The sequence below is a fragment of the Zalophus californianus genome, chromosome 7 (genome assembly GCF_009762305.2).
Source record: "Zalophus californianus isolate mZalCal1 chromosome 7, mZalCal1.pri.v2, whole genome shotgun sequence".
Taxonomy (NCBI): Eukaryota; Metazoa; Chordata; class Mammalia; order Carnivora; family Otariidae; genus Zalophus; species Zalophus californianus.
In genome coordinates, this window is record NC_045601.1 from 117,748,908 (window position 1) to 117,893,086 (window position 144,179).

At 38.4% G+C, this 144,179-nt stretch overlaps 2 protein-coding genes and 1 non-coding gene across 3 annotated transcripts; 1 reads left to right on the top strand and 2 right to left on the bottom strand.

Annotated features, from left to right (window-relative positions):
• Positions 1-3,388: 3,388 nt before the first annotated feature.
• On the top strand, positions 3,389-80,408 carry TSBP1 (testis expressed basic protein 1). Its single transcript, XM_027602859.1, is given in 21 exon segments — positions 3,389-3,586; positions 5,318-5,404; positions 6,202-6,234; positions 7,028-7,060; positions 8,171-8,203; positions 8,289-8,318; positions 8,412-8,432; positions 11,056-11,076; positions 11,633-11,653; positions 27,893-27,913; positions 28,130-28,141; positions 35,894-35,932; positions 36,466-36,486; positions 38,084-38,104; positions 38,868-38,888; positions 39,488-39,505; positions 51,681-51,698; positions 53,269-53,289; positions 53,999-54,016; positions 79,323-80,065; positions 80,067-80,408. Coding segments are annotated over 21 exon segments (1,422 nt in total). The 5' UTR covers positions 3,389-3,573; the 3' UTR covers positions 80,244-80,408.
• LOC113928143 lies at positions 40,792-40,896 on the bottom strand. The gene has a single exon (XR_003521823.1). It is a non-coding gene; the product is annotated as a U6 spliceosomal RNA (small nuclear RNA).
• Positions 80,409-112,680: 32,272 nt separating the features above from the next.
• Positions 112,681-136,584, bottom strand: LOC113927113 (butyrophilin-like protein 1). The gene is made up of 10 exons (XM_035728589.1): positions 136,305-136,584; positions 135,064-135,158; positions 132,950-133,297; positions 120,039-120,320; positions 119,724-119,924; positions 119,457-119,477; positions 119,339-119,365; positions 118,446-118,472; positions 115,302-115,328; positions 112,681-114,897 (listed from the first exon to the last, which is right to left on the bottom strand). Exons 2-10 carry the CDS (start codon positions 135,146-135,148, stop codon positions 114,227-114,229), a joined length of 1,689 nt encoding a protein of 562 aa, XP_035584482.1. The 5' UTR covers positions 135,149-135,158; positions 136,305-136,584; the 3' UTR covers positions 112,681-114,226.
• Positions 136,585-144,179: the final 7,595 nt, after the last annotated feature.

Consider the following 144,179-nt stretch of genomic DNA (forward strand, 5'->3'; position numbering starts at 1 on the left):
ATAGAAAATCCTAAAAAGTATTATGCTGGGCGAAATAAGTCAATCAGAGAAAGATATGTATCATATGACCTCACTGATATGAGGAATTCTTAATCTCAGGAAACAAACTGAGTGTTGCTGGAGTTGGTGGGGAGTGGGAGGGATGGGGTGGCTGGGTGACAGACATGTGGGAGGGTATGTGCTATGGTGAGCGCTGTGAAGGATGCAAGACTGTTGAATCACAGATTTGTACCTCTGAAGCAAATAATACATTATATGTTAAAGAAGAAGATGATGATGATGATGATAGCAGGAGGGGAAGAATGAAGTGGGGGAAATCAGAGAGGGAGATGAACCATGAGAGACGATGGACTCTGAAAAACAAACTGAGGGTTCTAGAGGGGAGGGGGTGGGAGGATGGGTTAGCCTAGTGATGGGTATTAAAGAGGGCACGTTCTGCATGGAGCACTGGGTGTTATATGCAAACAAGAATTCATGGAACACTACATCAAAAACTAATGATGTAATTTATGGTGATTAATGTAACATAATAAAAAAAAAATCTTAAAGACCACCAAAAAACTACCAAAACTGATATGTGAGTTTAGTAAAGTTGCAGAATGCAAAATCAATATGCACAAATATGCTTCATTTCTAAACACTAAAATGAAGCAACTAAAAGTGAAATTAAGAAAACCATCCCATTTGCAATTGAACCAAACACAATTAAATATCTAGGAATAAACTTAACCAAAGAGGTGAAAGACCTGTACTCTGAAAACTATAAAACACTGATGAAAGAAATTCAAGACAACACAAAGAAATGGAAAGATATTCCGTGCTTATGAAATGGAAGGACAAATATTGTTAAAATGTGTATACTACCCAAAGCAATCTATGGATAAAATTAAATCTCTATCAAAATGCCAACAGGGGGCGCCTGGGTGGCTCAGTTGGTTAAGCGACTGCCTTCGGCTCAGGTCATGATCTCAGGGTCCTGGGATCGAGCCCTGCATCGGGCTCCCTGCTCAGCGGGAAGCCAGCTTCTCCCTCTCCCACTCTCCCTGCTTGTGTTCCCTCTCTCGCTGTTTCTCTCTCTGTCAAATAAATAAACAAAATCTTTAAAAAAAAATGCCAACAGTATTTTTCACAGAACTAGAACACACAATCCTAAAATCTGTATGGAACCTCAAAGGATCCTGATTAGTCAAAACAACCTTGAAAAAGAAAAATCTGGAGGTATCACAATTCCAGACTTCAAGTTATATTGCAAAGCAGTAGTAATTAAAACAGCATGGTACTGGCATAAAAATAGACACATAGATCAATGGAATAGAACAGAAAACCCACAAATAAATCCACAATTATATGGTCAATTAATCTTCAACATAGGAGGAATGAAGATACATTGGCCAAAAGATAGTCTTTTCAAAAACTAGTGCTGGGAAAATTGGACAGTCACATGCAAAAGAATGAAACTGGACCATTCTCTTTCACTATACACAAAAATAAACTCAAAATGGGTTAAACCTAAATGTGAGAACTGAAACCATAAAAATCCTTGAAGAGGGCACAGGCAGTAATTTCTCTGACATTGGCCATAGCAACTTATCTTTCTAGATATATCTCCTGAGACACGGGGGAAATATAAAACATAAACTTTTGGGACTACATCAAAATAAAAAGTTTCTGCACAGCAAAGGAAACAATCAACAAAACTAAAAGGCAATCCATGGAATCAGAGAAGACATCTGCAAATGGCATAGCCAATGAAGGGTAGTATCCAAAATATATAAAGAACTGATACAATTCCACTCAAAACATAATCCCATTAAAAAGTGGGCAGAAGACATGAACAGACACTTCTCCAAAGAAAACATAGAGACAGGCAACAGACACATGAAAAGATGCTCAACTGCACTCAGCATCAGGGAAATGCAAATCAAAACTATAATGAATTATCACCTCACACCTGTCAGAATGCTTAAAATAAAAAACACAAGAGATGATGAGTGTTCATGAGGATGTGGAGAAAAACACTTGTGCACTGTTGGTGGAAATGCAAACTGGTGGAGCCACTATGAAAAACAGTATGGAGGTTCCTCAAAAAATTAAAAATAGAGCTACCTTATGATCTAACAATTTTACCACTGGTTATTACCCCCCAAAAATACAAAAACACTAATTCAAAGGGATTCATGCACCTCTATGTTTATTGCAGCATTAGCATTATTTACAAGAGCCAAACTATGGAAGCAGCCAAATGTTCACCCATGGATGGATGGATAAAGAAGATTTGAGATTTTATATATATATATAATCATATATAATGCAACATTATTCAGCCATAAAAAAGAATGAAATCTTGCCATTTGCAACAACATGGATCGACCTGGAGACTATGATGCTAAGTGAAATAAATCAGACAGAGAAACAAGTACCATATGATTTCACTCATATGTGGAATTTAAGCAGCAAAACAAATGAACAAAGGAGAAAAGAGAGAGAGAGAGAGACAAACCAAGAAACAGCCTCTTAATTATAAAGAATAAATTGATGGTTGTCAGAGGGGAGGCAGGTGGGGATATGGGTGAAAAATAAATCAAAGTAGTCCAGAGCTGCCCCAAACCTGGAGGGTGGAGCATCCTAAAACTGGCCATCACTCTGCTCCTCCAGTGGCTGACAGCTTAGCCTGTAACATACTACCATAAGTAGTAGGCCCCCAAGATTGAAAGGAAATGTGACTTTATGAATAGAGTGTGGGCTCTGGAGTCAGAAACTCTGCTGGTTGTTGGCTGGGTGACTTCAGATGTCTCAGTCTTGAAGGGTTTCATTGTAAATATTACTAAGGATTAAATAAGTTTGTACATGTAAAGTGTGTATCTACTACAAAGCCTTATAGTTATTAAAAAAAAAAACTATAAGGTTTTATTACTCCCCTGGTTCTCCACAGTGGCTTGAAATCCCATTCACTGGCTCTTTCATCCTAGCACCACAGACCTCTTGACTTTTCCTTACTATCTAACCCCAACATCTGGGCTTCACTGGTTGATCCTCCATGTGTTTCAAGGAACTCCTTTTAAATAGATCTAGGAATTTTTCTCATTTCTAATTATTAAACATTTATTAAGTGCCTATTCCATAGGATGTTCTCTGCCTCAAGAGTTACAAGGATGAAGAAAATACAGTCTCTGGCCTCAAAATCTCTGGAAAATTAGAACTTATTCCAGAGTCCAGATAGAGTAAATTCCCTTCCAAATTCATAAGTTTAAAGTCCTCTAACATATTCTGAAATCTTCCCAGTCTCTTGGTCCCCTCTTCCTTTCTTCTTGCCTCTCTAAAGTTCCAGTTCTTTGTTATGACATAGATTCTGGAATCTTCATAGGCCACACTCCTGTAGTCTGCTTAGGTCTGATCAACCTAAGTCACACAGTTCCTCTGCAACCCTCTGCATGCTTGTCTACAAGGGCATCCCCCACATTCAAGTTCATACTGCTCAGAAACAGTGATCTTGGAGTGTTCCTTTTATCTTGATCTCCCTCTTACAAAAGAAATCCAGATGACACAGAATCCACTGAAGACAATACCTGGAAAATGGCAGTCTTGGGTATGGACTGACTCCCTCTCTAAGGCCTCCCTGACCCTACTGACTCAGAAGTCTTCTTTTCAGAGACTTTAACACACTGCTTTATCTTACTTGCCTGCTTTCTTTCAAATTCAATATCCTTTCTTTCACTCTCATTGATTCCCCTGAAAGCCTGGGGAAAACAATCCACAATCAACTAAACTCCAGAGTAAGAATACTGATTTCTCCTTTGGTTTCAGGAGTTTGAACTACTAAAAGAAAATAACCATCCTCTGGAATAATAGGAAAATTCCTTAGCCTGTTATCTCACTTCTGGTAATACTACTCACTTTATAATCTGCATCAAAACTTCCTCTTATTTTCCTCATAAATGGAGTGGATCTTCTTCTGTCCAATAGCCAGAGCATTTCAGACACTACACTACCCAAAGGGAGTACCAGAGGCTCACTCCAAGTACTCCACCTTGTTATTCCTTCCTCCCCTAAGGATTACTTCATACCAGTTATGAAATTCTGACTTGCATAAAAGATTCCAAACTATTTACTATTCATTTTAGTGGTCTATTAGGAGCAAATCTCTGAAGGTTGTTTTTTTGGGAAAATTTTCTCATATGATCTAACACCTGAAAGATTTGGTTGACATTTGCCCAATTTTCCCCAATTGGAGGTGTGTCATTACATGTTGAGATGAATTCATCTATTGCTTTCCTGCAGCAGCCTTAATCTTAGTGTAATTAATTTGCTTAGCCCTTCAGAGTCAATTGTCTTCAACATTTTTTACTGTCACAGGCAGATTTATGATTCCTTTTTTCATTCATTCATTCCTCCCTTCCTCCTCCTTCCCTTCCTACCTCTTTTCTTTTTCTTTCTTTCTCCCTTCCTTCCTCCACTCCACCCCTTCCTTCCTTCCTTCCTTCCTTCTGCTTGCCTGCCTGCCTGCCTTTTTTCTCCCAAAGGCTCCTTAGTCTCAGTTCTTCATAACCACAGCAAAATATCTAATTAAGATATGTCTCTTGAATTATACATAAACAGATATAGGTTAGGCAGTTTCAGCATTCTTTCTCCTATCAATCAAAGTAACAGTCATCACCACTGTCTTATCATGAGGGGCTTCGTGGATGATGACTACAAGGTCTTTCCCAATGATAAGCAATTTATGCCATCTGCTGTGGTTTTCATTAATATGACCACCTTCAGTCAGGGGTCTCTAAAAGTTTTGATTGTTCACCCATGTAAAAATTTTTGCACACACATTATGTATGTGTGTATATCACACACACATTCCAAATATATATAATAAACATACTACTGTAATAATATATATTTCAAAACAGAAAATCTAGAATTTTAAAGTTGTAATACAAAATTACATAAAAATAGAACTAATATATTTTTTTTCTCACACACCAGTGGACTGCTTTGCATATCACTGAATCCCTCTAGCCTTTTGCCTGCAGAGATTAAGGGATTCAATTGAGGAGGAAATTTGTCACATTTTCCACTCTAAATCAAGAGTGCACGGCAATTGAAGTTCTTAGTATCTGACCAAAAGGACCAACATAAAAAATAGGCAGGGGAAGGAATGTGGAGAAAATAAATGGGGAAAATAAAGGAAGAAATGAGTTCAGGTAGCAGAAAACAGGGGCAGAGGAGATACGTCTATTTGGTGAAAACAGAAAAGAGGTGACCAGAAGTTGTCTCTGATAATGGCCAGGTCTAAATAACCAGGCCTACAGGTGAGGTTTTGTTGCAGAAATAACTTTGGTTGTCATCCTGACTCTACTGGGACTTGCCATTCTGGCTATTTTATTAACAAGATGGACACGGCACAAGCAAAATGGTGAGTAACAAGTCAAAATGGAAATTCCCTGGGAAAGTCATAGTGGAAGTGATGCCAAGATTCAGTTACAGTTTGTTTCTACTTATTAGATAACTGGAGACTTTGCCAGTATTCTGAGAATCCATTTCAAAACATGAATAAAAGAGTCTTTGACCTATTAGTGATTTCCCTTGCATTTTTAAACTCCCAAAACTCACATTACCAATAATGTCAATGCCCCAAAAAAGCAGATTGAGTTTAAAAATAGTAATAATGAGAATACTCTAAAATTATCTGAGTTCTAAGGGAAATTATCTAAGGAATAAAATGGAAAAGAAAAGATACTGTGCTAGTAGACACCACTAGTTAGTATTATATCAAAAGAATTCAAGAATTTTAGTGACTTAATACTACAGAGATGATAAGAAGAAACAAATATAGAATAGTATTTATCAGTGAAACAGAGATGGGGCTCTTGTAGGCAATGACTTATTTCCATGCCATAAGGTCTCTCTTTCCAGGATTTTCTTCAGTATCTTCCCCACTCCCTTCTAGTCAGCTGCATTCCCTGCCCCCCCCCCCAATGACCGTCTTTCTCATCTCAGCACCTATGAGCCCTCAGAGAATAAGTGTGGAGGAACAGGTAGAACTGAGCTGGCTGCAGGTGCTAGAAAAAGGTAGGAACCATTAATACATCATATCAAGAAGGCCACTTTGGGAGCACAGAAACACAGTTTAGAGTGAGGAGAGGTGGGTCAGGAGGAAGAATATCTCTCACAAGTAACTAATAGTAATATTTTTGCTTGATTCTTCCACAGAAATTGATGTATCAAGATACAGTTCAGAACAAAGTAAGTACTTAGACCCAGGAGGAAAGGAAAAATAGAAAGCATAATGGAATTTCCATACATCAGGGACCAAGTCTGTCTTGTTTACCATTGTATGCATAATGCATCATTCCATGAACAGAACTTCTAATTTACTGGGAGAAATCCACTGGAGATTTCTATGCAACACGGAGTGCCAAACTGAAATTGGGCAGAATAAATTAATAGGGGGTAGGTCTGCATGATTCTGAGGTTCTCTTCAGATGCCTCCTGTGGAGCAGCAACAGTAATACCAAGTCATGAAAACAGCAGACTCCTTGGGCAGTGGAATAGAAGGTCTATCTCTGGTAGTGAAGAGAGCCTCAGCAAGGTGCCTGGGTAGAAGAATTGAATGTACCAGGAATAATAAAAGAGTAAACACAACTAAGATGATTATGATTGAGAAGAGCACCAAGTTCAAGATGTGAAGATGTGAAGCAGATTTTCCATGGCAATGTCTAGTGAGATGCCAGAATTGCTGAAAGATAGCCCAGGATTAGTAAGAGAAGGAAAACAGGAGCTAAGTGCTGGAGCACCAAGAAGGAAAAGCAATTTGAGGCCCCTCCTGATTACTATTTAGTCTAGTGAAACTGGTGACTGGCATAGTCACTCATCATCTGCTCCAGCTATGCAGTCCCTAGTTCCTGCGATGTAAATTAATTCCCATCATCATTCATTTTGGGGGGGGGGGTTATCTCTACTTTAGCTCTCAGAGTCTTAAAGTCCCACTCCTTTTCAAGAAGAAAAACCATGAAGCACTCTCTCCTTTTTACTTCAGGTGCTGGTCTTCTGGACTATGAGGATGGTAGAGGTAAATAGATTAGGAACTACTACAGAATTAATGGAGGAATGTGTTCTTTAGAGAACAAAATAAACTCATCTCCCTTTGAGCACAATTTGTTAGGTCAGCACACCTTTTACTGTTATAATATCCAACTGCCAATCCATCTTTATATATATATGTGTGTGTGTGTGTGTGTGTGTGTGTGTGTGTGTGTGTGTATACACATGATTTTGCATTTTTCTCAGAAAAGGCAAGTATGTCCCCTTCCTAAGACATCAAAAAAATTATTTCCAACTCCTGTTTATACCAGTCTTGGAAAGGCTAAGAAACCTCTCTGAACAATTTCCTAGATGTGTGAAACAGGGATAAAGAACATAATTCATGGGTTGTCATGAAGACTGCATAATATACATGAAAAGACACAGTAAGCTATAAAGCACAATAGATGAACACAACTTATATTATTATCTTCATTTTAGAAGATGAAATTGATATTCAAAAGTTTAAGAGACCAAAATTCACCTAGCAAAAAAAGGAGTTGGATAGTAAATCCAGGTTCGTGGCCCCAAGTTCAATACTCATATTCTCACATGACACTATCCCCACTTGGTTAAGACAAAAAAGGCTCATTTTAAACTGAATTTCAGTATTTATTATTAGTATTATTAATATTAGTCTAATTAATTGATTAATATTAATCAAATCAGGACATGTAATCTGACGATGCAAAAATAATAATAAAGATTATTTGAAATAAAACATCCAGAAATCTAATGGTTCTAAGTAGATTCCAAGACACCCTACTTTTTTATAAGGACACACACACACACACTCTACAAGCATAAAGGTTCATATTTCCAAAAGGAGAGAGGAGACAGCTTGATCAGTCTGCTTGCTGTCATGCCCCACACTTGGCCTTTTGGTCCATGCCTCCTCCTCTTACTTCTGTGATTCATTTGTCATGAACAACAGAGTGAGGAACCATGGCATCCTCTCTTCCTTTCCTGAAATGGAATCCAGAGGAAATGGGAACATCTAGGAAAGGAGAAAATTCCTACTATTTGGATTTAGACATATGATGAAATATTTCTTGATGAGCTATTAGTAAACTTAATCTGTTTTTTTTTCCCCCAAAAGATGTTCCCTCTCAGAGATCTAAAAGAGGAAGAGGTAAACAGATTTTCACCTAGTAAGAAAATAATGTAGACATAGTTGTCAAGGTAGAATCTCATTATGTTTTCATCTTGTCTTTTAGGATTCTGGCATTTGTATTCAACAGAAAGCAGTAAATAAATTAGATATTGACTTGTTAAGAAATTAATACAGACATCTATTTATGAGAAATTAAGAATCTTATGTTTTTCCCTCAATCCTTTAGACACTTCATATGATGAACAAGGTAAGTATATTTAGAGATTATGGTAAAATTAAAGGAAAATCAATGTTTTTTTCCTGTTATAACATGAGGGGCTGTAAAACCTAGGTAAAAAGACAGGAAACCAAAGTAATGTATAGAGGATTCTGAGAAGTATTCAGAAATGTTCACCTTCACACCATGAGGTATCTTTCCCCCCAGTACTACCCAATTCCTCTTTTATCCACCTCCTAATTGACTAAAAGTAATCTGAATACTTAAGAAAAATTTAATATCCCAGAACTCAGGAATATTAGCTACTCAGTGTGCCTTTTTAATATAAATGTTAAGAAATGGAGGAATAAATCCCCCAAAATTCATCACATTAAGGTTTGACTTGTGCACTGAAATTCCAAGAGCCCAAGGAAACATGTCTCTTGTCTACTGTTGTCATTTACATCTCATGTTTCTTGGGAAACAAACCTCCTCAGAATAGTTAATCATCACAACACTACATTAAATCAGTGCAAGAAGCTACCCAAATGTGAGAAATATAAGGGTACACAGATAAGTAAAATACAACTATAAACAAAGGGAGAGAATTAACATGCATTCAGTACCTCCTATGTGCTGGCCACTCTTGTGGACATTTTTTATTTTATTTTAATATCTACAAATGACCCTGTGAACCACAAAGAATGAAGCCCCTGTGGCTGCTCAAGGTCTCTACAGGTTGCTTTAGTGCAAATTAGAGAGAATGTTCCTTTCTCTAGTCAGATGCAGCCTCACTCAAGGACACTGCTGGGATTTCAGTCTCCAAATCCCTCTGTGCAGTGAACAACCTATGCAACCATAATATAGTGGTCCTGAAGATATAGGAGGGGTATCTCACTCTTAACATGTCCAAAACCCAAGTCCTGATCCTGTCACATACAGGTACTGGCACCAGCATTCCCTCAATTGCTCAGGCCATCTACCTCTTTAACTTCTTTCTCTCACTCACCTCAGACAATCCACCAGCAAATCCCATCCCCATTACTTTCTCATTATATTTCAAATTAGATCACTTCTCACCATGATGACAATCTTAGCCCAAGCATCAACATCTCTTGCCTCAACTACTTCAGCTGACCCCTAACTGGTTTCTTTCTACTCTTGCCCTCTTATAGTCTATTTTCCTCATCAGTAAGGGTACTCCTTAACAAGCAGTTCTTAAATCAATTAACTTACTATACATTGTTATCCCTAATAAGAAAAATGTTAATGACTTGCCCAAAGCCACAGGGCTTGCAAGTGACTCAACCTGATAGAAATATAGAGTTGTCTGACTTTAGATTTCATGTACCTTATTTTTACACAATTTAGTAATATCTTACTAATTTCCTGCTATGGATCTTTAGTGTAGAGTCTATAATCTTAGCTTCTTTCTATTCCAGGCTACCTTTGCATTCTTAGGGAAAACTTGGATCAGTAAGCATTTTATTGTGGCCTAAATAAACCATAATTTAAAATTCATAATGCCAAATGACAACTTATTTCTTTGATTGCCCAATCACTCTAAGGTGGCCCTATGACGCTCAACCAACTTGTTTCTAAGTTCCCAAGCTCTACCAGTCTGCCCTCCATCACTTCTGGACATGGAAATATAAATTTGCTGGTCAGCTAGAGACTACAAAAATCTTCTGACAGGAAAATATTGGGCAAAGTCATTATATCAGTTTAGGTGCATGAAATTTAGTACTTGAATTTTGATATTTAAATATATCACAAGTTATATTTTAAAGTTGTCATGATCATTCAAAATTTTGAAATGCACTGAATTTATTTTTAATGTTACTAAGTTTTATAGCAAATGTCAATGAGGCACATGAAAATGTTCAGCACCTTGGTATTTTTCTGTTTTCAAATATCCACAGAACCAGGAGAAACAAGTAATTATAGTGTAAACCAGAAGGTTTTGTGTGTCTTGGACTTAATGCCATCACAATAACACCCAAGTATGGCAGGAAAACATTTATTTTCAGAGAAAAAAAACCACATTGTCATTACATTTCCAGGTAGATCTTTACTTATACTTTAGTAAAATATCAAATTAAACAATTATGCAACATAATTTGTCATTTCCAGACTGTTAATATTATTTATTTTTACACTTTCATGAAAATAATAGTGATAGCATGAGGAGTTTTCATGTAATTTGCTTTGTCTGTCTCCAGATCTTTTAGACAATGTTTCCACGACATTACTAAGTGAAAAGTTTTAGGTTATAGGATGCACATCCACTCACAATATATATGCGTGTGTGTGTATTCATTATAATTTGCCATCTCTTCATTAAACTTGAACTCTCAATAAGTTGAGTAAATATTTTGCCATTTTTTTCTTACTTGACCTCAACTTATTTTATAACTAAAATGTTCTTCTGTTTCAGCGTTTCTTTCCATGTATAGTTTATTATCTCTTCTCACTACATATTTGCCTTTATTAACCTTCACCTGCTTTTTCATGTCATTTGACTCATAAATTAAGTCATGAGAAGACTTTGCCTCTAGGTTCTTGCCTACTTGGGTATTTGAGGGCATTGATTGGGTAATTCTCTGTAATGATATTGAAACTACAGAAATAGAAAATCCAAACTGATTTTTCTTGGTTTCATTTGTGTTTTTAGAGGGATCCAAAGGAGATTACAGTAAGTATTCTCTTGTTTTTCAACAAAAATTTACTTCCCATCAGTAACATTTCCCTAGATTGTAAATGCTTTGAGAAAAGAGAAATGCCATCAGTTCATATGAATACTAAGTAATAGATAAAGTCTCCTAGTGCTGATTTAGGATAGTCCGTCAATAACTGTCAGTTTCTAAACTTGGTCTGCTGGTTTCCAAACTGACTGAGAGGAAAGGAAAAAAAAAAAAGAGGAAATGATGAGTGACAGAAAAGGGCAGTGATAGAAATAAAGGAGGAGAAGAGGAAAGGAGAGGAAAGGAAAGCAGTGGGGAAGGGATGAGGACAGAGAAATGTAAGCCACAAATTTTCATAGGTATAGCATCTGTCTACTAAAAGCTGAAATCCTTTATAGAGATGGAAGGGATGGAGTTGGTGGGAGTGGCCTCCGGTCCCACCACCAGGTCAGTAGGTCTCCCTGGGACTGGGCTGCAACTCCTGAGAGGAGGTCACGGTGATTGATATGCAAGGTCAATGATCCCAATTCTGATGATTCACCTCATGTTTCTGTGTGTGTGTTTTAGCACCATCAGTCAACTCCCTAGGTAAGTTCCTTGTGGCTTTTCTACTATCATCTGGTTTGTACGTCCTGTAGTTTCTGTATGTTTTTTTCTTTTTCTATATCTTAAAAGAAGTTTTTAAACTAAAGTACAAAAGTAATTGACACTTGTAAATCCATACCCTAGATTTGACAACTGATATTTTGTCATATTTCTCAAGTGACGGATAATATAGAAATCCCTTTTATTCCACTCTCCCCATTTCCCAAACTCTTACAAATATACCATAAATCTTATGTTTATTTTTGTCTATTTATATAATCTTTATGTATCACTGAACAATAATATTGTTTTGTATATATTTGTTTAAAAACTTTACTAAAATGACATCATTCTGAAAGTATCATTACAACTTGCTTTTTTCCCCAAAAATATTGTAATATTGAAAACATACAGAAATCCAGGTTATATATTTTAATTGTTAAATAAATATCCCAACTTACGAACATATTTTTCCTATTCTTTCTCCTATTGATGTGCTCTCAATGTGTTCAATTTCAGCTATCATAAATAATGCTGCAAAATGTCCTTAAATAATTTGAAAAATAGTTTATCCTGGGCACACACGGTGAAATGGGATCAATGAATCTCAGTGTGCATGAACATTTATGTAACTTAAGTACATTTTTCTTTACTAGTTGTTGTTTAATTGAATTCCACATAGGAAGCACTCCAAAATCTGTAAAAGTTTCCCATTTCTCTGCATCAGTAAAAACCCCAGTTTTGTCACATTTTCACCTTATTGCCACTTGGATAAGTGTAAAATTGTTAATTTGCATTTTCCTGCTAACTCCTGAAACTGAGTATCTTATATGTTTACTACCTACTTAGGATTCACCTTATACAAATTGTTCATTTAGTTTACCCATTTACCCATTAGGTTATTGATTTGTAGAAATTCTTTATAACTATGAAAGCTAATCTTTTATATTTTGTTAAATATTTGCAAATATCTTCTCCAATACTATCTCTTACTTTTTTTTAAATTTTATTATGTTATGTTAGTCACCATACAATACAACATTAGTTTTTGATGTAGTGATCCACCATCCATTGTTTTCGTATAACATCCAGTGCTCCATGCAATACGTGCCCTCCTTAATACCCATCACTGGGCTAACCCATCCCCCCAGGCCCCTCCTCTCTAAAACCCTCAGTTTGTTTCTCAGAGTCCATAGTCTCTCATGGTTCGTCTCTCCCTCTGATTCCCCCCCCTTCATTTTCCCCTTCCTTCTCCTAATGTCCTCCATGCTATTCCTTATGTTCCACAAATAAGTGAAACCATATGATAATCGACTTTCTCTCCTTGACTTATTTCACTTAACATAATCTCCTCCAGTCCCATCCATGTTGATGTAAAAGCTGGTTATTCATCCTTTCTGATGGCTGAGTAATATTCCATTGTATATATGGACCACATCTTCTTTATCCATTCATCTGTTGAAGGGCATCTCGGCTCTTTCCACAGTTTGGCTATTGTGGACATTGCTGCTATGAACATTGGGGTGCATATGGTCCTTCTTTTCACTACATCTGTGTCTTTGGGGTAAATACCCAGTAGTGCAATTGCTGAGTCATAGGGTAACTCTATTTTTAAATATTTGAGTAACCACCACATGGTTTTCCAAAGTGGCTGTACCAATTTGCATTCCCACCAACAGTGTAAGAGGGTTCCCCTTTCTCCACAACCTCTCCAACATTTGTTGTTTCTTGCCCTGTCCATTTTTGCCATTCTAACTGGTGTAAGGTGGTATCTCAATGTGGTTTTGATTTGAATTTCCCTGATGGCTAGTGATGATGAACATTTTTTCATGTGTCTGTTAGCCATTTGTATGTCTTCTTTGGGGAAGTATCTGTTCATGTCTTCTGCCCATTTTTTGACTTGAATATTTGTTTTTTGGGTGTTGAGTTTGAAAAGTTCTTTATAGATCTTGGATACCAGCCCTCTATCTGTAGTGTCATTTACAAATATCTTCTCCCATTCTGTGGGTTGCCTCTTTGTTTTGTTGAATGTTTCCTTTGCTGTGCAGAAGCTTTTTATCTTGATGAAGTCACAAAAGTTCATTTTTGCTTTTGTTTCACTAGCTTTTGGAGATGTATCTTGAAAAAAGTTTATGTGGCCAATGTTGAAGAGGTTACTGCCTATGTTCTCCTCTAGGATTTTGATGGATTCCTGTCTCACATTGAGGTCTTTCATCCATTTTGAGTTTATCTTTGTGTATGGCGTAAGAGAATGGTTGAGTTTCATTCTTCTGCATGTGGCTGTCCAATTTCCCATCACCATTTATTGAAGAAACTGTCTGTTTTGTCAAAGACTATTTGACCATAGAGTTGAGGGTCCATATCTGTGTTCTCTATTCTGTTCCATTGGACTATATGTCTGCTTTTGTGCCAGTACCATGCTGTCTTGGTGATCACAGCTTTGTAATATAGCTTGAAATCAGGCAACGCGATGCCCCCAGCTCTGTTTTCTTTTTCAAAATTTCCTTGGCGATTCAGTGTCTTTTCTGATTCCATACAAATTTTAAGATTGTTTGTTCCAGCACTTTGAAAAATGTCATTGGAATTTTGATCAGGATGGCACTGAAGGAAGGTATAGATTGCTCTGGGTAGCATAGAGATTTTAACAATGTTTATTCTTCCGATCCATGAGCATGGAATATTTCTCCATCTTTTTGTGTTTTCTTCAATTTCTTTCATGAGTGTTCTGTAGTTCCTAGAGTATAGATCCTTTACCTCTTTGGTTAGGTTTATTCCGAGGTATCTTATGGTTTTTGGTGCTATTGTAAATGGAATCGTTTCTTTAATTTCTCTTTCTACAGTTGCGTTGTTAGTGTGTAAGAGAGCAACTGATTTCTGTGCATTGATTTTGTATCCTGCCACATTACTGAATTGCTGTATGAGTTCTAGTAATTTGTGGGTGGAGTCTTTTAGGTTTTCCACATAAAGTATCATGTCGTCTGTGAAAAGAGAGAGTTTTACTTCTTCTTTGCCAATTTGAATACCTTTTATTTCTTTTTGTTGTCTGATTGCTGTTGCTAGGACTTCTAGTACTATGTTGAACAATAGTGGTGAGAGTGGGCATCCTCGATGTTTTCCTGATCTTAAGGGAAAGGCTGTCAGCTTTTCCCCATTGAGGATGACATTCACTGTGGGTTTTTCATAGATGGATTTTAGGAACTTGAGGAATGTTCCCTCTATCCCTATACTCTGAGGAGTTTTAATCAGGAAAGGATGTTGTATTTTGTCAAAACTTTTTCTGCATCATTTGAGAAGACCATATGGTTCTTCTCACTCCTCTTATTAATGTGTTCTATCACACTGATTGATTTGCGAATGTTGAACCACCCTTGCATCCCGGAGATAAATCCCACTTGGTCATGGTGGATGATCCTTTTAATGTATGGTTGGATCCTATTAAGTAGGATTTTGTTGAGGATTTTGGAATCCATATTCATCAGGGATATCAGTCAAAAATTCTCCTTTTAGATGGGGTCTTTGCCTGGTTTGGGGACTAAGGTAATGCTGGCCTCATAGGATGAGTTTGGAAGTTTACCTTCTGTTTCTATTTTTTGAAACAGCTTCATTAGAATAGGTATAATTTCTTCTTTGAATGTTTGGTAGAATTCCCCAGGGACTCCATCAGGCCTGGGACTCTTGTTTTTTGGGAGGTTTTTGATCACTGCTTCAAACTCATTACTGATTATTGGCCTATTCAGGCTGTCAATTTCTTCCTGTTTCAGTCTTGGCAGCTTATAGGTTTCCAGGAAGGCCTCCATTTCATCCAGATTGCTCAGTTTATTGACATATAGTTGTTATAATAATTTCTAATAATTGTTTCTATTTCCTTGGTGTTAGTCGTGATCTCTCCCCTTTCATTCATAATTTTATTAATTTGGGTCCTTTCTCTTTTCTTTTGGATAAGTCTGGCCAGTGGTTTATCGATCTTATTAATTCTTTCAAAGAACCAACTTCTAGTTTTGTTGATCTGATCTACTGTGTTTCTGGTTTCTAATTCATTGATCTCTGTTCTAATTTTAATTATTTCTCTTCTAATGCATGGCTTAGGCATCGTTTGTTGCTTTATCTCTAGTTCTTTAAGGTGTAGAGTTAGTTGGTGAATTCAGGATTTTTTTATTTTTTTAAGTGAGGCTGGGATGGCTATGTATTTCCCCCTAAGGACCGCCTTTGCAGTATCCCATAGGTTTTGGACTGATGTGTTTTCATTCTCATTGGTTTCCATGAATTGTTTAAGTTCTTCTTTGATTTCCTCATTGACCCAAACATTCTTGAGCAGAGTGGTCTTTAGCTTCCAGGTGTTTGAAATTCTGCCAAATTTTTTCTTGTGATTGAGTTCCAGTTTTAAAGCATTCTGGTCTGAGAACATACAGGGAATAATCTCAATCTTTTGGTATCAGTTGAGACCTGATTTGTGACCCAGTATGTGATCTATTCTGGAGAAAGTTCCATGTGCGCTCGAGAAGAATGAGTATTCCCGTTTTAGGGTGGAATGTTCTGTATATATCTATGAGGTCCATCTGGTCCAGTGTATCATTCAAAGCTCTTGTTTCCTTCTTGATTTTCTGCTTAGATGATCTGTCCATTGCTGAGAGTGGAGTATTGAGGTCTCCTACAATTAACGTATTGTTATCAATATGACTCTTTCTTTTGGTTAACAGTTGGCTTATATAGATGGCTGCTCCCATGTTGGGGGCATACATATTTACAATTGTTAGATCTTCTTGTTGGATAGACACTTTAAGAATGACATAGTGTCCTTCTGTGTCTCTAATTACAGACCTTAGTTTAAAATCTAATTTATCTGATATAAGAATTGTTACCCCAGCTTTCCTTTGAGTTCCGCTGGCATGGAAGATGAATCTCCATTCCTTCACTTTCAGTCTGGATGTATCTTTAGGTTCAAAATGAGTCCCTTGTAGGCAGCATATGGATGAGTCCTATCTTTTTTTTATAATTTTTTCTTGTTATGTTAATCACCATACATTACATCATTAGTTTTTGATGTAGTGTTCCATGATTCATTGTTTATGCATAACACCCAGTGCTCCATGCAGAATGTGCCCTCTTTAATACCCATCACCAGGCTAACCCATCCCCCCACCCCCCTCCCCTCTAGAACCCTCAGTTTGTTTTTCAGAGTCCATCGTCTCTAATGAATCGTCTCCCCCTCCGACTTACTCCCCTTCATTCTTCCCCTCCTGCTATCTTCTTCTTCTTTTTTTTTCTTAACATATATTGCATTATTTGTTTCAGAAGTACAGATCCGTGATTCATCAGTCTTGTACAATTCACAGCACTCACCATAGCACATACCCTCCCCAATGTCTATCACCCAGACACCCACTCCCTCCCATCCCCCACCTCTCCAGCAACCCTCACTTTGTTTCCTGAGATTAAGAATTCCTCATATCAGTGAGGTCATAGGATACATGTCTTTCTCTGATTGCCTTATTTCCCTCAGCATAACACCCTCCAGTTCCATCCACGTCGTTGCAAATGGCAAGATCTCATTCCTTTTGATGGCTGCATAATATTCCATTGTGTATATATACCACCTCTTCTTTATCCAGTCATCTGTTGATGGACATCTTGGCTCTTTCCACAGTTTGGCTATTGTGGACATTGATGCTATAAACATTGGGGTGCACGTACCCCTTCGGATCCCTACATTTGTACCTTTGTGGTAAATACCCAGTAGTGCAATTGCTGGATCGTATGGTAGCTCTATTTTCAACTTTTTGAGGAACCTCCATACTGTTTTCCAGAGTGGTTGCACCAGCTTGCATTCTCACCAACAGTGTAGGAGGGTTCCCCTTTCTCTACATCCCCGCCAACATCTGTCATTTCCTGACTTGTTAATTTTAGCCATTCTGACTGGTGTGAGGTGGTATCTCATTGAGGTTTTCATTTGGATTTCCCTGATGCCGAGCGATGTTGAGCACTTTTTTATGTGCCTGTTGGCCATTTGGATGTCTTCTTTGGAAAAATGTCTGTTCATGTCTTCTGCCCATTTCTTGATTGGATCATTTATTCTTTGGGTGTTGAGTTTGATAAGTTCTTTATAGATTTTGGATACTAGCCCTTTATCTGATATGTCATTTGCAAATATTTTCTCCCATTCTGTTGGTTGTCTTTTGGTTTTGTGGACTGTTTCTTTTGCTATGCAAAAGCTTTTTATCTTGATGAAATCCCAATAGTTCATTTTTGCCCTTGCTTCCCTTGCCTTTGGCGATGTTTCTAGGAAGAAGTTCCTGCGGCTGAGGTGGAAGAGGTTGCTGCCTGTGTTCTCCTTTAGTATTTGGATGGACTCCTGTCTCACGTTTAGGTCTTTCAACCATTTGGAGTCTACTTTTGTGTGTGGTGTAAGGAAATGATCCGGTTTCATTCTTCTGCATGTGGCTGTCCAAATTTCCCAGCACCATTTGTTGAAGAGACTCTCTTTTTGCCATTGGACATTCTTTCCTGTTTTGTCAAAGATAAGTTGACCATAGAGTTGAGGGTCCATTTCTGGGCTCTCGATTCTGTTCCATTGATCTATGTGTCTGTTTTTGTGCCAGTACCATACTGTCTTGATGATGACAGCTTTGTAATAGAGCTGGAAGTCCGGAATTGTGATGCCGCCAGCTTTGTTTTCTTTTTCAAGATTCCTCTGGCTATTCAGGGTCTCTTCTGGTTCCATACAAATTTTAGGATTCTTTGTTCCATTTCTTTGTAAAAGGTAGATGGTATTTTGATGGGGATTGCATTGAATGTGTAGATTGCTCTAGGTAGCATTGATATTTCACAATATTTGTTCTTCCAATCCATGAGCATGAAAAGTTTTTGCATTTCTTTGTGTCTTCCTCACTTTCTTTCATGAGTATTTTATAGTTTCCTGAGTACAGATCCTTTGCCTCTTTGGTTAGATTTATTCCTAGGTATCTTATGGTTTGGGTGCAATTGTAAATGGGATCGACTCCTTAATTTCTCTTTCTTCTGTCTTGTTGTTGGTGTATAGGAATACCACTGATTTCTTTGCACTGATTTTATATCCTGCCACTTTACTGAATTCCTGTATGAGTTCTGGCAGTTTTGGGGTGGAGACTTTTGGGTGTTCCACATAAAGTATCATATCATCTGCAAACAGTAAGAGTTTGACTTCTTCTTTAAATTTGGATGCCTTTTGTTGTTGTTGTTGTCTGATTGCTATGGCTAGGACTTCTAATACTATGTTGAATAGCAGTGGTGATAGTGGACATCCCTGCCGCGTTCCTGACCTTCGGGGGAAAGCTCTCTGCTTTTCCCCATTGAGAATGATATTCGCTGTAGGTTTTTCATCAATGGCTTTTCTGATATTGAGGTATGTACCCTCTATTCCTATATTCTGAAGAGTTTTGATCAAGAAAGGATGCTGTACTTTGTCAAATGCTTTTTCTGCATCTATTGAGAGGATCATATGATTCTTGTTCTTTCTTTTGTTAATGTATTGTATCACATTGATGGATGCAGATGTTGAACCAACCTTGCAGCCCAGGGTTTTCACACTTGGTCGTGTGAAAAATCCTTTTAATGCACTGGTGGATCCTATTGGCTAGTATTTTTGTGAGAGTTTTTGCATCCATGTTCTTCAAGAAGATTGGTCTGTAATCCTCCTCTTCTATGGGGCCTTTGTCTGGTTTGGGGATCAAGGTAATGGTGGCCTCATAAAATGAGTTTGGAAGTTTTCCTTCCATTTTTATTTTTTGGAACAGTTTCAGGAGAATAGGTATTAATTCTTCTTTAAAGTTTGGTAGAATTCCCTTGGTAAGCCATCTGGCCCTGGGCTCTTGTTTCTTGGGAGATTTTTGATGACTGCTTCAATTTCCTCAATGGTTGTAGGTGTGTTCAGGTTTTCTATTTCTTCCTGGTTCAGTTTTGGTAATTGATACATCTCTAGGAATGCATCCATTTCTTCCAGGTTATCAAATTTGCTGGCATAGAGTTGCTTATAATAGGTTCTTATAATTGTTTGTATTTCTTTGGTGTTGGTTATGATCTCTCCTCTTTCATTCATGATTTTGTTGATCTGGGTCATTTCTCTTTTCTTTTGGATAAGTCTGGCCAGGGGTTTATCAATCTTGTTAATTCTTTCAAAGAACCAGCTCCTAGTTTCGTTGATCTGTTCTACTGTTCTTTTGGTGTCTATTTCATTGATTTCTGCTCTGATCTTTATGATTTCTCTTCTCCTGCTGGGTTTAGGCTTTATTTGCTGTTTTTTCTCTAGCTCCTTTAGGTGTAGGGTTAGGTTGTGTATTTTATACCTTTCTTGTTTCTTGAGAAAGGCTTGTATTGCCAAATACATTCCTCTCAGGTCTGCCTTTGCTGTATCCCAAAGATTTTGAACAGTTGTGTTTTCATTTTCATTGGTTTCCATGAATTTTTAAAATTCTTCTTTAATTTCCTGGTTGACCCATTCATTCTTTAATAGGATGCTCTTTAGCTTCTATGTATTTGAGTTCTTTCTGATTTTTCTCTTGTGATTGAGTTGTACTTTCAAAGCATTGTGGTAAGAAAGTATGCAGGGAATAATCCTAATCATTTCGTACTGGTTGAGATGTGATTTGTGACCTAGGATGTGATCTATTCTGGAGAATGTTCCATGGACAATAGAGAAGATGTGTATTCCATTGTTTTGGATTGGAATGTTCTGAATATGTCTGTGAAGTCCATTTGGTCCAGTGTTTCATTTAAAGTCTTTATTTCCTTGTTGATCTTTTGCTTAGATGATCTGTCCATTTCAGTGTGCGGGGTGTTAAAGTCCCCCACTATTATTGTATTGTTGTCAATATGTTTCTTTGCTTTTGTTATTAATTGCCTCATATAATTGGCTGCTCCCATGTTCGGGGCATAGATATTTACAATTGTTAGATCTTCTTGTTGGATAGATCCTTTAAGTAGGATATAGTGTCCTTCCTCATCTCTTATTACACTCTTTGTTTAAAATCTGATTTGTCTGATTGAAGGATTGCTACCCCAGCTTTCTTTTGGTGTCCATTAGCATGGTATATCGTTTTCCACCCCCTCACTTTCAATGTGGGGGTGTCTTTGGTTCTAAAATGAGTCTCTTGCAGACAGCATATTGATGGGTCTTGTTTTTTAATCCAATTTGATAGCCTGTGTCTTTTGATTGGGGCATTTAGCCCATTTATATTCAGGGTAACTATTGAAAGACATGAATTTAGTGCCATTTTATTGTCTGTAAGGTGACTGTTACTGTGTATTCTCTGTGTTCCTTTCTGGTCTATGTTACTTTTAGGCTCTCTCTTTGCTTAGAGGACCCCTTTCAATATTTCTTGGAGGGCTGGTTTCGTGTTTGCAAATTCGTTTAGTTTTTGTTTGTCCTGGAAGCTTTTTATCTCTCCTTCTATTTTCAATGAGAGCCTAGCTCGATATAGTATTCTTGGCTGCATATTTTTCTCGTTTAGTGTTCTGAAGATATCATGCCAGTCCTTTCTGGCCTGCCAGGTCTCCTTCTGTGGATAGGTCTGTTGCCAATCTAATGTTTCTACCATTGTAGGTTACATATCTCTCTCCCAAGCTGCTTTCAGGATTTTCTCTTTGTCTCTCAGACTCGTAAGTTTTACTATTAGATGTTGACGTGATGAACTATTTTTATTGATTTTGCGAGGGGTTCTCTGTGCCTCCTGGATTTTGATGCCTGTTTCCTTTACCAAACTAGGGAAGTTCTCTGCTATAATTTGCTCCAGTATACCCTCTGCCCTTCTCTCTCTTTCCTTGTCTTCTGGGATCCCAATTATTCAAATGTTGTTTCGTCTTATCATATCGCTTATCTCTCAAATTCTTCCCTAGTGATCCAGTAGTTATTTATCTCTCTTTTTCTCAGCTTCTTTATATTCCATCATTTGGTCTTCTATATCACTGATTCTCTCTTCTGCCTCATTTATCCTAGCAGTTAGTGCCCCCATTTTTGATTGCACCTCATTTATAGCCTTTTTGATTTTGACTTGGTTAGATTTTAGTTTTTATTTCTCCAGAAAGGTTTCTCTAACAACTCCATTCTTTTTTCATGCCCAGCTAGTATCTTTAAAATCGTCATTCTGAACTCTAGGTCTGACATCATACTAATGTCTGTATTGAGTAGGTCCCTGGCAGTTGGTACTTCCTCTTGTTCTTTTTGTTGAGGTGTTTTTTTCCGTCTTGTCATTTTGTCCAGAGGAGAATAGATGAATGAGAGAAAAAAATGCTAACAGGGTAACAGCGTCCCCAGAAAATATAATCTAAACAAATCAGACAAGACCTGAAACCGGGGTAAAAGAAAGGGAAAGAAAGAAAACAGAAAAAGAAAAAGAAAGAAAAAAAAGATAAAAACAAAAAGAAAAAGAATATGATCAAATATGATCAGGCTGGTGTATAGATCAGTGCCACACACTAGATTTTGGGTGTATTTTGGTCCATTAGAAGAAAGTGCCTCCCAAAATTTTAAAGAAAGAAAAACTTATATATGTATAAAAATAAGGGTTGATTTGATGAGGGGATGGACTATGACTGTAAAGATGAAATTATAGAAAATTTTACAAAAGGAATTGATAAGTTAAGAAGTTGGTTGAAAAAAGAAAGAAGAGGATTTATAAAAAAAAAAAGAAATAAAAAGGGAGAGAATGTGATCAGGTAGGAGGCTAGAACAAAGCCATACACTAGAGATTTAGGGTATATTTTGATCTGTTAGAAGAAACTGTATCTCGAAATTTTAAAGAGAGAACAACTTATATATATATGCCAGAAATGTGGGTAACTACTGTGAAGGGATAGAATATGACTCTAAAAATGAAAAATAAAAATGTTTTTTAAAAAAGGGATTGATAAGATGTTGGTTGAAAAAGGGAAAAAGAAAAATTCAAAAAAAAAGACAGTTAAAAAAATTAACTTTGAAAGACTAATGAATCATGGTAAAAAAAACCATGGATTCTATGTGCAGCATTCCCCTAGCGCTGGAGTTCTGCCATTCTCATTGATCGGTAAACTTGCTCTTGGCAGGCTGTTCTTGCTGATCTTCTGGGGGAGGGGCCTGTTGCTGTGGTTCCCAAATGTCTTTGCCGGAGGCTGAATTGCCCACCCTTGCTGGGTCCAGGTTAAGTAATCTGCTTGGGTTTGCTCTCAGGAGCCTTTGTTCCCTGTAAGCTTTTGGTACAGCTTTGGAGGACAAGAGTGAAAATGGTGGCCTCCCAATCTCCACCCCGGAGGAGCCGAGAACTCAGGGCCCTGCTCCACAGTAAGCCCCCAGAGAAAAGCAGTCAGTCACTCCCATCTCCCTGGTCTCCGGCCCCACTCCGTGCTCACCGGGCCCATGACCAAGCATTTCTATCTCTGGCGCCCAACTTGGTGTGGAGTCTCCAAACCCAGCAGATCCCTATGGTGTGCTCCCATGCTGCTCCTCCCAGGAGAGTAAGGGGAGTCTCCCCGGATCTGCCGCTTGTTGGGTCGCTGCTGGAGGAGAAGTGGCCCAACTGTGCTGTGGATCACAGTTTATGGCAACCCCAAGCTGAGAGCCCACCCCTCGGCTCCATCTCTGCAGCCAGCTTCCCCGCTCCGATACCCAGGAGCTCTGCCGCACTCAGGCACCCCCAGTCTTTCTGTGACCTGGAGGGTCCTGAGACCACACTGTCCCACAAGGGTTCCACCCCCTGCTTAGCCACTAGAGCGACATCCCTCAGCAGAGCAGACTTCTAAAAGTTCCGATTTTGTGCTCCGGGGCTCTATCACTTGCCAGAAGCAGCCGACAGAGGACCCCTCCCCCGCCGTCTATCCTCCGAATATCGCCTTGGATTCACTTCTCTGCATGTCCTACCTTCCAGAAAGTGGTCGCTTTCTGTTCAGAGAGTTGTTGCTGTTCTTTTCTTCGATCTCCTGTTGAGTTTGTAGGTGTTCAGAATGGTTTGATCCCTAACCAGCTGAATTCCTGAGACCAGACGAATTCCTTCCAGGTCTCCTACTCCTCCACCATCTTGCTCCCGCCAAAATGGCTTCTCCAGACTTTCTTATTTTCTAATGTAAATATTTAAGTTCATTCTAAGTTCATTTGTTATTTTTATTGTTGATCATAAATTGTCTTATGATTTACAAGTCCAATGTGTGTGATTTAGATTCTTTGAAATGTGTTGAGACTTTTGATGCTTTGTAAGTAAACTTACAAAGAATATTTTTTATCGGTTGAGTTCAAGATTTTACCCACAGATGTACTACCAGCCCAAGCTTATTAACTTTATTATTCAAATATTCTCTATTGTTATTCTTTTGCATGACATACTAGCTTCACACAGATATGTTTAAGTCTCCAAATATAATTGTCTCCTTTTGATGTCATTTTTCTTTTTAATACTTCCAATTTTTCTTTTGCATATTTTGATTTTTGTTAGATACATACAAGTTGTAATTGTTCCTTTTTTAAATTTTGTTTTTTTACAATGATACCATGTCCATCCATAGACTCATGGATTTTGGATAAATTTTACATTATCTGATACTAGTATTGCTCCAAAACCTTTGTTATAATATGTATTTCTCTATTATTTATTTATCCTTTTATTAACAAACTTACAGCTTGTTTTCTCTCATTTTTATCTTTTTAAAATAGCATATTGCTTGACTCTGTTCACATTAACAATTAAAAATTTGTCTCAGATAAATTTAGTCCATTTTACATTTATTATATATTGCTGATATATTTTACCTAAGTTCTGCCAATTTTATTGTGTTTTCTATTTACCATGTTTTATTCTTTTATTTATTAAATCTTCTTTCTTACTTTCTATTGGATTGTTAGATTTTCTTGTTCCTTTTGTTTTGCTTTACCTGTTTTGGTAGCTTTTATTTTATTCATTCTTAGATTTATAACATCCATACTGCTTGACTTTTCTAAAAAAAAAAACTAATTAGTATTTTTTTCTTACTCTCAGACTAGACAATAACCTCTTTTGACTATCTACTCTTTCAACATCTTCCGTGTTGTTTTATAATATGATTTTTAAAAACAAAATAATTGTTTACTTCTTTATATCCAATTGATTTGTAAAAATATGTGACCATTTTCTCTGTTTATAATTATTTGACATATCCCGTGTCTTCTTCTCTTTTAATTCTTACCCAAGTACAATCCTTTAGTTGCTTTTAAGGCCCAATATCCATATATATGTGAACATTTCTCTAAGCCTTTATGACTGAAAATAGCTTTACTTCACCCTCAGCCTTAAATGAGAGTTTAGCTGAGTATATAATTAACATTTTTTTCCTCTCAAGACTTTGCAGATTGATTTCATTTTCTTCTGACGTTTCTTATTGTGATTTACTACTAGTTTGATGGTTCCTAAGCAAATATGGTTTTAAGATTTTCTCTTTATCCTTGTATTCTTCATTTTAATTATGATGTCTCTGGGTGTGAGATTAACTTCATTTATCTTGCTCAAGACTCAAGATTTTCCATTCTGTGGACTCCTATCTCTCTTTATTTATAGAAAATTCTTGACATTAACTGCTATGAATATATCCCATGTTTATACTTATGTGTCTATCTATCTATCTATCTATCTATCTATCTATCTATCTATCTATCATCTATCATCTATCTATCATCTATCTAACAAACTATAGTCTCTCTTAAGATTGCTATCAAATATATGTAAAGATTCCCCTCTCCTCTTTCAGGTCTCATAATTTCTCTTTTGTCTATCTCATCTTTATTAATTATGTTAGTCTGTGATCCTGTAATAGATAAATCTTAAAATCTCAGTGGTTCTATTCATAAAATTCTATTATGTAAAATAGGGATGCCTGATTGGTAATTGGCTCTCCTCTCAGCAATGACTTCAGCAAGCAAGTTTGTCTTATCCTATGTTTCCACCATCTTCAACTAATGGCTTCTGAGTTCATCACATCTGCCTTAAGTGAGTGCAGGAGAAGCTTGGAGACCATGAATGGGGCTATTATGGGGAAACCTGGGTATTATTTCACATATCTCTTTCAACAACATTAGGCTGGCTAGAACTCAATTATATAGCCCCATCTAACTGAAAGGGAATCTGGGGGAAATAATCAAACCATATTGTATTAGTTTTCTATTGCCACTGTAACAAACCACTACAAACTTAATGGCTTAAAACATTACAAATTTATTATCTTAGTTCTATAAGTCAGAAATCTGACACATGTCTCACTGGGCTAAAATCAGGGTGGCAGCAGGGCAGCATTCCTTCTGGAAGTTCTGGGAGCAAACCTGTTTCTTTGCTTTTTCAGTTTCTAGATATTCCTTGGCTCATGTTCTCCCATCTTCCATCTTCAAAACTAGCAAAACTTGACTAAGCCCCGCCACACATCACTTTGGCCTTCTTCCATTGTCACACCTTTTTCTGTGACTCCTTTCAATCTCCTGCTTCCATCTTTAAGGACACTTATGATTCCATTGAGCCCACGCACCTAATCCAGGATAATATTTCTATTTAAGGTCAGCTGGTTAACAACCTTAATTCCACCTAAACCTTAAATCCCTTCCCTCACGTAGCCTAACATATTCAGGTTCCAGGACCTAATGGACATGGACATCTCAGGGCGACATTCTTCTATCACATATGTGCCTTGGAGAAAAAGGAAATTACTTTGGTGAATAGCAAGGCAATCTCGGTCACACTAGATCCTTATTTCTTGATACTGGGTCCTGGATAATTTCCTTCAGATTTACCATTCATTAATTCTTTCTTCAGTTGCATCTATTCTCTTTGTTTACCCCCCAATAATTTTTATAATTTAATGATGCTGTTTTCTATATCTGCTATTTCATTTTGTTCTTTGTCAGATATAGTTGCTCCTGATTAATTCTGCTTTTGCTTTGTAGATTCTATTCCATCTTTCATATCTTTGAATATATGAAACACACTTGTTTGAAAATTCCTTTTGAATTACTCTTCTTATATAGGTAGTCCCATTTGTTGTGGCGTCTGTCACAGCAGTAGATTTCCTCAAATGTATTTTAATGTTAGTCTGTGAGTTTATTAGTTATCATTTGTTTGAGTTCCTCATAAACTCCCTATTGTGCAATAATCCTTTAGTACATAGATTTCCTAAGGCAGTTTTTATAACCATTTCTGCACTCATAGTTTCTCCCTTATATGAGTGGTTCAAATGTGGGTCCTATACCTGAACTTGGCTTATACTGAGAGTTCTACCATTGCTGGAGGCTCAATCTCCAGCTATAGCCTGCTGCAAATAGATCACTTCTTGGCAAACCCTGACAAACAGATATGAATTAATGGTGCCCTTTTCACAGATAGTGGTTTTGTGAGCCTTAGATATACACAATGACTAGTCCCAAGTTCTTCCACAGCATGAGGTCTGTGGCCTTAATTTTTACTCCTGATCATGTGCTGAAAAGCCAACCTCCCATTAAGATATATGGGTGATGAATCTTCTCACTTGCTATCAAAATTATGGGCTCCCTCTTGATATATGGCCCTTGGAGACTTCTCTTTCTAGTTTTCAAGTTCAACTTTATGGTTTAAAACTTTAAAAATTATCATGCCCAACTTTTCCAAGTGATTAGAGGAGAGGATGAAATATCCATCTTGACAACAAGTCCCTTTTTCCTGCCTTGACTCTTTATCTTTTAATATCTAGGGACATCCTGATTTTGTTTTCTTGTTATTGAACTTCCCCATAGGACACAAATGATTTTTGAGAAGTATAAACCCCCTATTGAAGCTGTTATGTAGTAATAGTTTGGTGCAAAAGATCTTTAAACAAAAAGGAAAAAAGAGAAAGAAAAATGAGAGAGAAGAGGAGGAGGAGGAAGATAGGTAGAGAAGGAAAACAGAAAAAACAAAAGCAGCAGGATCAAAAAGAAGAAAGTCACAGAGGCAGAAAAGTTTCCGTGGACTAAGAAACTAGCAATCCTCACAAGCATTGTTATTCTCTTACTAAGAGAACTTAAAAGATAGGCTACATAGGTGTTGTAGTCCTACCCTACCATAAGAGTATTGCTAAGGAAATATACAAAAGCCCCCAAAACAATCCGTAAATGGATATCCATCTGCCCACGACACTGCATTGCACCTGATAACAGAAAATGGGATGTGACCCATTGTTGCCCTCTTTCCCACAACCTTTTCCTCATATGTAATCTATGTAGTCTTAGATTCTCCCTGAAACACACAGATCTCATTCTTGTTTCTTTTCTTTTAGCACTGTCTCGATCAAGTATTGGTAAGTTCCTTTACTTTTCTCCAATTCAATTCAAGGTGTCCCCAGGTTTGAATGGCAACAATGGAGGAGATGTCTAATCCCTTATCTCCCTGAGCCACGACTGACACTCAGGGGTTGGTGCTCGCAGGGGTTCCCTGTTCTGATACTCCCCAAAATGAAAAACAGCAATAAAAAGATGCCAGACAACCACATAAACTTTTTTGTGTTTCTTTTTAGGAGAACAAAAGGGTAAGTTCCTTTTCTCTTTCTCAATTCTAATTCCCTCTGTATCACAGACCTGGAGCTCATGCCCTAACTCTGCCTAGCCTCATCCCTCATCTTTTCTTCCTTCTCTATAATAGAGCATTTATCTGAAGTTAATGAGAGCTTTGAAAAATGAAAAGTCCACTGATTATGAAGAAAGAGACGATTCAAGTGGTTTTAGTTGGCTATGATGGTTTCAGCAAAACAAAATATCTTCTTTCACTCAGAAGCAGGAAGAAGGTTGTGAAAAGGGCAGGGAATGAGAGTAAAGGGGAGAGTTGTAGTTTAAACAAACCATGTTTGTTGAGTCCATATTTACAGGTATTGTAGATAAGAAAAGTGAACTTAAGGATATTATATAACTTACCCAAAGGCACATAGTTCATAGAAGGTAAAACTGAGTTTCTACACACTGAGCTTTTGACTAAATCTTGTGTTTGTCCAGCTATCCCCAGGACACCATTAAAAATATTTATATTTAATTTTTCAATTTAAAGTGTCTTCCTGAAATAAAAAGTTTCAGGAAATGTAGGACATTATGCATATGTAAAAAATATTACATCCATTTTAATATGTAATTTAACAATGCAAAAAATGTGAATTAATCTAAATCTCAAAATTATTTTGCTAGTCCGATACTGACATAACTGCATCTGATGAATAAGGCTGTTTTATTACATAGATACATAATATGTATATGTAAGATATATATGTAAGATCTATATATCTTACATAATGACATATTACATATATATCTTACATATAATGACCTTAGAAAACTATCAAGCTCCATATTTTATTACTGTTATAATCAAAACAGATTTTATTTAGTTTAGTTTTGTTTTCATCCAATTAAGTCACAGAAAGGATAATTTACTACAGGAACAAAGTAAAATATCTTCAGGCTGACATATGCTCAGTAAGCAACACAGATCTTTAATTTCTCCTGCAATATTTCCAGGCTCTGTGGTACATGAGCATGGAATCAAAAGATAGTCATTGCTCAGAGGGCTGCAAGAGACATAGTACTTTAAAGGACAATTGGGCTTGTCAATACAAAATAACGAAAACATTTGGAGAGTTAAAAATAGAGGGGAATCTGCTGATATGAGTTCCGGACAGCATGGTGTGCTGGGATTTTAGAGAGTAAGAAAGAAAATCAGATTAGGAGTTATACTAATCATTATGATAATATGCTCCTTAAGATGAGAATTATCTTCTGATGGTGAATAAGGTAAATGGATATGTGACACATATTGGGCTTGATCTCAGAGGAAGGTGAGTAATTAGTTATTATATATAGTATTTAGCTGAAAGATTCATGAAGCCATTCACCCCAAAGTTCAATATACTGTGTGGTCCTAGAGGATGAATGAGGCCCTCTTGAGAGGTCATTCTCAGAGACATCTCAGTGGACTATGGTAACTTGGGGAAGGGCTCTCAAACCAGGAGAACAAAGGGCTTGATTCTATTATTTCTTTGAAAATCTTAAACCAGCACAGTGCCTGAGGCAGTGGAAGATATGGTCCATCTGTCCCACACAGGTATATATAGGTATACATAGATAAGGACTGCAATTTGAAACAATATTATAATAATATGTATGGAGTATATGTGTTATATCTTCATAGCAATCCTATGAAGTAGATATTATTATAAATCTTGTGTTTAAAATGAGTAATTTTTAGGCACAAAAAATTAAATAACTTATGCAAGGCCACACAGCTAGTAAGTAGAGGAACTAGGATTCAAATCCAAGCATTCTAGTATCTGATCACCCACTGTACTTCATGAAGACTAATGAGGACCCCCTTTCTAAAAAGAGTTCCATGAGAATCATATGCTTTTTAGGCCATTAATCCAGACTCCTGTGGATTTTTGCTATTATTCCTCAGTGTCAACTCCAGAAAGAGTATTTAAGTCTCTTTTCTATTTCTCAATTCAGGAAAGAGACATGTGAGTAAGCAAGAGGTAAAAAGGAGTACATAGGACAACTAAAGAAAGTTTAACAAAGACTTACGTCTTCCACGTTCCCTTAAGAGATTCAACCTTTACAAAGAAGACGTAAATGGCCTCCCTGTTCATCACCAGTCCTCCATGTCTTTCTGGGCCTCTGTCACAGCACCAAAGCACAATATCTTTCCACCATCTGTGACTAAATCACAGGGGAAGGGAGTGGAGAGCTTCTTCCTGAAGCATCTCTTCAAATGGGATTAACTCTGGTGCCTTTAAACAGTTGACCTCATGAATTTATCTGTGTGTCCATTTAGCACAGTTTACAAGGGAATTGAGCATGTTCTGGTTGTTTCTCTGCCATGAAGCCTTTGTATCTAGGCGCCTTGTTCTGCCTGTCTGCCCTTTCCTGGGCAGGCCCTAAATTTAGAATGTCAGTCTTTTTGCTTCCCATTATCCTAGATTTTATTAGCTAAGGCTAAAAGGCCCAGGAATACAGGACTTCAGTTTGTGGATTTAGACTAAATGAATCATTAAAAGTTAAGCTGAACAGAGCATTGTTAAATCCTGTCTTTTTAGAGACTGGTTAAATAAGGTTCCAAATAGCTGAAGGAAATGATCTAAGATCAAATTTCACACAGGAATTTAACCTCAACATAAGGCAAATAAGACAAATGCTCAGCCTTCTTCCACTGAATATAGTGGGGTTCATTCTATAGTAGTTTACATATTACTAATACTGTCATGATTTAATATTAAAATTTCCACAAACCTTCCCTATTATTTAGGTAATTTTATAAGAGGAACACTCCAGAGATTAATAAAAAGGACAACAAAAAAAGAGAAAGTCAATATATAGGAAAGAAGTTAATTTACTTTTTAAAGGACTATTCCAGAAAGAACAGAAAGAGAAAACTGTATGCAGTACAGAGGAAAATGCACTGAACTTTGAGTCAGAAAAATTGGAGGCGAAAACTGCATATATTTTTTAGCATACTCAGGCACAGACCTTCCCCTCTCTCCATCTCAGTCTTTTTTTTTTATAAAATTGGAACCTTTCTAAGATTGCCTTTCTTTGGTTCTTGAAGCTATTACTTTATGAAGAGGAGATTCTCCAAACTGAGAAAAGGAAAAGAAAGAAGGAGGAGTAGAAAATAGGGGAAAGGAAAGATGTTGAATGAAATCAGAATATTGAAAATACAGTAAACCTGGAGACTGTCCTGAGAATTTCACTCCTGGATAGTGTCCAAATGGGGGGATGATTCGAGATGCAAGTGTGGTAACCCATCTGCCTACTGGGGAATGGAGGGTACAGTTTCTGGAAAGACCCCCTGGGAAATGGGTGGATTATTTAAACCATTAACTCTAAACCGATTTGAATATTTGTTATTGTTCTTTAGCATTACTGCAAGGATCCATGAGTAAGTTTTTCTTCTCCTTTCAAAATCTGGTGTTGTAAGGCTCCCACACTAGGCAGAGGACGTCTCCCTGTCTTATCTGGGGAGATATGCTATGTCAGAGTGAGAGTGCTGGAGGCTCATCATTCTCCACCTTCTCCTTCATTAGTTGTTGTACCTACACCATGTTCACCTGCCTCAACTTTCCCCTAAGACAATGACACTCCCCTTCTTGCTTTTAAGCAAATTCCTGCACTCTTGTCATGTCTTGTCATGGGACCTCATCTCCCAGCCCCACCTTCTCTTCAGCTGTCATAGCTTCTCTCTTTTATATCTTTGTATTTTTCTCTTCCATTAACTCCCTCTCCTTATAGAGCAGATTTGATTTTCTTCCATCCCAACAGGTCCTCCCTGGACTCTGTGTCCCTTTCTAACTACATGACTCCCCAACCCCCACAAAATGCTGTTTACTTTGGCCGTGGACTTGGGAATAAGCTATTGTTTACCCCATTATAGAAAATATGCATTATTTCTCCATGAACTGAGAGTGGTATAATAAGAACTATTAAAAACCACTTTAAAAATAAGTTTTTTTTATTAATTAATGTATTATAAATGTACAGGGAGTCTGTTACAGATGCAGGCTCTGGAGCCAGGCTGCCTGGAGTTGTATGCCAACTCCCTATTTACTGGTTCTTTGAACATAGGCAAGTTATTTAATTTCTCATTAAGCTTTTATAATTTCAACTACCAGTTGAAAAATTAACAGAAAAGAACAGAAAAGTGAGGGAATATAGAAGACATGAATGGAGAAAGAAGAAAAAATGAGGTGATAAGGCTTAAATCAGTCTCCTGGAACTGATTTCCATTTATTTCCAAAGCAGAATGAATGCATTTTCTAAAAGGGAAGAATGGGAGAGGAATGAGGGGCAGAAAAGTAACAAATTAGGGAAAATGACACAAAAAAATTTTAAAATTTAGAAAGAGATAATTCTGGTTGACAAATTTTTTTCTTCTGAGCTATGTGCTTCTGATAAAATTTTTCATATTGAATATTATATTTTTGGGCACACAACGAGTAAAATTACTTCTTGCTCAAAGATCATGATTGCCTGATTTTCTCTAAAAAGTATCACAACTTCCAGGTGCTTCACAACCTGAACAAGTTTGTGAATTACGGGTTTTAATTAAATGTGACCCAACCAATACCTATGATTAAATTAACGAAAAAAGGGAATTCATTTGGTTTATCTCAACTCAGGCCACAGCCTGTGGTGATGTGGATCTCACACCGTACTGTTGTTGAAATGTGCAAGGTACTCACTTAAACACTTTCCCTTTCCAAAGTAGAGCTCCCAAATTGGCAAACCAGTAGCCCAGTGCCACCTGTACATGTGTTCTGGTTGACCAGCATCGCATTATTTTAAATTTTGAATGTGAATGCTTCTAGATAGAGTATGCACTTTTCAAATGCCCAAATTCTCCACTATCCCCTAAAACTGACAGATTCACAATTCATGAGACTTACTGAAGCAGTTGAGCTTTTGACCCCCACAAAGTCAACCAGTATCTCTGTTTAGCGTGGAAAATTTGGCACTCTCTAAGAGAAATAATTCTAGTATTTTCATTAGGCAGACTATCCGCAGAGGCTGTGTCCTTAACCGAAACATACATAATACTTAGTATTTTGGCAGGATACTCAAGTCTTATAATTAAGCTTTTTAACTGCTTCACTTTGAAAGTGGAAACCTTTTGCTATCATGCTTATTTGTCTTCAACTGGGCAAGGCCACAAAACTCTCAGTTCAAAAATTTCCAAAAATATATATGTTCCACCTCTGCTTATACCTTTGCCTGTGGCAGATACCAGTAGGTGATTATAGTTCTTTCCTGCTCAGCCCACATACAATCTAAAATTTTTCTCTTGTCCAGGGAGTTGCTACTAATTGATCAGAATTAGCCCATTAACTCAAATATATTCATCATTCCTGATATGAGTCAATATTATGAAATCTTAAATATATGGGAGCTGTCTTTTATAAATTATCTTTATTTGGTAGTGGGAATGGCAGTATGTTACCTTAGTCTATAGCACATAGAAAAGGCAGTATCTCTTCCCAAGTGCTGAGATCTTATCATTTCTGTGAAAATCTACTATTTCCCCCCAAACACAACAAACTAGCAAACAAAAATCAAGTCATAAATATATAAGTAAAAACTATAATTATTTTAAGAGAAATAAGTTGTAAATTTTTCAACTCACTAAAAGCTTTTTTACTAAATATAATTTTTTAAAATAATACTTCAGCACTTAAAGAATGTTCAACAGAGAAATAAAACTATGTAAGGTAAAAAGATTTGAACAGGTAAAAGAAGAAAGAGTGGGGAGGAAAGCAATAGGGAGGAAGGATTTCAGTGAAAATCTCCAGAATAGGAAAACGGAAGTCCAAAGTAGGTTCTAAAACTTCAAACCATAATTTCACACACACACACAAAACCTTTGAAATTCCATGGGAAAATGAATTCATCTCATAAATACACTTGTTTCAGTAGAGAGGTCTTGACATCTTAAAATAAGATTGGTTACTCTCAAGGAAGAAGCAATGGTTCTCACACTCCTGCCAATCTCACTGCAACATCAACAGGTATAACTAAGGTACTGTGGTAACTAAGGAATACAAAAAGATTTTTTTCTTAAAGAGTGAAATCACACAGATCAGCAAACCAAAACAACACAATGAAGTGCTCATGAAAATGCCCTGTTACCAGCATTCAGAACTTTCCAAATGACAATAAGATATAAGAGGGAAAAGTAGTCATAATAAAATAAAATTTTTAAAAAGTATGGTGACTAATATAACATAATAAAATAAAATTTAAAAAAAGAGGAAAAAATAGAGAAAGTAGAAAAAAAAGTAAACTAAAGCCGAAGACCTTAAACACAGTGAAAACTTCTTACTTTGCATAAGAGTTTCATTCCTGTGTAGTCACTGAATATTTCTTTCCAAACAATTCTGATAGAACTTATCAGCTTTCCTAACCGTTATTATTCTTGATTTTTCGCTGTAGCCATGCCTCTAAGAAAGGAGGTATAATTTCCACTTTAAAGATGAGAAAAGTAATGTTTCAAAGGTTTAGTAACCTATGTAGTCATATAACTAGGGAGTAGTGAAGCTGGGACTCTCTAGTCTTGGATATTTATTTACTTATTTATTTGAGAGAGAGCACGTGCAGGAGAGAGTGGGGAGGGGCAGAGGGAGAAGGAGAGAGAATCTTTTTTTTTCCATGAAATCAACTTTTATTATGTTATGTTAATCACCATACATTACAGCATTAGTTTTTGATGTAGTGTTCTATGATTCATTGTTTGCGTATAACACCCAGTGTTCCATTCAGTATGTGCCCTCTTTAATACCCATCACCAGGCTAACCCAACCCCCACCCCCTCCCCTCTAGAACTCTCAGTTTGTTTCTCAGGGTCCATAGTCTCTCATGGTTCATCTCTCCCTCCGATCCGCCCCCCTTCATTTTTCCCTTCCTGTTATCTTCTTCTTTTTTTTTTTTAACTTATAATGTATTATTTGTTTCAGAGGTACAGATCTGTGATTCAACAGTCTTACACAATTCACAGTGCTCACCATAGCACATACCCTCCTCAATGTCTATCACCCAGCCACCCCATCCCTCCCACCCCCCACCACTCCAGCAACCCTCAGTTTGTTTCCTGAGATTAAGAATTCCTCATATCAGTGAGATCATATCATACATGTCTTTCTCTGATTGACTTATTTCCCTTAGCAAAATACCCTCCAGTTCCATCCACGTCATTGCAAATGGCAAGATTTCATTCCTTTTGATGGCTGCATAATATTCCATTGTATGTATGTCAACGGACATCTTGGCTCTTTCCAAACTTTCCATAGTTTGGCCATTGTGGACATTGCTGCTATAAACATTGGGGTGCATGTACCCCTTTGGATCACTACATTTGTATCTTTGGGGTAAATACCCAGTAGTGCAATTGCTGGGTTGTAGGGTAGCTCTATTTTCAACTTTTTGAGGAACCTCCATACTGTTTAAGGAGAGAGAATCTTAAGCAGGCTCCAAACTCAGCCCAACATGGGGCTTGATCTCAGGATCCAGAGAACGTGACCTGAGCCAAAATTAAGAGTTGGATACTTAACCATCTGAGCCACCCAGGTGCCCCTAGCCTTGGATCTTTACCCTCAAAATTTGACTATTTGTACCGCACACATGGGGAGGAGGGAATGGGATTGCCTACACTTCTTGCTCTCTGAAAGTCTAAATCTAGATGAGATTATATTTGTCTTTTTTTTTTTGCTTAAACAACATTTATCTCTCATAGTTCTTGTCATTTTTCATCATAGGTGATGCAAAAGCCCTCAAAGCAACTCCAGAACGTTTATGTAAGTTTCTCCTACTTTTCAACTCAGTTTTTTTTTTTAATCTTCTACAAAGTGCCTACTATGGGGGGGGCTGGAGTGGGGGTTAAGTAGGCACATAAAGGAGGAAGAAAGGAGACAACTCACTATTTTACTATTCTCCTTTTCCTTTACCAGTGTGAGGAATTGAGGCTGATTTCAGGATCCCTCTACGTGACAATTTTCTTATTTAGCAAAGTGGAAACTCTTCTAATGATATTAATTCATAGGTGAAAGGAAAAATCCTGTGGTTGGGTGTTGTTTACCTAAAATAAACAGAAATTTTTAGAAGGATTTGACTGTAGGAAGATAGTAAAAATTGAGAACAAGAAAAATAATTGCAGGAAATACGATCTTAAGAGTCTCCTAAGGAATAAAGGGGGGGAATGAAGACTTACCTTCTTACTGCTTTCCATGTAAATGTAATAATGTAGTAAATGCTTGAACTGAAGCTCCCTGAAATGTATATCCTTCAGTCATGCTCTCTCCAGACTTACTTGTTTGTGTTTGTATTTTAGCTGGCACTGCAGGACCCATAAGTAAGTTTCTTTCTTGTGCTTTAATTCCCATGTGCTTTGATTTACTACACTGTTAGAATATGTAAGAGTCTCCTATTCGTGGATGTTTTTATTTCCCCCTGCACAAATTGTCAATTATTTTCTCCTTCTTTATTCCCTATTCTTATTTTAATAAGCTGGGAGCCTCTCTGAGGAAGTACTATCACTTTTAAATTTCTCAAAGTCCTGAGATTCAATGGCCAAGGAAAAAGTGTTAAGAATAAAAGTGTTAAAAGATAGGAAGTTCCCTTGCTAGAAATCCCAGTCACAGCTCACTGATAGAGGATCCCCTGCTATTAACAAAGAGTAAATCTGGAAGAAGTGTCCAGATATCATCTTAAATGACATTACAACAAACATCTCTGGCAGAAGCACTGGGAATGAGGGATGGGTGAGAGACAGTTGATACAGAAAAGAAAAAAAAAAGTGGTAAATGGGAACAGTGACCTATACAAGCTCTGAGATTTTACCAGTCTCTTAAAGGCCTGCTGCTTAAAGTGGGTCCAGGGATCTGCATTAGCATCACCTTGGAATTTCTTAGCAATGAAGAATCTCCACCTAAAACCCACTAAAACAGAATCTGCATTTTTAAGAAAATCCCCAGGTGGCTTAGAACCATTACTTACAGGGTTTCAATCCTCTATAGCTAGAAAATAAATAAAAAGTTGAGTGCACTTGGTCTAAGTTTAACCAGCTCCTCCATCCCTTCAGATTCTCCACAGCAAGAGTAGCCTTAAAGTCAATGACAAGAAAAATGAAACTCACCAAGGTTTCATTAATTTCTTAATATATTTCTATCCATCACTGCTGAGGATGCTCAGAGCTTGAGCTCCTGGGGCAGGGCCAACACTAAAGAGGAAGAATGATTTGCGGGTTAGAGCTCATGACAAATCACATGCTGTGTCTACTCCTCCTGGAGCATTTATACACATGAAACATAATTAAAATAATCAAAGTCAATCAAGAGTAAACACTGGGGAAGTGTCACTAAAGCACGTGTAGCCCTAGAGGTAGAAAGAGGTGTCCGTGTGTATGGTGTTTATAAAGGAGAGGCTGTTATTGTTAAGCATGTGGGTCTAGTGCCTCAATCCCTTTACCAGCCAACTGCACTTGTGAAAGTCTTGAGCCTTCTGAGAGTTCCTATTCCCTTTCATGCTAAGATATTGCAGGCCAAGTTACTCCAATGAATAAGGGAGCTGAGGTTACCCACAGGAGACAGAAATTCCCACTGCCTCCTTCAGAAGATGAGGCCATAGATTCTGGCTAAACAAGTTCAAATTAGCCCAGGTGGAAGAAAGGCAATGGCCTATGGAATCTACTGAGTTACAGTGACCCATCAGGGAAGTAACCCTGACCACTTCATCCCTGCAGCTCCAGCTGTCAGATCCCAGTAGTTACAGGGGTCCTCCAGGGTGGGGAATGAAGAAAAAAATTTATTTACTCTTCTGATGAGGTAGAAATTTTGTTCCCTGTGTCTGCATTTATGATGTTCTCCCAAAAATAATTTCAGTGCAAACTGTGTATTTTCTGTGCCAAAGAACCATTCTAATTAGTCTGTTTTGCTTTTCCCATATTTTAGCTGGAACCATTGGACCCATAAGTGAGTTCCTTTTCTGTTTCCTAATTCTGATACTCTTTGGTCTTCTGTGAGCTATGGGACCTCTCGTTACCCAAGCTCTTTCTGTTTCCAGGCTTTCTCACCCACGCTTCTTGATTGCATGATTCCATTTAAATTACTGACACCTCTTGATGCTCAAGACATCAGAAAAAAAAACCCTGAACTGTGACTGAGTTTAAGACAAGGGAAAGCAAAATCATTCATATTTAAAATAATATGAAATATAAATAAATATTTAAAACCAGAAAAAAGTTCTCTTATAATAAAAATAATTAAAATAACTACTGTGACTTTTCCTAAACAGAGGGAAACACTACAAGAACAGTTGGTTCTAGGAGAAGGCAAAAGAATAAGCATGATAAAGACAAGGAGGAGGTGGTGATGAAAAAAAGCCAACATAACTGACATCCCACCTACCCCTAGGAGTGTCAATCCTTTGAGAGAACTGAGTGTTGGGTCAGGCACAGAGGGAAAGAGAGGACGGATGAAAGTGAAGGAAAGATTGATAACCTTCAGCCCCAGTTTTATACGTCCCCCTCTGCCATAGATTTCTCATTTATGATGAATGCCAAATGACTTAATCTGGAGGGAGGGTTATGGGGCTTCTTTGCTAAAATTATCTATTCATATACCTTCGTAATTCTCCCTCTGGTTGAGTTGCTTCAGTTTCTTTAAAAAGAATATTGGATGCATGAGCATTCTATTAATATCAAACCTGCTGATTTTCCTCTTCTCCGTATTTCAGTGCAATTCACAGCACCAATTCGTAAGTATCAAATTTGTTTCTCCACTCTGGTTCCTTTAATTTCTCACCCACAAGGTCTTAAGTACTGATCTGCCCTGTTTTCTTGATGCCATGTTTCTCAACCTCTCTAGCATTCCTATTACACAGTTTCCAAAGAAGCTGTGCATAAAGTAGAGAGACTGCAAAGCCCATGGGCTAACATAAGAAAATAGAAAAGGACCCTCTTAATAGCAGTCATAAGGCCTCTCAGCAAGGGAAGTTCACTTTTCAAATAACAATAAGTCTGTAATGGAATGAGAGAAAAAAATTTTTAAAGGAGACATTATGAATTAGTATGGAATGAGTCTATCCCAGTCCTCTAAAGGTTACAAATATCACTGAAAAAAAGGGGGAGACCCCTGTTCCTGGAAGTCCCCTATATTGTACAACACGAAGCCCATCTGAGGACTGCCATGCAAGCAACCCTTGATGTTCCTAGGGTTCCTACTTATGACACTCCCTCTAGAGTGAGGGTTGAAGAATGGTTTTTTTCCTCACAGTGACGAAGCATACTGATTATCTCCCTTTCTCCCTCACCCCTCTCTCTCTTCCTCTCTTTTTCCCTCTCTGTTTCTTAACAGGAGCTACGGGACCTATCAGTAAGTTTACTGCCTGATTCCCCACTGTAGAGAATTTTAATTTCCTGCAGTATCTTAGGGACTCTTCTTTGGATTCTATGTTAGGATTTCAGGGGTTTGGGGGGGTCCACATTTTTTTGGCCTTTTTGTTGTCTTGTACCTACCATTTCAGTAAGTCATTAATGACGTACATTCCAGTGCCAAACACAAACCATAAGGTTTTCAATCACATCACACAAAGGACTTTTAAAAACAGAATGAGATGGACAGAAGTGAAATTATAGGGGAAATGAAGAAAATTAAGTTTAAATGGAGAAGGATTTTTCCAATCCTCTACAGGGGTTTAAATGGGCCAAAAGGGTGACCTCTACTTAGTACTTTTGCTACTTAGCCTTTCAGTGGATCCATTAGATAAGGAGGCCCTTATATGGATTAGATTGTCTTAGCATCCATGAAGAAAGTCAACATCCTTGCTACCCCACTGTAGCTGAGCCCAAGTTTAGTGGCATAGATTACCAGGAAAAGCATGCAAATGAGAAATACGGGCTCCAGACCCTGAGAGCAACTATTGATTTCTTTCCTCTTTTCTTTTGTTTATTTTTCTAGAGCTCTCTCAAAAAACCATTGGTAATTCACCTCTCAATTACAATGTCTTTTGGTCCCGGACAATGCTTAGAATGTCAGTTGATTTTTATTTCAAATGATTCATGCCCATAGACTCCAGGATCAAGTTTTTCCACTGTCTCATTATCCCATTCAGAATTCCTAGAGGTTGGATTCACCCAGGTTCCACAATAAAAAGATATTAACTATGAAGCTGAAATACAAAGTGAAAAAATAACCCCCTAGGAGTGGTCTTTTCTAAGTTCTATAATATAGCTTTTTAGAACCACCATGTAATAAAATTTTAGAACACAGCACCTAAACTTCTTGCTTTCCCTGAAAATAAATTTTTGTTATTGGGATTATGTTCAAAATAATGCAAATCCTGTTTTTTCTTCCGATTTAGTTTCTCTGAAAAGTTCTCTCCAAGACAGTTAGGTTTTATTTTCACCAACTTTTAGCAACTTACCCTATTGCATTTTTCCATAGAAACATTATAAATAATGGTTAGGTTCAAGATACAGTTGTCCATAATTACATATTTACAAACTAAGAGCAAATAATTATACCTTCACACACTGGTTTATAGGATTCCTAACAAAAATTAGAAATTTTTGAAATTAGAAACCTAAAAAAAAGATGTTTGAGGTTTCCCATATTTGCCTAACAGAATGAATGTAAGTTCTATATCTGTACCTAGTCATTCTTTGTGTGATTCCTTCATGAATTTGCATGTCATCCTTGCACACAGGTCATGCTAACTTTCTCTGTATTGTTCCAATTTTAGTATATGTGCTGCTGAAGTGAACATTCCTTGTATGATTCCTATAATGGCTTACAGTTTTTCTAACTCTCCAATGCATTATTTTGTTGGGCCTACACAACATTTCAATGGTGGTGGGTAAAGTAGATATTATACCCATCCTGAGAGATGAAAAAATTGAGGTTCAGAAACCATTTCTCAAAAAAATAAGGGAAGGAAGATAGTCAATGAAGTTAGAACTGAAGTTGTGCTGACTCTTTTTTAATGTGAGTTCTTCCACTACTATTTTGAGTGTTCTAAAAGGTTATTAGTTAGGAATACAATGAACTTATAATATTAAAAATAGTGGACAAAAAGTCCTATGGGGAGAGGAAGTGAGAGAAAATGCAATACAAAGAGTAACAGACAGAAATAAAGAGACATGTTAAAAGAGAAAAATTGAGAGAAATTTAAAAAGAACAAAAGTAGGAAGAAAGTTAAAAGCAGGAGATTGAGTTCAAGGCAGGAGAAGAAAAAAAAGTAAATGAATATAAATAAAGCTGAGAAACAGAAGTAAAAGAAGTCTACAAAAGAGCCACAAATTGAAAAAGAGTAAGAAAATATAGGAAAACTAAGAAAACAAAATAATACTAGAGGAAGGCGGAGCAAGATGGCAGAGGAGTAGGAGAACTGGATTTCGTCTGGTCTCAGGAATTCAGCTGAATAGGGATCAAACCATTCTGAACAACTATGAACTCAACAGGAGATCGAAGAGAAGAACACCAACAACTCTCTGAACAGAAAAGTGACCACTTTCTGAAAGGTAGGACATGCAGAGAAGTGAATCAGAGGCAATATTTGGGGGATAGATGGTGGGGGAGGGGGCCTCCAGCAGCCACTTCTGGCAAGTGATAGAGCAGCGGAGCACAAAATCAGAACTTTTAGAAGCCAGCACCGCTGAGGGACGTCGCTCCAGTGGCTAAGTGGCGGGTGGAACCCTCGCTTAGGGTTGTGGTATCGGGACCCTCGGGGTCACAGAAAGACCAGGGGTGCCTGAGTGCGGCAGAGCTCCCAGGAATCGGAGCTGGGAAGCCGGCTGCAGAGACAGAGCCGAGGTGCGGGCTCTCAGCTCAGGGTTGCCATAAACTGTGATCGGCGACACATTCGGGCCACTGCTCCTCCAGCAGGGACCCAAAAAGTTGCAGAGCCAGGGAGACTCCCCTTCCTCCCCCAGGAGGAGCGGCGCAGGAGCGCACCACAGGGATCTGCTGGGTTTGGAGACTCCAACGAGGTTGGGAGCCAGAGATAGAAACACTCGGTCACAGGCCAGGTGAGCACGGAGTGCAGCCGGAGATCGGGGAGATGGGAGTGACTGCTTTTCTCTGGGGGTGCACTGAGGAGTGGGGTCCCAAGTTCTTGGCTCCTCTGGGGCAGAGATTGGGGGACCGCCATTTTCACTCTCATCCTCTAAAGCTGTACGGAGAGCTTGCAGGGAACAAAAGCTCCCGAGAGCAAACCCGAGCAGATTACTTAGCCTGACCGGCAAGGGCGGGGCAATTCCGCCTCCGGCAAAGACATTTGGGAACCACAGCAACAGGCCCCTCCCAGAGAAGATCAGCGCGAATAGCCAGTCAAGACCAAGTTTACTGATCAATCAGAACGGGAGAACTCCAGCGCTAGGGGGCTACTGCACACAGAATACATGGTCTTTTTACCATGATTCCTTACTCTTTCAAAATTAATTTTTTTAATTGTTTCTTTTTTTGAATTTTTCTTTTTCCCTTTTTCAACCAACATCTTGTCAATCCCTTTTTTAAAAAACATTTTTATTTTTCATTTTTAGAGTCATATTCTATCCCTTCGTAGTCGTTACCCTTATTTGTGGCATATATATATGTTGTTCTCTCTTTAAAATTTTGAGATACAGTTTCTTCTAACAGATCAAAATATACCCTAAATCACTACTGTATGGCTCTGTTCTAGTCTCCTGCCTGATCACATTCTCTCCCTTTTTTCTTTTTTTAAAATCTTCTTTCTTTTCCCAAACAACTTCTTATCTTACCAAATCCTTTTATAAAATCTTTTATAATTTTCATCTTTACAATCATATTCCATCCCTTCATTGTATCAACCCTTATTTTGTACATATATAAGTCTTTCTTTAAAATTTTAGGAGGCACTCTCTTCTAACAGACCAAAATACACCCAAATTCTAGTGTGTGGCACTGATCTATGCACTAACCTGATCATATTTGATCATATTGTGTTTTTGTTTTGTTTTGTTCTGTTTTTGTTTGTTTTTATCTTTTACTTTTTCTTTTTTTTTTCTCTTTTTTCTTTCTTTCCCTTTCTTTTCCCCTGGTTTCAGGTCTTTCCTGATTTGTTTAGAATATATTTTCTGGGGACGTTGTTAACCTGTTAGTATTTTGTTCTCTCATTCATCTATTCTCCTCTGGACAAAATGACAAGATGAAAAAAATCACCTCAGCAAAAAGAACAAGAGGTAGTACCGTCTGCCAGGGACCTAGTCAATACAGACATTAGTACGATGTCAGACATAGAGTTCAGAATCATGATTTTAAAGATACTAGCTGGGCTTGAAAAAAGCATGGACGTTATTAGAGAAACGTTTCCTGGAGAAATAAAAGAACTAAAATCTAACCAAGTTGAAATCAAAAAGGCTATTAATTAGGTGCAATCAAAAATGGGGGCACTAACTGCTAGGATAAATGAGGGAGAAGAGAGAATTAGCGATATAGAAGAACAAATGATGGAATAAAGAAGCTGAGAAAAAGAGAGATAAACAACTACTGGATCACGAGGGCAGAATTCGAGAGATAAGCGATATGATAAGACAAAACAACATTTGAATAATTGGGATCCCAGAAGAAGGTATATTGCAGAGGGGCAGAAGGTATATTGCAGGGAATTATAGCAGAAAACTTACATAACGTGGGGAAGGAAACAGACATCAAAATCCAGGATGCACAGAGAACCCCTCTCGAAATCAATAATAATAGGTCAGAAGGTATATTGCAGGGAATTATAGCAGAAAACTTACATAACGTGGGGAAGGAAACAGACATCAAAATCCAGGATGCACAGAGAACCCCTCTCGAAATCAATAATAATAGGTCAACACCCCGACATCTAATAGTAAAACTTACGAGTCTCAGAGACAAAGAGAAAATCCTGAAAGCAGCTCGGGAGACGAGATATGTAACCTATAATGGTAGAAACATTAGATTGACAACAGACCTATGCACAGACAGAGACCTGACAGACCAGAAAGGACTGGCATGATATCTTCAGAGCACCAAATAAGAAAAATGTGCAGCCAATAATACTATATCCACCTAGGATGTCATTGAAAATAGAAGGAGAGATAAAAAGCTTCCAGGACAAACAAAAACTAAAGGAATTTGCAAACACAAAACCAGCCCTCCAAGAAATATTGAAAGGGGTCCTCTAAGCCAAGAGAGAGCCTAAAAGCAACATAGACCAGAAAGGAATACAGACAATATACAGAAACAGTCACCTTACAGGCAAAACAATGGCACTGAACTCATATCTTTCAATAGTTACCCTGAATGTAAATGGGCTAAATGCCCCAATCAAAAGACACAGGCTATCAGATTGGATTAAAAAACAAGGCCCATCAATATGCTGTCTGCAAGAGATTCATTTTAGACCCAAAGACATCCCCAGATTGAAAGTGAGGGGGTGGAAAACCATATACCATGCTAATGGACACCAAAAGAAAGCTGGGGTGGCAATCCTTATATCAGACAAATTAGATTTCAAAACAAAGATTGTAATAAGAGATGAGGAAGGACACTATATCCTACTTAAAGGATCTATCCACCAAGAAGATCTAACAATTGTAAATATCTATGCCGCTAACATGGGAGCAGCCAATTATATAAGGCAATTATACACAACCTAACCCTACACCTAAAGGAGCAGGAGAAAAAACAGCAAATAAAGCCTAAACCCAGCAGGAGAAGAGAAATCATAAAGATCAGAGCAGAAATCAATGAAATAGAAACCAAAAGAACCGTAGAACTGATCAAAGAAACTAGGAGCTGGTTCTTTGAAAGAATTAAAAAGATTGATAAACCCGTGGCCAGACTTATCAAAAAGAAAAGAAAATGACCCAAATCAACAAAATCATGAATGAAAGAGGAGAGATCACACCAACACCAAAGAATACAAACAATTATAAGAACATATTATGAGCAACCCTATGCCAGCAAATTAGATAACCTGGAAGAAATGGATGCATTCCTAGAGATGTATCAACTACCACATTTGAACGAGGAAGAAATAGAAAACCTGAACAGACCTATAACAACTAAGGAAATTGAAGCAGTCATCAAAAATCTCCCAAAAAAAACAAAACCCCAGGGCTAGATGGCTTCCCAGGGGAATCCTACCAAACATTTCAAGAATTAATACCTATTCTCCTGAAACTGTTCCAAAATATAGAAATGGAAGGAAAACTTCCAAACTCGTTTTATGAGGCTACCATTACCTTGATCCCAAAACCAGACAAAGACGCCATCAAAAGGGAGAATTACAAACCAATATCCTTGATGAACATGGATGCAAAAATTCTCACCAAAATACTAGCCAATAGATCCAACAGTACATAGGAAGGATTATTCACCATGACCAAGCGGGATTTATCCCTGGGCTGCAAGGTTGGTTCAACATCCGCAAATCAACCAACGTGATACAATACATTAACAAGAGAAAGAACAAGAATCATATGATCCTCTCAATAGATGCAGAAAAAGCATTTGACAAAGTACAGCATCCTTTCTTCATCAAAACTCTTCAGAGTATAGGGATAGCAGGTACATACCTCAACATCATAAAAGCCATCTATGAAAAGCCTACAGCGAATATCATTCTCAATGGGGAAAAGCTGAGGGCTTTTCCCCTAAGGTCAGGAACACGGCAGGGATGTCCACTATCACCACTGCTATTCAACATAGTATTAGAAGTCCTAGCCACAGCAATCAGACAACAAAAAGAAATCAAAGGCATCCAAATCGGCAAAGAGGAAGTCAAACTCACTCTTTGCACATATGATACTTTATGTGGAAAACCCAAAAGACTCCACCCCAAAACTGCTAGAACTCATACAGGAATTCAGTAAAGTAGCAGGATATAAAATCAATGCACAGAAATCAGTGGCATTCCCATACACCAACAACAAGACAGAAGAAAGAGAAATTAAGGAGTCGATCCCATTTACAACTGCACCCAAAACCATAAGATACCTAGGAATAAATCTAACCAAAGAGGCAAAGGATCTGTACTCAGAAAACTATAAAATACTCATGAAAGAAAGTGAGGAAGACACAAAGAAATGGAAAAACGTTCCATGCCAATGGATTGGAAGAACAAACACTGTGAAGATGTCAATGCTACCTAGAGCAATCTACACATTCAATGCAATCCCCATCAAAATACCATCCACTTTTTTCAAAGAAATGGAACAAATCATCCTAAAATTTGTATGGAACCAGAAAAGACCCCGAATAGCCAGAGGAATGCAGAAAAAGAAAAGCAAAGCTGGTGGCATCACAATTCTGGACTTCAAGCTCTATTACAAAGCTGTCATCCTCAAGACAGTATGGTACTGGCACAAAAACAGGCACATAGATCAATGGAACAGAATAGAGAGCCCAGAAATGGACCCTCAACTCTATGGTCAACTAATCTTCAACAAAGCAGGAAGGAATGTCCAATGGAAAAAAGACAGTCTCTTCAACAAATGGTGTTGGAAAATTGGACAACCACATGCAGAAGAATGAAACTGGACCATTTCCTTACACCACACACAAAAATAGACTCAAAATGGTTGAAAGACCTAAATGTGAGACAGGAGTCCATCAAAATCCTAAAGGAGAACACAGGCAGGAACCTCTTCCACCTCAGCCGCAGGAACTTCTTCCTAGAAACATTGCCAAAGGCAAGGGAAGCAAAGGCAAAATGAACTATTGGGATTTCATCAAGATAAAAAGCTTTTGCACAGCAAAAGGAACAGTCCACAAAACCAAAATGCAACCGACAGAATGGGAGAAAATATTTGCAAATGACATATCAGATAAAGGGCTAGTATCCAAAATCTATAAAGAACTTATCAAACTCAACACCCAAAGAACAAATAATCCAATCAAGAAATGGGCAGAAGACATGAACAGACATTTTTCCAAAGAAGACATCCAAACGGCCAACAGACACATGAAAAAGTGCTCAACATCGTTTGGCATCAGGGAGATCCAAATCAAAACCTCAATGAGATACCACCTCACACCAGTCAGAATGGCTAAAATTAACAAGTCAGGAAATGACAGATGTTGGCGGGGATGCGGAGAAAGGGGAACCGTCCTACACTTTTGGTGTGAATGCAAGCTGGTGCAGCCACTCTGGAAAACAGTATGGAGGTTCCTCAAAAAGTTGAAAATGGAGCTACCATATGATCCAGCAATTGCACTACTGGGTATTTACCCCAAAGATACAAATGTAGGGATCCGAAGGGGTATATGCACCCCGATGTTTATAGCATCAATGTCCACAATAGCCAAACTGTGGAAAGAGCCAAGATGTCCATCGACAGATGAATGGATAAAGAAGAGGTGGTATATATACACGATGGAATATTATGAAGCCATCAAAAGGAATGAGATCTTCCATTTGCAACGATGTGGATGGAACTGGAGGGTGTTATGCTGAGTGAAATAAGTCAATCAGAGAAAGACATGTATCCTGTGACCTCACTGATATGAGGAATTCTTAATCTCAGGAAACAAACTGAGGGTTGTTGGAGTGGTCGGGGGGTGGGAGGGATGCGGTGGCTGGGTGATAGACATTGGGGAGGGTATGTGCTATGGTGAGTGCTGTGAATTGTGCAAGACTGTTGAATCACAGATCTGTACCTCTGAAACAAATAATGCAATGTATGTTAAAAAAAAAAAGAAGAAGATAGCAGGAGGGGAAGAATGTAGGGGAGTAAATCGGAGGGGGAGACAAATCATGAGAGACGATGGAGTCTGAAAAACAAACTGATGGTTCTAGAGGTGAGGGCGGTGGGAGGATGGGTTAGCCTGGTGATGAGTATTAAAGAGGGCACGTTCTGCATGGAGCACTGGGTGTTATGCACAAACAATGAATCATGGAACACTACATCAAAAACTAATGATGTAATGTATGGTGATTAACATAATAAAAAAATTTAAAGATTAAAAAAATAATAATAATACTTGAAATGATATTCTGTCTAAAGATTCAGTGGCTTATACCGCAGGGCAGGTATCCTAGGAATTCCACTCCAGGATCAAGGGCATTTTTTTTAATAGATACAGTCAAAGCAAACATTAAATTACTTTTGCAAAATACGTAAATTTCTAGCTTGTCTACAACTCATGGTCCAGGATAGCTACAACTGGTAATCCATTTTCTAGCTTTTTTACACAGAAAAAAAAAAAATTCACAGTTAAAGTTTTGGGGGCTTATGGGTTAGAACTGGGATATTTCCCATCATGAGTGCCATGAAGTACGGAGCTATGGAGAAGAGAGACAATGCAATCCCCACTGAAAGGAGGGGTGGTCCTTTAAGATTCAATTAACTGTGCAGACTCAGATGATGATCCCAGCCTTCACCAGGCTACTCAGCGGGATATAAGGCAGGAAGCACAGCTTGCCACTAGGGCAGCATCAACCATCCCTCTTCTGTGACAGTAATCCTCGAAGTGGTCTATGCAGGTGTCTAAGGTGCCACCCAGGAAGTATTCTCTTTGGCCTCCCATAGGCTACATACAGAAGCTGCTTGGAGTTAGAATCCCCAGGAGCCAAAATATCCTATAAGAACTCCACACACATAACCTGCAGGGATCCTATAAGGAACATGCCCAAATACATGGTCACTACATTCAGGGAAGCCCAAAGATAAGGCTTTCTAACAGGTATTTATAGTTCTCCCAGTTCACATGCAGTTTACCAACCAAGAATCATTCTTCTTTTCATTTTCTTATTTTTTAATTAATTAATTAGTTAATTAATTATTTTAGAAATAGAGGGAGTCCGTGGGGGAGGGGGAGAGGAAGAGAGTCTTAAGCAGACTCTGTTCTGAGCATGGAGCCCAACGCGGGGCTCGATTTCATGACCCTGACATCATGACCAGAGCGAAAATCAAGAGTCAGACACTTAACTGACTGAACTACCCAGGTGCCCCAAGGATCATTCTTAAGTAAAAGGAATGTTGTCAAGTAAGATAGCAGGTTTAATCAGAACTAGAAAATCACCTGAAGGCCAAATTCTCATTAAAAACTGGTTTTGTTTTTTTTTTACTCTTTCCCGGAGGCACTCAAGCTAATGAAAGCAGTAGTCAGTAAGCTGGAAACTGTGAGAAGACTGTATCCTTACCTCCTACTTTCAAGCCTACCCTAGAGCATATTAGTTGGTCAGAAATATTTCAGTACAAGGGTGGTCCTTTAAAAAAGCAGTATCTTCTGACAGGAAAGAAAAATATAAAGTTTAAACCTTTAATGTCTCTAACCTCTCCTAGGTTGACAATGATTCTAGAGAGATCCTCATCTAGGCTGAATTGCAATATATGCTCAATATCTCTTTTGCTATATAGTTATCATACCTGGATTAGTTCTCCCTAATATTCTTATTACTGTTATCACTTCTTCTCCCTAACTCTACCTCCCAAAGCCCCATCCCTAGAATAAAATTAATGAAAAATGTATTCTCCATCCAAACACTCATACTAATATGTCAGTTTTGATTTCTTTTTAGTGCAAACTGCAGGACCTATTAGTAAGTTTCCTGTATATACATCAACTCATATATATTGCTCAAATTTATAATAGGTAGCATAACATTTTTCTAATAATAATTATAGTAGTTTGTCAGTATACATTAGAAGACTGTTCCAAATTAATTGAGGGTTCTAGAGGGGAGGGGGTGGGGGGATGGGTTAGCCTGGTGATGGGTATTAAAGAGGGCACATTCTGCATGGAGCACTGGGTGTTATGCACAAACAATAAATCATGGAACACTACATCAAAAACTAATGATGTAATCTATTGTGATTAACATAACAATAAAAAATTTTTTAAAAAAGCAAGATGCTACAATGCACTATCAAAAACCTGCTTTAAATATAAAAATATATAGACTAAAACCTGCTTTAAAAAAAAATGTCATATGATCACCCCTCTCCGAGCAATCTCTTTTGCTCACCCTCATGCTCTTGTAGCAGAGATCATTGCATGCCTTCATATACCCCATACCTGTTTCACCTTTATATAACACACAAAATCTCCCTAATGGGTGCTTGAAGAGAACAGAGGGAAAGGAGGAGCACTCTGATGCTGGTGAGAGTAGGGAGAATTTTTTCCAGTAAACATTTGTTAAGTGCCTGCTCTTGCAGAGGCCATGCTAAGTGTGGGGTTCGATGAAGCTCTCACTGAAGGGAGTGACAGAGTGGGCAAATCAAGTAAGGAATCTTGGTGAGGACTGCAGAGATGGAGTTTGTGGGTGCAGACTGGAAAAGTAAAATGACAAAGGAGGACCAAGAAAGTAGCTCAACTAAAATAGGTTGGAATATAATACATTTCCTTACTTCACATAATCAGGGATCTAGAGGAAAAGGTAAAGTGAGCCTCATCACTAGCTCCGGATCCTTCCTTCCAGAACATTCCCAAGGCAAAGAGATCCCTGCTTAATCATCCTTTTCACTATTGTTCAGTGTGTGATGCTCATCCAGGAATGGCATCAGTGAAAATGTGTTTCTGTTTCATCAATCACACTAATTTGTTTGTCTTTTTTATTAAAGCAAGACCTGAGAAATCTAAGAGTAAGTTCCATGTTTCTCTCAATTATATTGTTATCATTGGTTTTTTTTATGGTATTAGTGGCCCTTTTGTGCTCTGTTGTAGTGTGAATATACCAAGACTTAAGATTTGTATTTCTGACTCTGTAGTTTATTAATATTTTCAGCATTTCTTGCCTTTTAACTTCTTGTTTCTCTATTCCTAGCTCCAGTAGTTTGTTCCATTTTCAACTATCAGGGTCCATTTGGAGGTTATAACTGAAACTAATTGGTACTTAATGTGGTATTATAATAATAAATAGTATTTATTCAGTAATTACAATGTACCAGGTGCTGTACTCAGAACTTTATACATGCATATACATTATATCAGATATTATTCCTATTACAAAGAGAATAAAAGAGTGAGACTAGGTAACTTGCCCATGATCCCACAATTATGAGCAGCAGAGATTGGGAATCAAATCCAGGCTCTAAAGGTCCAGCAGTGCCTCCATCCCAATCAAATGGTGAGAAATATGGTCACCCAGCCCTAAGGTATCTATGTTTATAGGGAAAAGAGAAAACTTTCTAAAATTAACATAATGAACAGTAATTAGCAAAACAAGAATCATAGTAATGATCATGATAAACCAATAAATCATTCCAAAGAAGTGATGGGAAGAGAGGAATAATAAGAAGAAAACAAAGTGTAAGTGACATAAAAATCTTACCAGTCAATGTTTGAATCAGCAGAGAGAAAACAGGAGGAAGAAATAGCATCTCCAATGATTCCATTCTTAACCTTTTCTTCCAAAAAGGAATCCAAATTAAGAGGACATTTGCAGAACAATCTGAAGATATTCATTCTCAAATCATATTGAATTGATTCTAAATACAACATTTGGTGGTCTCTCCAAGTCTTATTTCTGAAACTTCCAGCATAAAGTTTGAGAAGTAACTCTGCTGTTCATCCAGAAATCTTTCACTCACTTACTTATTTGATTTCTTTTTTGCAGCAAGACAAGAAGAACCAAGTAAGTTCTATATCTATTCATCAATTCTGGGGTTGGTTCCTACACTAGTTATATCCTTTTCTGAACATGAAAGACCTTAACATTCAAATTTTTCAACTTTGTCTCTCTCGTTTTTATATTAAATAACTTCCTCTAAAGTAGCTGAGGAATTATTTTAGAAAGTAAAAAACCCACAAATGGCAAATCAAATACTGAGCTGGCTAAAGTTAACCTGGAATTAGAAATAATGCTTCTGAACATTTGTTGTAAATTGTCACCTATGGGAAACTATGCTAGCTGTAACTACTTTACTAGAGTTTATAAATGCTTTTGGTAGAAAATTTAAAAAGTAGAAGATGTCAGAAATAAAATTCAATTGGCAAAGTTAAATTAACTGAGATGTTACTTATTCAAAATGTATTTATTTATTTATTGAGGGGCTACCCTGTGCCAAACACTGGGAATACAGCAGGGACCAAAAGTGAAGAAAATAACTGCCTTCTAGGAGTTTACATATGAATTTAAACATTCCTGACACGTTTCTTATTCAGAGAAATTAGGGAGAATGCAAAGAAAAAGTAGTTCATTTCTTTCACTTCTAAAAATGGAGCTCTTGCATCTGACATATATGTTTTAGTAGTAATTGAGAGTATATTCGTCTTCAGTCATTGAACAGTATCAATGACAGTCATGTTCTCTGTATCCACTTTAAGACACCTGCAATTCTAAGAAACTCCCTTTCTGTCTGAGATTTCTGTTATGCACTGTCTGTGGGGTTTTTTTTCTAAATGTAGCTGTTTCCATTTCAAAAGAAAAATAGACATTATATTTCTCATACCCTCTCTTCAGAATCCTACTAGAATATCTATGATTTCATACAAAACATAGACCATAAAAGATTGGTGGAAAAAATAAACATGATTGATTTTTTTTCCTAGTAAGTTAAAATGTCCCACTTAAAACAAGACTTAAGGACATAATAGAGATCATATACTATTGCCTGAGGAGGGAAGCAGGAAAAATAAGATCTATCTTCGTTTCTAACTGGGCTGGAGCCACTCATGTGCACTGATCTTTGCTTACAGCATACCAACCAACTTCTTCCCTCTTGGATTACTAAATAATATCTGGAAAATGAAACTGAGAAAGAGAAATAATTGAGTGAGATGAATATCTCTTCAGATTGCCCCTACTGACTTTTCAACAAAATACATTTTCAACTAAATATAAGGTAGAAATGACAGAGAACAAAGTGGGAAAACTCATGAAAGAGTAAGCAATGAGAGAGGAGAATAGAATGAAAATGGAAGCAAAATTTATAGGAAATGAGGTTTTTCCAGCTCCGTGGTATTTCAATTTCTGAAAGAAACTGGATGATAAAAGGAAAATAACACTTCTTTGCCCCTTTTTCAAAATGACTATGTTACTACTGGAAAAGAGAGACTAAAGTAACTCATGTCAAAGTTCTGGAGTTTGCTTTCCCTTTTCATTCTAGAAATTCCTATCTGGAAATAGTATCAGTAAGATTATTATCAATGTCAATTTTGTTATCAGTGTCAACCTATACTAATAATTTGTGTTTGGATTTTAGCACATGTAGCAGTATCTATCAGTAAGTTCCTTTTCTTTTCATAAATCTGGTACAAGTTGGGATCCCAAAATAAGGAGAAAATGTTTTCTAACTCTGACCAATCCCTTTCAATGCTTGTCTTTATAAATATTTCCTCTCCCTCTTGGCAGCTTGCTGGGTAATTAGTTAATAGAAAGAATAAACATTTGACTAAGAGACTAAGTATAAAAGAAATATTTTATTTTCTAAAAACAATTTCAAATAGCTTTTAATAACAAATAAAATTTGCCATACAGCTTAAAGAAAAGATATATGCAGTGGGATACCACAAATTTAAGATACCAACAAAGGATAGAGGAAAAATCAGGAAGATATCTTAGGTGTAAGGAGAGGAAAGAGAATAACTGCAATTAGCATTCAAATTTGCTATTGTTTAAAAGTTCTCTGCAGGATTTAAATCCTCCATACTAGATGAGAAAGAAAAAGAATGGCATAAGCACATATGCTCTAGCCTACTCTGCCTTTCTACTAAATTAAAATATAAGGAAGCCAATTAAGTCAGATTGAAACTATTCTTGTACCACAAAAGAAATGCTAATCCCTCTTATTTCACTGTGGATGTTTTTACTGGGGGAAGTTTGGTGTCTTCCAAAGATCTCTTTGCTAATACGTTGGAAAAATAAAAGAAGGAAACTATATTTTTGATCCAGAAACTCTGTTAATATATTTTTATTTCATGTTATTCTGCCAGTTACTCCAGTACCTCTTGGTAAGTTATTATTCATCTATTTATCTTTTCTTTATTCATCTATTTCTTAATTCCAGTGTCTTTTAGAAAATTTTCCCTGAAGTAAAGGGTTTCACATTCACGTTTTCAACCCCCTTTACCTCCCTATTACCTAGTACCTCTTTAAGTACAGATGAATTTAGAAACTATAATATGCTCAATGCCTAGGTAAATCGATAAATAAATGATAGAAAATTAAGGCCCTGAGGTAGTATTTTCCACATAATAAAAAGAAAAATTTAAATATGATAAGCAATGTCAGCAATGTTTTGGTAAAAATTATATATTTATACATCACTGATCCCATTCAAATTTACATAACCCTTTTAGAAAGCAAACTTGCAGTATTTTGCAAAATACAATGAAATACAGTATCTCTTAAACTCATAATTCCATTTCAAGAGATATGCTCTAAGGAATAATTCTAAATATGTAATAAAACCATGTGCATGACATTAATTTGTAAAAAAAAATGTGAAGGCAATATATTGCAGTGGTTAATAAAGGAATCAGATGGACCTAGGTTCAGATCTCAACCAGAACACTTAACCAGATATGCGGTTTTGGGTAAAGTATTTAATTTCTCTAAAACTTTAATTTGTGTTATCTCTAGTGTCTTCTCTAAATCTGATATTTTTCATTGTCCTTATTCCATATTACTGGAACAACTGATTTATTTATGTATAAATCAGCAGAAAGCCTAACTAAACCTCTACTGTTAAAAAAAAAATGATAATTAGAGAAAACAAGTACTGGTGGCAGTTTAAATATTTTACCAACAAATCAAGCCTCAAAGGAAATCTAAAGAGAAAGAGCAACAAAGAGCAGAGAAATCAGGACTCAGCCAAAAGAGAAAGGACATGAAAATTGTGAAAGCTAAGTTCAAATCTGGCAACACCTGATTCCTTCCTCCTACTAGGGCTTCAAAGGGTCTACTTTAGGGTACGTTTCAGTGGATGATTTCCAAGAGAAACACTTTTTCAAAAATTACCAATGAATGTGGACATTTTTCCCCAAATTTCCTAAGAATTCTATATATTTCCCTATCTTTATCTATACCACCTGAAATCAAGACTTAAATTTTTCATATCCTAGTTAGTTAGGGATGATGACTTCACCAACTTAATTACTCAGAAAGACCATAGTAGTTACTCTTCCAAAGTAATCTTTCCAGAGAGGATCTATTTGTCTGTTTTTTGTTGTTGTTGTAGTTGTAGTATTAAAGTATAGTTGACACACAATGGTTTCTATAGGTATTTCTGGTATACAACAAAGTGACTGGACAACTCTGTACATTATGATATGCTCACCACAAGTGTAGCTACCATTTGTCACCATACAATACCATTGAATATATTCCCTATGCTGTATATTTTTTTTTGATACAGGATTCTGAAGTATCTTTAGTAGTTTAGTCCTTTCTTTGGCAGTCATAAAGAGCTTCGAAGTTGACATAAGCTAATGCAATTACTTTAAGTGCTGTGAGAGAGCTGGGTATTTTTACCAGGTTATATAACATTTGTCCATTCTTACTATAATTAAGAGCACTAGAATTAAGACAAATGAGGGGGCAGAGCAAGATGGCGGAAGAGTAGGAGACCCGGATTTCGTCTGGTCTCAGGAATTCAGCTGAATAGGGATCAAACCATTCTCAATACCTACAAACTCAACAGGAGACCGAAGAAGAGAGTAGCAACAACTCTCTGAACAGAGAAGCGACCACTTACTGGAAGGTAGGACATGCGAAGAAGTGAATCCGAGGTGATATTTGGGAGGATAGACTGTGGGGGGGGGGGGCCTCCGTCGGCCGCTTCTGGCAAGTGAGAGAGCCACGGAGCACAAAATTGGAACTTTTAGAAGTCCGCTCCGCTGAGGGACGTTGCTCCAGTGGCTAAGCTGGGGGTGTAACCCTCGCGGGACAGAGGGTCTCAGAACCCTCGGGGTCAAGAAAGACCAGGGGTGCCTGAGTGCAGCAGAGCTCCCAGGTATCGGATTGGGGAAGCCAGCTGCAGAGACGGAGCTGAGGCTCGGGCTCTCAGCTCGGGGTTGCCATAAACTGTGACCTGCGGCACAGTCGGGCCACTGCTCCTCCAGCAGAGACCCAACAAGCAGCAGATCCAGGGAGAGTCCCCTTCCTCCCCTGGGAGGAGCAGCATGGGAATGCACCACAGGGATCTGCTGCGTTTGGAGACTCTACACGGGGTCTGGAGCCAGAGATAGAAATTCTCGGTCACAGGCCCGGTGAGCACGGAGTGCAGCTGGACACTGGGGACACGGGAATGACTGCTTTTCTCTGGGGGTGCACTGAGGAGTGGGGCCCTGAGTTCTCGGCTCCTCCGGGCGGAGATTGGGAAGCCACTATTTTCACTCTGGTCCTCCAAAGCTATACGGAGAGCTTGCAGGGAACAAAAGCTCCCGAGAGCAAACCCGAGCAGATTGCTTAGCCCGGACCAACAAGGGCGGGGCAATTCCGCCTCCGGCAAAGACATTTGGGAACCACGGCAACAGGCCCCTCTCCCATATCAGCAGGAACAGCCAGCAAGCCAAGACGAAGTTTACCGATCAAGGAGAATGGGAGAACTCTAGCGCTAGGGGAATACTGCACATAGAATTCATGGCTTTTTTACCATGATTCATTAGTTTTCCAAAGTTAATTTTTTTAACTGTTTTTTTTGAATTTTTCTTTTTCCCTTTTTCAACCAACATCTTATCAATCCCTTTAAAAAAAAAACAATTTTTATTTTTCTTTTTTAGAGTCATATTTTATCCCTTCATAGTAGTTACCCTTATTTTGGCATATATATATATGAGTTGTTCTCACTTTAAAATTTTGAGATACAGTTTCTTCTAACAGATCAAAATATACCCTAAATCACTGGTGTATGGCTTTGTTCTAGTCTCCTGCCTGATCACATTCTCTCCCTTTTTTTTTCTTTAATCTGCTTTCTTTTCTCAAACAACTTCTTATCTTATCAATGCCTTTTATAAAATCTTTTATAATTTTCATCTTTACACTCATCTTCCATCCCTTCATTGTATCAACCCTTATTTTGTACATATATAAGTCTTTCTTCCTTTAAAATCTTAGGAGGCACTTTCTTCTAACAGACCAAAATAAGCCCAAAATCCAGTGTGTGGCACTGATCTATGCACTAGCCTGATCATATTTGATCATATTCTGTTTTTTTTTTTGTTTTGTTCTGTTTTTCTCTGTTTTTATCTTTTTCTTTTTCTTTTTTTTTTCTCTTCTTTCTTTTTTCTTTCTTTCCCTTTCTTTTCCCCTGGATTCAGGTCTTTTCTGATTTGTATAGAGTATATATGCTGGGGACGTTCTTAACCTGTTAGCATTTTGTTCTCTCATTCATCTATTCTCCTCTGGACAAAATGACAAGACGAAAAAAATCACCTCAGCAAAAAAAACAAGAGGTAGTACCGTCTGCCAGGGACCTACTCAATATGGATATTAGTACGATGTCGGACCTAGAGTTCAGAATCGTGACTTTAAAGATACTAGCTGCGCTTGAAAAAAGCGTTGAAGTTTTTAGAGAAACCTCTTCTGGAGAAATAAAAGAACTAAAATCTAACCAAGTCGAAATCAAAAAAGCTATTAATGAGGTGCAATCAAAAATGGGGGCACTAACCGCTAGGATAAATGAGGCAGAAGAGAGAATCAGCGATATAGAAGACCGAATGATGGAAAATAAAGAGGCTGAGAAAGAGAGAGAGAAACAACTACAGGATCACAGGGCAGAATTCGAGAGATAAGCGATACGATAAGATGAAACAACATTAGAATAATTGGGATCCCAGAAGAAGAAGAAAGAGAGAGAGGGGCAGAAGGTATATTGGAGCAAATAATAGCAGAGAACTTCCCTAATGTGGGGAAGGAAACAGGCATCAAAATCCAGGAGGCACAGAGAACCCCTCTCAAAATCAATAAAAATAGGTCAACACCCTGACATCTAATAGTAAAACTTACGAGTCTCAGAGACAAAGAGAAAATCCTGAAAGCAGCTCGGGAGAAGAGATACGTAACCTACAATGGTAGAAACATTAGATTGGCAACAGACCTACCCACAAAGACTTGGCAGGCCAGAAAGGACTGCCATGATATCTTCAGAGAACTAAACAAGAAAAATATGCAGCCAAGAATACTATATCCAGCTAGGCTGTCATTGAAAATTGAAGGAGAGATAAAAAGCTTCCAGGACAAACAAAAACTAAAGGAATTTGCAAACACGAAACCAGCCCTCCAAGAAATATTGAAAGGGGTCCTCTAAGCAGAGAGCTTAAAAGCAGCATAGATCAGAAAGGAACACAGACAATATACAGTCACAGTCACCTTACAGGCAATACAATGGCACTAAATTCATATCTTTCAATAGTTACGCTGAATGTAAATGGGCTCAATGCCCCAATCAAAAGACACAGGCTATCAGATTGGATTAAAAAACAAGACCCATCAATATGCTGTCTGCAAGAGACTCATTTTAGACCCAAAGACACCCCTAGATTGAAAGTGAGGGGGTGGAAAACCATTTACCATGCTAATGGACACTGGCAATCCTTATATCAGACAAATTAGATTTTAAAACAAAGACTGTAATAAGAGATGAAGAAGGACACTATATCCTACTTAAAGGGTCTATCCAACAAGAAGATCTAACAATTGTAAATATCTATGCCGCTAACATGGGAGCAGCCAATTTTATAAGGAAATTAATAACAAAATCAAAGAAACACATTGACAACAATACAATAATAGTGGGGGACTTTAACACCCCCCTGACTGAAATGGACAGATCATCAAAGCAAAAGATCAACAAGGAAATAAAGACTTTAAATGAAACAATGGACCAAATGGACTTCACAGACATATTCAGAACATTCCATTCCAAAGCAACGGAATACACTTTCTTCTCTAGTGCCCATGGAACATTCTCCAGAATTGATCACATCCTAGGTCAAAAATCAGGTCTCAACTGGTACCAAAATATTGGGATTATTCCCTGCGTATTTTCAGACCACAATGCTTTGAAACTAGAATTCAATCACAAGAGAAAGTCGGAAAGAACTCAAATACATGGAGGCTAAAGAGCATCCTACTAAAGAATGAATGAGTCAACCAGGAAATTAAAGAAGAATTAAAAAAATTCATGGAAACCAATGAAAATGAAAACACAACTGTTCAAAATCTTTGGGATACAGCAAAGGCAGTCCTGAGAGGAAAGTATATAACAATACAAGCCTTTCTCAAGAAAAAAGAAGGGTCTCAAAAACACAACCTAACCCTACACCTAAAGGAGCTAGAGAAAAAACAGCAAATAAAGCCTAAACCCAGCAGGAGAAGAGAAATCATAAAGATCAGAGCAGAAATCAATGAAATAGAAACCAAAAGAACACTAGAACAGATCAACGAAACTAGGAGCTGGTTCTTTGAAAGAATTAACAAGATTGATAAACCCCTGGGCAGACTTATCAAAAAGAAAAGAGAAATGACCCAAATCAACAAAATCATGAACGAAAGAGGAGAGACCACAACCAACACCAAAGAAATACAAACAAGTATAAGAACATATTATGAACAACTCTATGCCAGCAAATTAGATGACCTGGAAGAAATGGATGCATTCCTAGAAATGTATCAACTACCAAAATTGAACCAGGAAGAAATAGAAAACCTGAACAGACCTATAACCACTAAGGAAATTGAAGCAGTCATCAAAAATCTCCCAAGAAACAAAAGCCCGGGGCCAGATGGCTTCCCAGGGGAATTCTACCAAACATTTCAAGAAGAATTAATACCTAGTCTCCTGAAACTGTTCCAAAAAATAGAAATGGAAGGAAAACTTCCAAACTCATTTTATGAGGCAACCATTACCTTGATTCCCAAAACCAGACATAGACCCCATCAAAAAGGAGAATGACAGACCAATATCCTTGATGAACATGGATGCAAAAATTCTCACCAAAATACTAGCCAATAGGATCCAACAGTACATTAAAAGGATTATTCACCACGACCAAGTGGGATTTATCCCTGGGCTGCAAGGCTGGTTCAACATCCGCAAATCAATCAACGTGATACACTACGTTAACAAAAGAAAGAACAAGAATCATATGATCCTCTCAATAGATGCAGAAAAAGCATTTGACAAAGTACAGCATCCTTTCTTGATCAAAACTCTTCAGAGTAGAGGGATAGAGGATACATACCTCAATATCATATAAGCCATCTATGAAAAACCTACAGCGAATATCATACTCAATGGGGAAAAGCTGAGAGCTTTTCCCCTAAGGTCAGGAAGGCGGCAGGGATGTCCACTATCACCACTGCTGTTCAACATAGTACTAGAAGTTCTAGCCACAGCAATCAGACAACAAAAAGAAATCAATGGCATCCAAAGTGGCAAAGAAGAAGTCAAACTCTCACTCTTTGCAGATGATATGATACTTTATGTGGAGAACCCAAAAGACTCCACCCCCAAACTGCTAGAACTCATACAGGCATTCAGTAAGGTGGCAGGATATAAAATCAATGCACAGAAATCAGTGGCATTCCTATACACCAACAACAAGACAGAAGAGAGACAAATTAAGGAGTCGATCCCATTTACAATTGCACCCAAAACCATAAGATACCTAGGAATAAATTTAACCAAGGAGGCAAAGGATCTGTACTCAGAAAACTATAAAATACTCATGAAAGAAGTTGAAGAAGACACAAAGAAATGGAAAAACGTTTCATGCTCATGGATTGGAAGAACAAATATTGTGAAGATGTCAATGCCATCTAGAGCAATCTACACATTCAATGCAATCCCCATCAAAATACCATCCACCTTTTTCAAAGAAATGGAACAAAGAATCCTAAAATTTGTATGGAACCAGAAGAGACCCTGAATAGCCAGAGGAATATTGAAAAAGAAAAGCAAAGCTGGTGGCATCACAATTCCGGACTTCCAGCTCTATTACAAAGCTGTCATCATCAAGACAGTAAGGTACTGGCACAAAAACAGACACATAGATCAATGGAACAGAATAGAGAGCTCAGATATGGGCCCTCAACTCTATGGTCAACTAATCTTTGACAAAGTAGGAAAGAATGTCCAATGGCAAAAAGACAGTTTCTTCAACAAATGGTGTTGGGAAAATTGGACAGCCACATGCAGAAGAATGAAACTGGACCATTTCCTTACACCACACACAAAAATAGACTCCAAATGGTTGAAAGACCTAAACGTGGACAGGAGTCCATCAAAATCCTAAAGGAGAACACAGGCAGCAACCTCTTCGACCTCAGCCGCAGCAACTTCTTCCTAGAAACATCGCCAAAGGCAAGGAAGCCAGGGCAAAAATGAACTATTGGGATTTCAAGATAAAAGCTTTTGCACAGCAAAAGAAACAGTCCACAAAACCAAAAGACAACAGACAGAATGGGAGAAAATATTTGCAAATGACATATCAGATAAAGGGCTAGTATCCAAAATCTATAAAGAACTTATCAAACTCAACACCCAAAGAACAAATAATCCAATCAAGAAATGGGCAGAAGACATGAACAGACATTTTTCCAAAGAAGACATCCAAATGGCCAACAGACACATGAAAAAGTGCTCAGCATCACTCGGCATGAGGGAAATCCAAATCAAAAGCTCCATGAGATACCACCTCACACCAGTCAGAATGGCTAAAATTAACAAGTCAGGAAACGACAGATGTTGGCGGGGATGTGGAGAAAGGGGAACCCTCCTATACTGTTGGTGGGAATGCAAGCTGGTGCAGCCACTCTGGAAAACAGTATGGAGGTTCCTCAAACAGTTGAAAATAGAACTACCATACGATCCAGCAATTGCACTACTGGGTATTTACCACAAAGATACAAATGTAGGGATCCGAAGTGGTACGTGCATCCCAATGTTTATAGCATCAATGACCACAATAGCCAAACTGTGGAAAGAGCCAAGATGTCCATCGACAGATGAATGGATAAAGAGAAGTGGTATATATACACAATGGAATATTATGCAGCCATCAAAAGGAATGAGATCTTGCCATTTGCAACAACGTGGATGGAACTGGAGGGTGTTATGCTGAGTGAAATAAGTCAATCAGAGAAAAACATGTATCATATGACCTCACTGATATGAGGAATTCTTAATCTCAGGAAACAAACTGAGGGTTGCTGGAGTGGTGGGAGGTGGGAGGGAGTGGGTGGCTGGGTGATAGACATTGGGGAAGGTATGTGCTATGGTGAGCGCTGTGAATTGTGCAAGACTGTTGAATCACAGATCTGTACCTCTGAAACAAATAATGCAATGTATGTTAAGAAAAAAAAAAGAAGAAGAAAATAGCAGGAGGGAAAGAATGAAGGGGAGTAAGTCGGAGGGGGAGACGAACCATGAGAGACGATGGACTCTGAAAAACAAACTGAGGGTTCTAGAGGGAATGGGGTTGAGGGAATGGGTTAGCCTGGTGATGGGTATTAAAGAGGGCACACTCTGCGTGGAGCACTGGGTGTTATGCACAAACAATGAATCATGGAACACTACATCAAAAGCTAATGATGTAATGTATGGTGATTAACATAACAATAAAAAAATTTTTAAAAAAAGACAAATGAATTTGTTCAAGACCCTAGGTGAAGGTATGACTTTGACTTGGATGAGATTTTCTATATAAACCCATCAGTTGCCTGTCTTTCAGCAGCTCTCCATATTCCCTCTACCTCATATACAAAGGGCAGCCATTTTCATCTAATGACTGTATTTCAACTCTTCTAAATGACTGATGAGCAAAGAATGAATCTTTAATTTATTGTAATAACAGTCTTTATAGCTATTAGCTCAAAACTCATAATATTAGTTTTATAACAGTCTTTATAACTATTAGCTCAAAACTCATAAATAATGCTTATCAATAATGATTGTGAGAAATTAATATTTGATACTAACTGGAAACTAAAATCTAGACATTAATAACTCCTAACAACATAACAATAATAGTTTTGCATGCCATCCCCCACCACTCTGTTGCCTGCAGTTTATATAAAGTTGGGGGTATACTGATGCCTCCAGCATCCTTTGACCTTTGCCCAAGGTTACTGGACAAAACAATGGAGGAGTTAATTTATCCTATTTCTTTGCAGCTTCCTTCTTAGAAGGGAGGATAGTTTCAGGAAGTGTTTTCTATTTCTGCTATAAAGAGTATGATTAGTAACAGAATTTTGGTGAGTTTAAATTTTGTGTTAGGTTGATTAAAGTTTTGTTTTGTTTCATTTTTTTCCCCAAACCCATCAACACTGTTGCTTCGCAATTCTAGCATCCTTTGAACTCCCACAGGGTTCAGGTTTCATGCTCTCATGGGCTGTAATGACTTCTGTTAATGCAAACTTAAGTGGCATATTTTCCCATCTCTTTGCTGTCAGATTTTTCGCATGTCCTAAAATTACAGATTTTAAGTGAGAAATCTATTGATGCAAAGGATAAAGAGGACAGGCATAATATGGACTTTTCATTAAAAAATAGAATTTCCTGAAGTTATAAAGAATTTAGCTCAGATTTAAAAAAAAACCTAAAATAATAATGTTATAGAGAATAAAGAATAGACCAAAGACATTATGAGGTAAGAGATTGAAATGGGAAGAAAAGCAAAATGAGTGATATCTAAATATTCATTGCGAGCTCCCAAAGAATTTTAAATTCTCATAAAAACTGATAAGAAAAGGAAGAGGGGCTAAACACAATTCCATTTTGCTTACTCTAAAGATAACTACCATGAAAGATTTAGGACTATTGAAGAGAATCAAGAGATTGAAGCTCTTGGGATTTCTCATTTGTTATTATAACTGATCTTCACTCTACCTATTCTCCACCCTTAAAAGATGTGCAAGAACCATCATCTTACATGGGTTACATGTCTTATTTGTGCTACTTCTTAAGCCAGATTTAGAATCCTGATCAAACCCCAGAGATTACCAGAAAGAAAAAGAAACACACACAAAAAATTATCATGACAAAACTTTTTAAGTTGATAGTTATAAATAAACTTACTGTATTGCAAAAAGGAATATGATGAGAGCTGACATGTGGTGATAGGGTTTTGAAAGGCAGATAGAATGTTGAAATACAGAGAAGAAAATGAAGAAGGAACTTAAGTTACTAAGCTTTAACTGGTAGCCAGTTTCCTGCAAGATTGTGACCCTTGGACATGGTTAAGAATGTTAAAAAAAAATTATTTAATTAGAAAAAGTAACTTTACTTATATAACCCATCAAACAGGCCTTCCAAAATGGCCTGGATATTTAGGTTATTAAAGTGTAGTTAATATTGAATTAATAAGGTATAGCATATTCATATAAGATTTAATGTTTCCCAAATCCCTTTTCCAATGTTCCAAGTAGATTTTCAATAGGAACTAAGTATATAATTTTAATATATTTTATTTTATTTTTTAGTAATTGGTCCAGTAGCAGCTGGTAAGTTCTAATTGCTTCCTCAGTTTCCTGTGGTCCTCTGTTAACATCTGAGTTCTTTTATTTGCACTGATACTTTTGACACCTGGCCACTCTGAAATCTGAGAGTTAGATTATTTTCCATCTCTTCCTTTCCACATTTTCTGGTAATCCTTTAATTTACAAATAGTTTTGGGGTGAGGGGTATATCAAACGTCCACAGAATGGCAAGGATAAAGAAAAACAGTTGTTCATTTAGTTACAGTATTGAGTTACAGAAGAGAAACGAAGGCAAACAATGTTGATAAAATATGTTGGGGTCAGACCACAGGAAAAACCATGGAAATAACACACTAAGAAATTTATATTTCAATCCAAAGCTCTATGGTCACAAAGCAAAATTCCAAAAGATAAAAGGTGGAAAGCATATAATGAGAAGATATGAGTATAAATGAGAGTATTAGGAGGGACAAACTGTACGTGCAAACAAAGAAAACACTAACTTTAAAATAAAGTTGAAGACAAATAAGAAAGGCTGATCTTTGTCCTCTCCTTCATAAAGTTTATTATATCTAAACCTGAACCACCACTGCTGGTCAGTGAAAAAGGGTTAAGAGCAATACTTTGAAAGCCTTTTCTGACTTCTCCTCCTTGAAAGAGTTGATTGAGACTTGCCTTTCATACCATTCAGGCAAACCACAAAAATTTGTGTTTCCATAAAAACAAGCAAACAAAAAACTGTTGTTTTGAATGCACCAATTAGAAAACAAAGATTAACAAAACTCATAAATAAAACCAAAGAAGAACAAAATAAATAGAAAGATGTTCCATGTTCATGAATAGGAAGAATCAATATTGTCAAAACGTCAATTCTTCCCAAGTTAATCTATAGATTGAGTGCAATGCCATCAAAATCCCAGCAAGATGTTTTTTTGATATTGACAAACTGATTCTAAAATTTATATGAAGAAGCCAAAGACCCAGAATAGCCAATACAATATTGAAGGAGAACAAAGTTGGAGGACTGACACTACTCACCCTCATGACTTACCTATAAAGCTACAGTAATCCAGATAGTGTGGTATTGGTAAGCAAATAGACAAATCAGTGGAACAGAATAGACGGCTCAGAAACAGTCCCACATAAATACAGTCAACTGATCTTTGACAAAGGAGCAAAGACAACACAATGGAACAAAGATATTCTTTTCAACAAATAACGTTAGAACAACTGGACATCCACTTACCAATAAATAAATCTCCCATATTTTACACTCTTCACAAAAATTAACTCAAAATGGATCACAGACCTAAATATAAAACTCAAAACTATAACACTCTTAGAAGATAACATCAGAGAAAAGCTAAATGACTTTGGGTATGGTAATGACTTTTTAGTATATGTGCTGCCAAAGTGAGCACTGGTAACAACTTTTTAAATATAATAGGACATGATTCATGAAAGAAATAATTGATAAGCTGGACGTCACTAAAATTAAGAACTTCTGAAAACAAACAATCTGATTTTAAAATAGGCAGAAGATTTGACTAGCTATTTTTCCAAAGAAGACATACAGATGACCAACAGACACATGAAAAGATGCTCAATGCAACTATTTATCAGGGGAACACAAATCAAAACCACAATGAGCTATCACCTCACACTTGTCAGAATGGCTAAAGGAACAAGTGTTGAAGATGTGGAAAAAAAGGAACCCTGGTGCACTGTTGGTGGGAATGTAAATTGTTTTGCACAGTGGAAAAGAGATGGAGGTTTCTCAAATTAAAAAAAGAAATACCATGTGATCCAATAATTTACCCAAAGAAAGTAAAAACATTAATTTGAAAAGATATATGCACCCTTATGTTTATCACAGCATTATTTACAATAGTCAAGATATAGGAGCAACCTAAGTGACCATCAATAGAGAAATGAAAAAGAAAAATTCTATATTTTATATATATATAATTATATATAAATATATCCCCCTCATTATATTATATATAATAATATATATATAATAAAGAAAAAATTATATATTATATATACCCCTCTCATTTTTATATCAGAATCAGATATCAGGGATCAGAAACACAGTTCTTCTCTGCTCCCACTTCCATAATTCTTCCTTCTAAGGTACCATTCAAGATTCCTTGCAGGATACAGTGCTATATAGTAGGACAGCAGATCCATCAGTATGATATAAGAACCTGGTATTTCTCACTACCTTTATGACTCTCACTGTGATCCAAGTTACCTTCATCTCTCCGATTGCTCTGATTTCACCCTTGCCTTCTAGCCAGTACCAATACAGCAGCCACAGGGATCCTTTTAAGATTCAGGTCACCCCTCTGCTTATGATCCACTAATAACTCTCCATCTTTCTTGATTCAAAGTCAAAGTCATTACAGCACCTCTCAGAAGAAGGTCTTGGAAGATCTGTCCCCTACAACTCTCTTAATAGCTTTCCTTCATCTTATTTTTTTTTTTATTTTGTTCCAGCCACACTTGCCATCTTTCTGTCCCTCAGATGGTCTAGAAACATTCCTACCCCAGACTGGTTTACTCATTGTCCTCTCTGCCTGAATTCACTCAGACATCTGCATGGCTGATTCTCTCACTTCTTTCATGTTCTATCTAGTAGTTCTATCAATTGCTGAGAATGGAGTGTTGAATTTAACTATAAATTTTTCTATTTCTCTTTTCAGTTCTATCAGTTTTTTCTCCCATGTATTTTGAAGTTCTTTTGTTTCATGCAACACTTGTTTCTTGTATGTAGCTGTTCTGAAGAAATGCAATGAGCTACAAGAAAACTCAGAAAATTCAATAAATTTCGAAATAAAATTAATGAAGAGAATAAGTCTTCTACCTAAGAGATTGAAATTATTTAAAAAAATAAATGCTGGAACTGTAAAAGTCATAAATCAGATGAAGAATGGAATTGAGAGCATAGGTAACAGGGCAGACCAGATGGAGAAAGAATAAATGACGTGGAGAATAGGAATACAGAAATACTTCCAGTCACAAGAGGATAAAGGAGAAGAGAGGGAGAAGGATACAGAGAGTTTATTTAAAGAAATATTAGCTGAGAACTTCCCAAACCTTGAGAAGGAACACAACATACAAGTCACAGGGAGAAGTCACTGTCATCCCCCAGGTAAGAAAGATAGTGATTTAGCCAAACTTGAGTAGCACAAGAGGTGAGAAGTCCCTCTTCAGAGGTCCTGCAGGGCTCTTTTTGCAAAAATGTAGTGTTGTGACATGTCTTCTATGTCCCAGAAGACCAAGGTCTGTGGCGGGGCCGGGGGACAGTGGTGAGAGTGAAGGAAACCTTCCATTGTAACAAGTAGTGATTTGGGTTCTGTGATTGATGGAGTGGGGCCAGGTTTTAACAGAAATAGCTGTGGGCTCTAGTTTTTAGGGCATATGTAATTCAGCAGAGGACAAACACATAAGCAAAAATAATAAACTTAGGAACATGCATAGGGAAGTTCCTGGTGTGGCCCAGAGAGCAAAGAGGTCCCACCCAGGCCACAGGTGTGCTCTTTAGTCAGTTTTCTGTCCCGTCAACAGGCCAGGTTAGAGCTATGGATGTCAGAGTGCGGTCCCTGGAACATCAGTATCGGCATCCCTGCCAACTCCTTAGAAATGTGCATTCTTGGAAAGCCTGTGTGGCTCAGTCAAGTTAAGCAATCCAGAGGAGTGGGGAAAAAAAAGCTAGAGGTATCACACTTGCTGATTTTAAACTATACTATAAAGCTATAATACTAAAAACAGTATGGTATTGACATGAAAATAGACACATGAACCAATAGAACTGAATCGCGAGGCCAGAATTAAACACCCGCATATACAGTCAACTAATATTCAAGGAGGGAGCCAAAAACATTCAATGGAGAAAGGATAATCTTTTTAACAAATTGTGCCGGGAAAACAAGATACAAACGTGCAGAACAATAATAATAGTAGGGGATTTTAACACCCCCCTTATAGCAAATCAACAAGGAAACAATAACTTTGAATGACACACTGGAACTAAGATATTTAACAGGTACATTCAGAAAGTTCCATCCTAAAACAGCAGAATACACATTCTTTTCAACTGCACATGGAATATTCTCCAGAATAGATCACATATTAGTCCACAAAGCAACTGTCAACCAATTCAAAAAGGTCAAAATCATACCATGAATCTTTTCTGACCACATGGCTAAGAAACTAGAACTCCACCATAAGAAAAAAATAGGGAAAGACCACAAATATGTAGAGGTTGAATAATAAGCTACTAAGCAATGAATGGGTCAGCCAGAAAATAAAAGAAAAAAAATTTAAAAATACATGGAAACAAATGAAAGTGAAAATACAATGTTCAAAACCTTTGAGATGCAGGAAAAGTGGTTCTAAGAAGGAAGTGTATAGCAATACAGGCCTACCTCAAGAAGCAAGAAAATTCTCAACTAAAAAAACCTAACCTTACACCTAAAGGAACTAGAAAAAGAACAACAAACAAAACCCAAAACCAGCAGAAGGAAGAAAATAATAAAGATTACAGCATAAATAAATTCTATAGAAACTAAAAAAAGACCCATGAAACCAGGAGCTGGTTCTTTGAAAAAAATCACTAAAATGGATAAACTTCTAGCCAAACTTATCAACAAAAAAAGAAAAGACCAAAATAAATAAAATTACAAATAAGAGAGAAAAAATAACAACCAATACCATAGAAATACAATCATAAGAGAATATTATGAAAAACTATATGCCAACAAATTGGACAACCTAGAAAAATGAATAAATTCCTACAAACATAACCTATCAAAACAGAAACAGGAAGAAATAGAATATTTGAACAGACTGATAACCAGTAAAGAAAATGAATCAGTAATCAAAAAACTAGCAACAAATGAAAGACCAGATGGCTTCGCTGGAAAATTTTACCAAACATTTAAAGAAGAGTTAATACCTTTAATTCTCAAGCTATTCCAAAAAATAGAAAAGGAAGAAAAACTTCCACGTTCATTCCATGAGGCCACCATTGCCCTGATATCAAAACCAGATAAAGACACTATGAAAGGGGCACCTGGGTGGCTCATTCAGTTAAGTATCTGCCTTTGGCTCAGGTCATGATCTCGGGGTCCCGAGACAGAGCTCCGTGTCAGGCTCTCTGCTCAGCAGGGAGTCTGCTTCTCCCTTTCCCTTTCTCCCTCCCTCTCTGATCTCTCTCGTTCTCACTCTGTCTCAAATTAAAAAAAAAAAAAAAGACACCATAAAAAAAAAAAAAAAGAGAGAACTTACAGGCTAATATCTCTGATGAACATAGATGCAAAAGTCCTCAATAAAATACTAGCAAACCAAATCCAACAATACATTAAAAAAATTATTCACCATGATCAAGTGGGATTTATTCCTGGGTTGCAAGGGTGGTTCAATATTTGCAAATAAATCAGAGTGATACATCACATCGTGAGATAAAGCATAAGAATGATCATTTCAATAGATGGAGAAAAAGCATCTGATGAAGTGCAACATCCATTCATGATTAAAAACCCTCAGCAAAGTAGGTTTAGAGGGAACATACCTCAACATAATAACTCAAAATAATAAACTCAACATAATAAAGGCCATATGTGAAAAACTCACAGCTAACATCATCCTCAATGGGGAAAACCTGGGAGCTTTTCCCTTAAGGTCAGGAACAAGGCAACGATGTCTACTCACCACTTTTATTCAACATAGCACTGGAAGGGGCGCCTGGGTGGCTCAGATGGTTAAGCGTCTGCCTTCGGCTTGGGTCATGATCCCAGGGTCCTGGGATCGAGCCCTGCATCGGGCTTCCTGATGAGCAGGGAGTCTGCTTCTCCCTCTCCCTCTGCCTGCCATTCCCCCTTCCTGTACTCTCTCTGTCAAAATAAATAAAATCTTAAAAAAAACAAACAAACATAGTACTGGAAGTCCTAGCCACAGCAATCAGAAAACAAAAAGGAATAAAAGACATCCAAACTGGTAAAGAAGTAACACTTTCACTATTTGCAGATGACATGACAGTATATATGGAAAACCCAAGGACTCCATGAAAAAATGGCTAGAACTGATAAAAGAATTCAGTAAGGTCACAGTATACAAAATCAATATGCCAAAATCTGTTTTATTTCTATAGATCAATAATGAAGCAGCAGGAGAAACTAAGAAAACAATCTCATTTACAATTGTACCCAAAATAATAAGATACCTAGGAATAAACCTAACCAAAGAGGTAAAAGACCTGTACTCTGAAAACTATAAAACACTGATGAAAGAAATTGAAGGTGACAGAAATGGAAAGACATTCCATGCTTATGGATTATAAGAAAAAATATTGTTAAAATGTCTATACTACCCAAAGCAATCTACACATTTAATGCAATTCTTATCAAAATAACAACAGCATTTTTCACAGAACTAGAACACACAATCCAAAAATTTGTATGGAACCATAAAAGACCTTGAATAGCCAAAACAATCTTGAAGAAGAAAAGTAAATCTGGAGGCATCACGATTCTGGATTTTAAGTTATATTACAAAGCTCCAGTAATCAAAACACTATGGTACTGGCCAAAAATAGACACATAGATCAATGGAACAGAGTAGAAAACCCAGAAATAATAATATAATAATACTGTCAATTCAACTTTGACAAAGCAAAAGGAATATCCAGTAGAATAAAGACAGTCTCTTCAACAAATGGTGTTGGGAAAACTGGACATTTACATGCAAAAGAATGAAATTGGACCACTTTCTTACACCACACACAAAAATAAATTCAAAATAGTTTGAAGTCCTAAATGTGAGACCTGAAACCATAAAAATTGTAGAAGTGAACACAGGCAATAACTTCTTTGACATCAGCTATAGCAACATTTTTCTAGATATGTCTCCCGAGGCAAGGGAAACAAAAGCAAACAAACTATTGGGACTACATCAAAATAAAAATCTTCTGCACAGCAAAGGAAACAATCAACAAAACTAAAAGGCAACCTATGGAATGGCAGAAGATATTTGCAAATGACATATCTGATAAAGGGTTAGTATCAAAAATATATAAAAAAACTTATAAAACTCAACAACCAAAAAACAAATAATCCAATTAAAAATGGGCAGAAGACATGAAAAGACATTTTTCCAAAGAAGACATACAGATGGTCAACAGACACGTGAAAAATTCTTCATCATTAATCATCATCAGGGAAATGCAAATCAAAACTACTGTGAGATATCACCTCATACCTGTCAGAATGGCTAAAATCAAAAAGAGAAGAAATAGCAGGTATTGGTGAGACTGGAGAAAAAGGAGCACTGGTGCACCGTTGCTGGGAATGCAAACTCGTGCAATCACTGTGGAAAACAGAATGGAGATTCCTCAAAAAGTGAAAAATAGAAACTACCTTATGATCCAGCTATTACATTACTGGGTATTTACCCAAAGGATACTAAAATACTAATTCAAATGGATATGTGCACCCCTATGTTTATAGCAACATTATTTACAATAGCCAAATTATGGAAGCAGCCCACATGTCCATCAACTGATGAATGGATAAAGAAGTGGAATAACAATGGAATGTTATTGAGCCATAAAAAAGAATGAGATATTGCCATTTGCAAGGACATGGATGGTGCTAGATTATATTATGCTAAGTGAAATAAGTCAGTCAGAGAAAGACAAATACCATATTATTTCACTCATATGTGGAATTTAAAAAACAAAACAAAAGAGGAAAGGGGGGAAAAGGAGAGAAAAGAGAGACAAACCAAGAAACAGACTTAATTATAGAGAACAAACTGATGGTGGTGGGTGGGAGGGTGGGTAAAATAGGTGTTGGGGATTAAGGAGTGCCCTTGCTGTCATGAGCACAAGGTGTTGTATGGAAGTATTGAATCAGTATATTGTACACCAGGAACTAATATAACACTGTATTTTAACCAACTGGAATTAAAATGAAACCTTAAAAAACATGAAGAACAATAAAATTATACCTCTATCTCACACAGCTCACAAAAATTAACTTGAAATGGATCATAGATTTAAACATAAAACCTGATACCATAAAAATCTTAGAAGAAAACGTAGAGAAGAAGCTCCTCAATGCTGGTCTTGGCATTGATTTTCCGGACATGACACCAAAAGCACAAATAACAAAAACAAAAATCAACAGGTTGGACTACATCAAATTTAAAGGCTTCTGCACATCAACAGAAACAATTAACAAAGGGAAAAGACAACCCATGGAATGGGAAAAACTTTTTGCAAACCATATATTAGACAATGAGTTAATATCCAAAATATATAAAGAACTCATACAATTCCATAACAAAAAAGAATCTGATTACAAATTTGGCAGAGGAACTGAATAGATATTTTTCCAAAGAAGACATCCAAGTGCTCAACAGGTACATGAAAAGTGGTCAACATCACTAATCATCAAGAGAAATGCAATCAAAACCACAATGAGATATCCCCTCATACCTGCTAGAATGGCTATGATCAAGAACAAAATGTAAGTGTTGGCAAGGATATGGAGAAAAGGGAACCCCTGTACACTGTTAGTGGGAATGTAAATTGGCTCAACCACTATGGAAAACAACGTTGAGGTTCATCAAAATATTAAAAATAGACCTACCATATGATGCAGCAATTCCATTCTGGGTATATATCCAAAGGAAATTAAAACAGGATATCAAAAAATACATATACGTTCATGTTTATTGCAACATTATTCACAACAGCCAAGGTACAGAAACAAACTAATTGCCCATACCAATGGATGAATTGATAAAGAGGATGTCACACACACACACACACACACACACAGGATATATTCTTCAACAGAAAGGAGGACATCGTGCCATTTGCAAAAACACGAGCATAAGCTGAATGAGTAAGTCTGACAGGGGAAGACAAGTACTGTATGGTATCATTTATATGTGGAATCTGGAAAGCCAAATTTATTTTAAAAAGAAAGTAAAATGGGGGTTACTAGGGAATTGTGGGTGGGGGGATAGGGCAGGTGCTATTCAAAGGTACATATTTACAAGTAGTAAATAAGTCCTAGAGATCTAATGCATAGTATAGTGAATATAGACAACAATATTGTATGACAGTCACCAAACTTGCCAAGAGACTAGAACTTCATGGTTACAACCACAGGAAAGGATCATTATGTAATGTCATAGAGGTTCTAATTATTGCTACAATGGCAATCATATTATAATATACTAATGTACCAAATTGACATGTTGAACACCTTGAATTTGTACAATATGTAAATATATTTAATAAAAATATTTTCATAAAATAGCTAATCACAAGATCTTTCTAAACAATAACAGGCCAAGAGGAAGGGGAGGGATAAGGAAGGTTCCCTACATCTAAATAAAAGGAACTTAGTTGTTCATGACACAGATTCTGCCCATCCAGTGCGGAGGAGTGTGGCTTTGTGTAAGAAGGGAAAGCCCAACACCTGCTGATGTTTTTTTCTTATCTCTTTCAGTGGACAGCTCTGGAAAAATCAGTAAGTTTGGATCATTTCTTTGCCTTACCTATTTCTGTGTCTAGGACCTTTGAGTTTTTGTTACCCAATTTTTTTGTATTTCATGTTCTTCTACCTTAGAGTAGTCAATATTTCTTAAATAAGTTATTTTCTCATACTTTGATTTCTTCTTTACTATTTCCCTTTTGGAACAAAATATAATGGTCTTGTCTCATAATTCTGGTGATTTTCTACCAAAGATTATTGGTAGCAAGAATTCCCAGCTAGTTTATCACAAGGGAGCCTGTTTTCCTTGTGCTATCATCTGACAATGGATAATTTTCACTAAAAAAAGAAAATCACCTAAAATTGACAAAAAGAGTAAGTGTCAGGACAAGATGGTGATTTTGATAATTGGCCAACATTACATATTTTTCCAACTGATCTAAAGGGGAGTGGGTAAAAAACTGACTTATGAGAGAACAATGAAAGTAGGAAATGCAATAGTTTGAAATTTAGTAGAATAGATATTACCTACGCAAGGATTCTATCATGCATTAACAAATGGTATCCTAAAGAAACCTGTCTCTGTAAAGTAGGATGTGGAGCGTTGGCCAGCAGCACTCCTGAGGATGAAACAGAGGGTTTTATAGTACTTGGAGATGCTGCTTCTGCATTCACCTACAAAGGGTATTATTATTGGGAGTGGGATTTTCCTTGAGTTAGAAAATTCCCACTGATCGATCTTTTGTGTTTTATTTTTAGCACTATCTCCTATGGGTAAGTTATTCTCAACTGTGATATTTTACATTGTTTATATTTTCTGGTTTTGCTGTTTCCACTCCCAAAATAGAGACTTGTGTTTCTAAGGACATTTTCAATGTTCCTATTCTCCAGAATCTTCTAATATTTTAAATAACTCTTTTGGAGAGACAGCTGTAGAGGAGATGAAGTTCATACAAAAGGATGCCATAATCTCTGGCCATCTTCTAGGCTCTGAAAAAGAATCTCCTTTCTAACTCCCAGCAAACTATAATGAAAGAAAGATTGGTTTCTAAGTTTTGTGAGTTTTTGCTGCTAATTTAGAACTCTTTTTGTGGTTATAAGTGAAGGTCCACTGAATCATATTACCAGAAAAAATAACTAGTTAAGAAAAAACTTTATTTTCTCTTGCCTTCTAAGTAACTTTACTTTTGAGGAATAGTAGGTATTGAGCCCTTCTATATACTGTGCACTGTGCTAGGCATTTTCAAAAACATTATCTCTTATTCTTAGCCTGTCTGCTAGCTATTGTTATTACCCACTTTACAGATCAGTAAATTTGCTCACACTTGCCCAAGGTTAAAGAGTTGGTAAACAGCATTGTCAGGATCTAAGTCCAGGACTTCCTGTCTCGGAAGTACATACTCTTTCCACGCCAACACGTTGCCTTCTATACTGAACCACAGAGGCCTTTTTTGTGATTAGTCCTGAAACCATATCTATAAATAAAATGTTTGTCAATACAAATATACATCCACTAGAGAAGATATATAATTAAATGTACACAAAAGAATAGTTTTAAAAATAAAAGACATCCTATTTAGATTAATGTTTGGCTTTTAACTGTTATCTAAATTCAGATTTCCCATCAGGATTATTTAATGCCTCAGCTCTTCAAGAAAATCATATGAAACAGAATAATAATTCTTAAAACTCTATAAATATACAACCATAAGAAGCAAGTAAAACTTAAATTTAGTAAGATATATTTCAAGCATCTTGAACTTTCCAAACACTAACAAACACAAAATGCATCTTTATATTTAATTGTTCTTCTTTCTCAGTTCACACTAAGAGAGTGGGTTTGTGAGTGGCAGGAGGGGAAGTTGAAAGGGATAATTGTTTTCTTTGCATTCACAGTACAAAAAATAATACACATTCAGAGCAGTCGTGATGTATCTGCCTCTCTCAAATGACCTCCCCACATGGGGAAAGTGATAAGAGTGTGTATGTTTTCTTTACAAAAAGAAAGAGGGCTTTGGGAAGGCATCATAGGCTAAGGCCCTCCCTGGAAGTGAATTCATTTTCAATGACTATGGTTTTTTTAAATTGCCAGGAAAAAAGTCAGTTCAACCTTTTAAAACTTTTTCTTGTAAGATATATTCTTGTTGACAATATTTCAAACATATTCTTCCCAGTTGATATTTTTAGCAAAAAGAGATTAAGGTTTAATTCATTGTTCAAAGAAAGATATAAGACAGATCAGCTCATCAAACTTCATAACCCTTTCAAGTTAAGTCTCTTAATTTCTCATCTCCACGTATGATTTTTTTAAAAATGTTAAATCAGGGACTGAGATCTACAATGAGTCATCCCTCTAATGCTTAACAGATCTTTATGGTCTAGATCTGAGTGTGCTCTCCCTGACAGCCACTGGGTTAAGAACTTCATAGGAATCATTTTCTAATAAGGCCCATAGTCTAGTTATTTTAAGTATCATATAATTAGAATTATTACTCTGATAGCTAACTCATGATATCTTTTAGCTTTAACAAAAATTAATCTAGCTTAAAATCTTTAAGTAGCCTGAATACATTATAATGATTGCCAAGGTCTTGATTAAATATTTCCCTTATAATTAGAATTTTGCCATATAGCCTACTGTGTGCAATAAATGGACTTTCAGCCAGGGCTTACAAATCTTTATATTATAAAGATTATGAGATCCCAGGGGAAAAAAAGATTTGTGCACTATCTGGAAATTTGAGAGAAGGGAAGGAAGAACTTAGGATTTGGTGGAATAATAATTTGTAGCTTACTTCTACAATGCAGTTAAGTTCAAGATGGAAAATATACAGCAAAGATATTAAAACAACCAAGGATATGAAGATACTATTAGAAGTGACTAGACGTATTTTTTAGTTTGGTGGGAAAAAGAATAAAAGTCTTTAAAATCCTATAAAATGAGGAAAAGTGTAGCTAGAATAAACATTGTTTCTCTAAATCCTAGAATACTTACCTTTGATTAACAAAATCTATATAATTTAGGAGGTAAAGTTAGCTTAAAAATGGGTCCTGCAGTAGTATACACAGTAGTAAATATGAAAAAAATTATTCCCAAGAGACGGTAAAACTAAAAATATTCATATATTATGAAAAGTCAGCTTGTTTAGGAGCACATTCCACCAAATTTGTAAGGTTGGAAGCTTCAGTGGAAAAACATGCTCTTCTCCACACCACACCACATCCTCCCAGAAAACAAGTGTCCACTGGTAGTACTGTCAGATTTCAAAATATTCTGAACTCTCTTTTTAAGTACAAAAATGCTTAGGATATATTACTACTGATTTTCATTAGTAAATTGGAAGTGGGTTTATCTAGAATAAAATGTCTTATTAAATAATCATTAGGGAGGAAAAAATACACAAAAGGTTCAGAAAGCATTATTGTAAGGTTCTTAATGTTATTTTTAAGATACCTACAGCATCTCTTTTGATTCATAGTTACCTTCTTACCTAATGCAGGTGTGTCTCACCTTCTGCAACTTGTAATTCGGTTATGTGGGCATCAATATTTCAGACATCAAACCCTAAACATACCAAAAGGCTATTTCTATGAAAAAAAATGTTAATTTTTAAGCAAGAAATCTTCCTGTAAAACAATTAACCATTCCTCTAAAGAATTGGATTGGAACTAAGAATGTCTTTTCTTGACAGATCAGAAAATTTTTGCCTGTATGATCTCATTTAGTAGTAGTAATAGCCAATATTTATTGGACTACTTACTATGCTCCATGCACTGCATTAAGTGCTTTACTTAGATAATATTATTTAATTCTCATAACACCTCTGTGAAGTAGCTACTACTATTGCACCCATTTTACAGATAACAAAGTACAGTTTGCTAAGTAAGCTCACCTGGCTAGTTAGGTATGAAGCAAGGATTTGAACCAGTCTGTCTGTATAAGCGATGGTCCTTAACATTTGTCTAGAATCCTTAAATAATTCTACAAAGTCGGCAGAGCAAACCAAATATAACGAAGGTGAGTCTTTGGGATTTACCCAAATAAACCCAGCTAGCAAGAATACTAAACCCAAGTGTTCTGATTCAGCTTTTAAATTCAGTATTCTTTCTACTACATTAAATATTTAAATAGGTTTTCTTAAAGGAAGGTATGCTACTGCTCATAGCAAGAACCCACAGAATTCTTCCTGGTAACATTTTTTTTCTTAATCAGGGAACCAAATCACTAAAACAAGAAAAAAGAAAGCAGAAGCTAAAAATTTCAGTTTGGGGGGCACCTGGGTGGCTCAGTCGTTAAGTGTCTGTCTTCGGCTCAGGTCATGATCCCAGGGTCCTGGTATCAAGCCCCACATCAGGCTCCCTGCTCAGTGGGAAGCCTGCTTCTCCCTCTCCCACTCCCCCTGTTTGTGTTCCTTCTCTCGCTGTCTCTCTCTCTGTCAAATAAATAAAATCTTAAAAAAAAATTAAATTAAAATTAAAATTAAAAATTCAGGTTTTATTAGATCACACAGAAATTGAGACATAGTAAAGCTGACTTACCTAAACATGGAAAAAGGGACCAGAAATTTTTGCAAAGTGAGTTTGCAGGTATCATAAGGAGCAGTCTAAGCCATTGGTTAAGAATGAACTCTGAAGTCTGACTTTTCAGGTTCAAATCCCAGCTCCACCATTTACTGACTCCAAGGCATATTCACATTCATTTAAACTTTCTGTACCTCAGTTTCTTCATCTGTAAAATGGGGATAATAATAGCACCTGCCCTATATGGTTGTTGTGAGGATTAAATGAGTTAATACTTTACATAAAATGCTCAGAACAGTGAGCGCCTGATATATGATAAGCACCCAGTGATTACCAGCTAGTACTATTAATACTTTTGAATAATGAGACATTCTTATATTCAACATCCAAAGCATATTTTGAGTTTTTTCCATTTTAAGAAACAATTATTGCTTTTTTGCACAATTTTTTTCTAAAAATAAATTCCATTTCTTTTCAGAATACATCCTCCTTTAGCTATTAAGCATTAATCTTCAGCCATAATGTACTGAATGTATGCCAGCCAGTTCATTTGTAATACATTTTACCTCTTCTTTCAATAATCTTCCAATTTATTGAAGAGAGTCTGGAATATTATCAATACTCATATAATTTTAAATGTAGAGTTCCATCATTTTATATTTTCAGGAAATCTCAAGTTATCTCCAGTTTTTCAGTTTTAAGACAAAAAATAAACCAATATCAGGGGAAAAAGTAGGAATAAAGAGAAAGTACTCGATATCTAAATTGTGCACTTTTGTTGTGTGCTCAGTTATATTTCCAGGTTACATGGATGCAGAACTTGCAAAAAAATCAGATTTCAAGGCCAAGTTTCTAAAAAATGGAGCCACTATAAAGTCTGAGAGCAGCCAAGAAGAAAACAAGAAAACATTAAAGAAAGAAATCACAGATTCTGATGAATCCTTGACATCAAGGCACAAACCAGAGTCAAAAAGCAAAGCAAAAGGCACTGAGTTGGAGAAAAGCAAGATAGGAATGGAGGTCAGGGAAACGGAGAGTGACACCAGGATACTAAAAGAGGAAGACCAAGTAAAGGTGAGTGACATGGGAATACCACAAGAACAGGAGGCCCAAGTAGAGATGAATGATACTGGAATACCACAAGAACAGGAAGACCAAGTAAAGAAGAGTGAGTCTGGAATACCACAGGGACAGGGATCCCAAGTAAAGAAGAGTGAGTCTGGAATAAGACAAGGACAGGGATCTCAAGTAAAGAAGAGTGAGTCTGCAATAAGACAAGGATAGGGATCTCGAGTAAAGAGTGACACCAGAATACCAGAAGGCCAGGAGTCCCAGGTAGAGAATAGTGAAGCTGGAATACCCCAAGGACAGAAGTCCCCAGTAGACAATAGTGAGTCTGAATTACCACAAGTTCAAGGGACTCGAGTAAAGAGAGAGAATTCTGAGGATCAAGGAAAGCAGGGAGATGCAAGGAAGAAGACAGATACAGAAGAAAATGATGCTATGAAGAAAAGTGATGAAGGAAAGCGCGAAGTTAAAGGAAAGAAAAAAATCAGAACTTAAGAGTAAAAAAAAAGTTCAGTAAGGAGCAAAGACAAGTAAGGGAAGAAAGTACAACAAAAAGATGGAAAGAGTAAGGGCAAATAAAATGAAAGTTCATAAGTCAACTGATTATTATGATTCCCATCCTCCAGATACAAGTCACAACCCAGTTATTGCTTAAATGGATCATAATTATAGAATCCCTTTAATTTATACATCTACAGAATGTCTACTATAAACGTTTCACCATTTTTAGTCCTCTTGGCCACAAATCTCAGCTTCCAATTCTTTGTTTTCTAAGTTGATACTTTTATGCCTTAGTGAAGAAACTGGATACTTTCTGAAATAAAACATTTTGACTAAAAAAATGTATAATTTCCTTCTACAACTTTTAACTCAGTGACAGCCTAACCAATCAATCAATCAAAGCTCCTCATGGTAGGCTAAATGTTCATAAGGCACTGTTCTAGCAATAAGGGGTACAGAAAAATATATCTGACTCCCTGCAATAAAATAGCTTTTAACACATATAGTGATATGTGTACACAGAACAATTTTTTAAAAGAAAAATCTGTCAAAATGTAGTTTAGATGGATGGTATGAGTTAGCAACCTCTTGGGATGAGAATATAAAGGGGATATCTTCCTGGGGAAGGGAATGGTGGTATATGTGTCTTAAAAGATGGATAAGATTGACACACTGAGTGAGGTAGCAAGAGTACAAAAAAGGCAAAGGAATTCAAGACTGCCACACTGTGCTCTAGAAGAAGTAAGCAATTTTACTGTTGCAGTAGGCTCATGACTGCACTCTGGAGTATAATTTTGAAAAGGAGGGTTAGAAGAAGATTCTGAAGGAATATGAAAAACAAACCAGGAATTTATATTTTATTCAGGCAACTGGGAAGTCTTCTAGGGTATTTGTGAAGGAGAGTTAGGTGCATAAGTTTGCAGTACCAAAGTGTTCATCTTGTAATTGTACAAAATAGACTGAAGAGAAACATCGTAAGTAGTAAATCTAGCGAAGAGGTGTTGGAGTTGGAGTATAAGTGATGGAAAGAGAATAAATAGAAGGGATAGATATAAAGTATTTTTTCAAAGAAAAATCATTACTTCATGATGACTACATATGAGTAAGGAAAAGAAAAAAATTGATGACTCCATAACTTTTGAAACTGGGTGACAGAAAATCATAACAAACTGGGAGTTTGTGGGACAGGGAGGGAATAACAAATTGCTGAGTTCAAGGAAACAAACTAACACTTGTCATTTGAGAGGGGTCTGAAGTAGAGATAATTGAAGATGTAAAGTAAATGAGTTCCCCAAAGAACAAAGTACAGACCTAGCAAAGGCACAGGCCTAAGAACTGAGCCTGTTAGATGTAATCGGTCAAAGAAAAAAATTAAGGTATGGGAAGATGTAAGGAAAACCTGTACAACAAATGTTCTGGTAATGAAGGAAGATGAGAATTTAAAGAAAGGATGGCTGAAGGAGTACATTCCACAGAATGTAAGTCAAAACATTTTCATTCCCACTAGGTCCTGCAGGCAAATAAGTCATACAGTAGGAAACTACAACTATGAAAACCATGTGTGCCATTCTCTAAAGGCCACCAAAAAGCAGGCAAGTTAAAAACAATTGCTAATCTTCCCTTAAAGGTACAGGCATGGGAGTTTTAAAGGACCCCAGAAAAAGAAGGGGAAAGGAGTGAGCTATCAAAATAACACCATGTTTAGCAAAATGATGCAAATACTAGGAAAATGAATAAGTACATGAAATTTCAAGATAATTTAGATATAAAGATAGTAAAGTGGGACTTTAAAAATCAACAGTGGTAAATTTTGTTTCACAAATAAGCTAATGCATATGTCAAATGCCCTGTTCACAATGCCCAGTTTATATGGAAAGAGCCAAGATGTCCATCAACAGATGAATGTGTAAAGAAGATGTGGTATATATATATATATATATAATGGAATATTATGAAGCCACCAAAAGGAATGAACTCTTGCCATTTGCAATGACATGGTTGGAACTGGAGGGTATTATGCTGAGCGAAATAAGTCAATTAGAGAAAGACATGTATCATATGATCTCACTGATATGAGGAATTCTTTAATCTCAGGAAACAAACTGAGGGTTGCTGGAGTGGTGGGGGGTGGGAGGGATGGGGTGGCTGGGTGATAGACATTGGGGAGGGTATGTGCTATGGTGAGTGCTGTGAATTGTGTAAGACTGTTGAATCACAGACCTGTACCTCTGAAACAAATCATACATTATATGTTAAAAAAAAGAAGATAGTAGGAAGGGTAAAATGAAGGGGGGTAAATCGGAGGGGGAGACGAACCATGAGAGACTATGGACTCTGAGAAACAAACTGAGGGTTCTAGAGGGGAGAGGGGTGGGAGGATGGGTTAGCCTGGTGATGGGTATTAAAGAGGGCACGTATTGAATGGAGCACTCGGTGTTATATGCAAACAATGAATCATGGAACACTACATCAAAAACTAATGATGTAATGTATGGTGATTAACATAACATAATAAAATTTTTTAAAAATGCCCAGTTTAGGACGCCTGGGTGGCTCAGATGGTTAAGCGTCTGCCTTCAGCTCAGGTCATGATCCCAGGGTCCTGGGATCAGGTCCCACATTGGGCTCCCTGCTCAGAGGGGATCCTGCTTCTCCCTCTGCCTCTCTCTCTCTCTCTCTCATGAATAAATAAATAAAATCTTTAAAAAAAATGCCCAGTTTAGATCTTAAAAGTTCTTATCACAAGGAAAAAAAAAAGTTGTAACTATGTGAGGTGACAGATGTTAACTAAACTTATTGTGGTAATCATTTTATAACATATACATATATCATTAGGCTGTACACCTTAAACTTACACAATGTTGCATGTCAATTATATCTCAACAAAACTGGGTGGGGGGGAATCAAGTCTTATACCTTAAATATGTATAATTTTTGTCAGTTTTACCTCAACAAAGACAGAAAAAAGAACGAGTAGAAGTCTTACCATTAGTCATATTATGTGTAGGAAAAGAGTATAAGAAAAGCAGGAAATTGAGTTTAGAGATAACAAAGCTGAATAAGAAGTGCAAAATATTGGGAAGTAACAATTTATGTAAAATCATACAGTGTGGCTCCTACCCCAATTAAAGATTTCCTGGGTTAGAACTTCATTAAAAATGCAATTTACCATTGCCCACAAATATCTCCCACCCTAGGTTATAACTGGCATATCTAAGAAATTAATACAGAGAACTGATGAAAGAGAAAAAGCATAGAATTTAAAACAGAATCCAAAGGGATAAAAAGTTAAACTGAAAAATTGATCAGAACACTCAGTTTTACATTTAATGAAATTTCATTACCCCCCTTTTAAAACACTTAAGAATAGGAAAAACAATCAATGTCACTACTCTGTACCTGGGAGGTCCCAATTAGGTTTTGAAGAAATAGCCTGTTTTTTTGGTGTTTGAAAACTAAAGATACTCTCATCCATCATCATCCAGAATCTTGAGCATCTGCCAAGGTAGGGAAGTAAAATCTAAGAGATACCACACTACAGATTATATACATTGTAACCCAGGTTTCAAAAATATTTTATTTAAATCTTTATTAAATTTCTCTGCAAAAATTAAAAACTCATATCAGTGTTAACTTCCTATGAATCTCTCCATATCTTAATTCATGTTCATATAAACATATATGCAAATGGAGTCAACCTACACACATTATTCTGCAACTTGATTTCTTCACCTAACATCATGCGCATCACTCCAGGTCAAAGGACATCATTCTAATGCATTATCACAGAAGAGTGGATGAATTACTGCATATTCAACCAATTCCTTAAAAATGGATATTTGGTTTGTTTCCAGCCTTTTGCCATTAGCTGAATGGTGTTATAATAAACATCTTTGTACATGATGAGGATTTTATTTCTCTAGGATAAATTTCCAAAAGTGAAACTGGCAAGTCAAGAGAAAAAGAAAATATGTATTTTTAATGTTAATGAAAAATTGTGATCTCTTTCCCCAAAATTTGTAATCAGTCACATTCTGACCAGTGATGTCTGAGTTCTATTTTCCCCACACTCTCACTGGTGCTACAAACAGTAGCTACTGAGAAAAACAGTAATGAGAAAAGTAGTAGCTAACTCTTTTTGGTCTGTGTAATGGGAAAAGTAATATCTAAGTCTGGCTTTGATTTCATTTCCCCAACACCTAGTGAGACTGAGCATTTCTTATAGGTTTCTTGGTCTTTTGGACTTACTCTTCTGTGAATTACTCATTTTCCATCCTGGTGGTTTGTCCTTTTCTTACTCAATTTCAATTCAAGTAGGTGCTTTTTGTCTATTAATGTTTTTCACCTGCCATTTGTGTTGAAAAAAAATGTTTTCTCAATCTATTTGTTCTTGCTAACACCCAATTCATTCATCCTGTCCCCTAAAATTATATCCTGAATCTGACCACTTCTCACTTCATCAGGTAATCCAAGCATTCATCATAGCTTACCTGTATGGCTGTGATAGCCTCCAAAGAGAGCTTCTTGATCTCATTCCCCACTGTCAGCCCACTAAGTCAGGATCATACTTTTGTTCTCTCTAATTATTTTTTAATTTTATTTTTAGAGAGCACACAAGCATAGCGGTTGGGGCAGAGGGGAGAGAGAGAGAATATCAAACAGGCCCCACGCCCAGTGCAGAGCCTGATACAGGCTTGATCTCACCACCCTGAGATCACGACCTAAGCTGAAACCAAGAGTCAGACGCTTAACCAACTGAACCACCCAGGTGACCCAGAATCATACTTTTAGATCATGTTACTTCTCTGCTCAAGACCCTCCAAAGGTCTTCCAATCATTTCAATGTAAAAGTCCAAAGCTCTCAGGACCTTCAAGACCTCATAGTGTGCAGCTCTGGCTTCTCCTCCAGCCTCATTTCCCACAGTCATTGCTGCATCCACACTGCGGCCACATTGTCCCTCATGCCCACCAAGTATGTTCCCACTTCAGGGTCTGTCTGGAACACTCTCCCTGAAACATTTGCACAACTCACTTCCTCAATTCTTTAAGACGTCTGCTAAAATAGAACTACCCTAACTAAAACACTACTTCTCCACTCTCTATCCCTTTGTCCTGATTTATTTTTCTTCATACCATTTATCCTTACCTCACATTACGTATTTATGACTTTCTGTTCCCATAGATGTAAACTCTCAAGACAGGAACTATGTTTTGTTCACTGCTGAATCTCTGCTGCTTAAAAAGTATCTCACACATAGTAGATGCTAAAAAAATGTTTGTTAAGTGAAATGAAATAAAATAAATGAAGGTATCTTTTACTATACAAAAATTTATTGCATTTAGTCAAATGTGTCTACCTTAACCTTTAGAGTTTCTAGACTTTCAAATGTGTTTCCCCTACTACTTGTGGTCCATGTTACTCATTTTTTTTCTAAAAATTTCCCCTTTCATACTTATTAAATCCATTTGTTTATGGTGTGAAATTGGTGTTTAGTTTTCTTCTCTTCCAGATGGAAATCAAATTTGTCAGCAGCATTTGTAAAATAAACTTTTTCCTACTAAATCATGCATTTTCAATGGCAGTAATATTGTCCTCCAGGAAGCAAAAATTGGTTCTTGAGGGACAAAAAATTGCATTCTGTTAATGTATAAATCACAGATATTCATAAAGTACATAGGCAGATGTATAGTATATTCATGAGGTATATAAGCAAATATATAGTATATTTGTAATATGGAAATCTTATGAGGGGGATGATTAAAATAAAAATGTCTTAAGAAGTCTCCTTATGAGGCTATAATAAAAAAAATGTGTCAATGTCATACTGCTTTCATTACACAAGCTGCAGGAAAGTTTGAATGTCTATGAGGCATGTCCTGATCTACTCTTCTTTTTTTTATTGTTTTCTTGGTTCTTTTAGACATATATTCTCCCATGTAAACTATATATATTTTTCAGTTCTCCATCTAATTTTGTTTTTTTTAAGTTCTTTTTAAATTCCAGTTAGTTTTCATACATTGTAATATTAGTTTCAGATGTACAGTTTAGTCATTCAACAATTCTGTACAACACTTTGTGCTCATCACAAGTGCATTTGTTAATCCCCATCAGCCTACTCATACACCCACCTCCCCTCTGGTAACCATCAGTTTGTTCTCTATAGTTAAGAGTGTTTCTTGGTGTGCCTTTTTAGAATCTTTTTAGAAAACTTTTTAAGTCACAGACACACACACACACACACACACACACACACACACACACACACACACACACACACACCAAAAAAGAAAAGGAAAGGAAAACCTGCATGCATTTTGTTTGGAATTGCATTGAATCTATAATTTATTTGGGGATAATTTACATCTTTATAATTGTGAGTTTTCCAATCCATTAAGATTTTTATTTCCATGTAATAGTCTTCTTTAACTTTTCTGAGTATATTTTATTGTATTTCATATTTTATGTTGTTGAAGTCTTGCATATATTTCAATATCTTTATCATAAAATTTAATAAATTTTGAAATCATTGTAAATGATATCTTTTTAAAATTCCATTTATTTTTTTGTTTTTAATGGATAAAATAAAATTGAAGTTTTATATTGACTTTATATTCAGCAATTTTGATGATTTAATCTATTATTCTTGTAGTCTATATTATTATGGATGTTCTATATTCACAACCAGGTCATATGCAAATGCCAAGTTTCATTTCTTTTTTTGGAATGTCAGTGTTTAGCATTTTTTTTCTTTTTATTGTCTTCCTGCAATAGCTAGGAACTCTATTTTGAATAGAAGTTGCAATGGCAAGCTTCATTTTCCTGTCACTTCAGAGGAAAAACTGTCAACACTTTCAGAACTATTGTATTTGCTGTAGGTATTCTAGCCTTGCTTCTCTTCTACTTCTTGTTTTCTTTTTTTTAAGATTTTTTATTTATTTACTTATTCATTTGAGAGAGCGAGAATGAGAGAGAGAGAGAGCACATGAGAGGGGGGAGGGTCAGAGGGAGAAGCAGACTCCCCACTGAGCAGGGAGCCTGATGTGGGACTCGATCCCGGGACTCCAGGATCATGACCTGAGCCGAAGGCAGTCGCTTAACCAACTGAGCCACCCAGGCGCCCCTACTTCTTGTTTTCTAAGAGTTTTTATTATGAATAAATGTGATGCTTATCAAATGCCTTTTTCTACCTCTACTGAGATGATCACATGATTATTCTTTATTCCATTATTATGATGAACTACTGCAATTGAGTCTTTTGAGTGTTAAACTAATCTTGCATATCTGAAATAAACCAAATTTGGTCATGATATATATATATGTGAAGAAGAGGGCTGGATTTAGTTTATTAATAATTTGTTTAGGATTTTTTGCATTTTCATGAGAAATATTCACCTGTATCTTTCCTTTTGAAAAATGTCCTTATTGGGTTTTGGTATCAAGGATATGCTGGCTTCATAAAATGGGTAGGGAATTATGTCTTTTCTATTACATGGAAGAGCTCTATCTTAAACATGTGGTAGATTCACTAATGCGATCACCTGGGTGTGGAGTATTTTCTATGAGATTTTCAATTAAGAGCCAATTGCTTTAAATCTTGTAGGATTATTCAGATTTTGCATTTCTTTTTACCTTTTTCATCTTCCCTACTTCATTTTCCATTTAATTAATTTCTGCTCTTATCTTTACTACTCCTTTACTCCTACTTGCTTTTGTTCCATTTGCTTTTGTTTTTAGTTACTTGAGTTGAATGTCGATTTTTAACAATTTTCTAATATTTGCATTTAAATTTCTAAATTTCCTTTAAGTCTTTAACTGGATCCCACAAGTTTTGAAATATAGTATTTTCAATATCCCTCATTAAAAACATATCTATTTCCATTCTAGTTTCTGTTTAACCTATCAGTTATTTTTAAGATGTAATTCTTAATTTCTGAATATATAGGAATTCTCTAATTATCTTTCTTTTTTATTAAATTCCAGTTTAATTCCACTGGGGGAAAATAAAACCTTTAATTTTACTTTTAATGTACTTGATAAAAAAGTGTGTTTTTCTCTTGCTGGGTATAGTACCTTGTACATATAAAGTAACAAGTTAATTATATTGTTCACATCATCTATATCAAACTATTTTTTTTCATGCTTCATCTTTTACTGGGATGTAATCATCCATTCTGTTGCAGATTGTAGGTCAGTCAATTTATGCTTTATTTTAAGGCAATGCAATTTCATGCGTACAAATTTAGACTTGTATAATCTCCATGAACTGATTATTTTATCATTATGAAAGGATCATCTTCATATCTAGTAATGTTTTTTGACTTAAAGTTTACTTTGTAGGAAATTAATATATTTATTCCAGCTTCCTTTTGAATAGTGTTCACATTGTTTCTTTTTTATTCTTTTACTTACAACTTTTCTGTATTTTAATGTTTTGGATGTGTCCCTTGTAACACAGATGTGTTTCTAATCTAATCTAATAATCATCTTTTAAATGAAACATTTAATCTATTTAAACTCAATGTAATCATAGATATACCTGGATTTAAATATATTCTACTATTTCTATTTTTGCTTTACACATCCTTTTTGACTTCTCTATTAGCTGGTTATGCATTACTTTACCATTCTTCTAATGAACACCTTAAAAGATATATGGTGTGTCCCTTACTTGATCCGATTTTATACAAATTAGAATATTTACCTCTTCTACATAATGCAAGGACATTAGAACTTTTAACTTCATTAATTCCAACTTAAATCTTAATTTTGTTATGAATTTTAATTCTGTATAAACTTTAACTCTCACAAATTTTTATTGTTTCATAAGTCAATATTTATTTAGATAGACCCACATATTTACCTTTCCATTTCACTTCAGTCTTCCCTGTATCTGCTAGCATATATACAGAGTAATAGTTTTCTTTCTGCCTGAAAAATACCTTTCAGTTTTTGCCTAGTGAACTATATGTGACAAGTTCCCCCTCTCCTTTTTTCTCACTCTGAAAATATCTTTATTTCACCTCCATTTTTGTAGAATATTGTTACTGGGCACAGAATTCTTGATGGATAATTATTTTCCAAAATCATTTTTATAGAAATAACACCTAGCACTGGGTGTTATACGCAACTAATGAATCATTGAACACTACATCAAAAACTAACAATGTACTATACGGTGGCTAACTGAATAAAAAAATAAATAAAAAATAAAAATAAAGAAATAAAATAAAATATTTTGGAGCTACTAAAAAAAGAAATAACTCCTTTTTTGCATTACAATGCATTGGTTTGCTTAAACTGCATAATGTATGGGGACTAACATAACATAATAAAATAAAATAAAATTTAAAAAACAAAAAAAAGACCGTGCATACATGCTTTAAGTACAAACACAACTCTCATGGTGAGCATATAACTTAAGTGGCAAGAGTTGCAGTTAATGGATACAGTACAGAGCAGCCTACTAGTCACATGAGCACTGCTCAATATATTACATTGAGGAATGAAAATTTGAGAATTTGATTAAATGAAGGTTGATGAAGAGAGTATCCAATTCCTTGATTAAACTATTTCCTCTTTCCCATCCTGAAAACTTTATTACAGTAGTCAGTTTACCTCAGAGAGCACATAAAAAAATCATACTCTTGAAATAGTGCCTGTTGGAACATGTTTTTCTTTGATCTGACAAATGAATTTTTACCATGGCTGGGTATAGATAAACTGGATTGTAAACCTATTTTCTCAATTACCAATATAGATGTTATTTTATTACATTCTTACATCTAGTACTGCTGATGAGAAATCACATGCTTCTTTGACTCTTTCCATCATACATAGCCTATTAGTTTTGACTGGAAGCCTTTAAAGATTGTACTTTTATCCTTCAAGAATTTTACCAAGCTATGCCTGTCACTCGGCATTTATAATCTTGTGGCTGTCCTCAACTCAGGAAACGCTAATTTATTACTTCATATGTTCTAGCACATCCTTCTGGGTCTGCTAATATTCTCTTGTTAGATGAATTGGATCTGACCTTATTTTCCCTTGTGTTTCTATTTCTTAGTGTTTTATCTCTCTGTCGGGAGGTACTTCTTCCATTCAATCTTCCAAAGCACTAATTCACTTCTCAGTAAGAAACATTCTCTTTTCAAAGACATGTATCATATGACCTCACTGATATGAGGAATTCTTAATCTCAGGAAACAAACTGAGGGTTGCTGGAGTAGGAGTGGGATGGGAGGGATGGGGTGGCTGGGTGATAGACATTGGGGAGGGTATGTGCTATGGTGAGCGCTGTGAATTGTGCAAGACTGTTGAATCACAGATCTGTACCTCTGAAACAAATAATGCAATACATGTTAAGAAAAAAAAGAAGAAGAAGAACATAGCAGGAGGGCAAGAATGAAGGGGGGTAAATTGGAGGGGGAGACGAACCATGAGAGATGATGGACTCTGAAAAACAAACTGAGGGTTCTAGAGGGGAGGGGGGTGGAGGGATGGGTTAGCCTGGTGGTGGGTATTAAAGAGGGCATGTTCTGCATGAAGCACTGGGTGTTATGCACAAACAATGAATCATGGAACACTATATCAAAAACTAATGATGTAATGTATGGTGATTAACATAACAAAAAATTTTTAAAAAAAGAAACATTCTCTTTTCCAATTTTCTCATTGATTTTTTTTAAATAGATTTTATTTTTTATACCAGTTTTAGGTTCACAGCAAAACTGAGTGTAAAGTGTCAAGTTCTCCTATATCCTCAGCTCCCATACACGCATAGCCTCCCCCACTATCAATATCCTGCATCAGAGTGGTACATCTGTCACAATCAATGAACCTACACTGCATTATCATTATTACAAAAGTCCATAGTTTACATTACAGTTCACTCTTGATGCATTACAATCTTTGACAAATGTATGACATGTATTCATTAATACAGTATCACACAAAATAGTTGGTTGCCCTGGAAATCCTCTGTGCTCTGCCTATTTATCCTTACCACCCACCAACCAACCCCTGACAAACACTGATATTTTTACCATGACTACAGGTTTGCTTTTCCAAGAACATCAAATACTTAGAATCACATAGTATGTAGGTTTTTCAGATTAGCTTCCTTTATTTAGTAATACGCACTTAAGTTTTCTCCCTGTCTTTTTATCACTGGGTAGCTCATTTTTTCCCATTTTATTAACACATAATTTATATACAGCACTGTATGCCTTTAAGGTGTACAGCATAATGATTTGACTTATATATATTGTGAAAAGATTAGCACAATAAGTTTAGTTAATATCCATCATCACATATACATACCTCCCAAAACGAAAGTGTTTTTCTTTGTGATGAGAACTCTTAGGATCTGCTTTCTAAACAACTTTCAAATAAACCATACAATGGTGTTAATTATAGTAATCATGTTGTACATTACATATACATCCAGTATTTTGTTCTCCTATAATTAGAAGTTTGGACCTTTTGACCACCTTCAATCCAATCTTCCCCAATCTCCCCTCCCACCTCTAGTAACAACAAATCTAGTCATTTCTCTATGAATTTGTTTTGTTTTGTTTAAGATTCCACATATAAGTGAGATCATACAGTATTTGTCTTTCTCTCTCTGACTTCCTTCACTAAGCATAATGCCCTCAAGAGCCATCCACATTGCTGAAAATGGCAACATTTCATTCTATGACTAAGTAATATTCCAGTGTCTGTATGTGTCTGTATTTGTCCATACCTACCACAACTTCTTTATCTGTTCATCCATTAATGGACATTTAAACTGTTTCCATATCTTAGTTACTGTAGAAAATGCTGCTATGAAACACAAGATGCAGATATATCATCAACATAGTGTTTTCATTTCCTTTGGATATATTCCCAGAAATAGAATTGCTAGATATTATGGTCATTCTGTTTTTTTTTTTTTTTTGAGGAATTTCCATACTGTTTTCCATAGCGGCTGTACCAATTTATAATCCCACCAACAGTACATAAGAGCTCCCTTTTCTCCACATCTTCACCAACATTTATTACATCTTGTCTTTTTGATGATAGCTACTCTAACAGGCATGAGAACTCACTGTGGGTTTGATTTGCATTTTCCTAGTGATTGATGATGCTGAACACCTTTTCATGTACCCATTGGCCATTCATATATCTTCTTTGGAACTTCTATTCAGGTTCTTTGCCTGTTAATTGGATTATTTGATTATTTGGAATTGCATTGTATGAATTCTTTTTATATTTTTTATATTATCCTCTTATCAGATATATGGTTTGCAAATATTTTCTCCAATTCAGTAAGTTATCTTTTCTTCTTGGTGACTGTTTCTTTTGCTGTGCACAAGATTTTTAGTTTGATGTATACCATTAATTTATTTTTTATAGCCAAAAAATTATTGCCAAGGCCCATGTCAAGGAACTTTTTTCCCTATGTTTTCTTCTAGAAGTTTTATGGTTTCTGACCTTCCATTTAAATCTTTAATCCATTTCAAGTTAATTTTTATGACTGGCATATGATAAGGGTCTTGTTTCATTTTTTTACATGGGAATATCCAATTTTCCCAGCACCATTTATTGTAGAGACTGTCTTTTCTCCATTGAGTATTCTTGGCTTCTTTGTCAAATAATAGTTGACTATATATGCATAAGTTTATTTCTGAGCTCTTTATTTTGTTCCATTAGTCTATGTGTCTGTTTTTATACCAGTATAAAACTGTTTTGATTTCTGTAACTTTATAATATAGCTTGAAATCAGGAAGTATGAGGCCTCCCACTTTTTTCTTCTTTCCCAGGTTTGATTTGGCAATTTAGGGTCTTTTGTGGTTCTATATGAATTTTAGGATTGTTTTCTCTACTTCTGTAAAAACTGCCATTGAATCGTCATAGGGATTGCACTGAATCTATAGATGGCCTTTGGCAGTGTGTACATTTTAACAATACTCTTCCGATCTATGAACACAAGATAACTTTCCACTTTATTTGCATCTTCTTTAATGTCTTTCATTAACGTCTTATAGTTTTCAGCGTACAGATCTTTCACATCCTTGGTTAAATTTATTCCTAAGTAATTTATTGTTTTTGATGCTCTTGTAAATGAGATTGTTTCCTTTATTTCTTTTTCAGATAATTTATTAGTGTAAAGGAACACTACTGATTTTTGTATGTGAATTTTGTATCCTGCAACTTTACTAAATTTCTTGATTAAATCTAACAGTTTTTTGGCTGAGTATTCAGGATTTTATATATATAAAATCATGTCACCTGCAAAAATATAGATAATTTTATTTCTTCCTTTCCAATTCTGATGCCTTTTCTTTTTCTTGCCTGATTGCTCTGACAAAGACAACCAGCACTATGTTGAGTAAGAATGGTGACAATGGGTACACTTGTCTTGTTCCTAATTTTAGAGGAAAAGCTTTTAACCTTTCACCATTGAGTATAATGTTAGCTGTGGTCTTATCATACATGGCCTTAATGAGGCTGAGTTACATTCCCTCTATGCCTAACTTTGAGGTTTTTCATGAATTGATGTTGAGTTTTGTCAAATATTTTTTCTGCACCTATAGAAATGATCATATGATTTTTCTTTCATTCTATTAATTTGATATATCATATTTATTGATTTGAATACATTGAATCATCCTTGCATCCCAGGAATAAATTCCACCCAACCATGGTGAATGCTGTTTTTAATGTGTTGCTGAATTTTGTTTGCTAGTATTTTATTGACAATTTTTGCATCCATATTCATCAGTGACATGGGCCTGTAGTTTCTTATCTCATAGTGTCATTTTCTGGCCTTGTTATCAGAATAATGCTGGACTCATAAAATGATTTTGATAGTGTTCCTTCATTTTTTTGGAAGAGTTTGAGAAGTATTGGCATTAATTCTTCTTTAAGTGTTTGGTAAAATTCACCAGTGAAGTCATCTGGTTCTAGGATTTTCTTTGCTGGGAGATTTTTTATTTGATTTAATCACCTTACTAGTAATAAGTCTGTTCAGATTTTCTATTTCTCCTTAATTTAATCTTGGTAGGTTGCATGTTTCTAAGTATTTTCCCATTTCTTCTAGGCTGTCCAGTTTGTTGGCATATAGTTGTTCATAATAGCTTCTTATAACCCTTTGTATTTCTGTGGTACCAGATATAATGACTCCTCTTTCGTTTACAATCTTGTTGATTTTGGTCCTCCTTCTTTTTTCCTAGGTTAGCCTAGCTTAAAGTTTGTCAGTTTTATATTTTCAAAGAACCAACTCTTAGTTTGTTAATACCTTCTATTGTTTCCTGTTCTCCATTTCATTTATTTCTGATCTAATCTTTATTGTTTCCTTCCTTCTGCTAATTTTGGGCTCAGTTTGGTTTTTTTTATTCATGAGAGAATTGAGGTCATAGCTCATATCTTTTTAGCACTGAATAATATTCTAATGTCTGTGTGTACCACAGTTCATTTATCCATTCACTTACTGAAGGACATCTTAGTTGCTTCAAGTTTTGTCAATTATGAATAGAGCTGCTACACATATTCATGTGCAGATTTCTGTGTGGATATAAGTTTCCAGCTCCTTGGGGAATACCAAAGGGCAGGACTGCCTGATCATATGGTAAGGTTTGCATGAAATCATCAAACTATACCAAAGTATAGTTTGTCTATACCAAAGTAACTGTACTGTCTGCATTCCCACCAACAAGGGATTAGAGTTCCTGTTGCTCCACCTCCTTGCCAGCATTTGATGATGTAAGTTTTTGCCCGTTCTAATAGGTATGCAGTGGTTTCTCATTGTTTTTTAATTTACATTTCCCTGATGACACAGGACGTGGAGCACCTATTCATATGCTTATTTGCCATCTATGTATCTTCTTGGTGAGGTGTCTGTTCAGATTTTTTGTGCATTTTTTAACCAAGGTGTTCTTTTTTTATTATTAAGTTTCAAGAGTTCTTTATTTTGGATAACAGGCATATATCAGAAATATCTTTTGCAAATACTTTCTCCCAATCTGTGACCTATCATTTTTTTGACAGTGTCTTTCACAAAACAAATTTTTAATTTTAATAAAGTACTGCTTATCAATTATTTCTTTCATGGATGTTATGTGTTATATCCAAAACCTCATCACCAAACCCAAGCTAAGTTCAAATAACCTTTTTGTTAGGTTGATTTTGATTCCCTTTAAAAATTTTATCTTAATGTTCTTTTTTTGAACTTTCATTAGTTCTACTTCACTAGAAGACATGTTTTAGACACCCAACTTAGTTTCCCTCCTCCAGCTTTTGAGTGACATATATTTGCTTGTTCAGGACACTTTGCTCTTAGCCATCAGATTAACTAAACAACTCTTAGGATTTCTCACTCACTGACAATCACTATGCCATAGAAGTCATGGCTGGACGTGCTTATATTGGTTGTCTGTGTACAAAATGGTAAATCCCTGTTCTTATATTGAGACACAGAAAGGAAGATTTCTTATTTCCATGGCCCTCCTTAGCTAACTCTTCCTTAAAGACAAGAACTGGGAGCAATTTGGCCCAGCACAATGGACAGGATCAAGGATACTCTCCCAGGAACATGAATGAGTGGAAAAGAACAGCCTTTCCCAATGGGCTTCATAGGTTTTCATATGCTATCCTCTCTCAATGAACCAGAAAATCTTGATATTTTCCCCAGGCCACAAGAAAAGTCCCCAATTCTAGTACTAACACCTCAGCTCTACCATAGCCTCAAGGAAAAGTTTTTCCTACTCTTTCTCCCTGAAGATCTCTATAGAACCAGCAGCTTCAAATAGATCCTCTGGGTTCTATCAGCTGGCCTTCCTATGGCTGTCATATTGTTTCTTAGAGAGTAAACTGAAAGGATTAGGGGGTCACGATGTACTCATATCACTACATGTCACAATTCTACATATTATATAAGATAAATATTTACTAAATATTGTTGAAGAGCAACAGAAAAGAGCCCACTGATTATAATCCAGCACATCAAGTCCTTTAGAATGAAATAGGTATCATGCATAGGGAACAATGACCCATACTAAGACTATAAAGCAATTGAAAGTGAATGCCCTACACATTTTACATTTCTTTTTTCTAACTAAACAAATAATTGACAGTCTTGAATTCTATGAATTCAATTCCTTGAATTCTTGAATTTCCAGAGTTCCTTTTCTGAATTCTTCCCCTCAGATAGACCCATGAAGTAAAAGGAAATAGACTTGCTTTTGGACAAAATTGTGCTTTAAATAATGGTCACTCCAGAGAATGAGACAGAAAGAAAAGGCTCTGTGACAGTCTGAGGACTCACTCAAAATATCTATAAGCAGGGGACCTGACATGATCATGTGGGAAGAACTGAATTTAAAATCAACAGACTTGTTTCTTGTCTGACTCTGGATCCTTTTTAGGTTCATTATTTGGGAATGTCAGTTAACTTCTCTGGGCCTTAATTGCCTAGTCTGTAAAATCTAAAGTATCTTGTATTAGAAAATAGATGATTGATACCAAAACTCTAAAACTTTCTGTTCATACTTTTATTACTTTTGTCAGAAACTAAGGTTAAAAAAAACAGAATTTTCTTTGTAAATAGAAGATGTCATTATCTGTGGTTGGAAAAAAGGGGAGAATGTTTTGGTCCATTTTATAAGCAAGAAAAGAATGAAACTGCTACCACACTGTGTAGGATTGTGGCAACCTGGAGCCAACTTACCAGCTAGAGTGATGACAGAGGAGGAAGACGGGCAGAGCCCATGCAAATAAATGTGTCTCTACCCTTCCCCTTTCCATGAAGATCTTCCACATTGTCAAGCAGGCCTGACATGGGTGACTAAACAATAGTAACAACAACAACAAAAATACAATAGGAAAATGAACAATTGAGCCATTGGCCTCACCAGAGCACAAACAACCTGGGTAAACAAAAGAGATTATCCCTCAGTATTACTAAAGAGACCAAGCAAAATTTATAATCAAGCACTACAATTTCTTGATTTGACTCTTCACTGGGATATGATAACCATTTCTTCTAAATAGTGATGACCCAGTAATCAGACACCCAGAAAATTAATAGTCCCTTGATAAACTAGCACTCTTTAGTTTCTGCAAAAGTTATGGTGAATCTGGATTTCTTTGGACTTTCCTAATTAGGGATTTGTGATAATTCTGATGATTGGGACGTTCTCTAGTTTTGTATTTTCTACAAAGAAAGGATTCTGTTTTGGAAACAAGTCATATTTTAAAGTATAATTTTCCAGTATATATTCAACAAATATTAATTTATATCTACTATGCCAAATTGTTAACATCAGTCTGTGTTTAAGGAACTCAGAAGTCATTTGAAGAAAACCACACATGTAACCACAAACTCAGTGTAACCAGCTAATAACTTCATCACATCGCTTCATTAAAGCAAATAACCTGTGGAGAACAATTAGACTACACTTGATTATTAAACAAGTTCTAAGACAGAAGAGGTAGAAGTGGAAATATAATATATGTAGAATTTGAACATCTTCGAGGCTGGATTCAAATACCAATTTCTTTTTAAAGAGAATTGTGCAGGTGCCTGGGTGGCTCGGTTGGTTAAGCTTCTGTCTTCGGCTTGGGTCATGATCTTAGCGTCCTGGGATCCAGCCCAGCAACCAGTTTCCCTGCTCTTCAGGGAGACTGAGGCTCCCTCTCCCTCTGCCCCTCCTCCCTGCTCATGCTTTCTGTCTCTCTCTCAAATAAATAAAATCTTAAACAAAAATAAAGAGAATTGTGGGCTTGAAAAGATTGTAGGCAAAAAATAATAATAATAACTTTATACCCAAAGCAAATCATGGTCATTTATTTACTTTGATAGGCATTTTAAGAGGGAAAAATGTAGAAATTATTGCAATTCCTTATCTACTTAACATTTCTACTTTTCTTTGTCCATGATATATACAGAAGGCAGTATTAATAACCATGGATATTACAAAAATCTCTATGTTCCTATATTTCATTCCCTAGTAGCACGCCACGGCTCCTAGCTTGCTAACAATGGGAGGAGCATTTAAGAAAAGGGATCAATAAAATCTATTTTTCTACTATCCATATGTAGTCAAGATGTTCTGATGTGGGCTGCCTAACAAATAGGGAAAAGGTAAGAATATAATGAAAATGTGTATAAAGCAAGATGTGTAAATTCTAATGCCTTATACTTATAATGAAAAGTTTCAAACAAAGGCACAGAAAAATATTCGTGGATGTTGTTGCCTTGAATCTTCCAAACTCAGGAAATCTGAAAATCATCAGATTGGCACTGTTCTTAAATTACAACAAAAATGCACAAGATGATTAATTCCACTGAAGCTGACTTTTGTGATGCAATACTATAGGTTCATTTTCTCATGTTCCCCACTAAAAAATAAAAATAGAATCCTTTTTCTTAATTAAAAACAAAAAAATCAAAATATTTGATAATTTGTAGTAAAACATTCTGAATAAAAATAGAAGTTACTTCCCTATTTCTCAGCAAATTTACAGAAACCTTGATAGCCCCTAAAATAAAAAGAGATGAAAAAGAGGACAGAATGGATGCACACATTCCAAACCTATGATATATCTACTATAAAGACCAAGAAGAGCAGATAAAGATGACAAAGGGCTCTAAAATGGTCTAACTTTAAAATGAATCTCCCCAAAAGAAGTATCAAGGGAAAATGTCACATTGGGCTTCTTCTCTGAAGAAAACCACACTCATATATTTACATTTGTATTCTGTGGAAGATTCAGAACACTCAGCAATTCCCTGAACTCTTCCTTAACTCTGCTGGACTTTATAACTTCTTTGAAAAGCTTTTAATCTCTCTACTTACTATAATTTTCAATCCTACTAGTCATATATAAAAATAGTATTAAAGAAAGCTAGAGTTTCCTTCCCTTAGGCAAATGATACTTATATATTTATTTGTGTTTATATTTCAGAAAAGACAACAGAACCCTGCAGTAAGTTTCTTTTTTGTTTGTGTATTTCCTATTTGTGATTTAGTATTAATGGTCTAGAAGATCTTAGACTCCTATGGATATTACCAGTTTCATGTCTATCATGTTTAAATATAAGCCCCAAAATGAGTTCAGGGTGCAGAGAGGGGTGAGTTTTAGTTTAACAAGGCATTTACCTCAATTCCCTGCCTAAAATCCCACTGGAATGAAATAAAGAAGGAAAAAGCATGTACACAAAACACAAGGAACATGAGGAAAGGAAATGAGATCAATTTGTAAGTGTTGAGAAATTTTTGAAAGCAGATTACTGACCAAAGAGATAGAAGAAACCTGAGTACAAGCATAGAGAAAGGTAAGAAGAATGTCAATTCAAAATTCAGGAAAGGCTCACAAATTGAAGGTAGAAATATAGGGTGGGATGGTCTTTATCTGACTAGTTCCCATTCAAGATGGCAACATAGGAAGATTCTGAACTCACCTTCTCTGACAGACACACTAAATTTATGGCGATATATATGTGTGTGGAATGATTTCCTCAGCGGGGGTGGGGGGGGAAGGACTGGTGAAGTAACTCCCTCACATGGGGTAAACAAGAGGGAAACCACATTGAAGTGCTTAGGAAAGGTTAAGACACAATCCTGCAATATTTCCCATGCATTGAGCAGCAATCCATAATTGGGGAAGGACTCACAACCTGGAGCTTCTCCTTGAGGGGCAAAGGATTCATACCCCACACCAGCCCCACGCACCCAACCTTTAAGACCACCACTTGAGAGATGAGCCCCCCAAATATCTGGCTTTGAAGACCAATGGGTCTCATGCCCACAAAAACCAGAAAGATGTGGCCAACTGAAGATGGCCTTTAAAGGGCACCCAGACTCACTGCTCCTCCACCAGGACCCAAGACAGAAGCAGCCCTTTGAAATGTGCCCAGAAATTATGTGAAAGAGACTCATTTCCTAGGTTTAAAGTGTTGATCTGAGGTGCATGGGCCTGCTAGATACTCTCTGGAGATGGAGACTGGTGACCACCATCTTCCTCTTCTCCTTCCATCTTACTAGAGTCAAAGGTTACCATCTTCTTCGCCCCCTTTATTTCCTTTCTTTTTCTTTTTCTTTTATCTTTTTTCTCTTTTTTTGACCCTCATTTGGCCTCACTCCAGCCAATGGGCACCATGTTTACATGCTCCCTCTGCCACACAACAGTGACAGCATCTCCCATAGGAGAGCTTCTACACAAAACTGGTACCTCAGGGTTTTTTTTTGTTTTTTTTTTTATCTACTGACTCAGGTTTTGTTGCTGCTACCCAGAGGATGCCCCATGCTTGCCTGGCTCTGGAGATCATGGAGGCTTGCTTCCTTGGGTTCCATGAGACTTTAACAATCAGAGAAACAGCTCTAGGCAGACCACTGCTCCCAAGGCACTGCACAGACAGCAGAATGAAATAATACCCCAGTCTTTCTGAGAAAAAGACCGCTTTGCTTGTCCAGGAATTTTGGCCTGAGGGACAGGCTTCTGGTTTGACACACTTTAGGGGCCTACAGAGGTGCTCTCGGGAATGGAAGCCAGTGGATAGATCTTCGTGCTTTCCCTCTGCCTCACTCCAGTTCATTGCTATCTTAGAGAAGGGAGCCTATACCCTTCTCTGGTATCCAGATTTTTGGGGCTGCCAGGGAACTCCTCTACATCACCAAGCTTTGGGGGCCAGCGGGGCTTATGTGCACAGGTTCCACAGGGTTATAACCAATGGGGAAAGAGCTCCTAAACAGCTAGTACCTCCAGGGCAGAGCAAGAGGGAACAGACTCAGGAGCTCAGTCATTCTGTGAAAGAAGTCTATTGTTTATCATCATAGCCACAGCCAGAGAGGCAGACTTCTAGTTGAAGAGACTGTACACTTCTCCTGAGACTTCAGAGGGTAAGAACAATCTTCAGAGTAGCAGTGGCTTTCAGTGGGGAGCTCTTATATATGTCTAGCGCCCCCGTTTTTATATCTGGTGCACTGGGTTTTGCAGTGGCTGACCAAGGGATACCTGTTGATCACCTGGCTTTAAGGGGCAAAGGAGCTTGCCTGCTTGGGCCCCCTGGGACTGTAAGAATCCCATCAGCTCTTGGAAGGCTATAATCTCCAGCATGCTGCATAGACAGCAGGCTGAAACACAACCCCAGACTTTCTGTGAAAGAGTTCTGTTTCCAAGTCCTGGAGCCTCAGACTTAGGGGCAGACACCAGCTTTGGCACACATCCAGAGGCTCCAGCAGCACTCTCAGGAACACGGGCCAAAGAACACCATCTCTACAATATCCTCCTGCCTCTTGGCACCTCACCATTATCTCCCACAGGGGAGCTTATAAACTCCTCTAGACTATTGATTTTTACAACTGCTGCCCAGGGGACACCTCCAGATCGCCAGGCTCTGGGGGCCAGGAGAGTTTATACTTGTAGTCCCACCAGACTGTATCTCTATGCATTCATTCAAAGCTCTGGGGGAGGGTCTGGCTTCCGATTAGCCTGAATCTAGGTGGGCTGTCCTCCCCTCTGGGACACGGACTGGTCTTGGCACACCCTCAAATACCGGGAGCTATTAAAAGTCAAATAGGCTGCTTGCACAAGCATAAAGGTTTGAAAGACAACCAAGGGCTAAAGCAGGGTTGAGTGATAAAGTTCATTTCCTGCACAACAGGACAACATTTCAAGATGGTGAGAAGTGGCCAATGAATAGAAACCAACACAGAGAGTCAAAGCAAAATGAAGAAAATGAGGACTATGTTCCAAATGAAAGAAAATGATAAAACCTCGGGGGGGAAAAAAAACTTAATGAAACAGAGATAGGTAATTTACCTGATAAAGAGTTCAAAGCAATGGTCATACAGATACTCACCAAACTTGGGAGAATGAATGAATACAGTGAAAACTTCAGAGAGATGAAAATATAAGAAAGTTACAAAAAGAAGTGACAGAACTGAAAAATACACTAGAGGGGTTCAAAAGCAGACTAGGTGAAGCAGAATAAAGAATCAGTGTCTCAAAGACAGGGCAGTGGAATTCATCCCATCACGGCATTAAAAAGAAAAAAAGAATGAAAAAAAAAATATATATATTTGGATTTAATTTCTTAATCTAGTCTGAAAATACTTTCATTTAATAAGAATATTTAGACCATTTGCATACAGTGTAATTGCTCATATATTTGTATTTTTAAAAATAATGTTACTAATCGGGACGCCTGTGTGGCTCAGTTGGTTAAGCGACTGCCTTCGGCTCAGGTCATGATCCTGGAGTCCCGGGATCGAGTCCCACATCGGGCTTCCTGCTCTGCAGGGAGTCTGCTTCTCCCTCTGACCCTCTTCCCTCTCGTGCTTTCTCTCTCTCATTCTCTCTCTCAAATAAATAAATAAAATCTTTAAAAAATAAATAAATAAATAATAAAAAAATAAAAAAATAATGTTACTAATCAGTTTGCTAATTCTTATCTTTTTATGTCTTCTGCATGTGGCTGTCCAATTTTCCAACACCATTTGTTGAAGAGGCTGTCTTTTTTCCATTGGACATTCTTTCCTGCTTTGTCAAAGATGAGTTGACCGGACAGTTGAGGGTCCATTTCTGGGTTCTCGATTCTGTTCCATTGATCTATGTGTCTGTTATTCTGCCAGTACCATACTGTCTTGATGATGACAGCTTTGTAATAGAGCTGGGAGTCCGGAATTGTGATGCCACCAGCTTTGCTTTTCTTTTACAACATTCCTCTGGCTATTCGGGGTCTTTTCTGGTTCCATACAAATTTTAGGATTATTTGTTCCATTTCTTTGAAAAAAGTGGTTGGTATTTTGATGGGGATTGCATTGAATGTGTAGATTGCTCTAGGTAGCACTGACATCTTCACAATGTTTGTTCTTCCAATCCATGAGCATGGAAATTTTTTCCATTTCTTTCTGTCTTCTTCAATTTCTTTCATGAGTATTTTATAGTTTTCTGAGTACAGATCTTTTGCCTCTTTGGTTAAATTTATTCCTAGGTATCTTATGGTTTTGGGTGCAGTTGTAAATGGGATCGACTCCTTGATTTGTCTCACTTCTGTCTTGTTGTTGGTGTATAGGAATGCCACTGATTTCTGTGCATTGATGTTATATCCTGCCACTTTACTGAATGCCTGTATGAGTTCTAGCAGTTTTGGGGTAGAGTCTTTTGGGTTTCCCACATACAGTATCATATCATCTGCAAAGAGTGAGAGTTTGACTTCCTCTTTGCCGATTTGGATGCCTTTGATTTCTTTTTATTGTCTGATTGCTGTGGCTAGGACTTCTAATACTATGTTGAATAGCAGCGGTGAGAGTGGACATCCCTGCCGCGTTCCTGACCTTAGGGGAAAAGCTCTCAGCTATTTCCCATTGAGAATGATATTTGCTGTAGGTTTTTCATCAATGGCTTTTATGATTTTGAGGTATGTACCCTCTATCCCTATACTCTGAAGAGTTTTGATCAAGAAAGGATGCTGAACTTTGTCAAATGCTTTTTCTGCATCTATTGAGAGGATCATATGATTCTTGTTCTTTCTTTTGTTAATGTATTGTATCACGTTGATTGATTTGCAGATGTTGAACCTAGGGATAAATCCCACTTGGTCGTGGTGAATAATCCTTTCAATGTACTGTTGGATCCTATTGGCTAGTATTTTGGTGAGAATTTTTGCATCCATGTTCATCAAGGATATTGGTCTGTCATTCTCCTCTTTGATGGGGTCTTTGTCTGGTTTGGGGATCAAGGTAATGGTGGCTTCATAAAATGAGTTTGGAACTTTCCCTTCCATTTCTATTTTTTGGAACAGTTTCAGGAGAATAGGTATTAATTCTTGTTGAAATGTCTGATAGAATTCCCCTGGGAAGCCATCTGGCCCCGGGCTTTTGTTTCTTGGGAGATTTTTGATGACTGCTTCAATTTCCTTAGTGGTTATAGGTCTATTCAGGTTTTCTATTTCTTCCTGGTTCAATTTTGGTAGTTGTACATCTCTAGGAATGCACCCATTTCTTCCAGGTTATCTAATGTGCTGGCATAGAGTTGCTCATAATATGTTCTTATAATTGTTTGTATTTCTTTGGTGTTGTTTGTGATCTCTCCTCTTTCATTCATGATTTTGTTGATTTGGGTCATTTCTCTTTTCTTTTGGATAAGTCTGGCCGGGGGTTTATCAATCTTGTTAATTCTTTCAAAGAACCAGCTCCTAGTTTCATTGATCTGTTCTACTGTTCTTTTGGTTTCTATTTCATTGATTTCTGCTCTGATCTTTATTATTTCTCTTCTCCTGCTGGGTTTAGGCTTTATTTGCTGTTCTTTCTCCTGCTCCTTTAGGAGTAGGGTTAGGTTGTGTATTTGGGACCTTTCTTGTTTCTTGAGAAAGGCTTGTATTGCTATATACTTTCCTCTCAGGACTGCCTTTGCTGTATCCCAAAGATTTTGAACAGTTGTGTTTTCATTTTCATTGGTTTCCATGATTTGTGACCTAGGATGTGATCAATTCTGGAGAATATTCCATGGGCACTAGAGAAGAATGTGTATTCCGTTGCTTTGGGATGGAATGTTCTGAATATGTCTGTGAAGTCCATTTGGTCCAGTGTGTTATTTAAAGTCTTTATTTCCTTGGTGATCTTTTGCTTTGATGATCTGTCCAATTCCATCAGGGGGGTATTAAAGTCCCCCACTATTATTGTATTCTTGTCAATGTGTTTCTTTGCTTTTGTTATTAATTGCCTTATATAATTGGCTGCTCCCATGTTAGGAGCATAGATATTTACAATTGTTAGATCTTCTTGTTGGATAGACCCTTTAAGTAGGATATAGTGTCCTTCCTCATCTCTTATTACAGTCTTTGTTTTAAAATCTAATTTGTCTGATATAAGGATTGCCACCCCAGCTTTCTTTTGGTGTCCATTAGCATGGTAAATGGTTTTCCACCCCCTCACTTTCAATCTGGGGTGTCTTTGGGTCTAAAATGAGTCTCTTGCAGACAGCATATTGATGGGTCTTGTTTTTTAATCCAATCTGATAGCCTGTGTCTTTTGATTGGGGCATTGAGCCCATTTACATTCAGGGTAACTATTGAAAGATAGGAATTTAGTGCCATTGTATTGCCTGTAAGGTGACTGTTACTGTATATTGTCTGTGTTCCTTTCTGATCTATGCTGCTTTTAGGCTCTCTCTTTGCTTAGAGGACCCCTTTCAATATTTCTTGGAGGGCTGGTTTCATGTTTGCAAATTCCTTTAGTTTTTGTTTGTCCTGGAAGCTTTTAATCTCTCCTTCTATTTTCAATGACAGCCTAGCTGGATATAGTATTCTTGGCTGCATATTTTTCTCGTTTAGTCCTCTGAAGATATCATGCCAGTCCTTTCTGGCCTGCCAGGTCTCTGTGGATAGGTCTGTTGCCAATCTAATGTTTCTACCATTGTAGGTTACATATCTCTTCTCCCGAGCTGCTTTCAGGATTTTCTCTTTGTCTCTGAGACTCATAAGTTTTACCATTAGATGTCAGGGTGTTGACCTATTTTTATTGATTTTGAGAGGGGTTCTCTGTGCCTCCTGGATTTTGATGCCTGTTTCCTTCCCCACATTAGGGAAGTTCTCTGCTATAATTTGCTCCAATATACCTTCTGCCCCTCTCTCTCTTTCTTCTTCTTCTGGGATCCCAATTATTCTAATGTTGTTTTATCTTATCATATCGCTTATCTCTTGAATTCTGCCCTCATGATCCTGTAGTTGTTTATCTCTCTTTTTCTCAGCCTCTTTATTTTCCATCATTTGGTCTTCTATATTGCTGATTCTCTCTTCTGCCTCATTTATCCTAGCAGTTAGTGCCCCCATTTTTATTGCACCTCACTAATAGCCTTTTTGATTTTGACTTGGTTAGATTTTAGTTCTTTTAGTTCTCCAGAAAAGGTGTCTCTAATAACTTCCATGTTTTTTTCAAGCCCAGCTAGTATCTTTAAAGTCATGATTCTGAACTCTAGGTCTGACATCGTACTAATGTCCATAGTGAGTAGGTCCCTGGCAGACGGTACTACCTCTTGTTCTTTTTGCTGAGGTGATTTTTTTCATCTTGTCATTTTGTCCAGAGGAGAATAGATGAATGAGAGAACAAAATGCTAACAAGTTAACAATGTCTACAGCAAATATACTATACAAATCAGAAAAAAACCTGAAACCAGGGGAAAAGAAAGGGAGAGAAAGAAAAAAGAAATAGAAAAAGAAAAAATAGAAAAAAAGATAAAAACAAACAAAAACAGAACAAAACAAAAAAACCCAGAATATGATCAAATATGATCAGACTAGTGTATAGATCAGGGCCACACACTAGATTTTGGGCGTATTTTGGTCTTTTAGAAGAAAGTGCCTCCTAATATTTTAAAGGAAGAAAGACTTATATATGTACAAAATAAGGGTTGATAGAATGAAGGGATGGAAGATGACTGTAAAGATGAAAATTATAAAAGATTTTATAAAAGGAATTGATAAGAAGTTGTTTGAAAAAGGAAAGAAGAAGATTAAAAAGCAAAGAAGAAAAGAAAAAAAGAAAAGGGAGAGAATGTGATCAGGCAGGAGACTAGAACAAACCCATACACTAGTGATTTAGGGTATATTTTGATCTGTTAGAAGAAACTGTATCTCAAAATTTTAAAGAGAGAACAACTTATATATATATATATATGTCAAAAATAAGGGTAACTACTATGAAGGGATAAAATATGACTCTAAAAAATGAAAAATAAAAAAATTTTTTTAAAAAAGGGATTGATAAGATGTTGGTTGAAAAAGGGAAAAAGAAAAATTCAAAAAAGGAAAAAACAGTTAAAAAATCAACTTTGAAAAACTAATGAATCATGGTAAAAAAGCCATGAATTCTATGTGCAGTATTCCCCTAGCGCTGGAGTTCTCCCGTTCTCCTTGATCGGTAAACTTGGCCTTGGCTGGCTGTTCGTGCTGATCTTCTGGAGGAGGGGCCTGTTGCCGTGGTTCCCAAATGTCTTTGCCAGAGGCGGAATTGCCCCGCCCTTGTCGGTCCAGGCTAAGCAGTCTGCTCAGGTTTGCTCTCCAGTGCTTTGGTTCCCTCCAAGCTCTCGGTACAGCTTTGGAGGACCAGAGTGAAAATGGTGGCCTCCCAATCTCCGCCCACAGGAGCTGAGAACTTGGGGCCCCGCTCCTCAGTGCGCCCCCAGAGAAAAGCAGTCACACCCGTGTGCCCGGTCTCCGGCCGCACTCCATGCTCACCCAGCCTGTGACCGAAAGTTTCTATCTCCGGCACCGGACCCCGTGTGGAGTCTCCAAACCAAGCAGATCCCTGCAGTGCGCTCCCGCGCCGTTCCTCCTGGGGAAGGAAGGGGAGTCTCCCCAGCTCTGCCGCTTGTTGGGTCACTGTTGGAGGAGCAATGGCCCGACTGGGCTGCAGATCACAGTTTATGGCAACCCGGAGCTGAGAGCCCGCGCCTCCGGTCCATCTCTGCAGCTGGCTTCCCGGGTCCGATACCTGGGAGCTCCACCTCACTCAGGCACCCCCGGTCTTTCTGTGACCCCGAGGGTCCTGAGACCACACTGTCCCGCGAGGGTTCCACCTCCCGCTTAGCCCCTGGAGTGATGTCCTTCAGTGGAGCCAACTTCTAAAAGTTCCGATTTTGTGCTCGCGGCTCTATCACTTGCCAGAAGCCGCCGACGAAGGCCCCCTCCCCCGCCGTCTATCCTCCTGAATATCGCCTCGGATTCACTTCTCCCCACCTTCCAGTAAGGGGTTGCTTTTCTCATCAGAGAGTTGTTGCCATTCTTCTCTTCGATCTCATGTTGAGTTCGTAGGTGTTCAGAATGGTTTGATCCCTATTCAGCTGAATTCCTGAGACCAGAGGAAACCCAGGTCTCCTACTCCTCTGCCATCTTCAGTTTCCCCCTTTTTAATATTGTCTCTGCTCTAGGTGTTTATTCTCAGATACCATGAGGGTTATACAAACTGTCTCTTAGATTAAATAGTACTATTTCTGCTGTTGCCAACATATCATTATTTGCCTACAGAGCTGCTATCCATTTCCTACTCCTTTTTTATATTTTTGCTGTCACAAATTATCTCTTTTCTTGGTGTGGGTTTGTTACCAATTGTATTAGCTAGAGTTATTTTTAATAACTTTAACCTCATGATATCACGAAGTGCTTAACACCTTTTCTAAAATAGAGTTACAGTTTCTGACTCTTTCAGCTTACTCAGCGTTCTCTGTATGTTCCTCTTTTCATTTCAGTATAAAAGCTCCTTTCAACATGTCTTGTAAGGCAGAATTAGTGCTAGGGAAATCATTCAACTTTTGTTTCTCTGGGAAAGCCCTTCTTTCTCCTTATATCTGAAAGGTAACTCCTGGATACAGTATTCTTGACTGGCAATTTTTATTTTTCAATGCTATGACTATGTTATTCCACTCTCTCCTGGCCTGCAGAGTTTCTGCTGAGAAATCTGCTGATGGTCTTTCTCATGGGGTCTCATTTGTAGATTACTTTCATTTTCCCTGGCTGCCTTTAAGATTCTTTATCATTCACTTTTGACAGTTTCTTTGTAATGTGTCTTGAAGGTCTTTCTGTATTAAGATAATAAGGTGATCTATTAACTTCACAGACTGCTATGTCCAATTCTTTCCCCAAGATTGGGAAGTTCTCATCTAATATCTTGTTAATAATGACTGTGTTCCCTCTCCTCTTCTCCTGGTATACCCATTCTTATGTGGGCTCTCCTAATGAGGACTGGTAGCTCTCACAGGGTTCTTCACATTTTCTAAGCACTTTTGAAGTAAACTCTACACCCAAGGTGGGGCTTGAACGCACGACCCAGAGATCAAGAGTCAGATGCTCCACTGACTGAAACAGCCATGTGCCCCAGGGTTTCTTCACTTAAAAAAAAAAAAATCTTACTTCTCTCCACTTCCACCTGAATCGCTTCTTGATTCCATAGTTCAGATCATGTATTCTCTCTTCCACCTGATCTGCTCTCTTTCCAGTACATTCTTCTTGAGTTCTTCAGCTCCAGAATTTCTGTCTAGGGGTTTTTGTTTGTTTGTTTGATTGTTTGTTACTGTTTGTTTGTTTGTTAGAACTTCAGTCTCTTTGGTAAAGTACTCCTTACATCCATTAATTTTATTTCCGAGTTCACTGAATTGCCCAATTTTCTTATATCTTGTTGAATTCTGTCATGACAGCTATTTTGAATTCTCTATTAGTTAGACCATAATTTTCTGTATATTTAGGTTTGGTTGCTAGAGAATCATCATTTTATTTTAGCAAAACCATGTTACCATGATTTTTCATGCTCTTTAATGAGATTTTCCTCTGCCAGATCATTTGAAGTAGTAAACACTTTTTGCATGTACGTAAAGACATGTTAACTTTAACAGTTCACAAGTGGGCAATTAGAGGCCCTTCTTTTGTATTATAGCAGGTAGCAGAATAGCACAAGTTTTTGGTTTCTCTTGCCAGAGCTGCTTTGGTGGCTATTTAAGACCAGGCTTAACAGGAAAGTGGGAGGCTGGCAACCAAGTACAGGCACGATGTACTAATCCCTTGGGCTTTGGGGGTGCCCCACAGTCCAAGAGGGGGATCCTCAAGTTCAGGAGTCCTGGTGGGGCTGGGTGTTCTCTTGCTGAATTCCCATGGCAGATGGGGCATAAACTGTTTCATCTTGTCTGCCTCCTTCTGTTGAATTTTCCTTCCGTACACCACCCCTACCCAGTCACAGATGCTTTGCCTCAGAGGACCTGCTCTGCAGGTTAACAGCTCTGGAGTCTTCCAGATGGAGCCCACAGGGTCAGGTAGCTCTTCACTCACCCCTTTCCACCCCCACCCTCTCTGCCAAAGGGTCACAGATGTTGCCACCAGTGTAGAACTCAGGGTAATAGGCCCCACCGCTGCTGCCTGGGCTCTGGTCTCCATGAGGCCCAATCCACACCCCTTCAGATGTAAACATGGATGGATCTCTTTGGCATCTGGGTGTGCTACGCAGATGAACCTCTGTTGGGGTTTGGATGTCCTACTAATTGTAAATCAAAGGGGAGAAGCAAATGGAAGGACTCATGCTGCCATGATGCTGACCCCACTCCTCACAAGAGTGATGATTTTAATTATTCTTTCTGGAATTACATGGACAGTTTGTCCACTTGTTTCAAAAGAGTCCTCTTATGTGTGTGGATAATTCATATCACATCCATACTCTCTTCCCTCTCCATTTCAAGGAAAATGTGCCCATACCCATCCAAAAATAATCAGTGTCATAAAGCCACAAGGTATATGGAAGGGGAAGAAAACATGTCAGATAATGTATTAACATATAGAGTATTTAAAATATATTTAAAAAGGTCCCACAGAGTACATCTATGACTTTATTGTTGGGGTGAACCATTTTAAGAAATTTGAAAATTCCTCCACTACCCTCCCCACATACTGCAAGCAGTCCGGTGCCCTCCTCCAAGATACAGTTCAGTTTAGATGTTCGTATCAGTCAGTGTCCAGTCAGGAGGCAGAAATCACATCAGTCATTTTGACAGGGAAAATCTGATATAAAGAATTATTAACTAGCAAAACGTGTTTAACTATGAAGAGGTAAAAGAAAGCTCTAAAGAAACCAGAAATGGGAGATACAGGAAGCAGACACTACATCTAAGGCTGAGGTAGAGCACCCAAAGAAGGAAGACATTTGGAAGAGGTAAGACAGAGATTCTGTTTATTGGAGAAGGTGGGACCAGGGTCCCCAGGAAGGGAAAGGAGTTTGCCATCATGCCACAGGTCAAGCCTGTTTGGCAGGAAAAATCCCACTAGCGAATTGGCAAGACTCCCCGGGAAGCAGCCTCCTCTAGTATACAGCCTGTTCCAATGCCATACTCATTCACCAAAAGGTGAGAGAAGCTAGGTCTTCTCCAGGCCACTAGCAGTAGTATTGTAGCATCAAGAAAAAAAGCTCCAGAACAAGAAGAGCTTTTTCCTCTGCTATTTCTTGCTGTGTCCTTCTGGTGCACTGTACTGACAATGGCTAACATTCTTCTGAATAGCAAGAAAGAAACTATTCTGGGTTTCTGCTTCATGATCAGTAAGTTGGGCAAATACAAGGTAGATATGAACCCAAAGGCAATAAACTGATAATGGGCACAGACCACAACTTTAGTTACTCAGCTTCCATATACACCAATTTGCCCACATTGGAAGTTCCATTTAACAACACACCTCCATATTTTCACCCATCTACAAAGCTACATTTACACATGAAGTTCTCAGTCTTTCCCCAAAATGAAATACACAGGCAGTCCCAGCCATTGAATCCAACAATTTTATATTATTTAATCCTCAAGCTTAGTCACAATCCCCTTGGCTATTCTGTTACCTAGAGACTATTTTTTATCTCCTTTCAGTTGAGCTGTTCACTTTATTCAATAATTAGTTTAATAAAGAAGAACAGGACCTAGCAATGCCCAGAGATTTTCTCCATTCCCTCCCACAATACACTCAAGCAATCCTAAAGTAGTTTTTAAAGTAAAAACAAGTATTGCTTCAGGAATATTGAAATCCATGTTAACAAAATTACAAGATACATTTATTTACCTTATTGAAGAATTTCTTCTCCAACCTAAATTCTATTTAGTTGACATACAGTTCAAAATTGGTTTTAGGAGTAGTGTTCAGTGGTTTATCATTTACGTATAATGCCCAGTGCTCATCACAACAAGTGCCCTCCTTAAAAGCCATCACCAATCTATCCCATTCCCCACCCACCTCCCTCCATCAACCCTCAGCTTCTTTTCTATAGTTAAGAGTCTCTCATTGAGATGGCGGGGGGGGGGGATCCCTAGGTGGCTCAGTCAGTTAAGTTTCAGCCTTCGGCTCAGGTCATGTTCCCGGGTTCCTGGGATCCAGCCCCATGTCCTCCTGCTCCCTGCTCAACAGGGAGTCTGTTTCTCCTTCTCCCACTGCCTCTCTCCACTCCACTCATGTTCTCTGTCTCTCTCTCTCTCAAATAAATAGATGAAATCTTTAACAAAAATAAGTCTGTCATCATTTGTTTCCCTCTCTCTTTTACCCCTTCTGAATGTTCACCCGTTTTGTTTCTCACATTCCACATATGAGTGAAATCATATGGAATTTGTCTTTCTCTGATTGCCTTCTTTTAATTACCATAATACACTCTAGCTCCATCCATGTCATTGCAAAAGGCAGGGTTTCATTCTTTTGGATGGCTGAATAGTACTCCATTGTGTGTGTGTGTGTGTGTCTGTGTATGCATGTGTGTGTATACCACTTTTTTTTTAATTCATTCAACATTCCAAGGGCATTTGGGCTCTTCCCATAGTAGACTACCGTTGATAATGCTGCTATAAACATAGGTGTGCATGTACTCCTTCAAATGTGTATTTCTGTGTGCTTTGGGTAAATACCTAGTACTGTAATTGCTGGATCATGCAGTAGATCCATTTTTCCTTTTTTGGAACTACCATACTTTTCTCCAGAGTGGCTGTATCAGTTTGCATTCCCACCAACAGTGCAAGAGAATTCGCCTTCCTGCACATCCTCACCAACACCTATTGTCTCCGGTGTCATTAATTTTAGCCATTCTGAACTATGTGAGGTGGTATCTCATTGTGGTTTTGATTTGTATTTCCCTGATGTGAATGATGTTGAGCACCTTTTCATGTGTCTGTTAGCCATCTGGATGTCTTTTTGAAAAAAATGTCTAACTTCTACCCCTTTCTTACCTGGATTGTTTGGTTTGTGGTTGTTGAGTTTAATATGTTCTTTATAGATTTTGGATAGCACCCTTTAGTAAGTATATCATTTCCAAATAGCTTCTCCCATTCTGTACCCTGCTTTTTAGTCTTGTTGATTGTTTCCTTTGCTGTGCCAAAACTTCTTATCTGGGTGAAGTCCCAATAGTTCATTTTTGCTTTTGTTCCCCTTGCTTCTGAGACATGTCTAGTACCAAGTTGCTGTGGCCAAGGTCAAAGACTATTCTGCCTGTGTTCTCCTCTAGAATTTTGATGGTTTCCTATAGAGGCTCTATTTTAAATATAACCATCAACAACTTGAATAAAATCATAAAGGTTAGAAGAGAGAGGAAGAAAATAGATCATAAATACAAATAAACACATCTATATGACAAGAAAGAAAAAATATGCAAAGCTACTACAGTCCTTTTTCTCTGCCTGGTCACAGGCAGGAACTGATATCCGTGACTCCCTTCTTCCATTTCCAATTCTGTGTCTTCTCATCTCTCCCAGAAGCACAGCAGGTCAGAATTCTCTACCTGTGGAGTGAATACACCTTCATGCCTGAAGGTCTGAGCCCTAAATAGTCTGGTGTCTTTTTATTTTCTGTGGTTGATACCTTATTCATTGGACTTGGAAGTACTGAGAGGCAGTACATAGATCCTGGAACTGTGCTCATGATCAACGCTTTCTTCAATTCACCGGGCATCTGAAAACTCTCTTCACCATTCACATCTTTGTTCTGGTAGCAATTCTGTTCTTTCCAACTGGTGTTGACACAAAAGGGGAACCCAGATCCTCATCCTTAATTCCCTGATTTAACACAGCATTAGTTTTTCAAATAACAGAAATTTACTAAGATATCATAAGTGTGTTTCATCCATTGCAGAATAGGAAATTTATACAATAGAATATTAGACTCATCTCTTCTTAAAGTCCATCAGCCATCCATTTCTCCAGAAATTTTTGGATGGCCAATGTCTCTGGTCAGAGTGTAGATTTCCCAAAATAGAGCTGATGACCCACCTGTAGCCTCTGGGTTTATCTGCACAACTCAAGCTAGATAAAACAAACACCATGTAATCCCGCAGAGTCATTCAGCCCTCATCTCCTTTCATATCCAAAGAATATAAAGACTCCATGAAATAATTTTCATTACCAAAAGAAACATAACTTCCAATAGTAAAATTCAGCCTGCTCCAAACCAGCACAAACAAACAGTCAACTTTTAACTTTTCTCACCTGAGCATAAGGCGTGAACTGACTGTTCTCATAACCACACCCTAGGAAGTCTTCATCCAGAGCAGGAAGGCAAGACACCAGGTCATCCAGGGCTAACCCCAGAGGCTTTTGCCCCAGGGAGTCTGCAGCTCCAGGAAGAGCCATCATGAGGAGTCTGGGACAGTGTTGGGGCTCTATGGGGACATAGCCTCAGGGCTGCAGGGGAGTAATGGACATTCAGCCCCAGGAAGAGCACCATCAACACCAGAGACTGAGTTGAACCCCACCCCTGAGAGGCTCACAGGCTCCTCCAAAGAAGAAGGAAGATTGTTAAGGGTCACTGGGGTCTCTGCAGGCCCACCCACCACAGAGCAGATGGTCAGGGACACATCTCCTGACCTCAACATGAAATATGGAAACAGAGCCCCAGAGGAGGAAGCTAGAGGGAAGGAGAACATGTGGGAGCCATCAGTCATGTTGTAGAAGGAGACATCCCCTTCCTTGAGGTCCAAGAAAACCCCAACCCTGTGGGGAGCTTGCCTACAGGATAGTGGAATCACAGAGTTGGAATATGCACAATAATTTTGCAAATATACTCCCACAGCCCAGAACCCCCTTTCTGGGCACTCTTGGTAGCAGTATGTCCTCTCCACATCTCTTCTACAGATACCCAGACACCACTCACTTCTGTCTCCATTCCTGATCTCCACCACCCAGTAACAGTGTCCTGATGTGATGCCCTCCTGACCTAAGATGCTACAGTGTTTTCCTGGGTCCTTAGTTGTATTCTTCCAGGTCACACTAGACTTTTCATCAGAAACAGCAAGGTTTGGATGTGCAGACTCTAGATCCAGAGTAACTGACACTGCAGAGAGAGTTGCCAATTATTTGAGGTCTCCCCTTGACCCATAACAAGGCACACATCAACCACCCCCTCTCCCAGACATCTAGATGCATGTGGGTAGGGCTAAGCCTCCTGAGATGAGTCTTGTGACTCAAGTACAGACCTTTCCAACCAGGATAAGTAACCAAGAGACTGATCTGAGGGTTTGACATGTCACAGGCATTTGAGGAGCAGACTGGACTCCAACACTGAAGGGTATCTCTTTAGCATCTGCTATCATCCACACCCACCAATCCAAGCTATGTGACTTTCACCGCCCCATCTGAACCCACCACCATTGATGGGGCCAACATCTATTCACCACAGCAGGCTGAGGAGATGTCAGCAGCCATGGGGGGGGCCAGAAAGAACTCAAAGTAACTCACAGGGCTGGAACTTCTCCTTCCACCAATCTACAAAAGAACCATATGTTTCATGTTAAGGCTTTGAGAAGTCTGAACACATTGGTGTTTATATCTAGTCTTCTAAAATACAGTGATGCAAGAGTTACAGGGAAATATCTTTTGCAAACATTCCCTGATGCATTTATTTCTTACATACACACAGACACACACACAGCCATCATGCTACAGCCTTCCCATGAGAGCCACACCATAAAGCTTCACACTACTGAGAGGCTGGAAAACAACCTGAAAAGAAGAATCTATGCCCAGATTTCACTTTCAAATTATGTTTTCTCAATTCCTAACCACATATCCATCATGAAAGCTAGGTTTTCTTGAAAAGAATGGGGGAGATCAAAATACTAGTACACAAGGCATACTTGTGTCTGCACTCTAGTGGCACATGGATGGCTCAGTCAGTTAAGCATCTGGCTCTTGATTTTGGCTCAGGTCATGATCTCAGGGTGGTTGGATCCAGCCCCCCATCAGGCTCCACACTCAGCATGGAATCTGCTTGAGATTCTCTCTCTCCTGCTGCCCTTCCACCCACTCCAATGGCTCTCAAATAAATAAATAAACAAATAAAATCTTTTTTTAAGATTTGATTTTTTTGAGAGAGAGAGACAGAGATAGGGAGAGAGAGCAAGAGCAGGGAGAAGAAGGAGAAGCAGGCTCTGATGTGGAGCTCAATCCCAGGAGCCTGGGATCATGACCTGACCCAAAGGCAGCCGCCTAACCAACTGAGCCACCCGGGTGCCCCTAAAATCTTTTTTTTTTATTAAAAAAATAGCCGAACTGTGGAAGGAGCCAAGACACCCTTCAACAGATGAATGGATAAAGAAGATGTGGTCCATATATACAATGGAATATTACTCAGCCATCAGAAAGGATGAATACCCACCATTTATATCGACATGAATGGAACTGGAGGGGATTATGCTAAGTGAAATAAGTCAAACAGAGAAAGTCATTTATCATATGGTTTCACTCATATTTGGAACATAAGGAATAGCACAGTAGACATCAGGGGCAGGAATGGAAAACTGAAGGGGGGGGGAATCAGAAGTGGAGACGAACCATGAGAGACTATGGACTCCAGGAAAAAATCTGAGGGTTTCAGAGGGGAGGGCGTGGGGGGATGGGGTAGCCTGGTGATGAGTATTAAGGAGAGCACATGTTGTGATGAGCACTGGGTTTTTTTAAATTTTTTATTGTTATGTTAATCACCATACAGTACATCATTAGTTTTGTTGTACTGTATGGTGACTAACATAATATAATAAAAATATATTTTTAAAATAATGAATAAATAGGGCACCTGGGTGGCTCAGTTGGTTAAGCAACTGCCTTCAGCTCAGGTCATGATCCTGGAGTCCCGGGATCAAGTCCCACATCAGGCTCCCTGCTCAGCAGGGAGTCTGCTTCTCCCTCTGACCCTCTTCCCTCTCATGCTCTCTAGCTCTCATTCTCTCTCTCTCTCAAATAAATAAATAAAATCTTTAAAAAAATAAAATAATCAATAAATAATCAATAAACAAATAAATCATGCACATCAATTCAGCAGGGAAGGGGGAGATGCTAAAGATGATTATTTCATCATCATTTTTCACATAAATCCCAATAATCACTGAGGTTCTCTAAGGAGACTCACACATCTGGACCCCCAGCCTCCTTCACCTCTGGCTTCCCCTTCTCTGCTCTCACAGTCTATATCCCTGATCATAAATAGAAACAGCCAAAAAGAAAAAGCACATATTACACAGGTTCAAAGGGCACAGACTCTTAACTCCTCCAAGTACTAAGGATCCCTTGGATAACTTTTCATTGCTTTAGGATCCCCCAGACCACACTTCCATCCCAATGCTGCTAGAAGATCAAGATGATCTCATTATCAGAGGCAAACTTGGTTACATGATTACTTCCAAACTGCTTAAAATAAATATAAGTCCTTTCAGAAATCTCTCAAACAGGTGTCAGGAGTTTATTACCTTTCATACATGCAAATAACTTGCACACCCTCTGTGTATGTCCCACTCAAACCAACACGGCTATGATTTGTGGTGTCTCTTCTACCACTCTTATCTGCCCAAAATCTCTCCAAAGGAATCTCAGGCTCTCTACTTTCCTTCTCATCCCCTGCTCTTCTCCTAACACATTTTTTCTTTCCTGATTTGAACCTCACTTTTTCTGGTAAAGAATTTAACTCCTCTAGGTTTCTCCTTTTGCAATCTTCACGCATTGCCTCTAATAAACCTGACCAAGTTCAAGCCCATCAGGTAAGTGCAATGTTCTCCTAAAAGGAAGGATAATATTTGTGAAAAAATATTAGTAGCTGTTTTTAAAAATACATATATATCATAAATCATGTTAAATATTTAATATACAATACATATTAAATAATATATGATTATAATATATATGTTATTGCTCTTGTTACACAAAAATATACAAAAGATGTTGTATATAATTGCAGGTGGCTCACAGACCCCACCCCCCAGAAATCCATAAATTTTCTGGTGGCTCTGGATCTCAGATTCAGAACACCTGCTCTAAAGTATTTAATTCCTCAGCAACTAAGCACATTTAAAGGAAGAAACCCAGTTTGGACAGGGAGTCAGAGTATGAGGAAGCAAAATGAAGACCAACATGCCAGAGGTTTGCAAGAAACAGGAAAACCAAAACCACAGCCAAAAAAGTAGGAATTTCAGGGAGAAATGGATTCAGAACCAAAGACCCACTTATGAAGACCTGAGTCCCAAGCAGGAAAGCTTGATTTCTGAAATCCTCTACAAACAACAGTTTCTGAATTATACAGTCACTATCCTGTTCCAGACTCTTCTTATAAATGACCTCTCTGTTGTCAACGCACCAATTAAAATTATGAGTTGAACAAAGTATGTTCAGAGTTCAGTGTTGCTAACCCTAACAGTGACCTGCAGTAAAGGATGGGTCAGAATGGAGGCAGATCTGTGTTCCCAAGGACAGTCTTTGCAGTCTTCAGAGGAAGAAGACAAAAGTGGCAAGGGGAGCAGGGACACCAACCCCAACCTGGTGTGGGGTCCATGACATAGAAGGGGGCTGAGTTGAGCCAGGGGAGGTAAGGTAACGGGAAACTGAGTAACATACCTGCATACAGCTGTGCCTTGCTCCAGGCTGAAAAGGAACACACCCTGGTGAGACCTCAGTCAGAGCAAGCCTGCTCAGCATTGATCTACTGACCCTTGCCTGCCCTCTGGAATATAGGTGACACTAGCTGCAGAGTGGGGAGAGGCTGGAGAGGAGAAGACCTCCTGCCATGTGCTGATATATATTGTATGAAAAGATTATATGGATTAAATATATAAAATTCCATAACTATAAAAAAAATCATTAGTACACCCAGTGATTTTGAGCACAGAGATATTTGAGAAATAACCCAAAAGGAGAGGTGATTTCAGGCAGGGGTGTGAGATGAACTCTAGGGTAAAAGTGGCCAATCTTTCTGAGATAACACAATCGTTATTTGGGCACACTGACAGCTCATTCCACCACATTCTCATACATAGTCTGTCCAGACCTCTACCCATCACTTCGTGATCACAACTTCCAGGAACTGGAGAGAACACACTCTCCCTAGTTGGTATTATATAGCTGAGGTCACACTCTTAACCTTAATGACCACATTAATTTATATAATTCCTTTACTAAAATCTCAGAGCAGCTGGCTTTTGGATTCCAAGTGCTGACAGAACTAGTTGCACTGAAGGCTAAAAAGTTAGCAATATGGCAGGTAGGTCAGCACTGGAATAAACCCAAGATGCACGGCAGACTCCAGGGACCACCATCACCCCCAGGTTCTCAAGCACTGGGTGGGAAACAGTGGCCCAGATTGAGGAAAGCTCAAGCAACAGGGTTCTGCTTCCCACCAGCTTCCACTTCTGCCCCAGGGAAGGGTCTTCAGTCCCTGCCTGAATCAAGGAGAGGGGACGCCTTGACTTAGGTAGAACAAGAGACCCAAGGACATCTGGATAGTCACTCACCAGCCAGGTAAACAGATTTCCTCCAGTCTGAAAGGCAACACAGGAAACAGGTGAGCTAAGAACCAGAATTCTCCTACAAAGAAGACACAGAAAGTTCTAGAGGAAAAGCAGAACTTACCAAGATCTGCTTGGAGTTCATCTGAAAGAGAGTGAGAAGTAAACATGAACTCCCATCTCTAAGAACAGCCAAGATTGCACATGACAAACACACAAATGCGCATCTCAGTACCCTAGAAGTTATAGCTCCAGATCCATCGAGCCTCCACAGCTCCAGCTGTCCTCTCTGGACCTCATCAGCCACCCAGTCCAGGGCAAGGGCCCTCTGTCCACTTTTCCTCTGCACCAGCTGCCACACTCACAGGCCTTGGCCACTGTCCTGCCTTACCTCTGGCCTTCAGTGCCTCCTCCTTTGCCCACTGGTCCTCCTCCTTTTCCCTGTGGAGTTTCTCCCATTCCTGCATCTCCTGGCACTTTGCAGTATGTTCTCTCTTGGTGTAGTAGGCAGTCCCAAGGAGTAAGAGCATCATCAAGGTCAGGATCCCCATGAAAGCTGACATCCAGGGAGAAGTCTGGGGAAAGAAGTCCTCTGTGTCCGGTCAAACACACAGTCAGGGTCACAGCCCAGGACAGCACACCCAGCACACCCAGGGACTCCTACCCCCTCCCTATGGCCCTACTGGGAGAGGGAAACAGCACAGACCTGGGATGAAAATGGCCATCGCCTTCTCCTGGCTCAGGATTGGGTTGAGGAAGGAGCAGGTCACAGTCCTTGAAGACCTGTGTTTCACCACCAGAGCAGCCTCCACACTGAACAGCCCTTCAGCATTTTGGACATGGGTCTCAGAGAACATCAGGAACTTCTCTTCACTGAGGGCTCTCCACTGCACCTGGGGCTTTGGGAACCACCCTGATGCCTTACACACCACTCGGACCCCGTCCTCCTCTGGCCCTGTGATGTGCATTTCAGGGCCAGAGCCCACACCTGCAAGAGAGAAGCTAGGGAGCACAGGGAGGCCGCCCAGAACCCAGGGATGCAAGCAGAGCCTTCCCATGCACAACTCCAAGGGCAGCATTGCTTTCTGGAGGCCTCATTGAGGAGTGAGGAGTGAGGAGTGAACACAGCAGGGAGCAAAACATGGGTCCTGCCACAGAAAATAGAAGGAAGGAGCATGGGGACCTGAGCAGATACAGAGGGCAGGACTCTTCTCCCCAACCATGAGGGTGGGAAATCCATCCCCCAGAGTGACAGAAAGAGGAATTTGGTCTCAGGATCCATCCTTCTCTGCTCTTCTCACCTCACACACTCTCCAGGGCATTTTCTTGTGCACACACTGCCACTTGGTACATCACTTCCACCTTCACCAACCCCACCTACATCCTGAGCTCCCTCCCTAATATCCACATCCCTGGGTTAGCTCTGCCAGAGTTGCTCACGGATGTTCCAAACTCAAATCCTGAACTAATTCATGTTTGGCCCCATCTGTGATAGGCTGATGATGAAAATATTCCCAAATCCTTCAGCCTTTTTTACATCCAGCTCACCCTCTGCCACATATTCTTAGTGACTTCACACTCTGCTTCTGGGCTCCATCCCGTCACTTGACTCAGCCACTGCTAGTTCAGGGAATGTGACTCTAGGAGAGGTTGGAAACTGCTTGTGCCATTGCCTCACCTTCTGCCATGGGAGGGACATGCTCAGGCTAGCACAGCCTTTCCAGGTGCAGCTGTCCTAGCCCAGCCAACAGCCAGATGAACAACAGCTCTGTGAGCAAACCCAGCCAAGGTCCACTGTCAGAGCAAAATATATTAAAAGTAAGGGGCTTATTGTCCCTGTTGAAAATAAGGAAAGAGAGCCCCTTCCTATCCTTTTCTTTTAGCATTTACTTGAGGAAACATGTGATTGTGGGTGCTTTCTCCCCCTCTTTGAAATGTATATAAATCCATTGAAAAACACAGATAGGCCCTTAGCCAGCTTTGTGATCCAAGAATGTATTTCCCAAGGACCTGGGAATCTTCCCTTTGAACTGCTCACACCAAGGAAGACAGCACACCTCTCTCCCCCTTCCTGTGCCAGGGTAGGAGCCTAACCTCAGTGGGCACCAGGATCCACATGTAAGACCACCTCCTGTCATGAAGACTGGAAAATGCATTTTTTTCAGGATGAAGCCAATTAGCTAACATGTATTGTCACCCAAATTACCAAGTAAATTTAGGGTGATCTGTTTGTGACAGTTGATGCTGTCATGTTCACTTACTTGAGAGCTAGTAACTGTCTACCCTGAGAACACGTGTGTTCAGTTGTGTCTGCATGGCTATGAAAAAGGGTGATTTTCTTTGTCTTTGCATCTCTTCAAAGATTGTCTATGATACACATCACATTATGGTAAATCTTATTCTATAATAAAAGAGTTTTCTTTCCTGTTATTTTTGTGAAGAAGATTTCTCAGAGATTTCCTTTTAATTATATTTCCCCAACATGACCAAAGATGTATGAGCAAACCCAGGTAAGAGTAGCCAAATACTGCTATCAATGGCTAACAGACACATGAAAAAATGTTCAACATCTTTAGCCATCAGGGAAATTCAAATCAAAACCACATTGAGATACCACTTTACACTGGTTAGAATGGCAAAGATTAGCAAGGCAAGAAACAACAAATGTTGGTAAGGATGTGGAGAAAGGGGAACCCTCTTACACTGTTGGTGGGATTGCAAGCTGGTACAGCCCCTTTGGAAAACAGTATAGAGGTTCCTCAAGACATTAAAAATAGAGCTACCCTATGACCCAGCAATTGCCCTACTGGGTATTTACCCCAAAGATACAGATGTTGTGGAAAGAAGGGGCACATGCATCCCAATGCTCATAGCAGCAATGTCCACAATAGCCAAACTGCAGAAGAAGCCAAGATACTCTTCAATAGATGAATGCATAAAGATGTGGTTCATATATACAATGGAATATTACTCAGCCATCAGAAAGGATGAATACCCACCATTTACACTGACATGGATGGAACTGGAGGGGATTATGCTAAGTGAAATAAGTCAAGCAGAGAAAGTCAATTATCATATAGTTTCACTCATATTTGGAACATAAGGAATAGCACGGAGGACATTAGGAGAAGGAAGAGAAAACTGAAGGGGGGGAATCAGAGGTGGAGACAAACCATGAGAGACTATGGACTCCAGGAAACAATCTGAGGGTTTCAGAGGGGAGGGGGTGGGAGGATAGGGTAGCCCAGTGATGGGTATTAAGGAGAGCATGTGTTGTGATGAGCACTGGGTGTTTTTTATATGCAAATAATGAATCATCAAATACTACATCAAAACTAATGATGTACTATATATGGTGACTAACAACATAACATAAGGAATAGTATGGAGGACATTAGGAGAAGGAAGGGAAAAAGTGAAGAGGAGGGGGAATCGGAGGGAGAGATGAACCATGAGAGACTATGGACTCTGAGAAACAAACAGGGTTTTAAAGGGGAAGGGGGGTGAGGGATGGGTTAGCCCAGTGATGGGTATTAAGGAGGGCACGTATTGCATGGAGCACTGGGTGTTATACAAAAACAATGAATCATGGATCACTACATCAAAAACTAATGATGTATGGTGACTAACATAAAAAAATTAAATTTAATTTAAAAAAAAGAATAGCCAACTACATGATCACTGGGTGTTATTTACAATTGATGAATTATTGAACTCTACATCTGCAATTAATGATGTGCTATATGTTAGCTAATTGAATTTAAATAAAAAAATAAAACTGGAAAAATGAAGAAAAAAAGAAGAGTAGCCAAATATAGCCTAGATTAGCTAAATTCCCTTAATGCCCAAATTAAATAAATGGCTATATGCCACTGAGATTTCTTACAGTGTGTTACACAGCATCATGACAACTGGGAAATAACATATAATTATCAATATTTCTACTACAATTAAACAAATGGCAAAAGAGAAACCCTAGGACTCTCCGTAGTCCCCACTTCCCCCTTCACACTGTCCCCAAATCTACTGACTCATTTGTGTCTAGTTTCTAAACCTCTCTGAAGCCAAATGTCTCCCACCTCACAGCCCCCACATGAAGTCAGACAGCCAAACTTCCTCTGTGTAACTACATTCATGCCTTCAGTCTCCTCTCCTTCTATCCATCCTCCCTCACACTGTCAAAGCAAACCCCCCATCCTACACCATTCTGTTTAAAATTTCCTCACCTCTACATCCAAACTCCGTTACCCAGCTCAAAAAGCCTTCTATACTGTCCCATCTGCCTCTCCACCACAAAGCAGCTGTCCATTCCTCCCCAATTCCCACTCCTGCACACCCCTGGGTACACACATTCTAGCCCCAGGACTATTTGGTTAACTGCTCATAATCACAATCACCATGTTCTCTGTGCCCCTCATGGTCCAGAACACAAACCAGAAAGGCCCTTTGGAAGAGTCTGGTGATCCCAAGTACCTGCTCAAGTGTGTGCTACTCATGAACTTTTCCTGATCAATATCTTCTCTGTGGACCTGGTCCAGGAAAACCTCTGTATTCCAGGATTCTCACCTCTCACCACCCTACTATTCACCTCTCTCACCAACCATGTGGCCTGTCTGTGTGCCCAAACACACCTGCCACACTCCTACCTCAATTACTTCACATGGGTATTCTGCTTGGAACTCTCACCCCAAGATAGCCACTTCTCTCAATGCCTACTCATCACCATCTAACATCCTCTATAACCCATCTGTTTACATCTGTATTGCTTTTTATAGAATAAACTCTGGTCTGGGACGAGCAAGATGTCAGAGGAGCAGGAGACCTAAATTTCGTCTGGTCCCAGGAATTCAGCTGGATAGGGATCAAACCACTCTGAACACCTACAAACTCAACAGGAGATCAAAGAAAAGAATAGCAGCAACTCTCTGAAAAGAAAAGCGACCACTTTCTGGAAGGTAGGACGTGAGGAGAAGTGAATCCAAGGTGATATTTGGGAAGATAGACAGTGGGGGAGGAGGCCTCCGTCAGCCATTACCGGCAAGTGATAGAGAGCGGAGCACAAAATCGGAACTTTTAAAAGTGGGCTCTGCTGACGGATGTCGCTCCAGTGGCTAAGCGGGGGGTGGAACCCTCGTGGGACAGTGTGGTCTCAGGAACCTCGGGAGCACAGAAAGACTGGGGATGCCTGAGTGTGGCACAGCTCCCAGGTGTTGGAGCAGGGAAGCTGGCTGCAGAGATGGAGCTGAGGAGAGGGCTCTCAGCTCGGGGTTGCCATAAACTGTGACCCACCGCACAGTTGGACAACTGCTCCTCCAGCAGGGACCCAACAAGAGGCAGATCCGGGGAGACTCCCCTTCCTCCCCTAGGAGGAGAGGTATGGGAGCGCACCGCAGGGATCTGCTGGGTTTGCAGACTCCACATGGGGTCACGTGCCAGAGTTAGAAATGCTCGGTCACAGGCCGGGTGAGCATGGAGTGCAGCCAAAGACAGGGGAGATGGGAGTGATTGACTGCTTTCCTCTGGGGGCTCGCTGAGGAGTGGGGCCCCAAGTTCTTGGCTCCTCTGGGGCGGAGAGTGGGAGGCCGCCATTTTCACTCTCATCCTCCAAATCTGTATGGAAAGCTTGTCGGGAACAAAAGCTCCCAAGAGCAAACCCGAGCAGATTACTTAGCCAGACCTGGCAAGGGCAGGGCAATTCCGCCTCCGGCAGACATTTGGGAACCACAGCAACAGGCCCCTCCTCCAGAAGATCAGCAAGAACAGCCAGCCAAGACCAAGTTTACCGATCAATTAGAACAGCAGAACTCCATCGCTAGGGGAATACTGCACATAGAATTCATGGCTTTTTTCCCTAGATTCTTTAGTTTTTCAAAGTTAATTTTTTTAAACTTTATTTTTCTTTTCTTTTTTTCTTAATTTTAGTTTTTCCCTTTTCAACCAACATCTTATCAAACCGTTTTTTAAAAATTATTTTTTATTTTTCATTTTTAGAGTCATATTCTATCCCCTCAGAGTAGCAAACCTTATTTTTGGTATATATATAAGTTGTTCCCTCTTTAAAATTTTGGGGTACAATTTCGTCTAAAAGATCAAAATATACCCTATCTCTAGTGTATGGCTTTGTTCTAGTCCCCTGCCTGATCACATTCTCTCCCTTTTTTTTTAAATCCTCTTCCTTCTTTTTTCAACCAACTTTTATCTTATCAATTCCTCTTATAAAATCTTTTATACTTTCCATCTTTACAGTCATATTCCATCCCTTCATCATATTTACCCTTATTTTTGTACATATATAAGTTTTTCTTTCTTTAAAATTTTGGGAGGCACTTTCTTCTAAGAGACCAAAATACGCCCAAAATCTAGTGTGTGGCACTGATCTATGCACCAGCCTGATCATATTTGATCATATTCTGTATTTTTTTGTTTTGTTCTGTTTTTGTTTGTTTTTATCTTTTTCTTTTTTTTCTCTCTCTTTCTTTTTTCTTTCTTTCCCTTTCTTTTCCCCTGGTTTCAGGTCTTTTCTGATTTGATTAGAGTATATTTTCTGGGGACATTGTTAACCTGTTAGCATTTTGTTCTCTCATTCATCTATTCTCCTCTGGACAAAATGATAAGACGAAAAAAATCACCTCAGCAAAAAGAACAAGAGGTAGTACCGTCTGCCAGGGACCTACTCCATACGGACAGTAGTGCGATGTCAGACCTAGAGTTCAGAATCATGACTTTAAAGATACTAGCTGGGCTTGAAAAAAGCGTGGAAGTTATTAGAGAAACCCTTTCTGGAGAAATAAAAGAACTAAAATCTAACCAAGTTGAAATCAAAAAGGCTATCAATGAGGTGCAATCAAAAATGGGGGCACTAACTGCTAGGTTAAATGAGGCAGAAGAGAGAATCAGCGATACAGAAGACCAAATTATGGAAAATAAAGAAGCTGAGAAAAAGAGAGATAAACAACTACTGGATCACGAAGGCAGAATTCGAGAGATAAGCGATACCATAAGACGAAACAACATTAGAATAATTGGGATCCCAGAAGAAGAAAAAAGAGAGAGAGGGGCAGAAGGTATATTCAATCAAATTATAGCAGAGAACTTCCCTAATGTGGGGAAGGAAACAGGCATCAAAATCCAGGAGGCACAGAGAACCCCTCTCAAAATCAATAAAAATAGGTCAACACCTCGACATCTAATAGTAAAACTTACAAGTCTCAGAGACAAAGAGAAAATCCTGAAAGCAGCTCGGGAGAAGAGATACGTAAACTACAATGGTAGAAATATTAGATTGGCAACAGACCTATCCACAGAGACCTGGCAGGCCAAAAAGGACTGGCAAGATATCTTCAGAGCACTAAACGAGAAAAATATGCAGCCAAGAATACTATATCCAGCTAGGCTGTCATTGAAAATAGAAGGAGAGATTAAAAGCTTCCAGGACAAACAAAAACTAAAGGAATTTGCAAACACGAAACCAGCCCTCCAAGAAATATTGAAAGGGGTCCTCTAAGCAAAGAGAGAGCCTAAAAGCAGCATAGACCAGAAAGGAATACAGACGATATACAGTAACAGTCACTTTACAGGCAATACAATGGCACTAAATTCATATCTTTCAACAGTTACCCTGAATGTAAATGGGCTCAATGCCCCAATCAAAAGACACAGGCTATCAGATTGGATTAAAAAACAAGACCCATCAATATGCTGCCTGCAAGAGATTGATTTTAGAACCAAAGACACCCCCGCATTGAAAGTGAAGGGGTGGAAAATCATTTACCATGGTAAAGGACACCAAAAAAAAGCTGGGGTGGCAATCCTTATATCAGACAAATTAGATTTTAAAACAAAGACTGTAATAAGTGATGAGGAAGGAGACTATATCCTACTTAAAGGGTCTATCCAACAAGAAGATCTAACAATTGTAAATATCTATACCCCTAACATGGGAGCAGCCAATTTTATAAGGCAATTAATAACAAAAGCAAAGAAACACATTGACAACAATACAATAATAGTGGGGGACTTTAACACCCCCCTCGCTGAAATGGACAGATCATCTAAGCAAAAGATCAACAAGGAAATAAAGACTTTAAATGACACACTGGACCAAATGGACTTCACAGATATATTCACAACATCCCAACCCAAAGCAATGGAATACACATTCTTCTCTAGTGCCCATGAACAGTCTCCAGAATAGATCACATCCTAGGTCAAAAATCAGGGCTCAACCGGTACCAAAGGATTGGGATTATTCCCTGTATATTTTCAGACCACAGTGCTTGGAAACTAGAACTCAATCACAAGAGGAAAGTCAGAAAGAACTCAAATACATGGAGGCTAAAGAGCATCCTACTAAAGAATGAATGGGTCAACCAGGAAATTAAAGAAGAATTAAAAAAATTCATGGAAACCAATGAAAATTAAAACACAACTGTTCAAAATCTTTGGGATACAGCAAAGGCAGTCCTGAGAGGAAAGGATATAGCAATACAAGCCTTTCTCAAGAAACAAGGAAGGTCTCAAATACGCAACCTAACCCTACACCTAAAGGAGCTAGAGAAAAAAACAGCAAATAAAGCCTAAACCCAGCAGGAGAAGAGAAATCATAAAGATCAGAGCAGAAATCAATGAAATAGAAACCAAAAGAACAGTAGAACAGATCAACGAAACTAGGAGTTGGTTCTTTGAAAGAATTAGCAAGATTGATAAACCCCTGGGCAGACTTATCAAAAAGAAAAGAGAAATGACCCAAATCAACAAAATCATGAATGAAAGAGGAGAGATCACAACCAACACCAAAGACATACAAACAATTATAAGAACATATTATGAGCAACCCTATGCCACCAAATTAGAAAACCTGGAAGAAACGGATGCATTCCTAGAGATATATGAACTACCAAAATTGACCCAGGAAGAAATAGAAAACCTGAACAGACTTATAACCACTAAGGAAATTGAAGCAGTCATCAAAAATCTCCCAACACACAAAAGCCCAGGGCCAGATGGCTTCCCAGGGGAATTCTACCAAACATTTAAAGAAGAATTAATACCTATTCTCCTGAAACTGTTCCAAAAAACAGAAATGGAAGGAAAACTTCCAAACTCATTTTATGAGGCCACTATTACCTTGATCCCAAAACCAGACAAAGACCCCATCAAAAAGGAGAATGACAGACGAATATCCTTGATGAACATGGATGCAAAAATTCTCACCAAAATACTAGCCAATAGGATCCAACAGTACATTAAAAGGATTATTCACCACAACCAAGTGGGATTTATCCCTGGCCTGCAAGGTTGGTTCAACATCCACGAATCAATCAACATGATACAATATATTAACAAAAGAAAGAACAACAATCATATGATCCTCTCAATAGCTGCAGAGAAAGCATTTGACAAAGTACAGCATCCTTTCTTGATCAAAACTCTTCAGAGTATAGGGATAGAGGGTACATACCTCAATATCATAAAAGCCATCTATGAAAAACCTACAGTGAATATCATTCTCAATGGGGAAAAGCTGAGAGCTTTCCCCTTAAGGTCAGGAATGCGGCAGGGATGCCCACTATGACCACTGCTATTCAACATAGTATTAGAAGTCCTAGCCATAGCAATCAGACAACAAAAAGAAATCAAAGGCATCCAAATCGGCAAGGAAGAAGTCAAACTCTCACTCTTCGCAGATGATATGATACTGTATGTGGAAAATTCAAAAGACTCCACCCTAAAACTGCTAGAACTCATACAGGAATTCAGTAAAGAGGCAGGATATAAAATCAGTGCACAGAAATCAGTGGCATTCTTATACACCAACAACAAGACAGAAGAGAGACAAATTAAGGAGTTGATCCCATTTACAATTGCACCCAAAACCATAAGATAGCTAGGAATAAATCGAACCAAAGAGGCAAAGGATCTGGACTCAGAAAACTATAAAATACTCATGAAAGAAATTGAGGAAGACACAAAAAAATGGAAAAACGTTCCACGCTCATGGATTGGAAGAACAAACACTGTGAAGATGTCAATGCTACCTAGAGCAATCTACACATTCAATGCAATCCCCATCAAAATACCATACACTTTTTTCCAAGAAATAGAACAAATAATCCTAAAATTTGTATGGAACCAGAAAAGACCCCGAATAGCCAAAGGAATGTTGAAAAAGAAAAGCAAAGCTGGCGGCATCACAATTTCGGACTTCTAGCACTATTACAAAGCTGTCATCATCAAGACAGTAAGGTACTGGCACAAAAACAGACACATAGATCAATGGAACAGAATAGAGAGCCCAGAAATGGACCCTCAACTCTACGGTCAATTCATCTTTGACAAAGCAGGAAAGAAAGTCCAATGGAAAAAAGACAGTCTCTTCAACAAATGGTGTTGGGAAAATTGGACAGCCACATGCAGAAGAATGAAACTGGACCATTTCCTTACACCACACACAAAAATAGATTCCAAATGGTTGAAAGACCTCAACGTGAGATAGGAGTCCATCAACATCCTAAAGGAGCACACAGGCAGCAACTTCTTCGACCTCAGCCGCAGCAACTTCTTCCTAGAAACATCACCAAAGGCAAGGGAAGCCAGGGCAAAAATGAACTATTGGGATTTCATCAAGATAAAAAGCTTTGCACAGCAAAAGAAACAGTCCACAAAACTGAAAGACAACCGACAAAATGGGAGAAAATGTTTGCAAATGACATATCAGATAAAGGGCTAGTATCCAAAATCTATAAAGTTATCAAACTCAACACCTAAAGAACAAATAATCCAATCAAGAAATGGGCAGAAGACCTGAGCAGACATTTTTCCAAAGAAGACATCCAAATGGCCAACAGACACATGAAAAAGTGCTCAACCATCACTCGGCATCAGGGAAATCCAAATCAAAACCTCAGTGAGATACCACCTCACACCAGTCAGAATGGCAAAAATTAACAAGTCAGGAAACGACAGATGTTGGCGGGGATGCAGAGAAAGGGGAACCCTTCTACACTGTTAGTGGGAATGCAAGCCCGTGCAACCACTCTGGAAAACAGTATGGAGGTTCCTCAAAAAGTTGAAAATAGAGCTACCATACAATCCAGCAATGGCACTACTGGGTATTTACCCCAAAGATTCAAATGTAGGGATCTGAAGGGGGTACATGCACCCCAATGTTTATAGCAGCAATGTCCACAATAGCCAAACTGGAAAGAGCCAAGATGTCCATCAACAGGTGAATGGATAAAGATGTGGTATATATACACAATGGAATATTATGCAGCCATCAAAAGGAATGAGATCTTGCCATTTGCAACGACGTGGATGGAACTGGAGGGTGTTATGCTGAGTGAAATAAATCAATCTGAGAAAGACATGTGTCCTATGACCTCACTGATATGAGGAATTCTTAATCTCAGGAAACAAACTGAGGGTTGCTGGAGTGGGGGGGGAGGGATGGGGTGGCTGGATGATAGACATTGGGTAGGGTATGTACTATGGTGAGTGCTGTGAATTGTGCAAGACTGTTGACTCACAGATCTGTATCTCTGAAACAAATAATGCAATATATGTTAAGAAAAAAAAAAGAAGAAGATAGCAGGAGAGGAAGAATGAAGGGGGGGAAATCAGAGGGGAAATGAACCATGAGAAATGATGGACTCTGAGAAACAAACTGAGAGTTCTAGAGGGGAGGGGCTGGGGGGATGGGTTAGCCCGGTGATGGGTATTAAAGAGGGCACGTTCTGCATGGAGCACTGGGTATTATGCACAAACAATGAATCATGGAACACTACATTAAAAACTAATGATGTAATGTATGGTGATTAACATAACAATAAAAATTTAAAAAAATAATAAAGTGAAGGGGTAGAAAACAATTTATCTTGCTAATGGACATCAAAATAAAGCTGGGGTGGCAATCTTTATATCAGACAAATTAGATTTTAAAACAAAGACTGTAATAAGAGATGAGGAAGGACACTATATCCTACTAAAAGGGTCTATCCAACAAAAAGATCTAACAATTGTAAATATCTATACCCCTAACATGGGAGCAGCCAATTATATAAGCCAATTAATAACAAAAGCAAAGAAACACATCGACAACAATACAATAATAGTGAGGGACTTTAACACCCCCCTCACTGAAATCCAAATCAAAACCTCAATGAGATACCACCTCACACCTCTCAGAATGGTGAAAATTAAGACGTCAGGAAATGACAGATGTTGGTGGGGATGCGGAGAGAGGGGAACCCTCCTACACTGTTGGTGGGAATGCAAGCTGGTGCAACCACTCTGGAAAACAGTATGGAGGTTCCTCAAACAATTGAAAATAGAGCTACCATACGACCTAGAAATTGCACTACTGGGTGCAGTAAGATACAAATGGAGTGATCCGAAGGGGACATGCACCCCGATGTTTATAGCAGCAATGTCCACAATAGCCAAACTGTGGAAAGAGTCAAGATGTCCATCGACAGATGAATGGATAAAGATGTGGTATATATATGTATGTATGTGTATACACACACACACACACACACACACACACACACACACACACACACACACACACACAATGGAATATTATGCAGCCATCAAAAGGAATGAAATCTTGCCATTTGCAACAACGTGGATGGAACTGGAGGGTATTATGCCGAGTGAAATAAGTCAATCAGAGAAAGACATGTATCATATGACCCACTGATGAGGAATTCTTTTTTTTTAATTTTTTTTATTTTTTATTGTTATGTTAATCACCATATATTACATCATTAGTTCTTGATGTAGTGTTCCATGATTCATTGTTTGTGCATAACACCCAGTGCTCCATGCAGAATGTGCCCTCTTTAATACCCATCACCAGGCTAACCCATCCCCCTACCCTCCTCCCCTCTAGAACCCTCAGTTCGTTTTTCAGGGTCCATCGTCTCTCATGGTTCGTCTCCCCCCCCGTCCGACTTACTCCCCTTCATTCTACCAATAGACATTGGGTAGGGTATGTGCTATGGTGAGCGCTGTGATTTGTGTAAGACTGTTGAATCACAGACCTGTACCTCTGAAACAAATAATACATTATATGTTAAAAAAAAAAAAAAAGAAGAAGAAGATAGCAGGAAGGGAAAAATGAAGGGGAGGAAATCAGAGGGGGAGAGGAACCATTAAAGACTATGGACTCTGAGAACAAACTGAGGGTTCTAGAGGGGAGAGGGGTGGGGGGATGTGTTAGCCTGGTGATGGGTATTAAAGAGGGCATGTACTGCATGGAGCACTGGGTGTTATACACAAACAATGAATCATGGAACACTACATCAAAAACTAATGATGTAATGTATGGTGAAAACATAACATAATAAATTTTTTTAAAAATTAACCACCAAGAAAAAAAAGAAGAAGAAAAGAAACTCTGCATGGCAAGGCTCATGTTTTGATTCAATGATGTCTCCAGGTGCCCAGAGGGGATCTTGTACTTAGTAGCAATTCTATATATTCACACTGAATTAATGAATAAGGGAAGACCCTCCTTTCCCTAATCTGTAAAATGAGGGGCTGATTTACTTGGCCCTGAGTTTGTTCCCAACTCCAATACTACAGCACCCTAAATAGAGTTCAACAACCCACCTGCCACCTTCAGTTCCAAACTGGCAGATTCATAGAAGCTTCCCTTTCTGAAGAAACAGGTATATAGGCCATTGTCAAAAGCCTGGACATTGTGGATGTGCAGGATGGCCTCCCCCCAGGTGAGGAATTCCTTCACCAGTGAGGTGCGCCCTGTGTACTGGGCCAACTTCTCCTCTCTCTGCTCCTGCTGGTTTTGATAGATGAACACTGCTTCTGAGAAATTGGAGTGGAACCACCGCAGCTCCATGTTCTCCACATTCATGGCCGGAAACACACGACATGGCAGCGTGATGTTCCCACCCAGCACTGCCACAATGGGGTCCGAGGAGCCAATCACCACGAACTCCTCTGTGGACACAGACATAGGAGTGAGAAAGCTGGAGAGATGAAGGACAGGGGCAGGGAACACACTGTCAGGTGGGAGGCCCTGATCTGAGGGACTCAGCTGTGACCACTCTGAATCAGGGCAAGTTTGTGCTTTAACAACTTAGAGACCCAGCAATGATGTCAAAGAGACTCCCTCAGCAGCCTGTGCTCCTGGCTCCAGGTCTTCCATGGAGGACTCTCTAACTCAGTGGTTCTAACCTTCCACAGGCATCACAATCACCAGGAAGGCTTGAGAAACACAGATTTCTGGGCTCCACCCCCAGAGCATCTGGTTCAGCAGTTTTGGGGTGGGTCTAAGAATGTGTATTTCTAGGGGTGATAGGGATTCTGTTACAAATATTCCAGGGACCACACTCTGACATCCACAGCTCTGACCTGCCTCCTCTTAGGACAAGACTGAAAACTGACCAAAAAGAACCTGTGGCCTAGGTGGGACTCTGCTTCTTCAGCCACACTCAGGAACTTACCCAGAGCTGCTCCTAAGTTAAATATTTGTCCCCATATCTTAGTACTTTGCTGAATTACGTGTGCACTAATAACTAGAGCCCACAGCTATTTCTGTTAAAACCTGCCCCCACTCCATCAATCACAGGACCCAAATCACTACTTGTTACAAAGGAAGGTTCACTTCAGTGTCACACCCCTCACAGGCCTTGGTCTTCTGAGAACTGATGGACATGTCACGACAGGACACTTCTGCAGAAAGACCCCAGCTGGACCTCAGAAGAGTGACTTCTCACCTCCTGTGCTACTCAACTTCGGCTGAGTCACTGTATGTCTCACCTGCGGGATGTCAGTGACTAGGCTCCCTGTGACTATTCTCTCCCCAACTATTCTTTTTCAACCTGTAAGCAAAACCATGTCCCTCCTCTGCTCAAAGCCCTACAATGGCTCCACAGTTCTCCCACGTGGCCCACAGGCCCTATAGGGATGACCCCCCCCACTGCTCTCTGACCCCCAATGCTTGCTTCTCTCCCTCTCGCTCACCCTGCTCCAGCCAACACTTACCTCCTTGGCTCCTTGAACACCCAGGCACACTGCCGGCTTTGCTCTGGCTGCTCCACGTGATAGAAAGCCTCAATCCAGGGGGATCCTCACAGGATGACACACCACCTCCACCAAGTTTCATTCCCATCTCACTGCCTACACTGACCACCTTATGAAGCACCTTGTGGAGCCTGCCTACAGCCCTCCTGCACCCCTCACTTCCACACCCTGCTCTACTTCCTCGTCCCATGCTCTCCACTCCTCTAACAGACGTAGATCGTATGGGGTTGTGGTATTTACTGCTCCCTGTCTCCTGCCAAAATGAGCTGTGTGAAGACAGATACTCTCTCATTTTGTACATAGAGTAGCACCTAACACGCATTGGACACCCTGTCAGTATCTGTGGGTGTAATGAAATAATCACAGTATAAGTGGTTAGATACCAATAGAGCCAGGAAACAAGAAATGAGGGGAAATTCATTTTCACACTTTTCATAGTTTTTACTTTATAAGACATAAACTCATTGTTAGACAACTGTTATGATCCCATGTCTTTATTTTATGGCTTAGGAACTCTTCTTAAATGTTTAATTATAATTAGCAGTTGGAGGATCACCAGAATCTCTCTAGAGCCACGGCCTCCACCAAAAGCCATCCATCCTGATGGAGACACCAGCAGAGCTCCCAGGGGCTCTCACCCACCCCAGGGAGACCCAGGAAGGGGGAGGGGACACACTCACCTGCAGAACCCCCAGTGGGCAGCTGGAAGAGGAGAAGCAGGGAGGGGAGATGAAAGAGCAAAGAGCCCCTGCAGCAATCCTTCATTTCCTCACAGCTGGGGAGACACAGGGCAGGAGGCAGGTGAACATCAATGGAAAGGAGGCAGGACCAGCCCACAGCTCTGGGCCTCAGAGCAGACAGCGAGGCTCAAGGCTGGCAACAGTCCCCAGCAGGAGCAGAGCCTTTCTTACTGCCCATTATGCTGGTGGGGTGGGGGCCTCCACAGCCCTGATACCAAGAAATCCTTCCCAGCCCTTTGGAAATTTTCCCAGCCTGCTCTGCCGACAGGACCAGAAACTTCCTGCCTCAGCACAGGGGCCTCCTCCATGTCTGCATGAGTCACAGGCCACCACAGGGACACAGGGCCCAGACTCAGGGCCCTCCCCATGAAGGACACACCAGCTCCTGCGTGCTGTTCCTCTGCTGCCCCCTAATTATGACCAGGGAATGACTGAGAAGCATGAGAGTCAGACTTGGTCCACCTCAAGGACACCGTGGCTCTACCACAGGCACCCTGTCCTCGGGTCTTTTGCTTGTTGAGTTCACCTGAATTTCATGCCCCTCCCCCCAGCCCTTTGCTGCTTGGGACAAAGGACCTGGCCTTCCACACAGCCAATGCCCAGTCAGTACCCCATGATAAGATAATAATCTTCATCTTCTCTATCTCTGAGGAGTTTCTGCCTCAGGAAAAAGGGTCCCAGAGAGACAGAGTGGCAGAGGATAAAATGAGTCCTGGTCAGAAAAAGGGCTTCAAACTACTTATACATGGGGGGCAGCCAATGGTCCTGGGAAGGAAAGAAACTGAGGTTGACTGCTGACGTCTCCTCCACACTCAGCCACTTTCTGTGTGACTTTCTTAGGCAAGTTTCTTGACCTGCTCTGCCTCAGTTCCTCATGTGCAAAACGGGGATAGTAAGAGCATAAGTTATACCCCAAGGTATAAGGAGAATCTTACGAATTTATGTATGGAGAGTCACTGCCTGTCATTAGAACAGTGCCTGGTCCTAGGATTGCTACAGAAATGTCATTAAATAAGTGAAAAAAGTGCAGCCCTCACTGTAATTATCCTGGGTCTTCTCAGAACCTCATTATTATCCAGCACCACCACCCCAGCCCCACCACGATCTCAGCCTCCTCCTCCCAGCCAGCTGCTCCCAGCTTTCCTCCTCTTGTCCAACAAGTGTCTTCAGAACCCACTCACCTACTTGAAAATCCGGGACTTCATAAATATCTCTAACTTAGCAGTGCAAGATCTCAGCCGACCCCAAATCTGTTTTCAGAAATTGCGTCTGCAGTTCACTGCCCGAGTCCCACACCCTGACTCCAGATCCAACCCTGGTGCTACAGGCTCCTCTTGTCTGAGAGGCAAGTGGTTCCCAGGAGAGCAGAGAAGCAGAGCCTGGGACAGGTTGCAGGGGCCTGTTCTGAAACAAGGAGCTGGGGCACTCAGCACTCCCAGAGAGAAGAATCCACCTTGTGCTGACTTCTTCCACCATTTGAAAGTGAAATCTTACAACAAGAAATTGCAGCAGACTCTGCCCTGCCCTCTGGATGGTGCACCCTAGTTATCAGGAAGGAAACAGCATGATCAGAGCCATGAAACAGGGCAGGGACAGGTACACTGACCCACTCTGCAGGAGGACACACAAGACACAGACTCAGCAACAATTTACTGAACAACTACTACTCTTCAGGTTGCCCGACTGTTCACTACTAAGATGATACCATGTCTGTGGGTGTCTCTCAGGCACAAGAGCCTTTGTGGAGCCACCAGCATAGCTGCTTTGCTTTTCTTCAGCAGGAGACCAACCACATCATCCCACAACCTGGAATGGACAGTTTAATACTGGGCATCAGGATCTTTCAGGACCAGCTCCAGGAACCTGTCCCTGCAGAAGCAAATGCACAGTGCTGTGTGGCTTCTTAATACTTTACTATCACCCCCGCATGGCCTGGGTACACCTTTCAGCCCCTCCCTTCCAGGCCACAGTGTGCACCAGGAAATGTGGACTCTATGGTCTCTGAAGGAAAAACATGGAGCACTAGGGCTTCTCTAGCCCTTCCCTTCCTGCAGTTCCCCATCTCAGTAAAGGACACCTGCGTTCACCCAGTTATGTCTGCCAGAAACTTGAAGCACATTCCTCACACTCCACATTCTTAGTCTACTTCCAATGTAGTAGAAAGTTTGAGTTTCTCAAATCCATATTCACTGTCAGCTTCTACCTACAATACATCCTTAACATAACAAAAAATTAAAAAATAATAACAAAAAATAAAAAACAAAAAAACTCTGGGCAGAACCAGGACTTCTTTTTTTTTTTCATTTTTTATTGTTATGTTAATCACCATACATTACATCATTAGTTCTTGATGTAGTGTTCCATGATTCATTGTTTGTGCATAACACCCAGTGCTCCATGCAGAATGTGCCGTCTTTAATACCCATCACCAGGCTAACCCATCCCCCCACCCTCGTCCCCTCTAGAACCCTCAGTTTGTTTTTCAGAGTCCATCATCTCTCATGGTTCGTCTCCCCCTCCGACTTACTCCCCTTCATTCTTCCCCTCCTGCTATCTTCTTCTTTTTCTTTTTTCTTAACATATGTTGCATTATTTGTTTCAGAAGTACAGATCTGTGATTCAACAGTCTTGCACAATTCACAGCGCTCACCATAGCACATACCCTCCCCAATGTCTATCACCCAGCCACCCCATCCCTCCCACCCCCCACCACTCCAGCAACACTCAGTTTGTTTCCTGAGATTAAGAATTCCTCATATCAGTGAGGTCATAGGATACATGTCTTTCTCTGATTGACTTATTTCACTCAGCATAACACCCTCCAGTTCCATCCACGTCGTTGCAAATGGCAAGATCTCATTCCTTTTGATGGCTGCATAATATTCTATTGTGTATATATACCACCTCTTCTTTATCCAGTCATCTGTCGATGGACATCTTGGCTCTTTCCACAGTTTGGCTATTGTGGACATTGCTGCTATAAACTTTGAGGTGCACGTACCCCTTCGGATCCCTACATTTGTATCTTTGTGGTAAACACCCAATAGTGCAATTGCTGGATTGTATGGGAGCTCTATTTTCAACTGTTTGAGGAACCTCCATACTGTTTTCCAGAGTGGTTGCACCAGCTTGCATTTCCACCAACAGTGTAGGAGGGTTCCCCTTTCTCCGCATCCCCGCCAACATCTGTCGTTTCCTGACTTGTTAATTTTAGCCATTCTGACGGGTGTAAGGTGGTATCTCATTGAGGTTTTGATTTGGATTTCCCTGATGCCGAGCAATGTTGAGCACTTTTTCATGTGTCTGTTGGCCATTTGGATGTCTTCTTTGGAAAAATGTCTAGAACCAGGACTTCTGGAAATATCTGAACACATCCCATGTTGTCATCCCCAAACATCCATTCTGCCAATATCCACTTAGACTCAGGAATATTGGGGGAATCCAGATCCATCCCCCACTGCCCCACCACACCCTGCCCCACAGGGAGACTCCTCAAGGCCTGAGAGACATTAGGGGAATATTTTAAAAGACACAGGGAATGGGCGCCTGGGTGGCTCAGTTGGTTAAGTGTCTGCCTTCAGCTCAGGTCATGATCCCAGGGTCCTGGGACCAAGTCCCACATCAGGCTCCCTGCTCAGCAGAAAGCCTGCTTCTCCCTCTCCCTCTGCCTGCCTCTCTGCCTACTTGAGCTCTCTGTCAATTAAATAAATAAAATCTTTTTTTAAAAAAATTCTCCTATATATAAAAAAAGACAGGGAACAAAGTCAAATTTTATTGAGTATCTCCTAAGTGCCAGGAACTAAGCTACACAAGTTGTATTCATGAATCATCATTCTCACACATGCAAACAGAAATGAAGATGTGAGCCCTGCCATCTAGTAACCTTTCATCAAGGAACTTCCTAGAAGAGGGACACCTGGAGCTGCAGGTGTCCCGCACATCCAAGTCCTCAAGCCCCCACATCCCGCACACCCCAGTCCTCAAGCCCAGCCCAGCCCCCAACTCCACACAACTCAGGGTGAAAGAGGACCAGGAAGGGGACCTTGGACCCAGCAATGATGCAGATGACATGGCCCGAAAGCTTATCTCCCCTAAATGTCAGCCCTTGGATCCCATGTTGAGAAGGGAGAGGAAGGAATGACAAAGCACAGGGAAGATTTTCCTGAAGGACACTGGAAGGACATCTGAAGACACTGACAGACTCATTGCAAACAGCAAACTTCACTGCATTCCCCAGCTCATCAGGCTCACGTTCCGGCTGCTATATCTACAAACACTTGTTCACTGACCATGAATGACTTTTCTTGCTTGAAATATATTTATTCTGATGCTAATCGAGTTAATATTCTACTTTCTACTTTAACAGACATATAATACCTCTTTATTTTAATTCAATTATTGACATATGGTGTATTATTAATTTCAGAGGTAGTTTAGTGATTCATCAATTGCATATAACCCCCAGTGCTCATTACTTCAAGTGCTACCCTTAATGCCCATCACCCTCTTACCTCTTCCCCCCATTCTTCTCCCCTCCAGCAACCTTCAGTTTGTTTCCCTTAGTTAAGAGTCTCTTATGGTTTGTCCCCCTCTCTGATATTTAGTTGCTTCAAGTGCTTTTGAAGCAGCTCCAGAGAAATATGAAAGCCATAAAACTAGGGCTAAGATAAAATGAATTGTGATTTTATAATGTGCCAGTTGGTGGAAAGGATTAAACCCACTTATTGAAAACATTAAATAAAGCTTAATTTATTTTAAATTTTTTGTGAATTTTTTTATTTGAGTATACTTGACAATGATACATTTGTTTCAGGTGTACAACATAGTGATTCCACAAGTTAAACATTATGCTATGCCCACCACACATGCACCTACCATCTAACTGGGAGCCTATCTCCCACACTCTTCATCCATTTTGCCCCCCCACCCCACCTCCCTTCTGGCAACCATGGGTTTGTTTTCTGTGTTTATAGATCTGATTCTGCTTTTTGTTTCTTGTTTATTCATTTGTTTGGTGTTTTGGATGCCACATATGAGTAAAATCGTATGATATTTGTCTTCCCCAGTCTGACTTCTTTCACTTAGCCTAATACCTTCTAGGTCCATCCATGTTGTCACAAACAGCAGGATCTCATCCTTTTTCCTGGTTGCATACATAATATTCCATTGGATATATACCTCCTCCTCCTTATCCATTCATCTATCAGTGGACTCCTAGGTTGCTTCCACATCTTGGCTATTGTAAATAATGCTGCAGTACACATAGGGGTGCATATGTCTTTTCAAATTAGTGTTATCATCTCCTTTGGGTAAATACCTGATGAGAGAAAACAGAACAAAGGCTGGACTTTGCTGCAACCTGTAGTCTCCAGGCTTACAGATGGTAACACTCCTACAGCTCCCTCAAGGACTTCCTTTCATGTTTTACCACTATAGCTTTGTTCTTGTTAGTGTTGTTTCCCTATGATAACCGAAAACACTCCCGCAAGATATATGCTAGCAATCATCCTTCAAACATATGGCCCACTGATATACATCTGAAGGGTCTCAGGACTAATGTTTTACTACACAGTAGTAAATAACCTTATCTTAACAGCAGCTAGCCCTGCAAGGTCTTGGAAGACTTGCTTCCAAATTCCTTAGAGACTTAACACTATTCATAACCACCACTAAATAAATAATATATAATCAGTTGCACCTCACAATACCCACACAGCTCTTTCTGCCCATGGGTCCCTTCCCTGTGCTAAAATAAAAGCATCTTTTGCACCAAAAACATTTCGAGAATTATTTCTTGCCTATTTGCTCACTGGCCCCACAACAATATCCATGGTAATATTATTGGATCACATGCTCTTTCTATTGTTAATTTTTTGAGAAATCTCCATACTGTTTTCCACACTGGCTGTACCAATTTACAATCCCATCACCAGTGTACAATGGTTCCTTTTTCTCCTTATCCTCACCAACACTTCTTATTTCCTGTCGTGTTGGTTTTTGCCATTCTAACATGTGTGAGGTGATATGTTATTGTGGTTTTGATTTGTATTTCCCTGATGATGAGTGATGTTGAGCATCTTTTCATGTGACTACTGGTGATCTATATGTCTTCTTTGGTAAATATCTGTTTAGGTCCTCTGCCCATTGGTTAATTGGATTGACTGAGGGTTTTGGGGGTTTGACTTGTATAGGTTCTTTTTTATCATGGATATTAACACCTTATGGGATATATCATTTCCAGATATCTTCTCTCAATCACTAGGTTACCTTTTGTTTTGTTGATGGTTTCCTTCACTCTGCAAAAGCATTTTATTTTCACGTATTCCCAAAAGTTTATATTTCTTACCCTATCCCTTGTCTGAGGAGACATATCTAGAAATATGTTCCTATGGCTGATGTCAGAGAAATTATTCTCTATGTTTTCTTTTTTTATTTATTTACTTGAGAGAGAGAGAAAGCAGAGACAGAGCACAAGTGGAGGAGGAGGGGCTGAGGGAGAGGGAGAAGCAGACTTCCCGCCAATTGTAAATGGAATTGTTTTCTTAATTTTTCTTTTTGCTACTTGTTATTAGTGTGACAGAAACACTACTGAATTGTGGGTATTTTGTATCCTGCAACTTTACTGAACTCATTTCTTATTTCTAGTAGCTTTTTGGTGGAGTTGTTAGAGTTTTCTACATATACTATCATGCCATCTGCAAATAGTGACAGTTTAACTTCTTTTTTAACTATGTGGATGCCTCTAATTTCTTTTTCTTGTTGGATTGCTGTACCAGGACTTTCAGTATTCTGTTGAATAAAAGTGGAGAGAGTGATCATCCTTGTCTTATTCCTGATCCGAGAGGAAAACCTCTCAATTTTTCTCCATTAAGATGTTATTTGTGGGTTTCTTATAGATGGTCTTTGTTATGTTGAGGTACAATCACTCTAAACCCACTTCGTTGAGGGTTTTTATCAAAATGGACTTCGAGGGGCACCTGGGTGGCTCAGTCAGTTAAGCATCTGCCTTCGGCTCAGGTCGTGATCCCAGGCACCTGGGATGGAACCCCGAATTGGGCTCCCTGCTCAGTGGGGAGTCCGCTTCTCCCTCTCCCACTCTCCCTGCTTGTACTTTCTCTCTCTCTCTCTCTCTCTCTCTGTCAAATAAATAAATAAATAATTTTTTAAAAATAAGAGAATAAATGGATGTTGAATTTTGTCAAATGAGTTTTTTTCTACATCTATTGACATGATCATACAATGTTTTCCTTCATTTTGTGGATGAAATTTATCACATTGATTGACTTGAAATATTGAACTATCCTTGCATCCCCAAAATAAATTCCACTTTATAATGGTGAATGGTCCTTTTAATGTATTGTTAAATGTGGTTTGCTAATATTTTTTTTGAGGATTTTGCATCTATGTTCATGTGGGATATTGGCCTGTAGTGTTCTTTTTTATGATGGTTTTCCCTGGTTTCAATATCAGATTAATTTTGCCCTCATAGAATTTATTTGGAGTTTCCTTCCTCTTCTGTTATTTGGAATAATTTGAGGAGAATAGTTGATAACTCTTTTGTAAATGTTTGGCAGAATTCACCCATGAAGCTACCTGTCCTGGACTCTCGGTTTTTTTGGTAGTTTTTTTTATTACTATTTCAATTTCAATTGTAATAGGTCTGTTCAAATTTTCTATTTCCTCCTGGTTCTGTTTTGGAAGATTGCATGTTTCTAGGAATTTATCCATCTCTTCTAGATTGTTCCAACTTGTTGGCATAGAGCTTGTCATAGTGTTCCCTCATAGTCCTCTGCATTCTGTGCTGTCAAGTGTTTCTTCTCTCTCATTTCTGATGTTACTTATTTGGGTCCTTTTTCTTTTTTTCTTGAGGAGTCTGGCTAACAGATTTTTCAATTTTTGTGTATCTCTTCAGAGAACCAGCTCTTGGTTTCATTGATTTTTAGTCTATGCCATTTATTTCTGCTTTGATCTTTATTAATTCCTTCCTTCTAGTCACCTTGAGCTTCATGTTTACTTCTTTATCTAGTTCCTTTATGTGAATGGTTGGATTATTAGAGCTTTTTCTTGTTTTTTTTTAAGATTTTATTTATTTATTTGACAGAGAGAGAGAGAGTGAGCGTGAGCACAAGCAGGGGGAGCAGGAGAGGGAGAAGCAGGCTCCCCATTGAGCAGGGAGCCCAATGCAGGTCTCCATCCCAGGACCCTGGGATCATGACCCGGGCCAAAGGCAGCCGTTTAACTGACTGAGACACTCAGGCGCCCAAGAAACAAGTTCCTTGAGGTAGGCCTGTATCCGTCAATTTTCTCACTGAAGCTTTCCCTGTTTCAAAGATATTTACTATTGTGTTTTTATTTTCATTTGTTTCCATGTATTTTTTTCTTCTTTGATTTCTTTCTTGACCCACTAGCTGTTGTGTATCATGTTGTTTTGCTTCCACAAGTTTCTTTATTTTCCAGTTTTTTTTCTTGTGATTAAATTCTAGTTTCATATATTTAGAGTCAAAAAAAACTTGCATGGAATACTTTCAATCATTTTATTTTATTTTATTTTATTTTATTTTATTTTATTTTATTTTATTTTATTATTATTTTTAGAGAGAGAGTGCATGAGCAGGGAGGGGTGGGGGGCAGAACAGATAGAGAGGGAGACAGAGAATCCCAGGCAGACTCCTTGCCCATTGCAGAGATGAAATGGGACTCAATATAACGACCCTCAGATCATGACTTGGGCCGAAATCAAGAATTGGTAACAACAGACTGAGGCACTCAGGTGCCCCACTTTCAATCTTTTTAAATTAATTAAGGCTTATTTTGTGCCCTAACAAGTGATATGGTCTAGACAATGTTGCATATGTGCTTGAAAATACTGTGTATCCTGTTGTTGTGGGCTGGACAATTCTCTATACATCTGTTATGTCCACCTGGTCTAATTTGTCATTCAAAGACACTATTTCCTTATTGATTTTCTGCCTTGATGATCTATCCATTGATGTATGTGGGGGATTAAAGTCCCCTACTATTGTTGTGTTATATCACTTTGCCTCCTTATGTCTGTT

Excerpts from the sequence above, each read along its gene's own strand:
- LOC113927113 (XM_035728589.1), bottom strand. The coding sequence starts at position 135,148 with ATGAAGGATTGCTGCAGGGGCTCTTTGCTCTTTCATCTCCCCTCCCTG. Across the intron at positions 119,478-119,723 it reads GGAGGCACTGAAGGCCAGAG|ATGAACTCCAAGCAGATCTT; the intron begins GTAAGGCAGGAC and ends ACTCTCTTTCAG. Across the intron at positions 115,329-118,445 it reads CAAGGCACAGCTGTATGCAG|ATTGGTGGAAGGAGAAGTTC; the intron begins GTATGTTACTCA and ends GTTCTTTTGTAG.